The 130,687-nt window shown below is 44.2% G+C and overlaps 7 protein-coding genes and 3 long non-coding RNA genes across 15 annotated transcripts; 5 read left to right on the top strand and 5 right to left on the bottom strand.

Annotated features, from left to right (window-relative positions):
* The first annotated feature begins 10,174 nt into the window (after positions 1-10,174).
* LOC111845426 (integrin beta-2-like) lies at positions 10,175-28,453 on the top strand. 2 transcript variants are annotated; one of them, XM_023814844.2, is made up of 16 exons: positions 10,175-10,478; positions 12,833-12,899; positions 20,692-20,783; positions 21,727-21,925; positions 22,057-22,227; positions 22,338-22,579; positions 22,789-22,947; positions 23,374-23,469; positions 23,622-23,711; positions 23,976-24,110; positions 24,333-24,526; positions 25,720-25,952; positions 26,033-26,258; positions 26,651-26,862; positions 27,004-27,173; positions 27,255-28,453. In XM_023814844.2, the coding sequence occupies exons 2-16, from the start codon at positions 12,836-12,838 to the stop codon at positions 27,315-27,317; spliced, it is 2,346 nt and encodes a 781-aa protein (XP_023670612.2). In that variant the 5' UTR covers positions 10,175-10,478; positions 12,833-12,835; the 3' UTR covers positions 27,318-28,453. The 2 variants fall into 2 exon arrangements, with proteins under 2 accessions (XP_023670612.2, XP_023670611.2); XM_023814843.2 differs by having other exon boundaries at positions 12,830-12,899.
* A 3,729-nt stretch (positions 28,454-32,182) lies between these two features.
* On the bottom strand, positions 32,183-36,452 carry bcs1l (BC1 (ubiquinol-cytochrome c reductase) synthesis-like). Its single transcript, XM_023814779.2, has 7 exons — positions 35,711-36,452; positions 35,401-35,540; positions 34,724-34,918; positions 34,571-34,634; positions 33,545-33,717; positions 32,914-33,031; positions 32,183-32,671 (listed from the first exon to the last, which is right to left on the bottom strand). Exons 1-7 carry the CDS (start codon positions 36,028-36,030, stop codon positions 32,419-32,421), a joined length of 1,263 nt encoding a protein of 420 aa, XP_023670547.2. The 5' UTR covers positions 36,031-36,452; the 3' UTR covers positions 32,183-32,418.
* A 3,540-nt stretch (positions 36,453-39,992) lies between these two features.
* On the bottom strand, positions 39,993-53,289 carry plcd4a (phospholipase C, delta 4a). 2 transcript variants are annotated; one of them, XM_023814816.2, is made up of 16 exons: positions 52,912-53,289; positions 50,797-50,850; positions 50,507-50,665; positions 50,151-50,379; positions 49,304-49,433; positions 48,336-48,567; positions 47,628-47,829; positions 47,121-47,265; positions 46,659-46,811; positions 44,942-45,109; positions 43,545-43,701; positions 43,286-43,402; positions 42,836-43,014; positions 42,114-42,246; positions 41,874-42,023; positions 39,993-41,617 (listed from the first exon to the last, which is right to left on the bottom strand). In XM_023814816.2, the coding sequence occupies exons 2-16, from the start codon at positions 50,819-50,821 to the stop codon at positions 41,526-41,528; spliced, it is 2,271 nt and encodes a 756-aa protein (XP_023670584.1). In that variant the 5' UTR covers positions 50,822-50,850; positions 52,912-53,289; the 3' UTR covers positions 39,993-41,525. The 2 variants fall into 2 exon arrangements, with proteins under 2 accessions (XP_023670584.1, XP_023670585.1); XM_023814817.2 differs by lacking the exon at positions 52,912-53,289 and adding an exon at positions 52,789-52,837.
* Positions 53,290-55,401: 2,112 nt separating this feature from the next.
* cnot9 (CCR4-NOT transcription complex subunit 9) lies at positions 55,402-60,035 on the bottom strand. Its single transcript, XM_023814818.2, has 8 exons — positions 59,881-60,035; positions 58,829-59,008; positions 57,130-57,245; positions 56,930-57,039; positions 56,651-56,760; positions 56,452-56,550; positions 56,277-56,368; positions 55,402-56,140 (listed from the first exon to the last, which is right to left on the bottom strand). The coding sequence occupies exons 1-8, from the start codon at positions 59,896-59,898 to the stop codon at positions 55,972-55,974; spliced, it is 894 nt and encodes a 297-aa protein (XP_023670586.1). The 5' UTR covers positions 59,899-60,035; the 3' UTR covers positions 55,402-55,971.
* A 79-nt stretch (positions 60,036-60,114) lies between these two features.
* On the top strand, positions 60,115-71,804 carry usp37 (ubiquitin specific peptidase 37). Of its 4 annotated transcripts, none has more exons than XM_072700141.1 (24): positions 60,115-60,271; positions 62,026-62,232; positions 62,421-62,586; positions 62,735-62,835; positions 63,348-63,463; positions 63,559-63,636; positions 63,902-63,990; positions 64,376-64,460; positions 64,610-64,765; positions 64,845-64,976; positions 65,076-65,199; positions 65,314-65,519; positions 65,625-65,742; positions 65,851-65,930; positions 66,032-66,196; positions 66,292-66,345; positions 66,452-66,587; positions 66,751-66,967; positions 68,777-68,943; positions 69,027-69,087; positions 69,903-70,018; positions 70,143-70,212; positions 70,316-70,454; positions 70,565-71,804. In XM_072700141.1, the coding sequence occupies exons 2-24, from the start codon at positions 62,059-62,061 to the stop codon at positions 70,644-70,646; spliced, it is 2,832 nt and encodes a 943-aa protein (XP_072556242.1). In that variant the 5' UTR covers positions 60,115-60,271; positions 62,026-62,058; the 3' UTR covers positions 70,647-71,804. The 4 variants fall into 4 exon arrangements, with proteins under 4 accessions (XP_072556242.1, XP_072556240.1, XP_072556241.1 ...); XM_072700139.1 differs by lacking the exon at positions 60,115-60,271 and adding an exon at positions 60,295-60,839 and having other exon boundaries at positions 62,008-62,232; XM_072700140.1 differs by lacking the exon at positions 60,115-60,271 and adding an exon at positions 60,295-60,839 and having other exon boundaries at positions 61,970-62,232.
* A 549-nt stretch (positions 71,805-72,353) lies between these two features.
* lss (lanosterol synthase (2,3-oxidosqualene-lanosterol cyclase)) lies at positions 72,354-82,670 on the top strand. Its single transcript, XM_023814845.2, has 23 exons — positions 72,354-72,484; positions 73,101-73,227; positions 73,857-74,025; positions 74,112-74,250; positions 74,362-74,470; positions 75,011-75,132; positions 75,218-75,314; positions 75,892-76,027; positions 76,109-76,217; positions 76,293-76,411; positions 76,545-76,642; positions 76,975-77,002; positions 77,108-77,164; positions 78,223-78,294; positions 78,443-78,493; positions 79,448-79,597; positions 79,735-79,831; positions 79,929-80,034; positions 80,566-80,631; positions 80,735-80,815; positions 80,914-81,084; positions 81,563-81,641; positions 81,730-82,670. The coding sequence occupies exons 2-23, from the start codon at positions 73,211-73,213 to the stop codon at positions 81,865-81,867; spliced, it is 2,211 nt and encodes a 736-aa protein (XP_023670613.1). The 5' UTR covers positions 72,354-72,484; positions 73,101-73,210; the 3' UTR covers positions 81,868-82,670.
* Positions 82,671-87,005: 4,335 nt separating this feature from the next.
* Positions 87,006-94,470, top strand: ftcd (formimidoyltransferase cyclodeaminase). The gene is made up of 14 exons (XM_023814787.2): positions 87,006-87,157; positions 87,571-87,754; positions 88,721-88,849; positions 88,955-89,043; positions 89,645-89,824; positions 90,207-90,344; positions 91,370-91,501; positions 91,577-91,638; positions 91,715-91,844; positions 92,083-92,244; positions 93,160-93,203; positions 93,510-93,648; positions 94,108-94,203; positions 94,295-94,470. Exons 1-14 carry the CDS (start codon positions 87,104-87,106, stop codon positions 94,376-94,378), a joined length of 1,623 nt encoding a protein of 540 aa, XP_023670555.2. The 5' UTR covers positions 87,006-87,103; the 3' UTR covers positions 94,379-94,470.
* Positions 94,471-96,075: 1,605 nt separating this feature from the next.
* On the top strand, positions 96,076-102,359 carry LOC111845402 (uncharacterized). The gene is made up of 4 exons (XR_011983083.1): positions 96,076-96,192; positions 96,961-96,994; positions 101,413-101,759; positions 101,851-102,359. It is a non-coding gene; the product is annotated as an uncharacterized lncRNA (long non-coding RNA).
* A 7,585-nt stretch (positions 102,360-109,944) lies between these two features.
* Positions 109,945-111,757, bottom strand: LOC111845404 (uncharacterized). Its single transcript, XR_002838603.2, has 3 exons — positions 111,674-111,757; positions 110,849-110,900; positions 109,945-110,741 (listed from the first exon to the last, which is right to left on the bottom strand). It is a non-coding gene; the product is annotated as an uncharacterized lncRNA (long non-coding RNA).
* An 8,981-nt stretch (positions 111,758-120,738) lies between these two features.
* On the bottom strand, positions 120,739-122,481 carry LOC111845434 (uncharacterized). Its single transcript, XR_002838608.2, has 4 exons — positions 122,390-122,481; positions 121,768-121,806; positions 121,595-121,643; positions 120,739-121,487 (listed from the first exon to the last, which is right to left on the bottom strand). It is a non-coding gene; the product is annotated as an uncharacterized lncRNA (long non-coding RNA).
* Positions 122,482-130,687: the final 8,206 nt, after the last annotated feature.

Genomic DNA, 130,687 nt, shown 5'->3' with positions numbered 1-130,687 from the left:
GAGAGGCCGACGCTATCACATGCCCGGCTGCCCCCGGTGCAACCCGAACCCCCATCACCGGCTCTATTGTGTTGGCAGGAATGGACGCCCTTGCTGCTGTGCGAGTCCCACTGAGGGCATTGGATTTCCTGTGCGGGGTAACCCAATAGGCCTTGCCGCTGGGAATATTAGCTGCCCTTTCCAATCTCGTTCTGCTAATGCCCCATCCACCCTGTCCTCCCATCATTTGTCACTCTCTTCCTGAGAAGGTGTATGGGAACCACACAAGGTGACATAGATGAGGAGCATTCCTTTGCGGAGTCCTTCTTTAATGATAGAAGAGGGCCAACACTATTGCAGCTTTCAACATGTCTGTTAACTTCTAAGAGTCACCTTGACAGATACTCCAGCTTGACCGAGCTGCTAAGGAGTTGACATGGACCAAGAAATCCACAATGTTTCCTTACAAGACGCAATAGACAGAGACTGGCCACTTGATGATCCTGCTAAACCCTGACTCTTTCAGTTCTCCTTAATTCCAGAACGACACTTCCCCATTCTCAACACAATCACCGTGCTGTAGCTCCCGGCTGCTGCAGTGACCTGCATTGAGGTTTACGGATATGAAACCACAGTCGGCTCAATTCCAACCCACTAAGGTATCAACGGTCAATCCTCGGGGCCAGTAGGGAGCCTGTAAGCAGAGCTGCGCGTCTTAGCAGGGTCAACTGATCTGGCTCCTTTGTTGGTGTCGATTAGCATGCTCGATCACAGCCACGAGCGACGCATGGGGCCACGCCATTCAGCATATGCGACTTCCCAGGTTTGACACGTCAATGAAACCATGCCTAACAGGAACTCCTTTGAGGATCCGCCCATGGAGTTTTACGGAGGGCCATATATAGCCGAGGAGCTGTGTTACCAAGCAAGTGCGTCAAGCACTTTAACTAAACAACCCAATGTCCAATTAATATTAAATGACACAACGGACATTATTATCCTCTGAGATGGTTCTTCTTTTCATCTGCAAGGCTTTAAGCTACTGTTTCATTCTATGAAATTTTTATTGCCTGACAGAAGGAGGCAGATTTTTTTCATGGTGCCGCACCGGTTAAAATATCGAAGAAATGCTACCCATGTCACTACTGCACTGTCTTCTGAATGGAGAGGAATTTTTGAATTGAAACGCATGAGTCTTCTTGAATGAAAAACCATCAGCATAAACATTCAGAAAACATTGCTCGTCCATGAAGTTCCATTTCCTTCCACTGATCTCCACAGCCTTACAGGAGCAGCTCATACAATGCTGTCCCTGCTTTTTGAATCGATTTCACATGGCTTTAGAAAGCAAACAGTCAGCAGAGGACTGTACACAAAGAAATTAAACAGAAATTGCCTGCTACTAAAACATTAACAGACTTAAAATCATCACCACTTCCTGTTGGTGAGTTCTCCGCGTTTCCAAGAGCAACCGTACTTCTGAAACAAACACATCACTCTCTAAATCCTACTAACTGCCATAGTAGCAGCAATGACCAATGCAACCTCTCTTCAGCATCCCCTACACTCACCAACTCCAATTCTTGACAATTACTCATGATGCAGTTTTCCCAAATAATCTCCCGTTGTTTAGCAACATGCGGATACACAGATTCATTAAGCTAAGTAGGCTGCCAGTATTTGCTCTGAGAGACCGGCAATAAGTTATGGCAGCGAGTGGAGTTTTATGCAGCATCTAACCTGGACCAAACATCCGGAAATGCGCTCAGCTGACCGAGACCAGCAACGCCGGCCAGTCCTTCTTTCTATTAACTTAAAGGGGTAGAGCTATTAATTATCTTTCCATGACGACAGTTAAAAACCCCCCAAATCATAATATAAGTCACATTTGACAAACAGAGCAGTAGGAGGAGGTTGTGGGGGGTGGGTCCTAACTACTGCTGAAAAAGGACTCTGGGCGGGGGGGGTTGGGGTTTGTTGCTTGGGCCCCACTCAAAACATCACTTTGGAGCCCAACACATATGTTTCAAGAACTTAAAAAGTGAGTTGACACAGAAGATCATAGCTAGCTAGTAGGTTAGCAGAACATGCTGCTTCAGAATCTCCTAAATAATGGGTGTGTTTATTTAATATTTAGTGTGGCGACTGTTTGTGGCCAACAGGGGGCCCCCAAACCCTGAAGGCCCTACAACTGCTAGCAGATACATGGAGACCTGGGAGGTGAACTTTATCACATCTTTCCACTGTGGTCCCACACGGAGTGATGACTCAGTCTAACCCACATGCTGAGACACTCCAACACCTGTTTCCTTTTGTTTAAATCATTCTCATTAACTTATTTTTTTGTCACACATAATTTAATAATTTCCTGGGTGTGGTCTTGACAGATGTTTAAAACAAGGAAACTTCCAGTTGGATCCCCCCAGGAACATGTCTGAAACTCATAAACACATCTCAACAAAATTTGAATGCAGCCCAACAAATACCAGAAACACAACGAAGGCATTAGCAGAAGCTTTCATCCAGTTGGGAAAGCGGAGTCAGCCAGTCCCAGGAGCGATTGGGGGTTAAGGGCCTTGCTCAGGGGCCCAATGGTAACATCACTCTGCAGACCATGTGATAAGAACCTTCCAATCATCTTAAGCTCTCAGGGGAGGCGGACACGCTTCTATCACTCTCCCTCCCCTTATCTTCCCTGCTTTGCTCCTCTCGTCTCATCTAGTCTACTGTCTCACCGCATCCTCCCCCCACCCCACGCCTTTGCCGCTTCATACCCCCAGTGTGAACAGGCGGGTCTGTGACCGGCGCCTCTGGCTGCAGGACCGGATGGCTGTCTGTCTATGCTGCACTACCTCCACCTCCCCATTTCCCTCCCCTGTTGCGAGTCACGACTTTTTATGTTGCAAGGTGTAGTGACCATGTGCTTATGTTGCTGAGGTGTTTTTTTTTCTGTTCCTACATTGTCCTCCCTACTGGAGTACAGTCTGGGGGCTTCTCCTCTTCTCTCCTCATGTAATTCTGTTTTCTCTGTTCTTCCTATATCCCCTGTCTTCCTGACCTGTCTACCCCCTATAATGTGATGTTTGTATATGTATGGTCAGGTTGATGGCCAGTTTTTTCACTGGTACTTGTGACTAGTGACATGGTGTATTGCAACAACAATAAAGGGTTTTCATCATCATCATCATCATCACCAAGTTCTAACCCGCTGAGCCAAACACCACCCACACAAACATGAGGCCTCATCCAATACATTGACCAAACAAAAAGGTTCTTTTACAAGTCCTGTGTTAAGGGCTTTGGGGGTGACTATGTTGGGAAAGGCACTATATAAAAATAAATCGTGCTGAACATGTCGATGGCCCAGTTTGAGGCGTTCCAGTGTACCAGAGGCATCTCGGCAGCCAGCAAACACTAAACAGCTTCCCGTTGCATTTATTGCTGCATATTACGACTTCCTGCATATTCTTGTAGGTCTCTGTAGATTGTTTTCTCAATGAGGTGATAAGGACACGCATACATACGCGCTACAAGCTAAAATACTTTAGACAACAAAGGGGATGGAGTTTTACTTTCGCGTCACCGCATCAGAGTGCAGAGAACATGGCACCTTCTCAGTGAATTCAGCCTAGTAGGGAACATTACTATCACATGACCGCAAAAGTCAGCCGTTAAATAAACACGATTTAAAACTGGCACAGATGGAGAGAGATCAGTTTCTTTTATTCGAACTGTTACTAAAAGTATTCCTTTGCTTCTTAAATTGCTTGTATCTTTTTCCAAGTAATTCCAGCTGTATTACCGAGACATCCTGCTTGCCACTGCTTTGCTCAGCATATATTCATCGAGGTTTAAGTTTCTTAAGCTTTTCATGCTGATTAACTACCCTACAGGGTAACTGTATTGATAAGTATTGACGTCCATTGCAGACAGGAAAGCAAGCTAACCACCACCCCCACATCCGTCCAATGGTTTCCACTCCGCACCATGACTCGGACGGGAATGTGGGCCGTCCGAATCCGAAACCGGGGCCGCTAACGACTTACGTGCCACTTTTTTGCACTTTACAGTACTCTCCACTTCTCATTTTACACGCCATAAACACACCATAAATGATCTCACTTACTGATGTAGTTGCATTTTATTGTCCCATTTCATTGGTTTATTTTATTTAATTTTATTTCTCTTGTTATTTTTCCTTGCCAATAGGGTGGCATCTCACTGTGGGTTATTCCATGCCTTGCACCTGTGGTTGACCCCTGTGACCCTGCAAATTCAAGTGGGTTTAGAAATTGCATGGATGGATGTTATTTTTCTGCTTACTCTATTCAGGGATGTGTGGAGTGGGGGTCCAGAGCCGATCCTGGAGGCTATGGGCACAAGGCCGGGAACAACCCAGGATGAGGCACCAGCCCATCTAGGACACACTCACACACCATTCACACACACACTCACACACCATTCACACACACATGCACATCTCGGGGCAATTTGGTAACTCTAATTAGCCTTAGCATGTTTTTGGAATGGGGGGGGGGCGGAGTACCCAGAGGAAACCTCATAACAACATGGGGAGAACATGCAAACTCCACATGCATGGAGCCCTGGCAGAGACTCCAACGCTGGTATGAGGTGTGAGGCGACAGGGCGCCTCCGCGCTGCTCTGATATTTTTCCTATTACATATGTCTTTTGAGTACAATCCAGGAATGCGCAGCGTACGGGAAAAATAAAACTCGAAACTTGGATTGGTGTCTGCTACAGCTTATATAGCAGCATCGCCTGAGTGACTTACAAACGCTGCCTAAGATGCTTGTTTCTGTCCGTTTCCTCCCCTGGCGAAACACACGCCCCCAAAGACACCATGTGACCCACACACTCCCTGACAGCTGCACGATGATCGGTCAAACAAGGAGTCATCCAGGGACCATTTTAATCATATCAAGTGCCCCCCTGCTAAGATAATCGCTGATATGCCCATCGCTGGCTGGAGTTCACAGCAAATTAGACCTGAATGTTAGACTCTCGTCTTACTCTTTAGGATCATATTGCCCTAAAAATACAGCAGAATATATCGTCTAACGTTTACTCTTTCCAAACGATGCTCATTGCATAGATCTGCACTGATGTCCCTTGGTACCACATTGAAAAACAATCGTTCATATTTCCTGTTCTTCCTGCTTATGAAGAGAAATGCAGAGAGTGCAGTTTTCATACTACTGCGTCTGAGTTTCGGGCATCATATGGCTGAGCAGGTATGGGGGGAGAGTGTGAGCAGGTAGGACGTGTCATCTGAAGGTCGTTGAATGATGTCACCATTGGGCCCTTGAGCAAGACCCCCAGGTGGCCTCCAGGGACCAGCTGACTCTGCTTTATCTCAAAAATATATGCTGCTTTGGACCAAAGTGCCCTCTAAACAAATCAAATGTAAATATTTAACTTCAGGTGCATTACATATAGCTGCATGTGGTATCTTAGCGGAGAGTCATTTCTGATGGGACAGCTTCATATGAGGAGTGCGAGCCGGACTTTGACAAGGAGGGTGTCCCTCCAACCTGCAACCACCACCCTGGGTTGGACAATGAGCTCCACTCAGCTCCTGGAAGATCTCTGTAAATGTTGACTGAGCTTCAGGTCTCGATAAAAGATTGATTTATAGGCATGTCGACTCTGTTGCCTCTGCAGATGAACTGAATGACTAGATCAAAAAGTACAAACTGAGTAATGAATGTTGCCCTTTTAAAGCTGATTATTCATCTGAATATTTCATGCTGCTGATTTGTCAGATTGATCCTGAATCTTACAATTCACCAAAAAAAATCCAATATCAGTCTTAAATGATGGGCTAGTTTTGCGGCAGCAGCAGCAGCGTGATAAAAAATAATAATCAGGTAACAGGAGATGGAAGCAGCCATTCACTGCCTGTCTTGGTAACGCTGCAGACCTGGAGTAAAACTCCACCTTCACCATGGCAACCGCATGTGTTTAAAAAAGAAAAACACAAGTGACTTTTTTTTAATCTATAAATAAATTCCTCAGAAATCTCTCCGTGAGCTGTGTTTATGTATGTGCCGTCGCGGTACCTTCACACGCCACATGGGGCAGTCAGGAGGAAGCCAACATTCCCGTCTCTTTCTCTGGGGTTCGGGCTGCAGATGCCGGTTTGGTCGCGGCTCGGATGCGTCACGCAGACGCTCGGCGATAGACCGGCCATCCCTGCACAGGGGCCGCAGCTCTCAGACGGGGGAGGAAATGCAGGGCGTGGCAGCGAATCCATATGCCTGCAGAATGTGCATCTGGCAGGGAGAGGCGGGAAAAACATCAGTGAGTTAATGAAATGGGGGGACGGGGTGGTGGGGGGGGGGCAAGGTAAAGGGACAGAGGGTAGGGCAGATGGTGGGGAGTGTGTGTGTGTGTGTGTGTGCTTCTGTTTATGTGTTTGATGGTGCTGGCAGGGGTGGTTGTGTGATGGACAATAAAGAGATTGTCTGTGGGGGGGGTATTGAGGGCTGTGGCAGATACTGGCTCTATTTTTAGCCCAATACATGGGGAGGGGGGAGGCGCCATCTGTGCGAGAGAGGCTGGGGTTCAGGCAGTGCCAGTGACACCACGGAAAAGACCAGAGACAAACAAACTGGAAAACGTTGAAAAATCGCACAGAAATCCCCCGGAATCCTCCACCCCCGGCACCACCAGACACCCCCCATCACGCCAAATGTAGGCCTGTCTGCAATCCTGTCAGCCCCCGAGCCACACCGTAAGTTGTGTGTGTGTGTGTGTGGGGTGGGATGCAGCTGGACCTTTATACGTGGGCTATTTATACTGCAGTGGCTAAAAATATCTGAAGCCGGCCTGCTGATCTCCCCAGCAGCAGACCTGCAGTGCTGCAGCGTGTGTGTGTGTGGGGGGGGGGGGGGGGCTACCGTACAGATGGTGTCAGTGGGGGCTGGGGGGAGAGTGTGAGTTAGAGGAAGCCCTGATTGTCTGCTGGTCCCACAACTGCTGTGCAGTGGTGTAAGAAGCTGAAGGAGTGTCCCAATCCTGTGCAATCGGAGCCACTGCGGACATCCCCTCGGCCCCCTCATACGCCTGTTACCCCAGACTCCCACTACTCATTTGCATATCTCATCATTATTACAGGTTTTTTTTTACTTGAATGATGATAATTCATTTGGTCCCCAGGCACAAACAGATCAGCCTCCAGGGAAAAAAAAGAGAATAAGTGAGTAACCAGAAAGTGAGAAATCCCCCCCCCCCCACCCCCCGCAAATAGACAGGATGTTCAGGTTTGACACATGGCCTGAGAATTTCAACCGTCTGATCTAACAGCAGCAGAGCGGAGGAAACAGCTGCTCTCCAACAGATTCCAGTACAGCCAACTCCTTTCTGCAGCCATGTGACCAGCAAGCAGAATAATCCCAGCTCTCTATCCAGTTTTACTCCTGTTCACTACAGTGGTCAAGGGACAGATCCTTAGAGTCAAGGCGATTTGTGATGCTGCACATATCTAACAAATACACATAGTAAATGTCGCACCTATCTGGTAATAAATAATAAATATTTTTGGCTTACAGTCCACAGACTGCGTCTGCCACCTGGTGGCTATGAGATGGAAAGGTTTTGCATGGCTGGATTTAACTGCTTTAGTGAACTTGAAAATAAGATAATAAGATAACAAAAAAGATTGTGATAGTTAATGTGATTTCTATCTGCATTCATGTATTTTTCTATTTATGTACAGTCGTGAGAAAATGTTTGCGAGCCCTGCAGAATTACATGCATTTCTGCATGAATGGTCCCTAAAATGTGGTCTGATCTTCATAGTCTATGTAACAAACATTTCACATTCTCCATATGCTAATCGAATGAAAAAATAAAAATAATAATGAATGAATTAATTAATTAAAATCAAGGTAATTGATAGAAAAAGTATGTGAACCCTTATTTGTACTAATTGATGGAGTCTTCTTTATCAGTAATAAACTCACGCAAATGGTTTCATCAGATCGCACCTCCAGTGGGTGATCTTTAATGGGCTGAAATACAGAACCTGTTTGAGTCATTCTGTTGTTGATTTACTCCTACGCTTCAGATCATCGTTTATGTTGAACATCCAGCTCTTTTTGACTTTTAGATCACAGACAGGTGTCCTGAAAATCTGCTACAGAATTTCATGATACAAGTTGGAATTCACTGGTGAACAAATCAGCCTCACTGCATTACACTCCCCCCACTGTGTCTGACAGCAGTGAGATTCCGCCGCTGCTCTGCAGTGTTTGCTGTCTTGACAGGATGCTCTTGGGGCACGACACTGTGCTCACTTACCAAAAAGCTCAGCCTCTGCCTCGTCTTTCTGAAGAATATCATTCCAGTGCTGCTGTGGAGCACATCGGTGCTTCTAGCAAGCAGGAGGTGGGCAGAGATGCTTTTAGTGAGCACTGGTTCCTCTGTGGCAGTGAACCTACCTGAACACCACTTTTGTTCAGTGTTTTCCTTGTGCCAGATGCATGAACACTGGCATTAAGTGCAGGAGATGCCTGAACATCCTCAGCTGTCACCCTCGGGTCCTTTGTCACTTATTTGCAGATTCTACTACAGTGTCCTCATACACCGATCTTTGTAGGGATGTCACTCCAGCTTTTCCAGAAAACCCAGAACTACGCTGTACCCCAGCAAGGCATTATATTTGTCTTCTCTTTGTCTTATATTGCTTTATCAATCCTATTACAGTAATCATGAGTTAAATAATTCACATTAATGATTGTTCTGGAAAACACCACTATATAAAGAATTTTTCTGTTTCCAGTTGTGGAAGAAAAAAAAATTATCTCCCAGTGGCCCTTCTGCACCTCAGCTCCAGACAGAAAAATAACTAAATCTGTGACTCAAAGGTGGTAAAAGGTAAAGTCTTCTTTATTAGGGAGATGATGCAGATCAGCCCGACAGCGTGTTCCTCATACACTGGGCACTTGCACACCTGGAGATTAGCCTGACAGCGTCCTCCTCATACACTGGGCACTTGCACAACGTACAAAGAAAAACTACCCTGTTATATACTTTTTAACACCCCCCTTACAATTAATCTTTGACAGGATTGACTATCCCTGACCAGCCCTCCTTTCTCATGACCTTTGCCCTTGTTTATTGCCTGAGAGTATTATGATCACTTAACTTAATACTTAACTTCCTGTTTTATTGTTATACATTGTTTATACTTGGTTATGACATCTGTTATGCAGTTGTACCTGTGATATGAATTAAATGCATTGTCTTATTATTAACTCAAACACAAACAGGATTCTCTCCTCCCAGCTTATCATATCTCTGTTCCCCGTTACCAGGGCAACCTTCCTTCACCCTGCTTTCCCTTTTCCAGTGCCAGACGTATCCTGCCTTTCTTTGACAATCCTTGCAACCTGCGCCAGGTCAGCGGTCCCCAGCATGCATATGGGCAGAGAACAAAAACGCCTAAGACAGAACAACAATCCCATAATGCAACAGCATATTCTTGCCTAAGACCTAAGACAGAACAATAATCCCAGAATGCACCCAACCAGGGTTGGGGCCATTCAGGAATGCATTGATCAATTCCAGTCCAAATCAGGAAATGGAACTGGAGTTGGAACTTAAATCTCCCTGAAATTCAAATTCAACTCCAGTTCTGTTCCCTGTAGTTTTTTTTCCAATTCCAGCTCCAGTTCCATTTCCTGATTTGCCTGGTTGATCGAGGCTGAAATTGTCCAAAAGGGGGCAGACATTAGAGCATAGCTTAATATCAAGCAAACTGAGGCCTCTTTTCAAATTGAGAATCATTCCCCAGTGAAGTGTAGACGTGTATAGTGGGCTGTGCACCACTGGCTGATATAATCTCCCACATTTTTGTGCTACGGGGGTTTTTGTACATTTTTACATTTGTACATTTCTACATTTTTGGCACTCCTTTTGTTAACTTTAAATTTGGCTACCCTTCAACAGTGGAGGCTACAGAAAATTTTGATTGGGGTGACCATCAGGAGCCGTTTTATTTAGTGGGTGGCCTCCCTGCACCGCATCTCTAATATGGTTATGCTGAGAAAATAATATATGTTTTTATTATTGTGATGCAGGGTGGTGACAGAGCCAACCAATTATTTTCCCACTCCTTAGATCCACCCCTGTCCCTCCATCTTGTTTATTGCAATGTCTGTAATAGCAGAAGTTTCATTTCACTGCTGGTGTACCACTACATTCATGCATGTGACAAATACGAATATGCCTCATGAATCTTGAAATGTCCTTTGTAAATAGCCTTCTGCATGTGGATCGATGTGTCTGCGTATGATTAAACACGTTTAAGAGCATCAACTAGAGCTCTATTTCCTAAGAGTCTAACTTGCAGGCGGTGCTCCTTTCCTGTTGGGGTGTAGATCTCGTTTCGAGCCACAAAGCAGATCAGTCAACTGCTACCCTCGCGCTTTGATCGGAGGAAGGTCTACAGGAAGCTACAGAACTTAATGCTCAGTAAGTCTGACTGGTTTCAAATATTTGCTCCCTTAAATCTTCTTAATGTCAGGATCTCAGTGAGGAATTACCTTGCTGGTGAAACAGCCAGGAGCTGACAGAGACCCCCAAGAAGGGTGAAAGCTCCGAAACGACAGGCGGCCGGCGGAGCCAAATTAGCCGCAGTGCAAAAGGCACCTCACTGCATATGGTGGGAGTACTTTGCGTAGATGAAGCCATGCAGGTTAATTGTTTTTTTTTATATTGTTCTCAGGATATGCATTATATTCATGTTTCATTTATTTGCCTTTGAACATAGAAGACAACTAATTATATATATAAAAATTGATTTTATAGGTTAATAACTGGCTTGTTTGAGTGTTTTTTTTTTTGGTATGTCATGTTTAATTCATTAATTTATTAAATGCTTTTTCATAATTTTGAGTGTAATTACGATAAACATTTGAATATTTTGTTTATACAATTTAACAAGACAAATAATCCATGGTGAGCCTTACCCTTGTCCTCTGGGCTCGGCGGTTTCCTCCCACTGTCCAGAGACAGGCATTGAGGCTCATCACTTGGTTCCCTACGCCCTCTGCGATGGGGCCCTTGAAACTCGGCTTGGACTTTAGATAATGATGATGGTGGTGATTGCATTTCCTCTCTGTGGCACTCATTTCTGCTGCATGGTACTTTTATGGATTCTTATCAACTAAGGCACGTTGAGGTTTTCTCATCTGTCTTTCAACCTCCAAGCGAGGTTTGGTTCCATCCACCCAAAGTAACCAAGCAACTTACTTAGACTTTTCCTATGAAACGTTAGTGACTGCAGGTGTTTTTCTGCTACACCATCCGTTCACATCAATTTTCAAACCTAATTAATTTCCACAAATCTATAAATAAAAGTGCAGACCAACACCAATGCACTCAATAATAAACCTAAACATACAAAACCTTCACGATTGTCATTCTTCAGTTTGTGAAGTGCACCATTCCCCGAAAAGCAGCTGACCAGTGATGTAATATAACCATAAGTGTTAGTACGTGATTTGTCTGTATAGCAGTGTTTCCCAATCCGATCCGTGGAAACCCACAGCTGCTCCATGTTTTTGCTCCCTCCGAGCTTCATGCCAGACAGCCCTCATTTTTGGAAGCAAAACTGTCTGTGGGTTTACAAGAGCTGGACTCTGAAACGCTGCTATACAGGATAGATTATGAGAAAAAGAGATGATCCAACATCCAAAAATGATAATAATATATTTCAGTAGCCAATTTAAAAGAGCAAAGGGTATATTGCAGTGCAGAGGAGAGAAAGAATGACAGTGGCAGACAACTGACAGCAGGGGGCAAGGTGTAGGCCTAACATTTAGGAACTGCAGCATGTGATGAGAGTAAAAAAAAAGGATGCAGGATGTCCATAAATAGAGGAAAGGGCGTTTATGTTGCTTATATATAAATGCCCTTTCCTCTATTGCATCCTTTTTGGTTTCACTTTTCTAGCTAATGGCTCAATGGGGCCAAAAGACACAGCCCATAATAATAAGCACAGTGCCGATGAGACACACGATTCTCGCGTAGCCTAAGCGAAGAAGCCGGTCGGGCCATTTCAGGGCAAGCTCTAGTGAGGTGTTCATTGGGTGCAGTGTTACTTGTTGGCAACTGGCACTGTCATGAGAGAAACACAGGCCAGAACAGATCACATTATCACATGATCAGAGAAAGTGTTGCGGAGCTTCTTAAAAACAGGAAGTGCTTTCCGAACCAAAAGCACGTACATGAGGTTATGGGCGTTAACTCTGACAGCCAAACTGAGACTGTTAACAAATGTTTGGGGAAGGACTGAATTTAGTGAAATAGTGAACAGGATTTGTTGTCATTGTTGATACACCACAGCATACAGTGCACAACAATAAAATATGTCCTTGGCAATAAAACATGTGGCATCATAACATAGCATGGGGCAACCAAGTCAGTGCCCTGGGGGCAGTAACTCACTGGAATTTTGCTAGTCAGGGATTCAGACCAACAATCTTTCAATTACAAGACGACTTCCCGCACCATTAGGCCACCACTGTCCAGCACTGGGGTGATGCTAAAAAACCAAACGTAATTCACACATGCCATTAGAAAATGAGTCATTGCCAATAAAGGCATTGCCCAAGATTCCCAAAGATGGTTTCACAAGCCTTGTTATGTCACAGATGGTCAGAAATAATTCTACACAATACAAGGGAAGCATTTTGGCAACCCCCACATGCGCCGAGCGCCATAGCCATCAATGTTAACCTGCTTAAGTTATATTAGTTAGCATTTTTGCACATAGAACAAGTTTGATACATAGTTGCTTAATGATTCTGTATCTCTTTCAGAAGGAAATGCATCGATGTCTGTATCATCATCTCCTCTTTTGGATTTTGGTGCTGGTTGTGATGCAATGGGGTAAGTAAACACTAAACCAATACCAAGGTTTTGGGGGGCGCTGTTAGGACTGCAGTGATGAAGTGATGCTTTTTTTGCCATTTGCACAGGCACATGGGCAATGTTTCTTTTCGCATCTCTCATCTTTCTCTCCTTTCTGAGACATACATTTACATTTAACGTATTTAGTAAGTGCGTTTGTCCAAAGTCAGGCTGTTGAGGAGTCAACTAGGCGTAAGTGCAGCTGTGCTGAGCTTCAGATCAATGCCCAGGTCAAGTGTAAGTGGCTTTGCAGCAGGAGCAACACAACAGCTACACAGCAACCATTAACAAAGTAAGAACCTAATAAGACTATTCAATGATCATAAGTGCAACATAAGTACATTTAAGGAATGTAAAGTGGAATCAGGCCAGCTTATGTACAGAGGTGAGAGTGAGGCTTGGGGTCTGAGCATTGGCTCAGGCCAGTTTCACCCAGGCCCCCTGGAGCATTTCATGGAGTTAAGGGTCTTGCTCAAGGACCCAGTGGACATGTGACTCCTCTAATAATTGATACTTTATTAATCCCCGTGGGGAAATAAGGTTGGAGATTGAACTAGCAACCAATCAATCACAAGCAGAGAGCTAACCCTATGAGCGACACGCTGCCTTACATGGGATGCATGTGGATGCTACCCCCCAGGGCAAAAAAAAATACAAAAATCACCCCCTTTGAAAAAATAACATCTCCTCTTATAACCGCACTAAAATGTTACAGAGGCGTTCTATAGTTATTGTGATTTTAGGAAAATGTCCCTATTACCCAACATGAAAAAATTGATTTAAAACAATTGAATTGCTGCTCCTGTTGTACCTAGCTAGCCGTTAAACCCGTTCTCTTCCCAGATAAACATCTTGGTGAGGAGGTGTTTAGTAAGGGTGCAGCTGAAATCAAGTTTCATTCTGTCACTCACACCCGCATGCACACTCTCCTGGCATTTATGCTCACTCCCTTTCTGCACATTGTCTATAAATCTTGTTCTGTGTTTTTGCATTCCATAATCAATAAAAACTCACCATATACCTTACAAGTAGTTTGTTTTTTAAAAGCAGCTTGAAGTTTAATGTTCACAAGAGATAGTTGTATTTTAATGTGACAATATCTAGAGAAATATCATAAGAAAATGTTTTGCAATATGAGTAAAACTTGAGTATAGATTATCTATAGTGTAGTAGGATCAGGTACACGCAGGAACATATATACTCTTATAACGAGGGCTACATGAGAGACAGGTGCAGGCCATAGCAATTGACTATACACTAGGGAGCACATGTAATAGAGAACAGGTGAGGGTAATTAGGAAAAAGAGAGGAGGACATGGGATGGCCAGCAGAATCAAACGGGAACAGGAAAGGACAGATGGAGACAGTTCATGATAACCAATCTGTGAAGGGTAAACCACAAAACATGTATCTGTAAGTTCCCCCCTTTTGGCAAAGATTTGACCCAAATTTGTAAAATCAAGTTGTAAAAATTTTTTACAACTTGACCACTGGGAGCTACAGCTCAGTGGATTAAGGAGTGCTGCCCATATCTGGTAGTTGTGAGTTTGAATCCCATAGCTGGTATAATAATCGTATCACTGCTGGGATGCTGGCTGACCTTGTTCACTGGTCCCCACTTGAATGTTGCTTTGAACCAAGCTTGCTTCGATCTTAACTAGGGTGACCAGATAATCCATGTCAGGGAGGACACTTTGAGCTACTTCGGGTTTTACAAACTACTTTCAAATTGAAAGGCTCCTGTGCTCGGCTAAATAGTTCAGCTCTTCTTGTGCTTTGACTAGTTTGTTTCCTTAACTGAAAGACTCATCCAGCTGTTTCACATTAGCATTAGTGACACATGCATGATTATAGGAGATTGACCAATCAGCACACAGCAAGAACTCAGCGCTCAAGTGAAATCCAGGTCCGTTTAATTGAAATGGTAATTTACAATTCCTGTCCTAGCCCAGAGTGTCCTCCCTGACATGGATTATCTGGTCACCCTAATCTTAACGGAACTGCAGAAACACATGTCAGTACCATCTACATCAGGGGTGGCCAATCTTATCCGCAAAGGACCGGTGTGTACGCAGGTTTTTTGGGATAACCTGTAGGTCAGCTGTTCAAACCCAGGTGTGAGGACTCTTCAGCCAATCAGTCCTCTAATTAGTAATCTACATGGGGAAGTTGCATCGAAAACCCGCACACACACCGGCCCTTTTTAGATAAGATTGGCCTCCCCTGATCTACATAGTGATTATCCTTTTGCAATTACTTCCTACAACTGATGCTACAGGCACAAATGCATAAATATTACTATGGCATTAGCCTGAGAATGTGCATGTGATATGACGAACAAAATTTGTGTGCAAAAAATTCACCAGTGAGAGATGGGGTGACCAGTGAACAGTATCATATGCACAAAGACAAGCTTGAGCTCCAAACCACAAGAGCAGGCCTGGATCTAGGCATAGGAAACTCCCTAGGGGCCAATCGGCACAAAGGGGCCCAGACAAAAGGTTGGGAAAGTGAAGCAACACTTTTCAGAGTTCACTTCTCCTTTCGAAAGGGAGAGGAAAAATGACAATTGTGAGCAGCAGAAAGAAGCACCAAGTGGGAACAAAACCTGCAACATGCTTCTTCGCTTGCTGAGAGGTGGACTTCTGCCTGGCATCAGGGCGATAAGGACCAGCTGAGAACTCATCAGAGGTTACCATCACTGCTACAAATATTGGCACAAAACACCGATGATCCCATTTCTGCTATTTCTGGGTGCTATGGCCATGCTTTACCCTGAAGGGGGCGCTCCTCAGCAATGTCCCTAGTAATAACAATTGCTATATGGCCATGGCCAGAGGACAAAGCAGAATGTTGCTGACCTGCACCCTACAGGCATGACCCAAGGCTTCCCTGTAGATGTCAGAATGAAACCAAAGGCTCAGAACAAAACTGCATCAGCGTGCAATTCTGCCATTATGGCGGTGCATCACAAAGGAGGAATGACCAACAACGAAAGGGCAAACAGAACACAAATGGAGAAGGAGAAAGTAAAGGAACCACAAGCCATGTAAAATGTCAATTAACAAAAACTAATCGCAAAGGAAACTAACACTAAACCTAGGAAATCATGGGTACCAAGCAAGGATTAAACCACTAGTGAACTAACACAGAGTTACAACTACAACTACGGACTGGTAACATAGAGCAAACAGCCACAGTGACAAACTAAGGAACAGAATGTGGGCAGGCATTTAAATACACACAGATAAAAGGGGGTATCTAGGGGCATGTGACAGAAACTAGAGGAAATGAGAAGCAGGTAAGATCAATAAACAGATACAGAAAAGGTATAAACACTAAGAGAGACAAAAAAGTAAAACTGAACAGGGAGCAAAAAACAAGGAACTAACTGAAATACCTAAACATAAGTTAAACCAAGAGAACACAAAACCAACAAACATTAAACAACAGCTAGTTTGGTCAGCCTCAAACCCACAACCAAAAGGGAAACCTGGGTAAAAGCCACCTGTTTGGCATATTAAACCACACAGTAGCCAGGGGTAATAACCTGAGAAAAAAACACGAGATGGGATGACCAGTGACACCCACTGGCCAAACAGAGAAATGACACATGGACAAGAGCAGGACAGGAACTGATTCTGACTCCTGTGGCAGAGATCGCACGATGATCGTCACTCAGGAGTCCGTGTGGCCTTGTTCAGGACCACGTACCTGCTCCTGCAGCCTCCATGTTAATATTGTGGTGCATTCTTTGTAAGCACCCACACGGAAATAACCTATATAAACATATATGTTTTAATATAGGTTTTGATATAGGTTTTTAATATATGTGACATATATAAAATTGGCAGTTTTCCTATATTATATGTACATATATGCATATATGCACCTATATGTTCACCTATATGTTCACCAATATATTACTAAAATTATTAAAATCCATAGCTGCTAGACAACATAAATAAAAGCCCAAAATGTAGAAATTTAAATTTTTTATTTACATTTAGCAAGTGTCTTGTCACACAACAACAGTCTGCACCTGCAGGAGCCAAGATTCAAACCCCTAACCTTCCAATCATGGGACAACCCACTCTCCCATCTGTGCCACTGTCACTGTTAAATTGCTTTTTCTTTTTCCTCTGTTTCTCCCTCTCCCTCCGAAGGTTGGCGTGAAAAAGAAATGTTCTTCTAAATACACTCACCTAAAGGATTATTAGGAACACCTGTTCAATTTCTCATTAATGCAATTATCTAATCAACCAATCACATGGCAGTTGCTTCAATGCATTTAGGGTTGTGGTCCTGGTCAAGATACTCTCCTGAACTCCAAACTGAATGTCAGAATGGGAAAGAAAGGTGATTTAAGCAATTTTGAGCGTGGCATGGTTGTTGGTGCCAGACGGGCCGGTCTGAGTATTTCACAATCTGCTCAGTTACTGGGATTTTCACGCACAACCATTTCTAGGGTTTACAAAGAATGGTGTGCAAAGGGAAAAACATCCAGTATGCGGCAGTCCTGTGGGCGAAAATGCCTTGTTGATGCTAGAGGTCAGAGGAGAATGGGCCGACTGATTCAAGCTGATAGAAGAGCAACTTTGACTGAAATAACCACTCGTTACAACGAAGGTATGCAGCAAAGCATTTGTGAAGCCACAACACGCACAACCTTGAGGTGGATGGGCTACAACAGCAGAAGACTCCACCGGGTACCACTCATCTCCACTACAAATAGGAAAAAGAGGCTACAATTTGCAGGAGCTCACCAAAATTGGACAGTTGAAGACTGGAAAAATGTTTCCTGGTCTGATGAGTCTCGATTTCTGTTGAGACATTCAAATGGTAGAGTCAGAATTTGGCGTAAACAGAATGAGAACATGGATCCATCATGCCTTGTTACCACTGTGCAGGCTGGTGGTGGTGGTGTAATGGTGTGGGGGATGTTTTCTTGGCACACTTTAGGCCCCTTAGTGTCATGGATCCGGGCAGCTCGGGAACGGGAACGAGGCATGGCACAGGCTCAGAAAAGGGCGTGACTTCTCCTGGGCAGGACTCGGGCAGGGCGACGGAAGCGGGCATGACTTCTGGGCAAGACTCGGGCAGGGCGGCGGAGGCAGCTGCGGCTGGGCCAGACACTGGAGACGAAAGTCCCTTGGCCCAATCCATCAGCCGGCGATTGAGGGCCTCCAGCCCTTCCTCCACCTCAACAGGCGTTGCAACAGGAACAACTGGAGGCAGACAAGGAAGAACCTGGCCCTCTAGATGCAGAGGCTCCACTGCAGCAACTGATGGAGCTTTCCTCCCCTTTCTAGGGAACTTGGGGACCCGAACAATGGCATCTACAGGAGACCGGGAACACTTCAGAGCCAGCCGGGTACCATAATAGGCACTTGGAGAACAGACAGGATCAGGAACAGGTCCAGAGGGTGAGTGCTCCAACTGGAGCACTGCAGGCCCAGTAGCAGGTGCTAGGGACACATATCCCAGCATGAGGGGTGTTGTGGAGCCTGGGGATCGTCCTTCTGAGTGGTTCATTCTGTCAAGGATCCGGGCAGCTCGGGAACGGGAACGAGGCATGGCGCAGGCTCAGAAAAGGGCGGACGACCCACTTGCGGCTCCAGGTACAGAAAGGGGTTTATTTAATTGAACAAAAAACAACAACACACCAGAAGACTTCATAGACAATCTTAGACAGAACACAGAGCACAAAGCACACCACAACAACGTCAATGACCGGACTGCGGATACAAACGGGAACGCGGACTAAATACAAGAGACAAGCTAGACTTAACAGGACACAGGCGATCACAATTAGGGCTGAACACGAGGTAACGAGGTGGGCGTGGCACACATCAGGAGCGGACGGAGCGGATCATGACACCTTAGTGCCAATTGGGCATCGTTTAAATGCCACGGCCTACCTGAGCATTGTTTCTGACCATGTCCATCCTTTTATGACCACCATGTACCCATCCGCTGATGGCTACTTCCAGCAGGATAATGCACCATGTCACAAAGCTCGAATCATTTCAAATTGGTTTCTTGAACATGACAATGAGTTCACTGTACTAAAATGGCCCCCACAGTCACCAGATCTCAACCCAATAGAGCATCTTTGGGATGTGGTGGAACGGGAGCTTCGTGCCCTGGATGTGCATCCCACAAATCTCCATCAACTGCAAGATGCTATCCTATCAATATGGGCCAACATTTCTAAAGCATGCTTTCAGCACCTTGTTGAATCAATGCCACGTAGAATTAAGGCAGTTCTGAAGGCAAAAGGGGGTCAAACACTGTATTAGTATGGTGTTTCTAATAATCCTTTAGGTGAGTGTACAACTGCATAGTAAATGTTTCATGGGACTGCATAGTAAATGTTTCAGGAAAACGTGTAGACATCATAGCTTTCCATCTCCTCTCACTTATTTGCTATAGTTAAATTCCATAACATGCCAATTACATGTGATACCAATTTCACGTGTTCGCACATAAGTTTTTTGCATTTTTTTTTAGTTAGTTCTTAGTTATTGCCTTGATAATAGAAAATATGAGCTAGGCATCATGTATGACAGTTGCCAAAGTGAGATATGAGCTAAAATAGGGGTTATATGTGGATATAAAGAAGCAATACAGGAGACCTATATGGCCTGTATATGCACATATATGCACCTCAATTTTGCCTATATGTGGCATATATACCCATATATGCAGCATATATATTATCATATATGTGCATATATACTGCATATAGGTTTCATATATGCGCATATATCCTCATATAGGTTCTTTCCATGTGGGCAGTTACGATTAATTTAAAACTTACACCTGTAATGAATATAACGAGGAAATGGCTAGTGAAATACAATCTAAAAGTGTCTGATCAAAAAACAAGATGTTGTTTGACTGGTGTTTTGGAGGCGTGCGTCATCCTCTCTAAAAAGCACTTGCATACTGACTTCAATTGAATTAGGAGAGAAACACAGCTGCATTGGTTACTATTGGCATATTCAGCAACTTCTCATATTTCACTTACTGATACTGCCACTGGGTTCCTGTTTCCTCAAAATGGAGTTCCTGGAAGATTCATATAGAGCTTGACCACTGACCACACCAAACAAAAGCACCTTGACATAACTTGAAGAAACACTGCTTTTCTGTAAATGGTGGCCATATTTCATGCCATTTAAAAAGTTATAAATGATTCCAGCGTGTGGCTCAGTGGGCTAAGCCGTGTGCCTGTAATCACAAGGTCGCCGGTTCAAGCCCAGCCTCAGCACGTCTGCGGGTCCTTGAGCAAGACCCTCAATCCCCAGCTCCCTGGGCGCAGCTACGGGTGGCTGCCCTTCGCGGACAGCTTGCTCTACAAAGAGCAAGTTTTGAGGGAGGCGTAAAAACAATTTCCCCACGGGGATCAATAAAGTATCTATTATTATTATTATTAAAGCTTTAAAGGTAGTTTTGCATTTACGGCTCACTACACTGAGGAGAATTTGAGCATTAAGATGTTTTTGGAAATTTAATTTGTACTTTCGCTCATCACCAACTCATAAAATCCACCCTGTATTTTAAGTTTAAGAGCACGGAAGGTGTCGATCACATCAGCTAGCAACCACAACTTACACACCTTTGAGAAGCGGTTTATTCCGGTTTGACTGAGAATCATCTTTGAAAAGGTGTTGATTTTGGTTTGACTGGTTTGACCTTGAGAAGCGGCTTATTCTGGTTTCGATGCAAATCACTGCCTCACCCGTGCATCTCTCCTGCTTCCCAGGCCTCTGCAAGGAAGAATGTATTAAGACAGCCATCAAGTCCTGCAGCGACTGCATCCAATCTGGCCGCTTCTGTGCCTGGTGCAAACAGCTGGTGAGTAAGCAGCAAGAGTGAGGTGGCCAGAATCTCGAGCCAAATGACACCTGCTGTCCAGTTCTCTAGAAAACGTGACAAGTTGGCGAAGGTGTCCAAAGACACTTTGCATTAAGAAGTGGCTTCTAGGAACTCACAACTAGATTAGAAGCAACCCTACTGGCAAGTGTTTCCCTGTCTTGTCCTTGGGGACCCTTAGCTAGTCCACGTTTTTGCTCCCTTCAAGCTCCCTCTCAGACAGTCGGTGCGGAAGCTAGGACGGAGCAAAAACCTGCACTGTCTGCAGGTCCCCGAGGACCAAGTAGGAAATACTTCCATAGGCAACAAGGGCGACTGCCAAGTGCATGGGTTCCCAAACTTTTCAGCCCACAACCACCACCCATGTGTGCACCATCTGAGACACATGAATTATGGGTAGTGAAGCTTGCCTAGGGCACCACATGAGCTTCGACCGGCACTGGTTTGAAGGTAGCCAAAATGCCGATATTTTTTTTACAAGTGGTGGCACAATGGCTCTGGTTGCACATCTCTGAGGTTCAGGGATTCAGTTCCTGCCCTCTATGTTGTCCCCATGTTCATGCTGGTTTCCACAAGGTAATCCAGTTTCCTCCGATATATGGTTAACATACGGTTAGATTAATGGGTGTATTCTAACTACTAATTGTGAGTGTCTTCCCTGTGATGGACCTGTCCTTTCTGGCTAAGTCTGGAGGCTTATATGAAAAACAGAGAGATGGATATTTATTTAGCTACTTTTTAATTTGTTTGTGCTATATTTACTTGTCAAAGTGTCTTTGACCTTGCCTGTTTTACATTCCATATATGTCTTTCTGTGCTCTATGTATCTTGCAACTTTATGCACAAGAATTTCCTGTATCATCAATAAAGTTAATTTACTAATCTAATCTACTTGCAATGACTTCCTATACATCCTGTACCACAGAACTACACCAAGCAGGGTGATGTGGACTCTGTGCGATGCGACACACGAACGGAGTTGGAGAAGAAAGGCTGTGAGGAGACGAACATCATCTATCCAAAGAGCACTGCCCATAATACGAAGAACAGACCACTGAGCATAGAGAGCGGTTCGGAGAAATTCCAGATCCAACCTCAGGGAGTCAAACTCATACTTAGACCAGGTGTGTCTGTTTGCACTCCTTGCAAAGTCAGAAATGTGGTCCAAAGCACATCAAGCTCCTTCGAGTGCAATTACAGGTCTTGCCTCTCTCAAAATGACTATTGAGTGTATTTATACCACAATTCTGTTCAGGTATGCCACACACTTTCTCAGTCAAGTTCAAACGTGCGGAAGACTACCCAGTGGATCTGTACTACTTGATGGACCTTTCCTATTCTATGAATGACGATCTACAAAACGTGAAGAAACTTGGAAAGTCTTTGCTGGAAGTTTTGCAGCAGACGACCACCAAAGCACGTATAGGTGAGATCGCATCTCACAGACTCCAGTTCTCTGGATGGTGCAGACTCATTAACTGGATTAATAACTTGATGATAATCGCCGCAGTTTATCACGGATGCTGTTTTCCACAGGTTTTGGGTCATTTATCGACAAGACTGTTCTGCCATTCACAAACACCCACCCAGAAAAACTGCAAAAGCCATGTCCAGATGAAGAGAAGAATTGCCGGCCTGCGTTTGGATACCAACATGTGTTGAGCCTGACGGACAATGTGGATACCTTTACCGAAACGGTGTCCATCCAGAACATCTCGGGGAATCTGGACAGGCCAGAAGGATCTCTCGATGCCATCATGCAAGTGGCAGTCTGTGGGGTAGGGATGGTCTCCTGAATTTAAATGGGAAGCCTGTGCAGATCATACCTGTTCTTCACGAAGCACCATGAGTGCATGATCATGTCTCAGTGATGTGCCACAGATCATATGTGCACGTGTCACTGTGGACATGCATTTTTCTCTGTATGGCACAATAAGACATTAAAATAACCAGCATGTCTATTCATACCGCACTCTGCACCCAACAGGACAAAATTGGCTGGGGGAACAGCACTCGGCTGCTTGTAGTGGCTACAGACGATGGATTTCACATGGCAGGTGATGGGAAACTGGGCAGCATTTTTGAACCGAACGACGGCCAGTGCCACCTGGATGAAGACCTGTTGAACAGCAAAAACAATGAAATGGTAACCCTAACCAATACCAGAAACTGGAAATGCAAGAGATTCTTACTTATGTCTGTTATGTTGAAAAAAATAGTCTTTGTAAAAGATTTCAGATAGTTCCTTTATGTCAGAGTTCCCAAGATCTGGTCCGAGAGAGACATGATCTACCACAGTTTGCAGAGTTCCCTGCTCAGACACATCTTGACTAGCTACTTATCAGGTTTAGTAAGTGTGTTTGATGTGTGTTGGATTCTGGCCCCTGAAGACCAGAATTGGGGAACCTTGATTTATGTGCTTTGCACATTGCACTACACTATATTTACAAGTTGCATTGAATGATTAATTATAGCACAGGGCTGCAGGCTACAAAATAAAGACAGAAGTATAAGTTTGTAAAACAGACAATTGGTTGGTTGTGATGTAATGGAAGGTCTTCTCTCTTTTCAGGACTATCCTTCTGTAGGGCAGGTGGCCACAAAGTTAGCAGACAACAACATCCAGACCATCTTTGCTGTGACTGAGAGAGTGGAATATGTGTATAAGGTGAGTCTTCTGGACCTTACAGTATCACCTGCATGATATTGATTTCGTCAAACAGAAATGTATTCAGTTCATCGAGATATCAGCATGTTCATCAAAGCTTCCAGCATGGTAGGGAGAGGGCTAGGGTTTGATGGCATTTTGTACCCTCACAGGCCCTGACAGAGCTCATTCCCAAGTCTGAAGTTGGCGCTCTATCGAACGACTCTAGCAACATTGTGACACTGATCAAAGAGGCGTATGAGGCAAGCATTTAATGATTTTGATTTAAACATTCAAAATGAAAAAATTTAGACAGATAGATAGATAGATAGATAGATAGATAGATAGATAGATAGATAGATAGATGTGATTGTGATGACAGCGCTCATCACAGTAACCATAGTAGGGGCCAGATAGATAGATAGATAGATAGATAGATAGATAGATAGATAGATAGATAGATAGAAAGATAGATAGATAGATAGATAGATATCTTGACACTAACTGTGTAATATCAATCAACATAGAAACTGTCGTCAAATGTGATCTTGAGCCATGAGGAGCTTCCAGATGGTGTTACTGTCACCTATTCATCACACTGTAAAGGTGGAGACATTACCGGCACAACAGGGAGGTGTAACAATGTCAAGCATGGAGAGGAGGTAGGTACAACACACTGCTCCTTCAAGAACAGCACCGTTTACATGGCTGAACACTAATATGACAAGTCAAAAGAAAGCATGCATACAATATTGATTGCATATAATTTCATTATCAAACTATGTCACCAGGGAATGTAGAAATTCAGTATTCATAATATCGGCCATAATCAAATAAAAAATCACTTGGTTGATACTTGGACTGTGTTGTGCAAATTTTTTTAGGTCATTTTCAACGTGACAGTGACAGCGACACGGTGCATGGAGGAGCAAATGTTTCGCATCAGAGCCCTGGGCTTCATAGACACAGTGACAGCGAATGTATTGACACGCTGCGAGTGTGATTGTGATGACAGCGCTCATCACAGTAACCATAGTCACTGCAATAATAGGGGCAAAGTCGTCTGCGGCACTTGCAGGTATGGTAACAACTCCGCTAAGTTACTGATGAGGCATACGCCTGTATTAATATACGGCATATGTGTGTCTGAGAGAGAAGAGTGAGAGTCGATCTCAGCTATACACCACTTAGATCCGGCTGGGAAAATTATTTCCTGTGGAGGGCCAAATCCGAGCTTCAGCAGGGGACATTTTTAACAATTATGACCCCAGGAACATACAATACAGAAGACTTGGTAGATTTTTGCCCCCATTCTTTTTTAAAAGACCTACATTCTGAATCTTTTTTTAAGAAACAATTGTAATTTTGATTTCCATTTCTTAATCATTTTTAATAAACATGTGGGCCAGTAAAAGCAGGCTGGCTTTTGTCCTGCTCTGATCTAAATATTAAGCAGTAGGACCCTTATGATCCAGAAGCAATAAACAGAGCTACTACACTTTTGTTAGCCTGGTTCTGTTAGAGCTATCCTTCTGATACAAAAGGGTACCTCTGGAATTTTTTCACAGAAATGTCCCATTAAAAATAAACAGTAGTACTCTGATTGATTTTGAGCCTATTGCATAGATTAGGGATGAGGGGTTAAGGGGTAGTATTAAACCACAGCGTAATCTACCACACAGAATACTCACCCGCATTCACTCACTGTAGCCAACATTCACCAGATCAACACATATCCGGACTTATGTACTCACACATATGGACTCAGGAAATCGGAGTGTATAGAGAAAAATACATGAAGAGTGCACCATCCATCCAGATTCTCTGCCCACTTCTGCCACTTCTCCCATTCAGAGTCACAGTGGTCAGGAGTCTTTATTCACAATGCAGGGATTTTATCCAGGATGGGGCACCAACCCATCGCAGGGCACACACACCATTCAAACAGACATTCACACCTACAGACAATCTGGTAACTCAACAATAACACATGCACAAATAATTCAGATGCTTTATTTCAGTGGTCAAAACCGATCAACCGTGAAATAACGTCCAAAATATACCAAGAAGGATCCTCCCTACTCCAGCTGGCAAAATAAACTGTTTCAGTTCGGCAGCTTGCCAGAGCTCATTATTTGTAAAAGTAGCTCTCACTGCAAAAACAGGTTGAAGACCACTGTTTTATTCAGTAGTAAATAATCCGGATCAACATCAGGACTTAATTTATCTTCTGATGCGTAAAGATACATTTTGTGATGAATTTCCCTGAAGCTGCCAGGAAGGATTTGCGGGACAGACCTGCCAGTGCGAGCTGAAGGAGTCGAGCCTGGAGCGGCAGAACGAGGCCTGCCGGTTGAATAACGGCACAGAATGCTCCGGCCAGGGGGAGTGCATGTGCGGCCTCTGTGAGTGCCACGCCAGCAAGGAGGGCATCCAATTCTACGGGACCTACTGCCAGTGCAGCAACACCAGCTGCGAGTCCCACGGCAACAAAATATGCGCAGGTAGGCGCCATACCCACGCGACCATCCATGCACCGATAATGCCGGCTTGGCGAAAGCCTGAAGTATTTCCCCCCCAACAGGGAATGGGAAGTGTGACTGCGGCAAGTGCATATGCAACGCCGGGTATGGGGGGTCGGCGTGCCAGTGTAAGATGTCCCTGGAAGAGTGCATGACGAACAAGAGCACCGAGGTGATGTGCAGTAAACGGGGAGAATGCGAGTGCGGCGTCTGCAGGTGCAAGGAGGGCTACGAGCTGCCGTACTGCGAGGAATGCACTGCCTGCAGCTCCCCCTGCTCCAAATATGCGTAAGGACACAGCCACTGTCATTTGTGGTGTATGTGTGTGATGGATGGGTTATCTAGAGCTAGAACTAGAGTCCCTATAGGCTAGACTAAACAAGTGTGTTTTTAGTCTAGACTTGGATATTGTGAGTGAGCCTGAATATCCACTGGAAAACTATTCCACAGTTGAAGAGCTGTATTAGAGGATACTCTGTATGTGTTCCTGTTTGTGTTTATACTGTATGTGTGTGCACATATTCCTGTATGTGTTTTTATGTGTGTGTGTGTTCCTGTTTGTTTCTATGTGTGTGTGTGTGTTCCTGTATGTGTTTCTGTTTGTGTGCATGTTTGTGTGTATGTTTCTGTATGTATTTCGATTTACCTGTTTTAACTCATTTAGCACGATTGTTTTTCAGGAGCTGTATTGAGTGTAAGGGTTTTGAAGCTGGCCCGTTACAAAAAAACTGCAATGGGGTTTGCACACATCTCAACAATGTTATGATGGTGGACAGTCTCAGAAGCAAAAAGCCCTGCAGAGAGAAGGACTCACAGAACTGCTGGATGACCTACGTGATGAAAGAGATGGATGGCTTTGACAGATATGAAGTTCAGATTCTGAAGCAGAGAGGTTAGAAGCTGGATTCATTGCTGTTGCTAGAGAAGCAATCACACCAGATTCTCCTAAGTGCGCTTTTACCTGCTGTTTGGTGTCATTCCTGCCTTTCTTTGACTTACGATTGTTCCGACTGTGTGTTTCTCTGTTCCCTAGAATGCCCACCTCCACCAAACATAGGGGCCATAATTGGAGGGGCATTTACTGGAGTAGCCCTGATTGGACTATTCATCCTGCTCGTTGTCAAAGCGGTCATTTGGTATCAAGACTTGGTGGAGTACAAAAAGCATGAGGAAGAGCGTTTAAAGGCGAAGTGGTCCACCCAGGTTAGCACAGCCTTTCCATCAACAACCAGATCATTTCTCCCTCGCTTTGTGTCTTCAATATTATGCTTGTTCTCTTCCCAGGAAAACGTTCTATTCAAAGCAGCAACAAGCACAGTCCAAAATCCCTTTTACACCGGAGACTGATGGACCAGTGGAACCCTTCTCCAGCACTGAACATACCTCCGATAATGTATAACATAACATAAGAATCGTTACTGTCACTACATAGATCAGCGGGGGAGCAGGACAGCAGTATCAATTTTAAATATGGGGGAACGTGGGGGCGCAGGACAGTCTTGCAACAGTTATGGGGGAAAAGCTGTTTTTGATCCAATACGATATGAAACCATTTCTAGTGATTACGGGCCTTGTGGCTTCTGCAGTGCTGTGTGTTACCGTCTTGGATGGTTCACAACTTCTGTGCTTCTCCTCATCCATTATTTCAGGATTTTCCTCAGCCGTTTCTTTACTTTAAACTGTATTATACCAATCCTGTTAAATTATATATGTTTATTTGGCAGCTCTTCTTATCCTGATGTTATATGTTTATACTGTGTAAAAAAAATTTGGAAATTATATGATATATGTAAAAAGATAAATGAAGCGAGGGCATGTACATGCTTATGTTTTTAAAAACACAAAATATTTTTTTTTGTTTTATTTCCATCCATCCTGCTTAAACGTAAATACAAAAGTGGTTTCGTTTGTGTGTAACTGTCGCCTCACTGCTGCAGGGTCAAAGATTTGAATCCCGTGTCTGTGTGTGCGTGTGTGATGTGTGTGTGTCTGTGTGTCTGTGTGTGCGTGTGTGATGTGTGTGATGTGATGTGTGTGTGATGTGTGTGTTTGTGTGCGTGTGTGTTTTCATATTCTTCCCATATAGTGCAGGTTCCCCTCCCATTTTTGGTGTATGAGGTTGAAAATCGATGGATGTTTGTTTACTAAACAAAAGATTACATTATGATTTCTGTAAAAATGATACGAAGCCTTAATTTGCAATTTGCACAAGTACAGGTACTTTGGAATTCTTATTTTTCACATATAGTCAGGAATGGACATAATTGATACGCAAGTTCGCATTCACCTTTAAGAACGATACGTGCGACAATCGATTGTGGTAACTGTAAATGCTATGAAAACAAAATAATGCATTTTAATCTTTATATGCTAACTCCACTTCATTTGCAGTATACATGTTAAAATGCAAGCTATTTTCTTGTCATAACAGCAAAATTATTGTAATACAGAAAAGTACAAATAAAACTTTCTATGGGTAAGTGTCCAAGCTTTTGACTAACACTGTATAGCCACCATGCCCTCATTTTTAAGACATTAAAATTTATAGAGGTTGAGAGCTGAGCTTGGGGTCTGAGTGCAAGGTCAGGCATTTACCCAGCAGTCCCGGAACATTTTGGGGACTTTAGGGCCCAACAGAGATGTCACTGTTCTGGTGAGAATGGGATTTGAACAGGCATCCGCTGAGCCACACATAACCATGACTTGGATTCCCAAGGCTTCATAATTATTATACATGTGTATATCAGGCGCTCCCAGCCTGATAAGCTGTTTGTATTGCAAATATTTTTGTTGCTTTATATAGTGTACTGTATGATCCATAGCCGGTGAAGAGCGTCCGAAAGAATTATCCTAAATCTGCCAGAAGCTAACATGGCAGAAACATTGGTGGCACCTCGTGGGAGCCACGTTTGTCACCATAGAAAACTGAGTTCAGCTCAGGGGAAGGCAGAGCGAACACTGAAGGTGTTACTGCGGTTAGATGTACGTGAGGGTGTGCACTGTAAACGACAGGAAGGAAGAGGCCGTTAGGCATACGCGCCGGAAGCAGCACTGCGAGAATGACATGCTGGAAGCATCGCCTTGCGAACGCGCTGGTGTCACCCTCGTTCCCATGGCCGCGGGGTTGTGAGGGTGTCGCCCCGGTATCAGTCTGCAAGCCGCAGTGAAGCATCCACATGCAGATGAAGGCAGTTCGTGAAGCCCGGTTATTAATCTGGGGTGTAGCTTACCGCCTTCTTTCCGTAGCTAAGGCAGGTTAGATTTGCCATGCATAGATTGTCCTTGACCCCAGTGAAAGCACAGAGATTCTGGATATTACAAAATGGATGTAACCGGTCATATGGTAGAGGGGGCCCACTGTGAACCAATCCATCTATTTTCTGAAACTGCTGATCCGGTTCAGGGTTGCAGCAGATCTGGAACCTATGGGTGCAGCGCAGGGAACAACTTTACTGGGAAGCACTTTGATTGCATATGTTATTACCATGAGGTGAATTTTCCAATTGATATTATTGGATATCAGTTTAAATAATAAAGTGTGTTTCGAAATTAGCTGGCGGAATTTTTTTTCTGTTGACACGTTTCCTCCTGCGGCGCACGCTGCTCCACCTCATATCATGATTCTCTTTTCTTGTAAGCAGGAGCCATTGTGCTGGCTGATAATTAACTGCATAGATGAAAGCTTTTCTTCAGTAATACCGCAAGTTCCTAATCAGCATTAGGGGTGAAAGCTGGTGTGGTGTGGCAGGTTTCACAAGACAGCTGCACGTCTCAGACAATGTGCACTGGGGGGGGGGGGGGTTTGGGCCAATGAAGTTTTCCCCTCAAAAGATAATGCCCTAGACGACCATCTGTGCCACTCGGTTGGGTTGACCAGCTCTGATTCAGAATCAGAAGTGTGTGGAGCCAGAGCAGGATGTAAAGACCAAAACAGAAGCATGAAACAAGCCATAAAAATTGGTGAACAAACACAGAGAATGAGAGTGTTGTCGAGCAATGCACTACTGTTCCCATAACCCCCCCCCACCCCCACCCCCACCACCAAAACCACCACGCAGGTCACAAGTACACTCGGAAAGCAGATGCGAGATGGAACCTTCTTTTTTTGAATAACATCATTCTAACCCTTCTCTTGCTGATCAGTTTGAGGGAACGCGCTGTTTATTTTCTGCCCTTCTGCTATGAGCCTCGGTTCTCCGTAGCACCAACTTTCATCTAAGATGATGAAATATGACTTAACAATCCCAGTTCAGGCACCATTACAGATTTACTTCTCATAAGTGAAAATGGTGACAAATTTCAATTAAACGAATTTTGGGCATCAGACTGTGCATTAAGTTTGTGTTCAATTTAGGTGCTTCAAGGTCTCAAAATGCTAAATATATATATATATATATATATATATATATATATATATATATATATTAAAAAATTGCTTCCACAGCTGCGAATGACACACAACATAGAAGGTTAAGGTTTTACTTAAAATGCTTACAAAGCAGACTGATCAAATGTATCTATGTAGTCAGTCACCCTCCTTACCGAAGACGTTAAAAAAGTCTCTGAACGAATGAACAATAAAATTCAAACTTCAACCTTATGTACCCTACAGTAATATGGTGAGATCTTTAATACACTAATGTAAACTGAAACATCTGGTAGGTGCAGATAGAGAGAACACACACAAAATCATGCAGGATTGGGATTCTTCCACTAGGTGGCAGAACATTACAATAAGTTCATTGTATCAAACAATATTTGCCATTTTAGCACAAAATTAATTCAAACACTGAATTAATTTAATAGGGCATCTTGATTGTGCAAAACTAGATAATCGATTTAAAAAAGAAAAAAAGATTACAAATATACTCTATTTCGATAATATAAGGTCACTGTAGCATAAACTGAAAACAGATTAAAATTCAGAAAAGGCCTAATAATAAATTAATGGGAAGCCTTTGAGAAACCAGCAAACGCAGAGCGGAAAATGACGTTTCTCACTATGATATAGATGCCGATTCATTGCAGGAGGAGGTGAGATAGATGTGAAAAAAATCTGCAAAGGTTGCCAAACGAGTCCTTTGTGGTGAACGAATAACCCGAACAATGAAGGTTTATCATTCAGCTGGTATCAGTGAGCACATTTTCAGAGAAAGAAGGTATCTATAATGTTCAGCTTTGTCTATCACACATAAATGCAAGTTAATTTGTAACAGTTCAACACAGAGAGAAGTTCATCAGCAGAAACAGGATACCGTCACTGGAATGGCTCTGCTTGTTGGACCAGCCTAATACTTTCCCTGCAAATCGAGAGCAGCACCACTGCCAGCACTGTAAGATCTTAAACACTGCATAACACTTAACTGGAACACTCGAGTTAACCATATTATATGGTTTCCATTGGAAACCATATAAAACCAGTTAGAGTAGCTGAGTGGATTGTCTGATTGAAGGAACAATTGTACACCTCACTGTGTGTTTTGCTATGATTTGTATGCAATTTTACATCAGAAAGCATTAGAAATTAGCATTATTCGAAAACACTCCAGACTGGGATGGAGTCTTTCCTCCCCCAACATACTGAAAACACCCAATGATCCCTTGGGATCACCAGTAAATGTGGGACTATCACTGTCAAACTTCTAGCAGCCTGAACACTATGAAGGACGACTGATCTCATTCAGATTCGATTGGTTCTGCTGCGTGTTTGAATACTAGGGCTGCAGGCTGAACATGTTGAACTCTACTAATGCTGCTAACGGAGTTTATCGTCGCCAACTATGAAAATATTTTATCAGTTTTCTGTCACTCTTCTTCGTCATATGACCTGGACTGGCTGAGCAAGTTCAGGAAATGGTCAGGCGGCTGCGGATTAGATCTGGCAGGGCGTGGTCAACACCCGCCTCTTTATCGCGACACACACAGCCCCAAATATGCTGGGTGTCAATTCAGGAAATTACAGCATCGCCACCTGCAAAAATGATATCTGCTTACTCCGTATTTGGAGTTTCCTGTATTCAGCAAACATCAGCACATAACGATGACAACAACAGAAGTGCAACTGGCCATCTGCTGTTTGAAAAAGACTGAGTAAGAAAATGGAAAGTAAGAGGAAATGGAGGCATTATAACTTAAAGGAGGAATGGAGACATCCTGAGTTGTGACATTACGGTGAACTGTGGTAGAATGTGTATGCATACGCAGCACAGATGAATGGACCAACCCTTTTTATAGATTTACAACATTAAATTGTCCAGCACACCCCCCCCCCTTCTCATTAAATGAGGGAGGGGTTTACAAGTAGGACCATACAGAGACAGACAGGCTCAAGTTGGTTCATGATGATTCATCGTGATTCACCACAATTCATTATGACCAGCATTCTTTGAGGCCATTTCAGAACCTCCAGTCCAAGTCAGGTTCCATTACAGATCGTGTCCTGCTGTCCTCACTGCTTGATCTTCTCTACATTGTCTATGGATCCCATGGGATCCAACTTGTAGAGCATGAAGTGCCCCTGAACCTGAGCGGCGCTCAGCTGGGGCTCCACCCCCAAGGCGAGCTCTGCAAATCGCTCTGCCTCAGCCAAAGGCTCGCTTGGATAGAACCTGCAGAACATCTGGTTCAACTGCCAGCGACTGCAGTGACCCACATACTGCTTGAGATCTACCCGGCCGGGCCGGATCAATGCCGGGTCCAGTCTGGGAGGGGAAAGGTTAGATGAGTTGGCCAGAATTAAATCATTTAACCTTCTAGAAGTATCTAAGAACATTACAGGAACTGCATAGTGTCATAAAAGTTGCTTATGTAATAGCATGTCCAATAGAAATGTTCACCATCATGTGAGGTCTAAGTCATCGTGAAGATAAATTATGACCCTGGTTAGATCCATTTACAACCAAGACTAAGTTATCTGCGGCCAACAGGAATCATGTAAATGTACCGGTCAATGAAGTTGGTGGTCATGAAGACGATCCTGGCTTCCGAGGAGGCCACGCCATCCAGGGCATTGAGGAGGCCGCTGAACGTGAGTCTGCCCATGCCCTGATAGGCCAAGGGGTCTGGGAGGGGAGACAAAGACCCACAACATTTAGTTAGGACAGACCAAGTGTCCAATCACAGCCCAGCTCCTATGAGGAAACACAGTATAACCTCAGTATAACCGGTGCCTGTGCGTCCAAGCTGGCTGTAACCTAGTGTAGTCAGGGGTGGAATGCAAAAGCTATCCTAGTGGTCCCTAAACGGCGGGGAGACGATTTTCTGAATATGCTATAAGAATTTTTGTTTCTTTTCTGTTGGAAACCTCCCCTCCCCCACACTTGGCAAAATTAATAGATTAAAAAGGTTCACAAGACTTGAAGAATGTTTTCTGGGGGTTTTCCAAACAAAAAGTTTGAGAACCACTGCATTATCCCCATGTTGCGCCGATTAGCGAATTATTGATGTTCCTTTTTTTTTATATATAAATTCTCTCACACTTCAGTCTAGCCCCCCATAGAAGTTAATCCACCCCTGAGTGTATTGGAGTGTTATCTTGCACCCTGGCCCTACAGGCAGCCCCTAGGCCCGCCTACTCTCAGTGGGCAGCAGCTCGCGGCTGACGAACGCAGCATCCACATCCTCCAGCAGGACGATGCTCTGCTGTGGGGCCACACTCAGCAGATGGTTCAGACGGTCGTCAGACAGGCTTCGGTCGCTCAGGCTCATCAGACAGATGCTGTAGCCCAGTTCACCAGCCAGCGCTGTTCTGAAGGACAACAAAGGGCATGCTGATCCTCGAGGTCCAGTTCCTATTGGCCATTCCTCACGCTGATCCTCGAGGTCCAGTTCCTATTGGCCATTCCTCACGCTGATCTTTGAGGTCCAGTTCCTATGAGCTATTCCTCATATCTACCTTATGTCATGCAGCGAGGTTCCTCTTTACCAGAGAATCCTCTTTACAATGATCTAGAGTCTGTATTTCATTAAAATGACTAATTCCATCCTAATTTAGCTTGAAGATGTGCCATTTTTTACAGGAATAGACCACCAAAAATGGGCATCAGCATTTTCAGTAGACTGATGGGGGGGGGCAGGTAATAGAGCCAAAAAATCATTAATCACTATTGGCAGAAATCTGTTAGTCTTGCATAAACATCCAGCTTCGTCAATAACCATATTAAATACAGTAGTGCTACTCAAAATATTCTAGATATTCCAAAATTTATTCAAAAAATATAAAAAAGATCAAGAAGAAAAAACTGCAGTAATTACTGTAGCACTAGAAAATTCATGTGCAGTTCATATTGTGACCATGGCATGGCGCCAGTACAGCTGTTCTCATAAGCAACACTTGTATAACGCATGGGTAAGTAAACAGAAAAGATGGCAGGTACGAGTCAGGATGGTTCTCCTAGTACTGTTACAGAGTGCCCCAAGAAAACTGGCAGTGATAATGTTCTGCAAAAACTGAATATTCAAGAAAAAAAATGTACCTAAATATTAAAATATTTGATAGCTGCAGCAACAATATATAAACATTTTGTTTTAAAAATATGTCAAAACAAGGCAGCACAGCCCAGCCAGACCACGTGGGACCCGACTGCAGACTAGGCTCTCACATGAAACTGCTCTTCCCACATCCTGGAGGCCCGTAGAGCAGGTAGCCCCGTCTGTATGGGATACCTGAGTAAAAACACAACACAATGAGGACAGACGGACACTGCCACCTCTGACCCAAACACCCGGTGGTCGGGCACACCCGTGCACCACACCTCGTTCGATGTACCACTTTGGGTGATCGATGAACTCCTTCACGTCCTCCACGATCCGCTCGGCCAGGCCGCGTTCCAGCACCACGGAGCTCAGCGGTCTACGGCGCCGAGGGAACCCGAAAGGCCTCCACTCTGCGCCCATGGCGGTGTACATGACTGTCCGGCCCTCCTCCTGTTTCAGCGCCAGCTCCCTTGCTGAGACGCCATGGAGACAATCAGGCATCAATGTCTATCCACCCCTAGAGTCCACCTTCAGCGAGGGGCTCAGTCTGATACAATGAGACCCACCCTTTGGTGACAAGTTACTGTCCTGATCTGAGTGGTCCATTCACCATTACCCTAATCAAATGCATTATTAACAGTTCCTATGATATAGTACACAATTGGTTGTCTCTAAAGGGTATATCAATGGACATCAGAGCTTATTAATTTAGAGAGTCACCGATCCTTTCCCTGTTTACTCAGTTTAACTGAGCTGCAGAGGAACTGTATTTAAATGAATTGTACATGCAGTTTGAGAATTTATTCCAAATAAAGATGAATATTTATTTACTACAAATATGTCAGGATCTGTATATCTTTAAGGCATGCCTTTAATGGAAAATGTTCAGAACATTTAAGATATTTTAAAGCATATAACCAAATAATCAAACTCAAAAGGTGTACATATGATATACCTTCCTGAAGGATGTTGAAGAAAACTTCCCGGTCCCTCCCCAGGGAGGTGAAAGTCACAGACTCCCAGGGCGTGCCTGTGTTCAGGTTCAACATCTGTTTTTCCCTGGTTCTCTCTACCCTGATCCATTTGTGCTTGTACCTGATGCAGGACAGTGGGGGCCTCTGCAGTTAAGGTGCTGCGACCACAAATATTAAATACACAAATACCAACACACAGTTCACATCGGGCAATGCTGATACCGCGGCATCTAAAAAAATCATCCTCAACAGTTTAGAACGGTTCCCTTCTCTCGGACACGTCCACCTCACCAGATGATATGGTTCCCGGGACTGGGGTGGAAGTCAAACTGCGTGTGGATACGCCCACTCTCATGCTGCATGTAAGACGTCTCCACGCTGAGGTGCTGCGTATGCCGGGCGTGCTTGGTGATCCAGTTCAGCAGCCAGTGGTAGCTCTTGTCACGACTGGGCACCTCCAAGGTAATCATGTAGTGGCGCCGAAAGAAAACCATCCCCACCTGAGCCCCCTTCCTGGCCAAAGCGAGTGCCGTACCCACGCCAACCAAGCCAAAGCCAGCCCCGAAGTAGGGGTTGTCCTTCAGAGCCCCCAGAAAATCCGCTAAAGGCATGGCAATATTGCCAAGGAATCAAAGGCACAGCTCAGGGATCCAGTCTAGAAAACAACCTTAACGTCAAACGCAGGGGAGAGTCCAAAGGGTATTCTGAATTGATATCGTCTACGATTTCCACATGGCATATGTTTATGCGATCCCTAAGTTGTGTCGTTCAGATATTTAGATAATCTACAGAATGTGTTGTTCATGTACCGATTTCGTTTTGGTAACTATAGTGTTATGGTCCCTGCGATTCTTACGTCTAGCTATGAGGTTGAACGTGGTTGAATACGTTGTCTTCATCACCAGTGACACTGCCGCAAAAACCATTCGAAACAGGGACAGTCTTTAGAGCTCCTCCAATACAGCGCAACCGGCATCGTTCACATTCAATCGGAGTCATGTGGCGACCTCTATTGTACTTCCGGTGTTCTGCAGTTAAGGTCCTCCGTCTGCTACACTGTACGACTCAATAGTTCCTAGGTTATGCTCTTTAGAATATTTTTGATTGTGCAAAACATCAACTTAGTACTAATTATTCTAACTCAAATATTTAATATTTCTTAAATAAATAAAGTCTTTCCAAAATTGACAAATAAATTAAAACTGTCATTCTGGTTTTGAATATGAGTAATAGGCAAAAGTACCCACTAACCAAGTAAACAGTGGTGAAAGAGTGGGGACTATAAAAATAGAAGAATCAGAATCAGAATCAGAATAAGCTTTATTGCCAGGCATGTTAACACATACGAGGAATTTGTTGTAGTGACAAAACTCTACAGTGCAACAGAAAGACAGTGACAAGGCAAGACACAGGTAATAAAAAGAGTTATATACAGATATACAAAGATATACAAAGTAGCGTGCAAAATAGCAAAAAGACATTCCAGTATGACCAGGTATGATGTGTTTGTATAGGTATGTTGCTATGTGCAAATATGAAAAATAAATAAGCATGTGTGTTAAATGAATAATTTGTTTTAGTGTTGTGTGTATCACGTGTATTGTTAAGTGTACTGTACATGACATTGTTAAGTGTTCATGACATGGACTGCCTGGGGGAAGAAACTGTTCCTGTGTCTGGTCGTTTTGGTGCTAAGTGCTCTGTAGCGTCGACCAGATGGCAGCAGACTAAAGAGGGAGTGTGCTGGGTGTGAGGGGTCCAGGGTGATTTTGCTCACTCTGGATAAGTACAGATCTTGGAGAGTGGGAAGGGATGTTCCAATGATTCTCGCAGCAGTCCTGACTACCCTCTGCAGTCTTCTAAGGTCAGATTTGGTAGTTGAGCCGAACCAGACAGTTATAGAAGTGCAGAGGACGGATTCAATGATTGCGGTGTAGAACCGTATCAGCAACTCCTGTGGCAGGTTGAATTTCCTCAGCTGACGAAGGAAGTATAGCCTCTGTTGGGCCTTTTTCACAATGGAGTCAATGTGAGTGTCCCACTTCAGGTCCTGGGAGATGATGGTCCCCAGGAACCTGAATGACACTATTGTAGCCACAGTGCTGTCCATGATGGTGAGTGGGGGGAGAGCAGGGGGGTTCCTCCTGAAGTCCACGATCATCTCCACTGTTTTGAGCGTGTTGAGCTCCAGGTTGTTAAGACTGCACCAGGCAGCCAGCTTTTTAGCCTCCTGTCTATAAGCAGACTCATCACCGTCCTGGATGAGGCCGATGAGTGTAGTGTCGTCTACGTGTCAAATAGTTGTTTAGTTATTTTGGTAAATATATAGTTTTCCCTTAACATAAACAATTTTCATGATGATGGCAGGTATAGAAAATGGTTGGATGGTGCAACAAACAGATTTAACTTTCTGTGATGAGGTGTTTATCACGCTGACTTCAGTCAGCTGAGAATACCTACAGCATACATCCTAACTGGTGACTACCACCACCTAGTGGTCAGAGTAATTATCAGCACTTAAAATGCTATCCAAAGCACAGTGCGTCACACGTCAGTTTATCTTCATCCAGCTCTTTCGGTTCACATAAAGATTAGATTAGGGTTAGATCTTTGTCACGTGATAAAGTCGTGCCTCTAAAATGCTGGGGAAAACCCAGTAGTCAATTAATAGACAGTCCTGGATTAGTTGTTACACATTCTGCTGCTACAGAACAACCACCAGCTGCAGCCCCCTGTGAAATTTAAGTAGTTACTCTTCCAGCCAGTGGTGGTTCTATCTTGTAGAACCCTGTCCATTCACCCCTGTCATTTTTATTAGGAAATTTGGAACAATATATATAAATAATGATAAATTTAAAACTGATTTTACTAATTGCATTAGTACTGTACAAAGTTAGTGGTGCGCTATTTGATAGATTCCCCTGCTCCCCCTACCTGAGGTCAGCCCAGCCCCGCCCCCACTCCCCATCTCGTACTTCTGAATGGTAGCTGCCTAGCTCACAATCTAGAATCAATGGGTGGCTGCCCACATCATCCAGGCCTAAATCCGCCAGTGCTTCCAGTATTAGGCGGTGTCAGAATACCACAGACTGAGTCAGCCTAATGCTGCATCCCACCCTTGGTCACTGAAGCATTTATAACCCCGCTAGGTTCTCCAAAGAGCGTCTGGAAAAGTAGGGCTGGATCCACACTGCCCAGCTGTGCCGCGACATTAACCATCTGTGGCTCCACCATTCCCATATAGGTGTTCTTTGAGGTATTTTCCCCAAACTCATTATTCTGACTCTACATCTACACCCTGACCAGTCTCTGAACCAGAGGGTTAAAAGGCTGCTCCTGATAAACACTCTTCAAACCCCGCAGACGGCACCTGAAGAACATGGATGGGAAGTTAACCAGGAAGAGAACATCAGAGCACATTTAATATGTGCTTAAGTTTCTATTTCTCACAGATTTTATTAGAAATGTACATGATTTTTTTCCCCCAACCTCTCTTGTTGCATAGCTACAGAATATTTACAGTACAGGACCTTATTCTCTCTTATCTCAAAACATTCTTTGGGCACTGCACAAGAGGGGCTCTACCTGCAGATAAGCAAGCGCGTTGGAAGGAGCTCATCTCTACCAGAGACCACATACAATTGTGGCCTTTGCGGTAGAGACTGCCACTCCTGCATTGGTCTCTTTAGCCACAAGCAGCGCTGCTCCAGCTGAGCAGACAACCAGGACACCTTGGATGCATCACCATGGTCAGCCCTGAGTGACAGAGGCCTATATAGAGCCGCTGCTCCTCCGCATCGAAAGGAGCCAGCTGAGGTGTTTCGGGCATCTATGTAGGATGCCTCCTGGACGGCTCCCTGGGGAGGTTTCGGGCATGTCCAACTGGGAGGAGGCCCCGGGGCAGACCTAGGACATGCTGGAGAGATTATGTCTCTCGGCTGGGCCTGGGAATGCCTTGGTATTCCCCCGGAGGTGCTGGAGGAGATGGCTGGTGAAAGGGAGGTCTGGACATTCCTGCTTAGACTGCTGCCCCAACCCTGGATAAGTGACAGATGATGGATGGATGGATGGATGGATGGATGGGGGTAGGGTTTTTGCCAACAAGGGGGCTGAAGCAAATTTTAAGGGGAGCTTAACCTCGTTATTTTACTACCAAAAGTAGACTACTACTATTTTACCCCTGGCTACATGCCCAATTGATAACGAAAAAGTTTGTGGGGGGTTTGGGGAGGGGTTATACCCATATTTTTACCATGCGATTACATACCTGATTCTGATAAATATTTAGGATGATTAAAATGAACCAAAATGACTTTAAATGAACAATTAAATAAAAATGTTGAACTTGTCTACTTCTTGCTGTGTGAGATTGCTATGGTGTCTCATAGTGGTGGATTCAATGTAACAGAAAAGCAACAGTACTTTCACATCTTGTGAAAGGTTAGGATATCTTGATTGAGTGATTTTGCTGAGATATATTAATCTCTACAATCTAACAATTTTTAAATTATTTTTATTTGAAAACAGAGATTGGATACATAGATACATGTATACAGAGAAACAACTGGTCAGCTGTTAATGCAGGAATTCTCTGATAGGGTGAACGTCAGTGGATTCAGGTTCTGTGTCTAGAAGATTGTGGGTTCAAAACCCATGTCTGGCAGAGACATCACATGACCTGTGGGCCCTTGAGCATGTGCTTTAACCCCAGCAGCTCCAAGGATGCTGGCTGACCTCAGGTCTTCCTCACCTGTGTGATGCTTCGGACAAAAATGTCCACTAAATAAATGAGTATAACATAATACCTTAGAGGTTGATATAAATAATATACAAGGAGCGCATAATAAAAGTATAAAATATTTAATATGAAAACACTAGCAGCAAAATGGATATGTTTTGTATAAAATCATTAGTCAGATACCACACTCAAAAAAGGCGTGCCTTGCTTTGATGCGTACCACCCAGAGAATTCACGGTTATTCTGGAAGGTTGATGTTGAAGCACATAGTAATGTAGGATAACATGTACATCGCTTTGGTAAAAAGTGAAAATGACGAGCAATAGAAAGCCACTGACTGACATTTAAAGTCCTGCTAGTAAGCTTAGGGACTGTAAGGTATTATGGTGCCCATGAGCCGGATAGAACTGACCATTAGATAATACCCAGCACTACATGACGGGGACTCTGGTTTTTAACTTGTGTCCTTAATCAGTCAGTTTGGTTTAAGTTGTAGTAGTTGCAAAATCATAATTTTTCTGCCATCTAGTGGCACACTGATTAAAATGATTTAAATTACACATCATAATTTTCAGGGTTCTAATTATATGTTTAAGCATCATAATTGATTATGTGAAGTACAATTTACATATATTTCATAGCAGTATAGTGATCTCAAAATTAACCATCCCCCCAAAGGTATTAAATACTAGAGATTAGCAAAGTAGAAATTGATTCCCAAGACAATAAGATAGCGCTAAGCTCACTATACAGGCTGAACTCCTCAGTGCAATTTTTGGCGCACTAATACTTAGTAACCAACATTTAAATTTGCTGATTTGGTGGTATAAGAAGTGTCCCTAGTGTGGATCCAGAAGCAAATTCTCTGGTGGATTGGGGCTAGGTGAGAAGTCCACACCTCTCATTTGACCTCTCATCTGAAGGTTAACTTTAACAAGTCTCATTTCAGAAGGTGCCATGACAACAACTGCTGGAATGTCTCATGTCATGGTCCATTAGATGTCCCATCTCTTCTCGGTGATGTCATCTTTCTCCCGTAAGCCTGTTGACATTGTCTCATGCAAAATGTCACAACCGAAGCGCCATTAAATATTCAATACATTTGTTACATCATAGGTTCTTTAAACACTGCCATTTAGAGAAGTTTCCTTTACCTGTCCGCTTGGCCATAATTTGAAGGCTACTAATGCGGTCCATCAACAAATAATGTCATTTTTTGCACGTGAAACTGGAATAAATAGCACAGCAATTCGCACATATATCTTAATAACAGATTCGTAGAGACTTCTGTGCAATGTCAGCCTAATAAATGCGTTTCTCCCGGTCGCACACGCGGCTGCTCGGATTTAGCTGCCTCTCGGCTGCGTGTCACACCGCTTTCGTTATCCTGACGTGAACAAACAGTGACGATGGTGGAATGGTGGTCCCATCTTTGGACAGCAGGTGGATATGACGATATCCTGGGCACAGAAGGATAAAACATTGTAAACGAACAAACAAACAAATTAATAAATTGATGTGATCAAAGATAAACACTTTAGTTTAGCTACATTTACAGAGTCTGTGCGGCTGATGTTCCTATGTCCTTGAGTTGAAATCCCCTTGGTTTGCATTATATGTACATGATGTTGTCTACATCATCTGTTTTGTTAAATCAGACACCAATGTCAGTCCTGCTTATATGGGACACCAGTTAGAAGCCAGGTTCATGCTAACCTTGCTGAATGGAAGTGAAAGGGAGGGTGTACTGGCCAACAAAGTCATTCTTGGAGGTCTTGTCATAATCCTCGACTACGAAGCGCACCAGGGCGAGCTCGGGTGCGTGGATGGTGAACTGCAGAGTGTCGTTCCACACCGGGTTGAAGCCTGCCCAGGAGACAGCGGTCAGCCGACAGCCCACATGCATTTGCATGGTTTGTGTGGTGGATGAAGGCTACGGGTGAAGGTGCCCCTGACCATTGTTGTCGATGTATTTGGTCTCCTGCTTGGCCTGGTCCACTGGCACACCATGGATCTCCACTCTCACCAGGGGGTCCACAATAGAGCCCTCCTTGATGTTCACTTTGGGAAGCTGCTGTCCACTGATCACCTGGGAAGGTTGATATGCACATTCACTCCAAGCACCGGCTCTTCAGCAGAGGTTCCACTCACAGCCCCATGACATGCAGTTCAAGTGATTTGATGACTCTAAACTGCCATTACCGGAGGAGTGGACCTTTCTGAATTATGCACACTGGATCGATATTCAACCTAACATGTATGCTGCCAGAGGACTGGATTTCGCATGACTTATTGGACTTATTATATTATTACATTGTAAACAAAGAGCATATTTTTCTCAGGGGCATGATCCAAAGATTATTTTTGCAGTACCATTTATTCTTTAATGCTTAATTGAACTCTGCCTACATTAATATTGAAGAACAGGCAAGCCATCAGCTAACAGAAGACAGAGAGTAACTGCTGATTACATCAAATGTAAAAGTTATTCAGTAATTTTAGTTGTGACCCAAATAAGTTTCCCCAATGACAAACATCCAAGTTCCTCTGACGTTCATCTAAACAATACAACAGGCAGAACAATAGCATTGAGTTGTGTTCGGGAGTGTTGACAGGTGTGGAAAGGCCTCCGGCCGGTTGCATAGGCAGGCCTCTGTAGCATAGGCAGGCCTCTGTACCTGGATAGAGAGGCTGACAGGCTGATAGTCGTCGCGTTCGTGGGCAATCTCTGGCTCATAGTGCCTCTCGCAGATCCTCATGAACTCGGGCTTCAGGATGTAGCCGCAGTGGCCATTCTGGCTGAAAAGGCCGTCGTTAAGGTCCATCTCCACTCCTGCCGTCTGGAAGTTCAGAGCGACTGGGGGAAACCAGATGAGGCCAAAGTGAAAGATTTTTGGGGTCACAGCCCATGAAACTCCAGGGCCCAATGTCTATGTTTGCGGGCCTTAGTTATTACATTGTATTTACCTTTACATTCAAAATTCAACTATTATACATACAGTAGTCTACTACCGTGACCAACATAAGCAGTTCAATGTTGGATGGATGAATGAATTTTACAATGTATGCATTACATGAATTAATTTAATTTCATTAATATAGGGACAAGAAGCCAAGAAGGCCTTTACCTATTTGGCACCCCACGTTCCACATCTCCTGTGGGTTAAAATTAGACGAGTCTGTTCTCAGGCCACTGGGGTACACTCTGGTCAGCTGCCTGGCATTGTGCTGCACAAACTCTACCCCTGGTGGGCAAAGCGATACAGGGTTACCACCACAGACCAGCGCCACATTCCACAGGCAACCACTGCAGTTCCTCTATTTATTTTTGGAAAAGCAGAAGTACCGTGAGTGCAGTTGTGGATTTCTTCCTGTCTTTTGGCTTACCTGCCTCCTTGATGTATTTCCGTGCCTTGGACTCGGCGAAAGAGGAGATCTCGTAGAATTTGGAATAAAGGCGTGAATGCTTGAAACTACTGAAGTGGACGCTCTTGCAGTACACCACACATTCAGACAGCTCCTTGGAGAGACGCTGCTTTGATTTCTGAGAAAGGAACATCACGCGTGCCAAACGGGAAGCTCAAAATTAGCTTACTACTGCATTTCATGAATGATTGATGTGCGAGTGGGATGTAGCGTAATGGGATTCTTCCTAATGCCTAAAGTTATTATGTGATGACGCTGTACTGTTGGAAAGATTTCAGACGGGAGTCACTTAGACGATTGCAGTGCACTGCAGTGTAATTGCAAAAAATTAAATTTTCAAGCTTGTAGTTCCTTGACTTGGATTTACTGGCCCCAAACTAATCCTAAGAGAGTGTCTGATACCCTATCAGAAGGCTGTTTACATGGAGGTGGCACGGATCATAGCCTGCCAGTCAAGCTCCAGTCACTGTGGTGCCAAACTTATTAGCGATGCTATCAGGGTGCCCAGTCGACACCCGCCCTTTGGGAAACTTAATCCCCATCCCTCAAACGGACCAGGACTCAGAACTAGTGCCCACAGACACACAGGCCACCATCAGGGTCAATTACACCAAGCCCTCTAGCAGCACTTGGCTATAGTTTGCAGCAGATGGCTTTACTGATAAAACAGAAGGACCAACCTGCTACCACCAGTTTACAAAGCTTTGTCGTCTTTGAAATGGACCCAACAAAAATGCGTATCATCAGCTACTACAACTGTTATTAAAAATATATAAAGAAAAATAGTCAATAATATGTAAAAATTCATGGTCAGCCTATTATTACAGTTTCCAGGTTTTGGAAGACTTATTTTCTTCCAAGAAAATTGGTATCAGTTACGGTCTTTAACAAGGAATGACCTTCTCACTGCCTGAACGCAGCCAGTGTGTGCATGTATCTTTGATGAGGGATGAGAGATTACGCAATATGTGTCAGGCAGCGGCAAAAGAGAGAAGACGATCAGCTTTGGCTAGCTTGATGACAATGGTGACTTTCTTTGAACACTATTAGCTGGTTATTAATTATTAGCTGGTTTGTCTTTCAAACTCAGAAATCAGGCGTGGATTGAAAACTCAAACTTGGAGACCATAATGAATAGTTTAAATGTTGCATTACATTGAGTTATGATGGAATCCCCAATGAAGCCTTTAAGAGAATTTTGAAACCAGGGCTCCAGTAGACTCTGTGTAAGCTGGGCATGTAGCAACAAGGTATTGATGCTGTATTTGAAGTATATAAACCTTTCAATTTTATTGATATGGGTGTCGCACCTCAACGGACATTCAGTGGCTAGAAGTTCCCGAAGTCCCGTCCCTAACCTTTCCCTTTCGCCGAATGCTCTCAGCATGTGGGTGGTCCTCGTCGATGTCAGCGACCTCGTCCTCGTCGCTCACCTCCCCCATCATGGAATCCTCTACTGCCCCATTCAGACTTGCCTCCAGCCCTCCAATCTTCTTCCCCTTCAGCAATATCTTTCCCCTCAGCTCCTGTAAGGGGGATCGAGTGGAGATTGCATGGAATGGTGCCCTTTTCTGACATCACAAAAAATATATTGGCATTCCTTTAGGATAATAGCATTTATTTGACTCATTTCCTGTTTAAATTAAACAGTACAGGTTAGATCTTATTCCAAGATACAGCTCACATAGCATTTCATCGATCTCCCTAAGTGCCTTTCTGGGAAAATGGACAACGATTATCTACAGCACAGAAGCCTGCTTTCCAGAAAACAGCTAAAGATAAGCTACCCAAACTATTTATACCGTCCATCATTACCCAACCATGTGATTAGTCGTGTGGCCCTATTATTACATATGAGAATGTTCATGGTTTTTAGTTTGTTTGTTATCCACGTTTAGCATTCGTAATAGACATCACACCTTAAAAATGTTAAGAGGGTTACCATCTCCAGCAGAGCAGTGTTGTAACTGGGTTTAGAAGCCATGAGCGGAGGAACGTGGGGGACATATCTGGCCTAAGCGATATTTTGTGGGGCCACCTCACCATGATACTGCAGCCCTAGAATGACCCCAAACCAAAGACATAATGGCAACGTGCTGCAGTGCAGATGAGAAAGAGCTCCTCCACCATTTACCATTGAATCCCCGCGTGATCAGCTGTTTCTGGCTGTTGTCATTAGTCCTCTGTGTTTTGTCCGCTTTTCAGTTTGTTTCCCCAGTCCGGTCATTGTTTTGTCTGCGTTTTGCCTGCCTTACCTTTAATTAAACCCCGTATTCCCCGGTACCCTGATGTCTGCGCCTTTGTCTCCGTTCCGTCCCCGCTGGGCACAACAATATTATTATAATTAAATGTATGAATGGTTTATTATTAATATTAAAATAATTAATAAGAAATCTTTATTTTTAAATGTATTTTATTATATAATAATAATTACTGTTACTATCATTGTCTAAATGTATTTTTACTGTCTAAATATATGTATTCAGCGAGTGTAAACATGCATGATGCTATCACAGCAAATGTGAGGCTGAGACTGAAGCTTTACCCTTTGTTTCCGCTGAGAGACGTGCTGCGTGACTCATTTCCCCGCGCGTACAAGTTATCTTAGGTCGGCGTTCATGGTTTGACTTCTGAGATTCAGATCGAGTTGTAGGTAATTTTTTTTTCGAACTGGTTGGTTCGACTTTTAAGAAATTTGAGTTCTAATGAGTTCGAGAACTGAGGTACCACTGTATAATCAAATCGTTAGTGTCATCAGAGCACATCAACACTGATTAACATAAGGGACGCATGACAAAATCAAGATCATCATGTACGAATTTTTCAAGGCACGGTTCTGAGACATCGTAACACATCGTATTTCATATCGCAATATGAGAGTTAATCTTTTGCCTAATATTGCTACTTCTGGTGCATGAGCGTCGTTCACTCTCGCCAGGGTGAATGGCACTCATGTTCACCTTCACTGCCTGCAAAATGATTAGTTTAGTTCACCAGTCACCAAAAATTCAAGCGCGTTCATGCCCACTCACTGATTTCAACGCGGCTCAGCTGACGTACAAGCAGCGGCCTCACCTCAGGAGACGGCAGCCTGTACTGATTCGGGCTGCCCACTGTACTCCTCAGCAGCTTGTCATCCAGGATATGATTGAGGTGCTGGGCCATCACTCTCTGTTGCTCTAAACTGCAATGGTTCTCAATGGACAGTATGACGGGATAGTCGGATATCTGTAAGAGGGGACAGTGTGCTTCACAAATGGGAGCTCATCATGTGAGGGAAAAACCCTAAGACAGGGATCTCCAACTCCAGTAGGTTTTTTTATCCTACCTGCCTTCTGATGAGCCACACATGTTCTCAGGTAAATACCAGGAATAGGTGAGGCTCATCAGAAGCCAGGTGGAATAGAAAACCTACTTGGAGACACCTGCACAAACAGGTCAGCTGTAACCCAGGTCACCTAGAAAACAGACAGCGTGGAGGTTTACACACTGGTGCTGTGGATGCTGCTGGAACCACCTACCCCTCTGCCCCCTCACCTTGAAGGCATAGTTCCCCAGTGCAGTGATGACGTCCTTGAAGAGGATCTTGGACGTGAAGGTGTGTCCATGGTACACGATGGGCTCCCCATTGGGTCCGTCCCAGCAGTCCACCTCCACGCAGCGACAGCCCCGCTTCAAGGCCCTACAGAAGCCAAACCAAGAGAGGCACCCATGTAGCCTTGTCCTTTACTTGAGTTCTAGAATGTTCTAATTCTTCCATCAGCAGGAGATCAAAAGAGCCCCTACCCAAAACAGATACAATAGCAAACATTCAGTTGGAATCACCTTCAGTAAAACTGACTAATTGTTAATTAACTAAGTATGTGGTCATGATCATTGATTGGAATGTGCATGGGTGAGCTGTGGTAATTACTGAATTAAGTAGAAAGCACGCCTGTAAGTTTGTAGGCCAATGAGGGTTTAAGAGTTTTGCAGAAAGACAAGGAGAGGAGACCAGAGGCAAAAATGCAATAGTATAGTGCCTCTTTAAATATAGTGCCCTACCGGATGTAGCCCTCCACACTGCTCTGGCCCCGTAGCTGGTCCTCCAGAAGGTAGGTGTTGTGGGAGGAGGAGATGAAGTAGTGGCACAATGGTTGGTTCATGTCTTGGTAGACACCCCGATGCTGAGGGTTGAAGATAGAGCCCTCTGGCGAGACCAGGTACATCAGAAAGCCATCGATGGACATGGCGTTGAGCATCTTGGCTGTTGACCAATTACACAACAATTAGATGACCAAAATATTTTTGATTTTCATGCACATATTGTTTTAGTTTAAAGAATCCCAGTTACAGCACATTCAAATGCTGTGCAACTGATTACACTTTTTTGGGTCCAATTCAAGCAAGTTGTCCAGCCTCAGATATTAATGAGTCTCCAAAGTCACCTGGCATTAATACTGATATAGTCAAGTGCCTTCCATAGCAATATAATTGATTGCCATCAGTACAGAAAACACATAACTGTCAGTGCCCATTTCAATATATCTAGTCAATACTTGCATTTCTTACTGTAACTAGCAGTAATTAGCTAATGATATGTGTTACTAGCTGCTATATTCATCTACCATATTTTCAGTGATAATATAGTTCTCATATGGCTATATCCAAATACCAAACTATATTACTGATATAAGGCTGATATTACTATAATATTGTAGGTCTCTGCCCTCTGTTCCCATACACAGTATACACTGTAAAAATGTATCGTGCCAGTTTCCGAGGGCTCGTAGCGCTGAATGAGCTCCAGGGCACGTTGCTTTCCTCGCAGGCCTTCCAACTGCTCCTCGCACAGGAACTCCTCCAGGTCCTGCAGGGTCAGCTTCTGTCCGTCGCTGGAGTACTGCTGGAATATCCTGAGGACGTCATCCCTCTGCGTGAGCATCTTGTAGAACAGCACAAATTCATCGCCCTCCAGTGTGCCAGACCGGGAACGGTCTGCCATCTGCGGACAGGAGACAGGAGACCTTCAGATCCTTACTGCTTTATTGGACATAAGCAGGGGAAACAATGCAATTTTACGGGCGTTGGTTTAGGGATAAGCAGTCGGGACAGGTCCCCGCCAATATTGTGGGAGGACCATGTGTGTTCAGGGGGGGAAGGGGTCGGGGCTAATTGGGATTCCTACCAATGCTGAAACCACCCTTGTGCATTCTACATACTGTCTATGCTATATATATATATATATATATATATATATATATATATATATATATATAGCAAATTGTACATTAGAAATATATAATATGAAACTTAAAATCTATAAGGAGCTTTATTATTAAATTTGCAAATTGCATCTTTAACAATATCTATAATCTTTTTTTATGTATTAAGAGTACTTTATAACTTCTAGCAGGAAAGGCTAATAAATGATTACTGAAACATCCACAAAAGAAAAGATAAACTTTTCTAATTCTTAACATTCTGAAATGTTTAAATGATTGGAACAGCTGTAAAAATCAAAAGCATTTACAAAAGTATCAATGATTACTTTTCTATCGAGATTATGTTTCTATATAGATTATATGGTTTTCGCCAGTATAACTTATTTTCATTTACAAAGACTAATTGTGCTCCAGCTATGGCAAAATATGCCCTGTAATTACATACTTGTATAGTCGTATACTTTTGGAAGTGAGAGGCTGATTGGACAGAAAATCTGGAAATGCGTGCAAACGCACTGTGAAAAGGCGGCGAGCGTGGTCCTCGTTCATGTCCACGTTCATCATCTTCAGCAGATCCTGCACCTCTTTAAAGTTCATTCTTCCATCCCTGTTTTTGTCTGCCTTCTTGAACCAGTCACAGATCCACCTAGGAGCTCACTTAAGGGAAATGGCTGCTGTTAATCATGTAAAACCATCTGAAACACAAACTCCTCACACATGTATTCCTTCAGTTATTCTTCTGCATATTAAAACCAAGGGACCTGGTTCTGGTAGGCCACTATGTCTATCCATGAACTTTAGAACTAAGCACTTAATAGGTACCGTATAGTACAGCAGATTAGAGCTCTGTACCTGTGACTGAAAGGGTGGTGGTTCAAATCCCGGGACCAGCAGACTGATGCCACCATCGGGCCCCTAAGCTAGTTCCTTAACCCTCTGACAGGGGCTTTGCACACTGGCTGATCCTCCACGTTTTGCTCTCACCTGGGTGTGTAGGTCTCACAGCAGAGCAAAATGCCATATGTACTTGTGCAAATGGCAAATAAAGCATTATCTTTGAATAATGAGATTTCTGGAGATTTAAGAACAAATGAACTACTGAATGGACCTATATCAGGGGTGACCAATCTTATCCAGAAAGGGCCGCAGTGTATGCGGGTTCTTGCTGCAACTCCCTAATTAGATTACTAATTAGAGGACTGATAATATGAAGAGTCCTCACACCTGGGTTTGAACAGCTGACCTAAAGGTTATCCCAGAAACCCGCATACACACCGGCCCTTTGCGGATAAGATTGCCCATCCCTGAACTGAAGTTCTGCCCTATGAAGAGTGTCTCAGGTGATGAATGCAGTGAAGGATACTGGTCAAGCTTCTCCCGCTGGCCCATGTTCTCCACATTCTCAATTAACTTCCTCATGCCCTTGATCCAGGTCTGAGCCTCCTCTGCTGACTCAGCCACCAGGTCCAGGTTGCCACGACGCCCACGGAAGACGAGCGTGAAGCATCGGTCGGCAGGGAACTCGTCGGCGATGCTCAGCAGTACTTCTGATTGGTGTCCCTCTCTCACTGCCTCCACATCACTCACAGAAACTAGGAAGGGAGCAGGGAAGACTGTCACTGATGGCTATTGGTAACCTCATGAGTCCCAGTTCCGTATAAGGATCTTTCTAGAATATTTCAAATCTGCCTTGAATGGTGGAAAGCAGGAACTACTCACATGTAGAGTGGGCGTTCCCAGCTTTCTTGGACTTGTACCAGATGGTCATGCAATCCTCCTGCAGCTTGAAGTAGCGCTGCTTCTTCCACGTCCGTGACTTGATCTTCCTCATGACTGTCCCCACGATCATGGACTGCAGGTTGTCATCTCCCTGGATACCTGACAAATTGGTATGAAAACACTATTATGACCTCATCTTTTCCTATTATTATTTTTAGAATGATCTGTATGAGCTGCTCTATAATTAGCCGAACAATGTCATTTGATGGATCTCCGCCAAACAAACTTACGCAGGCTGCTTTGAGTTGAGGCCATTTGTTGTTTGGTCACGCTTCTGGCATTTGCTATAGACAAAATAACAGCACAGTTAAGCTAGATGTAAACAAAATCTAAACAAACACTAGTGTCACATTAGCATCAAAAATCCACAACTGGCCTCATCCCATCCAGACTTCTACCCCAGCTTTGTGTCCTGTGCTACTTCGGATAGATTCCAGGTCTCCCTGCAACCCTGACCAGGATAAGCAGTTAGAGGATGCACAGCTGGATGGATGGATGGAAGGAAGGAAGGATATTCTTAGCCCGAGAGAAAACTGTATCATATGAGAGTTTTCTGGTGTGAAGTCTTCAGTTGTTCCTCACATATACCTTTCCCCATATATATTTATAATTGTTTGTCCTGCTGCAAAGGAATGTTGTCCACTTTGATGGACACCTATGGGAATGCTGTCCACTGATGACTAACAGCAGTGCTGTGGTGACCCAGTGTGTGTTTGGGCGGTGGCTAGTGCAGCCTTACTCCCGCCTGCCTGATCTAATCTAAACAAGCTGTGCCTGGCTGCCTGAACCCCACCTAAACAAATCACGAGTCATTATCTCTGTGCTCTCTGACTGCTGGCTCATGACTGCTGACGTATGGAAAAGGCCATGCTCTCCTGCTTTCACGATTATTGGATCTGGATCGTCTCCTTCCTGATTCTCATCTGCAGGCTTTCTCGGAAACTGAAGGATGGGCTAAAAAAAGGAATCATAGGCAAGCTCTTTTCCTCATGTAAGCAGTGACCACTTTGTCCCCTGTCTCAGAGTCGGCCTGCTTTAGGAGGAGGCCTGACTTTAACGGTTGTATCACTCTCTCCTTTTCATTTCTTCTCCATCATTACGCTTGTGTTATCTAGTCATTGTAACAGCTAATTAGAAAGCAAGAAATTGATAATTCCTCTGTGAATCTTTCATGACCCTCTTTAAGAAAACTGAAATGTATTTCACTGTTTCATGGTACACTATAACCTTTTTCAAAAAAAAAAATTACACACAATCTGCTAAATTGAAAAAATTTGAAAATACCATAAAACATGCAGCAAATGATTTCCATTTCTGAACACAGGCCAGCTTTAATCATTGCTCAAAATGTCACATCCTTGCAAAAGTCTATCGATAAACATCCCTGCCTTGACTGCACAACCAGACATGTACAAAAAAGAAGCAATCCAGTCCCAAGCAGATACAGACACTCTCTCCATAAAGGCCTTTTCACGAGGAGCTGCTTCTGGGACTTGGAGCCATGTGCTCTGACCCTTTGTGTCCCTTCATAAAGGATCCAGACAGGAGGCAAATCCTGCTGTCAGCTGACATCATGTCTGAAAAAGAGGGACTCAGTCCCTCTGCCAGGAAAACGCCACACGGAACCTAGTAAGGATGTTTATTCACAAAAGCCTCATTGCTGTAAAGCTGAAATAGGCCGCTTCATAAACACATGTAGCATCAGCAAGACAAGAGACACCTGCTGCCCTTAACACAGGTGGCCTGAGTTCCAGGAAAGAGAAACAGTTTATCTCTCATGATAAAAATAAGCAAAAATGTTTAAGCTAAATACTTCCCCTGTCTGTGTTAGATAAGCAGCAGGAAGATTGATGGATGGATGGATAGAAGGGTTGTATCACTAAGGTTCTTGCCTGTTTTCATACAGTGATTCACAAACTTATTTAAAATACATGTTTGACTTATTATGCCAAACAAGCAGCATGACGAGACCAGTGAGAAAATACAAGCACGGCAACCATTAACTGCCTGACACCTAAAGGCTAATCAAAAATGTGATCAAGCAACCTCCTTAACCATTCGAATAATGAAAAAAATGAAAAGCTTAGCAAGCAACGTCGTGCAACACCGTGCACTACTTTGAAAGTTTCTATTACATTCTGTGGACGTTCTTTCCGTTGGATATAACTCCTAGAAACCAATGCTGCTTATAGCTTATCACACCCTACTGCTGCCACACTCACCTGCGCTGCGACGCACATCCGCGACTCGTAGAGACAGGATGGGGACTGAGACCTTAGCGCACCACCCATGTGACAGGACACTGAGAAATCTCAGGGTGGGGGGGGGGGGCAGGAGACACTCACCGGCTGGAAGTGCATCCCCCACGACCGTGCTGCTGTGGAGCTGTAGGGTCCGGGAGTGGCGCAGGAGCGGCGGCCCAGTGTGCAGCACAGGCTGAGTGCCCCCTCCCCGCTGGGCTCAGTCCGACAGGCTGCTGGCGCTCTGAGAAAGCCGATCCTCAGCGACAGCACCCCTTCACTCTCACGCGGCCGGCCTACTCCTCCTCCTCATCCCTCTCTCTCTCTCTCTCTCACGTCCTTGTGTGACTCTTGACTCTTCCCCCCATATTGTTTGCTTTCCATTCTCACCCTTTGTATACTTTGCAGGGTCCCCCGTCCCTAAAAATCCATCGGGGTTGGTTATCATCCATCTTCAACTGAATCCGGTTTTGCTCCATGAGGATAAAAATGCTTTTTGATTAAAATAATGCTGTTCTCACTGTACTCTGTACAAATGCAGACTTTCTAGAGTTTTTACACACCCATACTTAAACTGATGTAACGGTGTAAATAAGCATGCCATGTGAGATATGGAAATGACATCTATGCTTTAGATTTTAGAGGAGACTCGGCTTAATGTTTAACAAGCATTAACAGCCAGGATAGAAGGCAACATTAACAAGGGAGAGTTAGGAGAGTTCTGTATTAGACAATGAAGGCTTATTTGATGAATAACAATATAGATATTTACAGAGGACACAGGTCTGTGTAGTCAGAGCGCTGGCTTGACGCTTTCCCTCCCACGGTTCTGGTCCAGTCCGAGCCTCCATGGACAGCCCCGTGCACGTTCCGACCTCCCAGTCTCGGGTTACTAAGCCGATGCCATGAAACATTAATCCCTCCAGTTCGCCTGCTGGGGCAGTATCCAAAAGAGCAAGAAACGGGGAGAGAGAAAGAGTGAGAGAGCGAGAGAAAGAGCAAAGGAGCAGAGGTAAGGGAAATTAAAGCGTCACTCTCCTTACATGGAGCCATTAGATCGGCCCCATTCCCAGCAGGGCTGGGATCCTGGGTTCGCTTTCCAATGACAGACCGCATAACACAGACTGTTTCGGAGGGGTACAGACGCCTCTGTGGGCCAGGGTGGTCTTGTTAATTCATTTTCCTTCGGGGAGTCTTCCCCTCCTCAGATTTCCGATCATTAATAATCCACAACATTGGCTCAGCTTCCCCGCTCAGCTTTCAGTAGGTGCATGGGAAGGCTGGAGTAAGGGGGTCCCCATCACCCTGTGCTGGCATGAAGCGTAGCTCCAACCCGCAACGTCAAGGGATAAGTATGGGAGTGAAAGAGGCAAGAGGCACCAAGAGGTTCTGCTCACTCGGGTCTATCTTGACACAGCAGGTTTCAATTGACTACAAAACAAACTAGAAAATAACCCATTACATCAAAACCAATCACATATTGACATTTTATTTATTTAGCAGATACTTTTAAAGCACCTTGCAATTGAGAAAGCAAGGTCACCCAGTTCCTGGAGTAAATTGGGGGTTAGGGGCCTTGCTCAGGGTCTCAACCATGAGATCACTCTGCTGATTTTGGAATTTGAACCAGCAACCTTCCTATTATAGGCACAGCAGCCTGACCTGCTGAGTGATACACCAGCTCCACTAATGTGCTAATCTTCATGTCTTTCTAGTTTCAGTATATGTGCTGCCACATCAAGCACGCATTAGCATGGCATTGCGGTTCATTCATATAGATTACAATGAAGAAAAAAATATATATCGTTCACCCTGTTTCAGTAAATAAATCATTTTGAAGGGTCTTCTTCACAGCACCTTTTCACTCATCTTCATACATGGGAAACTTGCATCTGCAATTTCAAAACCCATTTTTAAAAGAGCAGGTTTTATATTTCCCTAAGCAAATTAAGCTCCTCCAGAGAGCTTAAGAAAGCACCTAAAAGCTGATCTCAGCCTGAAAGCCACCCGAAATGGCCCTGCCATTACTGAACATTAAAGATAAAGCTTGGTTGGACAGTAGGTACAGAATAGGGAGCCCACATCAAATAGAGAAGCAACAAACATTTGTAAGTCACCTTAAACTGGGGTCAGCCTTTAATTCCAGAAGTGAGCTAAAACATCTTAACAGACATGCATTTTGTCCATAGTCCTAATTGCTTATTCAAAAATGGGTTTCTCCAATATGGACCTTGATCAATAGAGTTACTTGACCACCAATTCTGTCATCCAATTGAAACACTGTGTTTAGAACCATAATACCTTAAACAAATATCATGTATAGAAAACTTTCACTCAATTGAGGCGCAGGAGAGAGGACTCGTTTTGTGTTATGTGATGCTTTCTGTTAAGGTTAAGAAGCCTAAGAGAGCTCAGCAGGGGTATAATGAAAACCAATATACAGATCAGCGATTCCCAGAACAGTTTGGGAACAGTGGCCTATTACCTTTGGGGCCGCAGGAGGCAATTTATAAATATTAGGATGAGAAATGTGACCCCAAACTACCGGACATAAAAAAATAGCTGTTCTGTAAACATGGAGAGCCACAACAAAGGTAGGTAGAGAATACTGGAGGTTTTATTCAGACCTGTGTAATTACATTTCTAAGAGACTGTGCTCATCTTAGACATGAGTAAGAGCAGCACACACTCACAGCTGCTTTCATCATTAATATGAAAAACATGAATGGTTCAAAAACAATATCTTTTTTTCCGGCAGTACGGCTTCAATGCCATAAACTTTGCCTACATGTATTACAAGTTAGGAAGGTGGCATTTTTTGTACAGTATTTTACAGTAAATTTACAGTCACTCATACAGAAATGTGATAAATCAATCCCTCCTGAGGGTCTCCCAAACCAAACAGCATCCTGAAATGGCTTCATTGCCTTTGCTTCCCCATAAAAGGAACACCTCAAGTTGCAGGGAAGCAGTTAACTTGGCCGCACGCTATCAGTCCAAAGCCTTGAGTGCTTGCCTATGGAATAAAATTAAATTTAAAACCCCTTTCTGTTAAGCCACACCCAGAAAACATAAGCACGAGACATCAGAAGTGCATTCAGGTGTCAAACGAGCCAGCTGGGGATCAAGTGACTGCCATCTCCCCGCTGCTGGGACCTTACGGGGCTACTGTGGAGGTAAAGGGATGCCCCGGGGGTCTGTGACCTGGCCCTCCTGCAGGTTCTTCACCAGCTGTGCCAGCCAGCGCTTGGTGGTGGTGTCGTCCTTCAGCACCTGGGCGAACGTGGTGTCCTTCAGCTGATCCGGAAGACACTGCCGGAGGGCTTCCCGCGCCCTGGAACAGAACGTCACGTAGGTGTGATAAACCAATGAGTGTCTTAACACTGCCAATGCAGAGCTCCTCCTAGAGGGCAAACAATGTTATTACCAAGGCAGAAAAAAAAAAAAACGGCCAGACGGTCATCTCATACCTCGGATTGTCGGAGAGACGGAGGTAACAGCGTACCACGTGTTTCAGCAGCCGGGCAGATGGCTCTTTAGAGAGCTGCAGGACCATCTTCCCCTGCAAGCAAAGAGCTGTTCAATATAAAATCGGACGACGGGCGATCAGGAGTGCCAACAGAGCTCTTCATTTGTGCAACTTACGAGGATCATGGCCACATGGGAGAACCGCTCATAGGTCTGACAGATATATGCTAGGCCCGTGTCATCCAAGAGGATTTTCTGTAGTATAAACGTAGCAACCTGTCACAAAGGAACAAGCAAAGGATATACAGAGATCAGTGAGTGACACAAAGCAAAGGGAATGTGGGTATGTTCCTATAATTCCCAGAAGGGGGCGCACCGTTTTGGAAAGCTCACTGCCTGACTCCATGATCCGGAGGCAGAGGGGAATGATCTCTGTGGTTAACAGGAAGTTGATCACTTCTTGTTCATCAGTTTTTACCAGTGCTCCTATAGACAGAAGGCCAATAATGGAGGAAATGGGGAATACAGACAGAAGCCTTAGATTAACAGGCAGCAGAAACCAGACTGAGAATTACAAAGCTTGTACTGAAAACAGCTTGACTTCACAGGTGACTGCTATACACTCAAGCAGCAAGGAAGGTGAAAGTCACAGTACCTATTACCCCTAAACTGGTCAGCCGCAGGTACTCGAACGGACGCGTTTTGCTCACAGTGTGCAGGAAGGGGTACAGGAACAGTGGAATGTGCGCTGCCAGAAACGCCGATCTGCAACAAAACCATGGAGGGGAGCACATCAGCAGTATTTACAGGAATGTGGAGAAAAAAGTGCAAGGCGTATGCAGAGGGGATGCTTACCTCGTCTCTGGGTGGGAGGCGACACACTGCAAAAGTGCTAGAGCGTTACACACCCTGTTGGACTGGTGTGCTGTTAGCGTGGGGGGGTTGATAGAAGGATAGATATTGACAATTTCCTTTAAAAAATAAAAGAAAAAGGTATGAGATAGATATAGTAAAACCTCGGACTGCGAGCTTAGTTTGTTCCGGAAACATGCTCGTAATCCAAAGCACTCATATATCAAAGCGAATCTTCCAATTAGAAATTATGGAAACTCCGATGATTCGTTCCACAACCCAAACAAATTCATATAAAAATGATTAATACAAAATATAACGTAAAAAAAAAAGTATTGTGGATGGTGTGAAGGAGACGAGAGAGAGGAGAAGAGGAGGGTTATTTTGTAGGACGACTCACTATAACTAACGGAATCACTGCTATCTGTTGGCTCACTGGAATCTTTCTTTTTGTGTGACTTTAACAAGGAACCTATCCCGCTTTTGCCTCCTTTTCGATTTTGCAGAAATGTGGACATTGCATTGTCATTAAACAGATTCATCGCTCGCACTGCTACGCCCTTATTCGGGTGGTGCTTTTCTACTAAAATGTTGACTATATGAGTGAGGCATGCCGACTGAGACCGAGCATGGGAGACGATTACCCACAATCCCGCAGAGAGAGAGAGAACCATTTGCTCAGTTGTGATCACGTGACGCTCGGCAGACAAAGCGTATACGTAATACTCGTATTGCAAGACATCGCTTGTTTATAAAGTTAAAATTCATTTTAAAATTTTGCTCGACTTGCAAATCAATCGCAAACCAAGTTACTCGCAATCCGAGGTTTGACTGTAGATAGTCAATTTTACTAATTTACAGTCTTTTTAGCCTTCAGACTAAGGCAACTAAAAGACAATTAGAATAAGTATCAGTAGGTAAGTGCATTGACAGGAGGAACGTGTAAAATTTGGCCTACAACGCTTCATATTCAATAATCTGTCATTTAAATATTATTCACAATAGATTTCTTACTCTTTTTGCCAACCTATTTCAATGAGTCAGCCTGCCATGCACATAAAAATGTAGTATAAGTATGTAATATAAGTGTAGTATAAAATGTAGTATAAATGTGGCACAAGTGATAATGAAGACTGAGGACTGACACAATAAGTTGCCACTGTCAGCTCCCACAATGAGTCACTCTTTGTAGCTATACAGTACCAAAAGCTTGAACACACCAAGGCACCTACAAAGGAGTGATAGAGTGTCACATCACATGACCTGGCCAACTGACGTAAACACAGCAGAAATGGCTTTGGAGGAGTTTGACCATAGGAGTGAAGGAAAAACAGCCAATAAGTGCTCAGAATATGTGGGACCTCCTTCAGGACAGCTGGAAAAGCATCTTAGGACACCACTTCATGAAACTAGCATAGAGGACAAAGCAGAATCAGCAAGCCAATGGAGCAACTGGAGTTAAGCTTTTTGAGTCCCAAGCCACTTTGAGTCTCATTTAAGCGGAGCCCCGGAGCAGTTTTTTAGGGTAAAGGGCCTTGCTTGAGGGCCCAACAGTGACATGATCACTGTCAGACACAGGATTTAGGGGACCTTCCATCACAAAACACTAACCTACACAGCCACACACCACCCAAGGGACTCTGAAGAAGTCTGTTAGACGGCTTACAGTCCACCCTGATGACAAACAGCAGACGACTGGTACCTGCAGGAGGGCGGCGATGGTGCCACAGGAGTGCCAAAGCATGGGTGCCAAGTCCGGCACGGACTCGCGCTTCTTACTGAGCTCCAGGAGGGCATTCTCACGGGTCTCCGGGCTAGACAGCTCATTGATCCACTGGTATATTTTCTCCCGGTCCACCTGCGCCAGCGCTGTGGTTACAGCCTAAGCTCAAAAACATGACATATTCGCAAAACATCGCATTAAGGAACAACAGATTGATCAGAAACATTAAAAATGCACAATTACTTAATTCCCTTATTTCCCATTCATAACCATTATCTTCCTGTGTCATATATGAAAGCATATACAGTCGTTATAAAGCAAACTTTAATACTAATTTAATAATACAATAATTTTCAGCTGCGTTGTTTGAATATCTGATCTGATCGCTCACAGACCTAAGTCGAGACTGTGGCCGCCAAGCAGACTGACTTCTGTTTAACTACTTGAGACCTGTTGGAAGGTTTACTAACTTCTATTTTAGACTGCTAGCTAAATATATCAAATGTAAGAACAGGCATTCAGCCACCAAATGCAAGCTATTTTAAAATACTAACGTTACAGGTAAAGCCATTGTAAACGATGTAAATGGCACCATAGGACATTTCGCTTACGAAGCATCGAACTTTCGCGTCGGGACAAAAACTCGCGTGATGCACGAAGAAAAAAAAAGTACGTCGGGCCTTATTGCAAACGATAACGGCATATAAAACATCAAATCTATTTTAGCACAAGTTGACTTATATTGATGATGCATCACAATTTTGCGAATCGCAACCAAGTCGCCAGTACTACTATCCCTAAACAAACTAGCTAAGAGTTTATTCAGCATAATAATTACTAAATGAGAAACATCAGACAAGTGACTACTCAGATAGACTCAGCGAATCACCAAATCAAACTGGGATCAAACCAAAAACTCCCAAAATAACAAACAGGCGCCTAAAACATTTTAATGTCACCAATGCTAGCGGCGCGAGGGCCTCATATCCCAATGAGGGGAGAAACGCTCATACAAAACGACACATCCTTACCGCCCCTGTAGCCAGCATTCTCCGAAGCGCCTGGATATGATCTCCCAGAGGCTGTCGAGTACCTTTTTTAAACTAATACGAACTAAAAGCTCAACTTTAAAACGCTCCCTGTCTCACCAACAGAGAGGAGCCACGCGCAGACGCAGGAGCGCTGACCTATGAACCATGACCCCGCCTGCGCACCGTTTTTATAAAATGTGAAATGCATCCGTTTCGCTTATTTCAATTGTACCCTAAGGCTACAGTATGTTTAAGTGCCGATATTTGGGTAATATGTTGAGCTTGCATAATATTTTGGCGTTTTTTGATTCGTACTATGATTTGTTGCATCGTCAGACCTGTGCAGAACCCGTGTAATGTCGAATACTGCTTAATGCTATATTGATAGCCTGTAAGTTGTGTTCTCTTAAAATGATTCAGTCAATTGATTGAATGATTTATGCACATTACAGGTTAATTTAATATGATGTTTTCAATTCAGCATGCTCTGCTAACTGTGATTTCTAAACATCTCTGATCTTTTTTTACAATCCATATACGTACTGAATTAATTAAAAGTTCTACAGTGTGACGAGATCGGCCTGGTGTTTATAACTATGGAAAAATCTCAGAAGCATTTCATTGCCGAATGTCTTGTCTATTAATTACTGAGCACGACATTTAAATGCGTTTATTTAAACAATAAAGAACTTCGTAGCATCCCAGTTGTTACAACAGAAACGCGCGGAGGGCTGCGCAGGATTGGATTATAAGGGGGGGAGGGGCGAGCTTCTCGCGAGAGGACAGGCCGCGCGGCTCTCGTGCGCTGTTTCCGCTGTAAATTTTCACATTCCCGCCATCGCCGTGCGCCGCACTGTCAACAACGCATGCCGGCTACGCGGACACCCATTCCTGCGCGTATCACGGAAGAGCTGGGTTCCCCTTCTAAAGTTCACGAAGTACCCCGTTTACTTTCCCAAGTAAGCCGCTTTTCTCGCTCTCCGGTTCCCGGTCGACCCGTCTTCGGAGGACGGTCGCGTGCAGCTGTTTCTCTGGCCTTGGAGATGCCAGCACGTTAGCTTGTGATGCTATCTGGCTAACCAGCTCGTCGGCTTGTTGGTCAACTAGAAGGGAAATACATTTGGGGCGTGCATTCACGGGTTTTACTTATTATTTTGAACTGCTGGGGTTAGCGTTAGTGCCAGGGGGCGGCTTGCGGGCTGTCACCGCGCTGGCTAACGGTCCAGTGGCATCCTCGCTTCGCCCCTTCCAGAAAAAGTCCGTCACTCTCCTGCCTTCTGGTAAAAACCCTCTAAACTCAGGTTCTCTCACCGAGCCGGGAGTCGGATTGCTGTTTCTATTGGTTTTCTGACGCTTCGTTCCTTTTCTCCGTCGCGGAGAGAGTGAAGGAGCGGGGCAGTCCGGCCGTGGGTGTGTGCTGCACGCTGATTTGTGCTCAACTAACTAACTGGCCTGCAAGTCCGCTGGTTTGTCTTCTAAGCTCACGTTTATTTCTCACATTACATAGTTACTGCCTTAGTAAAACAAAATAACGGGAGAAATGTGAGTATTAGTTAACAGCAACCTATCTTAACTTCTTAGTCATGCCCACATGTGCGTCTAACTCTCTAACCTTAAATCGGTTTGGACAGCAGGATCAAACGATGTCTCCTGCTAATCAATTATATGAAAATGTTGCCAGTTAATAGGGATGCTATTTTTGACCCTTTATGGCATGTGTCCCCTGGAGGATCGGGCTTCGCACCGTTTATATGGTTTGACATGGCTTTCTGATTTATTCCTAAACCTCGTAGAAGGTTGCTTATTTGTAAAAGTAACATTTCTGATTCTTGCGTTGGGGTATGTGAGAAAAATCAATTTAAATGCCTGCTCTTATTAATATTATAAAAGCACGTTTCTGAGAAATATAATGTCAGTTTCCTTTTGTGTGTGTGTGTAGACACTTCCATATTTGTTTTCATTGAAATATAATTGCTCAATATACTTGAGCAATTTTATTCTCTAAATCTCTGTAGTATTCTTCATTCTGTAACTGCAGTGCTCAGTTGCTTGTTCTTATTTTTTTTTTTCTTGGGAACTTGGTCCAAAGAGAATCTATTTCATACTTGCATCGTTTAATGGATTCAGTTCTGTCACCAAACCCAGGACTGGAAACATATTTCATTGTGACAACCACCCATGGCCAGCACAGTGCCCAAGCTCCCCTCTAGTGGTGCCGTTCGCATCCGTATTAACAGCTTGGAGCAGGGAACCACGAAGTGGAAAGAGGGCAGCTTCGAGATTCACGAGAAGGAAAGCAAAGTCAACCTTTGTTTGAAGTTCAGCAGTGGAGGTGCCCCCAAAATCTTCCAGGTAAAGTGCTGCAATCTTCCTTAATATGGAGTATCTTTTGACACATCTAGTTGGAAAAACACTCTGGTTTCTGGTTTGCAACTTGACTTGAAGCATAAAACAAGTAAACCAAAACAAAGATTAATTTTCATTTAATCTGTTTGGGATTGTGACAGGTAACAGAAAACTTTTTCCTTTTCATGTTGTAGCTAAACCAAAATGTGAAGAGTGTGGTGTTGGGACCCATGCAGAGTCAGATCCGAATCGTTGTTACCCTGAAGGACTCCAGTGCTGTTTCCTTCGACAAAGTCCCTGTTGCGTTGGCTCACAAATTAAAGGAATACCTGGAGAAACTAAAGCAGGGTAAATCTACAGGTATGCTCAGTTCAGTAACGTAAATCTACCGGTATGCTCAGGTCAATGGAGTAAATCTACAGGTTTTTTTGAATGTCTTAAATATTGTTAATTTAGACTTTGTTGTGTTGCTGATTTGGACTTTAATTTGGGACACTTTTCCTTTCAGTCCTAAAGACAACCCAGGCAAGTGTGAGTTTCGGTAGTGTTCTGGGAAACCGGTCAATTAAGAATGACTCCAGCCAACACTTACCATCCATGGATAGACAGGTATAAAGTGCCTCTAACTGAAACCATATGAATCTCAAGGGAGTGAAACTCTATTTATTCTGAGAACTGTGTGTGGATGTTTGTGTGTGGTCCAGGTATACATTACATTGTGGGAACCAAATGTCCCCACAATGTGATAAATCTGTTATTTTGACGTCGTGGGAACCATTTTGTCGGTCCCCACAAGGGAAAACTAAATTTTATAAAAATCTATGACTGCAGTCAAAAACTAAAAATGCCAGAAGTCCTTGTATTTTGTTTTGGTTACTTATGGTTAAGGTTAGGGCTGGGTAGGGGTTAAGACTGTCATTGTTGGAATTAGGGTTTTGCCTGTAGAAATGATCCCCACAAAGATATGATTACAGGTGTGTGTGTGTGTGTGTGTGTGTGTGTGTTTTCCTTCTAAACACATTTTAAGTTTTGCAAGTTATAATATATACTACAATATAAACTTATATAAGTTATTAGTCCAAGACAAGTGCATATATCGTGCATTTTAATAATGCTCTCAGGCCACACCAAGACGAGCGAGCCTGGAGAATCGGGAGGAGGGTACCCCTCGCAAGCCCCTGGGCAGCCCCAGCCGCGCAACAGCTGCGCCCATCCGGAGTGGGCTTTCAGAGAACAGGTAGGCATGCTTCACCCCCGGGATCACCGGGTGCGTGTGGGGGCTTTTCCAGAAAGCCATAAGGGTGGCTTTTAAATGTCCGTCATGCTCCACAGGAGCGAGAAGAGGAAAAGGTTAATGACACCTGAGAGCGACATGAACGAGGACTATCCCAAGGAGAATGACTCCTCTAGGTGGGTAGCATCCAGCCTTAAATTTTATCGATGTGACGTCATAGTATCTATGACACATTTCCTGTTCGCCACATACTGCCATGTTTGAAACTTGAGTTCGCGATTAAATGAGATTACAGCATTGTAGCAATTATATGACCAAAACTTTATCATGTATATAAGCCGATGAGATTTCCCTGAAAGTGCAATTAGCGATTGTTGTATGTCTGTGCAGATTGGTGTTGGTGTAGTAATGTGTAACAAGCTGTACTTGTTTGTTTGTCAGCAATAACAAGGCCACCTCAGATCCCTCCCGAAAGTTCCTCCTCAGCTGCAAAGAGAAACTGAAGCAGTCTGAAGAGAACAGGAGCTCAGGTTGGTGTCTGTTGCCTGCCCCCCCCCCCCCCCACAATGGAAAAGTAGAGGAGTCTAACTGCAGGCAGTTCACATAAAACATCACCTGGAAATGACATCTATAGGAGGTGTTGTATGGCTTTGTGGGTCGGTGTCCAGAAAGTCACATCCCACGGCTGGCAGAGTGATCATATCATTGTTCGTCTCAACCCTGAAAACAGGGTTGCCAAATAAATGCCTCACTCTGCCCCAAGCTTCGCTCTCACCTGTGTGTCTGAAAAACACAGGATATGGAAAACTAAAGAATTCCAATATACTTGTAAACATGCTGGTGCAAATGGCAATAGAAGCACCATTGTTGTTATATAGTATATTCAAAATCTGCCTTTGAACTTTCTTTCGCCAGGTCCAGCACCGCTTCAGCCTTCGTCCTTTTACAGCAGCCGCTCGGTGACAAAAGAATATTCACAGAGCCACTCTTACCTGGACAGGTAATTTAGCATGTGCTTGCCTCAGGGACCTGTAACCGTGATAGTCAGTCCTGAGAAAGGTGTGTTCAGCTACAGGGGACACAGGGCTCTTGTATTTTGCCCCTGCTGTAGCCTCAGCCTCTAACTGCGATGTTTTTATTTTTTAAAAGGTCAGCCAGTGCTAGCCAGTCTCCCTCCTCTAAGAGAAGCCTGCTGTTCCCCAGTCACTCAACCCCCTTTAAGAAAGTACGCCCCACTGTGGACTACACTGGATGGAACAAGCCAAAACCCCCTTTCCTGACTCCAACACAGGCCCCACTACAGGGGTGAGAAAGGAGATCTTTTCCCAGCTTTGTTAGTCTGTTATTAGCCCATTTGAGCACTGACAGATGATTTTTGGAACAGATTCTCCAACCTGGGCAACACCTGCTACATGAATGCTATTCTCCAGTCCCTCTTCAGCCTGCCGTCCTTTTCTAATGACCTGCTCAAGCAGGGCATCCCCTGGAAGAAGGTCCCAGCAAATGCATTACTCAGGTATTGTGACCTCTGGCTAACCTCTGACCATGGGACTTTTTTCTTTCTTTTTGGAGATGTGTAGCTGCATGTCGGTTTTCTGGTGTCCCTCTTTTGAAGGCGATTTGCACACCTTCTGGCCAAGAAGGACATCTGCAGCCCAGAGCTAAAGAAAGACCTATTGAGGAGGGTCAAGAGCTCCATCTCCTCCACGGCAGAGCGCTTCTCTGGGTACACACAGAACGTAAGCCATCTTTGGAGTTTTGCTGGGTCTTCCTCTGGGCATGGACAGGATTTGATGTTCAGCCGGCATATTTTAGAGGTGTTTTTACTGGAGGTTGACTGAGCTTTACTTTAGGACGCCCACGAGTTCCTGAGCCAGTGTTTGGATCAGCTGAAGGAGGATGTGGAAAAAATGAACAAGAGCTGGAAGAATGAGCCCCACTCATGGGAGGACCCCCAGGCAGTGAGGCCTGGCGAAGAGGTGGATGCCTCTCGTGTTTACACCTGTCCCGTGGGTGCCAATATGGAGTTTGAAGTGCAGCACACTATTACCTGTAAAGGGTAAGGCTTGGGGAAACTTCCTGTCATGTTTTGCCAGTTCCCTGGCAGTTAGGAATAGTAACCGCTGTTAATGCCAGTTTGATTAATTGTAGCACCTGATTTCAGGTGTGGGGAGGTCGTCACCAAGAGGGAGCAGTTCAACGACCTCTCCATAGACCTGCCCCGGAGGAAGAAGACCATGCCGCTGCGGTCCATGCAGGACTCCCTGGATCTCTTCTTCAGGGTGCGCTCCTGTGGTTCCGGGTCCTCGGTCAGAGGCTCGCGGTACACTCTCACACAGGTGATGAGCCGCTTACATGTTTGTTTGGTTTTTTTCCTTCTTCTTCTACAGATGGAGGAAATCGAGTACTCGTGCGAGAAGTGCTCTGGAAAAGCCGCCACTGTCACGCACAAGTTCAGCAAACTGCCCAGGTTTGTGGCTGCGGTGGCCGTCGATTTGCCGCTGAGCGCAGCACTTCTGCGTTGTCAGCCCACCCGCGGTGCGACCTGAGCTGCGCCTCTCTCTTGCCCAGGGTGCTGATCCTTCACCTGAAGCGGTACAGTTACAACGCTCAGCTGTCCCTCAACAGTAAGCTTGGCCAGCAGGTCCTGATACCACGATACCTCACCCTGCTGTCCCACTGCACAGATGCCACACGGCCTCCCCTTGGCCTGGGCTGGAGTGCGCACACAGCCATGTACGTCCTACGGCGCCCCTTATCAACCGTCCATCTCCTTTCGCGACCTGCCTCCATGCTGACTTTGAATGGACATGCCCTCTGTGTTTTCTCAGGTCTCGAACACTCAAGTCCTCTCAGTCTGTGAACTCCCCTTCCGTGTCACTGCGGTGAGCCGGCCATTTGTTTGGATTTGCCCGATTTTCTCTGGGCCGCGACACGTTTCACACTCCTAGTTTGGTGCTGATTTAACTGTAGAGAATCTGTCACCTGCAGAAAAGGCCCAGTGAAGTCCAGCACTTGCAGCAGCTTCCTCTTAGACTCCGACAGCGAGGAGGAACTGACCCGAAAGACCGTGTGCCGGCGACGTAGGCTGAGTGATTCTCTGGCTGACGAGGAGCGGACTGAGAAGGTGAGGGGGCTGTTGTGGCACGGGTCAGCCCAGCGGTGCGCCGCTGTCTGCGATTAGCTTCGCTCGGCGGCCTGGTTTGGCTCATCACAGCGCTGCCGGGTCATTTTAAGCATGTGCCGGGCCCACGAGGTCCTCACGCACTGCCTCCCCCCTGCTCCGGCAGGTTCCACGGGCCACGCAGCCGGAGTCTCTGGACTACAACGCCATCAACGACGACGACATGCTAGCGGCGGTGCTGGAGATGAGCCGGCAGGACGCTGCGCTTTCCGGGCCTCCGGACGACGAGCCCACCAGCAGCCCAGACACGGGCTTCGGGGACACTGACGGCCAGGACCTAAGCCATCGCCCGGATCCCCTCGATGCAGACAAGCCATCCACAGGTACCAGGGTGGCATCCCGGGGGTGGATTGATTGCTTTATATGTACACTTCTGGAACAGCATGCCCCCCCCCTTACTAATGCTGATTTTCCACTGCCACCAAGAAGTTATAACCAGGCCAAACCGCAAAGAGATTAGGGGTGGGACGATACAGGTAACTCACGATTAAATTCTGTGGCGATATGTGGCCCACGATAATGATAATATCACGATTCGCAATATCTACGATATTCAATATATTGGAAGAAATTTCATCAACGATATATCACGATATATGTGACTGAAAAAGAAAAATAAGGAATAAGGAAATAATAAGGAAATCTTATGCATTTATTACTGCCAACATTTCCAACATTGTGCAAAGAAATATGCATTTGCATAATTCACTGCCTCCTGGTCTTAAATGTAAACACTGTACAGCTAGACAGATAAAAGTGCATTGTAAAGTGCTTTATGATAACCTGGACAGTGGACAAATTATTGCCCTCATTATCACCTGAGAGTAGTTCACCGTGATAGCGAAGGAGGTGCACTTGCAGATTCGTAGTGTTGCTGTTTTATATTTTATCTTTGCAAAGCAGTTCTTGCAGAATTCATAGTCTTTATCCAGTGCCTTTCCGTCGACTGTCTCGTAAAACCCGAAGTGTCTCCACACTTTAGAGTGGAAACTAGCGGGTGGGTCTTTGATTTGTTTTTTATTATTTTCCGCCATTCTCTGCGCTTCTTCTCTGTTGTTGTTAGTTAACTTGTGTTCTTCACCGGCCGCTGTTTGCGCCACTTTACCCCTATTTACTCGAACAGCGCCCCCCCCAAACAGAATGGTAGATATTGGGTAGTGACAGTGACACTGACAATGGGTAAATTAATCATTTTGTGTTGTAATAAAATATCGATATTGGCCGTTAGTGTATCGATTATTTATTGCGACAGAGAGCACAACAATATATTGCAATATCGATTTTTTTTCACACCCCTAAAAGAGATGGTCTTGTAAATTATGTGACCTATACCCGACCTATACCCACCCTGACATGGCCCTGCTTACTAACAGGGCCGAAAGTATAACAAAACGGAGCTGGTTGCGTCACTTCCATCTGATTGGTCGAAATACATGAAGATATTGGTGTTCTGCATCAATATGCATGGATTATGTGAAGGGGAAAAAAGGGCTTATTCTAATTTCATTATTAGTAGTATCGCACATCCCAATGTATTGATGCATTTCCGGTTTACTTGTATATTTCCAACCTGCTTAGACAGTATTATAGAACGGCTGAATGGAATGAGTTGGTGACGTATATTTACGCTAAGTCTGCTAACATTTGATGCGAACATAAAACAAAGATTCTCACAGACATGCTGGCAGAAATGAGCACATTAGTGTCTTTTCATGGTACAGCCTGGTTTCTGTATTCTATCAGAAAGGTACCGTAAGAGATACAGTTGTGTTCTTTGTTATATATGGGCTTGAGGATGGTGTTTTTGAGAGGAACCCAAAGGTAAAATCTATTGCCTACTGGCAAGCCTCTTGATTTGCTTACGTTCCTGTTAAATAACATTTTCATTACTTGCATGCATGTTTTAAAATTTTAGTAGATCTATCCAAAGCCACATACATACAGTCAGTGTCTCTGGAGCAATTAGGGTTAAGGACCTTGCTCAAGGGCCCAATAGGGGCCAACAGCGATCGCTAACCAGTTGAGCTGAGCAGTTGTAACATTAATAAGATTTGAGGGGTGAGTCTTTGTATAGGGGTACACATTCATGCGTTCATATTAAAGTGTGTGTGTGTGTGTGCATGGCTGAGCAGATATTTTGGAGTCTCTGGATCTGACGAAAGACCTGGATGAGAACAAGGAGAACCAGACTCCGGACGGGCTACAGGGCGAGCTCGACTGGGCACAGCAGTACAACCTCGACCAGGAGCGGGAAGAACAGGAGCTGCAGCAAGCGCTGGCCCAGAGTCTGCAGGAGCACGTAAGACAGCCCCCCCTCTGTGCTGCCTCCCCTGCCCCTCGTCCACCTGGAGGCAGAGTCCTCATGTCCCATGTCCTCTGCAGGAGGCTCGTGAAATGAAGGAGGATGACGATCTGAAGAGAGCCACCGAGCTCAGCCTGCAAGGTAGAGTTTGGGCGGTGGCTGGGCAGGTGCTGTGGTGACTTGGGATTTCAGTGGGTCACACATTGCAGCACAACTGATTAAAGTTCTGTCTCTGGTACAGACAGTAAGGCCCTAAAAATGCTACAACGTCCTTGTAATACAAATTTAAAATGAGCCTCTATATAATATAACATTACCGCCTAACCATAAACCAAGTGAACATTAACTTTATCAACACTGAACTCTCAAATAAGCAAATTAAAAGTATAACTCTGTTCACATATCTTTGTCAGTCCCAAACTGCGTTTATGCTGCACAATTTTATCTATTTATTTTTCCCCCCCCATTCCCACGCAATCACTAGACACTCTGGGCTTCATAATAATTCCAGCCTAAGGGTGGCAAGTCATTATACAGGAATCGTAGCTTCTCTGTACTTTCTCCCATGAGGGCTCAAATGTTTAAAGTCATTACCAATAATAATCCTGGAACCTTAATATCGCCCATTTTGTTGCCCGCCAGTAAAAGCCCTATTGCTAAGAAGGAATAACATGAAAGCAGACATTGTCAAACGAAAGCGGCAGATGTATGAAGCAAAAGTTATTTGGTTCTTATATAAACTTTTAGAACTGCAGTTTATTCAATTGGATGGCTAGAGCATCTTAAATTTTATGGATTTAACTTTTTTGTTTTGCAGGTATGTTAAAGTTTGCAGGCTGATTGTTGTTCTCTTGTAATATCTGTTTAAGTTCACTATCTGTAATAAAGTCCTGATAGTACCCAGTTATTAACGAGGTGGGACTTCCTGTCTGCTTGTGTTCTGCTGGCCGCCTTAGAATTCAACAACTCTTTACCTGAGCTCTTGTGCTCCGACGAGGACTCTGGGAACGAGGATGTCTTTGATATGGAGTATAGTGAAGCTGAAGCAGAAGACTTGAAGAGAAATGCAGAGGTTAGGATGTTAGCCTGGACTTTGCCCTGATGTTGTTTTTTGTTTGTTTGTTAGTCTGTTGTCTGCTGACTTTCATGCCCTTCATACCTGAAAGCGCTTAAATCGTTTTTGCCTCCTTTCCCAGAATGGAGAGCTGGCCAACTCATTCAGACTCATCAGTGTGGTCAGTCACATTGGCAGCAGCTCATCATCTGGTTAGACCTTTCAAAAAACTTTTGTCATCTTTTAAATGTAAATCCCACCTGCATCTGGAGTACCATGATCCATTGGGTCACAGCGTTCTGCTTTCCCACTCAGGGCATTACATCAGCGACGTCTACGACATAAAGAAGCAGACATGGCTGACGTACAATGACCTTGATGTGTCGCGCACGCAGGAGTCCATGGTACAGAGAGACAGGGACAGGAGCGGCTACATCTTTTTCTACATGCACAAGTGCGTTGTTTTCAGACCCCCCCTCAGTATGCTAGCAGGGCTGAATGAACACGTGGTGATAAATGGCCGTGCACACTTGCCCTGAGTCTTCATCGTGCCTTGTCTTGCAGGGACGTGTTTGAGGAGCTGTCAGAGTTGGAGAAGAGCGGGGCAGTTGTCGAGGCTGGGAGGACCGTCCTGCAGCCCCTCTGAGGGAGCGGCTGCTGGACTCGACATGCACCCTTCCACACCCAGGCGGGGGGATAGGCCCCTGCCATGAACGGATGTGTAGAGTTCGGGGTAACGGTGAAACGTCCTTCTAATACTACTGATCACCAACCCCTTTGCCTCCCTCCAAGCACTTTCTGCCTCCTAAATAAAATGTTATGCCTGCTTGCATTACTGTAGCAGGTCGTTCTGTGGGACTCTCAATCTTTTTTTTTTTCCTTTTCCTTCAGACCCCTAAGCACTCTGCCACATAACAAAATGTGGATTTTTATTTTTAATAGAAATGTAACATTTGCTTGAATTTAATGAGCCAAACCTTTCCCCTCTGAAATATATTAAATTTAGTTCCTCTAAAATGCAATGCAATAAAACGGACTGCCTTGACCTGCAGTGGACAATCTGTCCATTAGCACTTCCCTGTCAATTTCACTATTCTTGTGAAAGCTTTTCCCCCCTGTATACATTAAAGAGCGGGGGCATTTTGAAGTTCTGTTGTTATGATTATATGCAGCCCGAAGAGGTGCAATATTTATGGAGTAATTTGCCACTTGGCTTTTATTTGTTTTACGTTTGTCAATTCGAGTTGGGTATGGGCAGGATTCAGTAATTCCTAAGGTCTTTGTGTGGCATTCTTTTTTTGTTTTTGTTTCTTACTGTTTTATTCATGTCTCTAAACCTTTTTGAAGATGACTGATGAGGTAGCTTTTCTGCATACCCCTAGGGGTCGATTATTTCCTCATTCCCCCCCCCCCCCCCCACTGGATGCCCTGGTGCCTTTCACTCTTAGCCCCTACGTAAGGTATGAGTAGTTTACTTTTTCCCTGATTCTCTCAGCATTACTTCAAAGGTTGCACAGCCGAATCGGTTAGAATGTATCCTTCAAACCTCAAAAAGCAACTTTACCTGTAAAGACAGAAAAATCTACAGATTTATTTATTGTAGAGTAGTCCCTGTTTGCCTTTTCTGTTTGCCGCCCTGCTTGCACTGAGCATCAGGAGCTGTACCACCAGCCCAGCCGTGTAGCCCACACAGCTGCAGACGCTGCGCGGCTGTGTACAGACCTAGGCCCCCATCGCTTGCCAAGCATCCAGTAATTGACTCTTAAAGCGAATTTTAAAATAAAATAACTTTGGAAAACTTTAATGGCTTCTGTACATCCTTCTGTGTTATCAGACACCAGTGATCGTGTCTCATGGTGTACATTATACTTGGTTCCCTGTAATCCAATTTTTAAGTGAATGGTGTGAAATGTGGATATTATTTCTGTTTTAACTAAATTATTACTATTTATACTACAGTTTGATACCGTGATTTATTCATGGGCAAAATGTAGCAGTTGATGTTTAGGTGGTTTACATAATTACCTTAAAGTGAAAGAATGTAATTTAGGCTTAGCTGTGATTTTCACTAGTATAGGATGTATTGATTTTAAATATAATGTACATGCACGCACACATTCACTGGCCACTCATTGAAGCAAATATCTAATCAGCCAATCATATGTCAGGAGCACAATGTATAAAATCCTTTAGCTATGGGATTGGAGATTGAGTTCATATTCACATCAAACATCAGAATAGTGAAGAAAAGTTAAAGTAACTTTGAGCATGACATGATTTGGAGGTGCCAGACAGGCTAATATGAGTATTTCAGAAACCGTTGACTAAAATTTCAGCTAAGAACAGCTCACCAAAATTGGACAATGGAAGGCTGGAAAAAACATTGCCTGGTCAGATGATTCTCAGTTTCTGCTGCGACATTCAGATGGCAGTAGGGTTGCCAACTATGGTCAGCTGGCCAGATAACTGTACACGCATTTACAGGTAACAGTTTTATTACCTTGTCAATTGTAGGGTTTGCAAACTACCCCACCGCTTTTGATGCAGCTAATTTTAGGTCTATAGTGGAATAATAAAGATTTACCGTAAGATTTCTTTCGTCAGCGTGACTGAAAGCTTCTGAAAGCGTGAGTGTCACACCAGATGCATGAGAGTTGGCAACCCTGTGGCAGAGTCAGAATTTCGCGTAAACAACATGAAAGTATGGATCCGTCCTGCCTTGTATCAACAATTCAGACCGCTGATGTAATGGTGTGGGGGATTTTTTCTTTGCACACTTTGAGCCCCTTAATACCGACTAAGCATCGTTTAAGTACAACAACTTTAAAATGGCCACTTCCTCCTATTTGTTTTAGTTATTAGAAAAAATCCAAGACATAACACCGAAACCGTATCTAATTAATATTCGTGATCAATCGGTGAATCAGTCGTTTCCAAAGCGGCCCGCCTCCTTACCTGCCCTGCGAATCTGTCATTGGACGGTCTCTCCTCGGCTCATGTCTCTCCACGCCACATGCCGCTCGGAAGGGAACCCTTGGAATTATGGGATTTGTCGTCATCTTTAACACGAAGAAGCGTTGTGTATTGCGTCGTCTTTCAGGATTTGCTACTACATTTCCCTGTCAGCAATGGAAATAGGCCGATCGCTGAGATATGGAGAGCTGAAATTTAAATGAATGAAATATTGCACAGTTGTTTTTGAGGGATTTCATGATGACAGAAGGAACGTGAGTATTTTAAATAATGTATTTTCACATCGAGTTTTGATGTAAAATAAAAAAACAACCTTACAATTGTAAACAGTGTGAAACTGCAAGAGGTGCCAACAGAAAAGTTCATATTCTGGGAAATGTATAATTGCCACAGATTTCTTAAAAAGTAATATAGTTATCTTGCACGACACCGTTACTGTCACCCTGTCTGGTGCTCTTTGCTGATCGGGGGTGCGTTTCCCAAAAACGTAGTTGTTAATTACGGTAGCTGCTTATATAGTTGGAGCCATGCAACTAAATGTTTCTAACTATGTTAACTAAGTTGCTAACAGCAGCTTTTGGGAGGCATGCTCTGGGGCAGGCTCTTAAAAACAATTCAGAAGTAATCGAAGACTTGGCATTGTCGTAAATTAAGTCAGAACTATAATGAAATACGAATCATTTCGCCAGTCCTATGGGATGTGATATCTGTACCTGTCATCTTGTGTGGATACAACGTCTCTGACAACTGCCCGTTGATGATTTTTTATTAAAAATTAAGAGGTTTCGTTTTACTGAAATCACGCTCAGGCGTATGCAACGGCTATAATAAATCTGTGTTCATTGAGTGTAAACCACAGGTAAATCCGCCGTATTGCGCTCAGGTACCTGCGGAGACGGGGTGGGCCGTATAAAACGGCTCCGGCCACAGACCTGAGCCGCTGGAGGCTGTCAAATGTGGAGGGCAGGCAGGTCTGGCGTTACTTGGAGGATCAGGACCATACCGATAGGGCGCAGACTATGCTGGAAGCTCACTCTTTGGGCTTGGATACGGTGAGACTGCGACCACAATGCTAACAGAGGTGATTTCCTTTAGACTGTTGTAGTTTAAACCTGTTCACTTCTGTCTCTTGCCACAGAGCAAGTTTGTCCCAGATTCCCCTGCTGCAAAAAATGCCAAGGAGGCGGCACTGAAGGGCATGGAATTCTACCGCCTCCTACAGGCTGAGGATGGGCACTGGGCTGGGGACTATGGGGGACCCCTTTTTCTGCTACCAGGTGCTGAACACCTGATAGTCTGTACACCCCCACTCAAAACACCCATGTCATGGTTTCCATATAAAATAAAGAAACCTCTATGTGATCCCTTTCATTTCCCTCTGTTGACAGGCCTGCTGATCACATGCTATGTAGCGAAGATCAGTCTCCCAGAGGCATGGAAGAAGGAAATGGTGCGGTACCTCCGCTCTGTGCAGCTGGTGGACGGGGGATGGGGTCTGTAAGTGCAGCGCCAGCCTCTCACACGTGTGCGTGTCAGCATGATGAGGAATAGTTCAAACTATAACATGGAAAATTGTAGCGAATGAGTCCTGTAGCTGAATATGGGACTGCATGATAAGGAAGCTATGGTAGAGGGAAAGAAAGTGAAAAGATAATATCTAAGAGAGCTGGGATTAGAACCAGGACAATACTGGGGCTTCTATAGCTCTAGTTACAATATTATTTAATATGAAAGGGCATGTAGGGTGGTGTGGCTCAGCACATTAGACCCCTGTGCCTGTCATCAGAAGGTCATCAGTTCAAATCTCATGTTTGGCAGAATAGTTACATTGGGCCCTTGAGCAAGGCCCTTAACTCTTCTAACCCCCCCCCCCCCCAAAAAAAAGAATGGGAAAATGGCCTGACTCTGTGCTCAGACCCCAAGATTCACTCTCTCCTGTATATGCAAAAACTAAAGAGTTCCTGTGTACTTGTACCTATGCAAATTGAAGTGATTGTCCTTGGCTGTTCATTTTTCTTTGGTCTCGTATGTTTCCAGCCACGTGGAAGACAAGTCGACGGTGTTTGGCACAGCTCTGAGCTACACCACCCTCAGGATCCTGGGCCTGGGGCCAGACGACCCGGACATGGTGCGGGCCAGGAACAACCTTCACAGCAATGGTCAGCAGTTGGGTTTCTGGGATTCTCAGACTGAGGACCAGCTGGGCTCCTTTCTCTACCGAACTCTTTCCAATGTGCTTTTCAGGAGGGGCTGCTGGAATTCCATCCTGGGGTAAATTCTGGTTGGCCGTGATGAACGTGTACAGCTGGGAGGGAATGAACACTCTCCTGCCAGAGATGTGGTATGTGGAACAGGCTACAGACCGGCTACTAAAAGCACGGATAATTTTTGGGGCCTTTAAATTTCATATTTATATTCAGTGTTGAGAAAGTAACATTTTTATAATGTAATAGGTTACAGATTACTAGTTACCCTGTTAAAAATGTAATAAGTAATGTAACTGTTTCGATTACTTTGTCAAAGTAGTGTAACTTATTAAATGTGATTACTTTTCTTACAAATGATTTAAACTGGGCAATAAAGCTGGAAACAAATGCTTTGCTGACCCACAGTGTCTGAAAATATGCCAAAAGTTGGCATTTCTGCATGGTGAAAAGACACAAATCAACAAAATGAATGTTATGTTCTACATATAAGAACCGAAGTACAGAGAGTACACTATTTTTTTAATCTCAGGATCACATGAGAATTCTTGTGATCTCGACCTAAAAGTTGTCTCTTGATCTCGTAATTTCATTACGTAACGCTGTTACATGTAACTAGTTCCTTCCCAACACTGCTTGTATTTAATTGGCTGACGCTGATGGCCACGCTTTTGGGACACTGTGTGGAGAGGCTCGTTTCCTCTTCCTCCTCAGGCTCTTCCCTACCTGGATGCCAGCACACCCGTCCACTCTGTGGTGTCACTGTCGTCAGGTTTACCTGCCCATGAGCTACTGCTATGCAGTGAGACTCACTGCTCCAGAGGACCCTCTGGTGCTCAGCCTCAGACAGGTGCAGTGCCCTTTCTCTCCACTAGGGGATGAATCTTTTTGTTTTTCCTTGTCGTTTATAATCTGATTGGTTCTGTTATAGGAGCTGTACGTCCAGGATTATTCGACAATCAACTGGCCGGCTCAGCGGAACAATGTGGCCGCATGTGACTTGTATACCCACCACAGCACATTGCTGACCGTTGCTTACAGTGAGTGTTGTCCGTACGAGCAGCTGTGCTACTCCCACATCGTACTAAAAGCCTACATCTGTTTGCTCCCCCTAGTGGTCATGAATGTGTACGAAGCCCATCACAGCACAGCCTTACGAGCCAAGGCGGTGAAGGAGCTCTATGACCATGTCAAGGCCGACGACCGCTTCACAAAGTGCATCAGCATCGGTCCGGTGAGAAGCAGCCGTATTAACTCTCACACAACATTACACCCGTGTGACCAGGTTGCCCAGATGTTACGCAGACATTGTTAGAATGTTGTTAGACCCCGGCACGCGAATCACCAGGGCCCTGCTGTGCTCCTAGATCTCCAAGACCATCAACATGTTGGTGCGCTGGCACGTGGATGGGCCCAGCTCAGCCGCTTTCCAGGAGCATGTGTCCCGTATCCCGGATTACCTCTGGTTGGTGCTTCGTTGCATCACAATGCCCTCTAGTGGTCTCTCTGTAGCATAACACAGAGCATTAGTTTTTCTGGGTTCTTCATCTATGCTATACATTTATTTACAGGCATGTGTTGCCTTTGTGCTTTAGTGCTACAGTAAACTCTATGTATGTCGGATATTTTTTACCTAAGTCCGGATTTATGTGAGTCAGTCAAAAGCTGCCAGTGTATGGATTTCTGAATTAGTCTGCCTTAAACCTGTCTGTTTGTATTTAACAAAGACTCCTTAACCACATTTTTGCTGTGTGGTTGAGCCCAGTAATCTGATCTGAGACCTGTGCTTTGTCCCAGGTTGGGCCTTGATGGTTTGAAGATGCAGGTCAGTTTTCATGCTGAATTCTTGTGCAGTTGGTTCACTGTCAGAAGTCAAACATCTCGTCAGTGTAAATGGCACTAATTCTGCGTGTCGCCTGCTTCCTCACAGGGAACCAACGGATCGCAGCTGTGGGACACGGCCTTTGCTGCACAGGCCTTCTTGGAGGTGAAGGACTCTGGGTTAATCTGAGGTCACATGCTAAGAGGATTTAGATTCATTAATCCATCTGTCCGTCTTCCATATCTATTATTCACCAGATTAGAGGGAGTCTGGGCACTTATCCCAGGACTGATAACTCAAAACTCAAATTCTCTTTTTCACCTTTAATCAGTCAGTCAATCAATCAGTCAATAGTAAGTAAAACTTATAAAGTGCTTTTCACAAACAAAAGTCACAATGCAGCGTACAAGTCCAAAGCAGTCAACCTTACAGTACATAAAGAATAAAATATATAATAAGTAAAATCGGACCAAAAGCTTGTTTAAATAAAACCGTTTTAAGACTGTGTTTAAAATAATCAACAGACTCAGCTGCATGTATTGAAGGAGATTATCATTCCATAACCTCGGGGCAGCAACCTGGAATTCTCAGTGGCCGGTAGTCTGACAGCCCTTTCTCCCGAGAACTGACCCATCGAGTGGTTTCGTGATTTTTAAGGAGTTCGGTTAAATACTTTGAGGCTTGACTATTCAGGGCCCAATAGATAATCACAATGATCTTAAACATTATCCTAAAATCAACAGGATGATGACAATATAGGTGTTTTGTGCGCCCTTCTACAAGAGCGTGTTAGAGGCCTTGCTGCCACATTTTGAACTGCTTGGATTCGGGAGACAGAAGTTTTATTCAGTCACGAAAACAAAGCATTGCAGTTGTCCATCAATCAGAGTTTTGTCACACACAGTTATACTCGGTGCATACTCACTCATTGCAGTGAAATGCTCAGTTGCCTGTCTCCAAGACTGTGAAATGGACATGCGTGTAAAGACACAGAACATGAAACATTAAACAATAGAAGTTAAAACACTAATCATAAATGTCCCTTTAAGATTGCGGGTAAGTTTGCATATTCTACAGTTGTGTGGGTTTCCTTTCTAGGTCTCTGGTTTCCCCCTGCAGGGTGTGGTCCAGCCTTCTGCCCCGTACTCGCTGGGGTGGCTCTCCTTGCCCCCCCCCCCACCACGATATGGTAAATCATGCTGTCTGTTCTGTCATTCCTTCAGGCCAGGGCAGAGGACAGCCCCAAGTTTACAGAGTGCCTTCAGCATGCCCATCAGTTCCTAGCTTTCACTCAGGTGAGACCCAGGGGGGGAACGTCCAGCATTCCTGTCCCACCACGCAGTCGGTTCATGCTGAACAGGCTGGTGTTGCATCTCAGGTTTTGCTTCATATCATCACTGCAGTATTTGGTCTGTACCAGCTGAAACATGTACTTTCTCTTAGATACCAGAAAACCCGCCTGACTACAAAAAATACTACAGACAGATGAACAAGGTATGTCCCACACCAAGGTCAAAGGTCACACCACACTCATGCAGGCCAGGATCTGCAGGCATCCTCCCCTAGTGCCAGTGTTTGATATAGCTTTGGTACATATTGCCATGGTCAGCAGAATGATGTCACCGCTGGGCCCCTAAGCAAGGCCCCTAACCCCTAATTACTGCAGGAACCGGCCGACCCCGCTTTTGCAAAAAGGATATGTCACTTGGGATAAAGGCATATTCTAAATAAATAGAAATCACAATATTATGCATGCATTTATTCAGTTGTTCTGTTGTGATAAACCCTAAAGTGTACATGTATGTGCGTGTGTCAATGCATGTCCTTTGTCTCATTCCTGTGTATGTCATAGCCTTAGGATATTTCCGGGCATCAGAAATCCCACAGTTTTAGGTAAACACTAGGGGTGTAACAGTACACAAAAATCACGGTACGTACCTCAGTTTTGAAGTCACGGTTCGGTACGTTTTCGGTACAGCTGGGGGTAAAAGAAACAAAACATTAATTGCTTCTTTTTTTCTTTATTAAACAGTGGTTTTTATACTTAGTGGTATTACAAAGTATTAGTATGCCTTTCATAAATAAAAAGTCCCTGTCAATACTGCTGCAACCTACTAGTAAAAAACTAAAATTTACTTAAAAGAAAATCAAAATAAAATAAATATCCATGAAGGTGCACATTTAGAAAATGAACCGTCCCTTATCTGTACTGTGTATTCACATTAGCAGCTTTCAACTTCGTATTGCACAAATATTGTCTCAAAATATGCAAAGCATAACAAAATAAATATTGATTATGGTGCAGCATTTAAAATACCTGTGCTGTGTTTGTAATCACATTAACATTCAGCTTGGCATTAGGACGTATGTGCGCATGCGTAGTTCTGTATGTCCGTGTGTGGTCTCGCTGCCAATGGTGTGACCCCTGCATGCCCCCTCGCCCCCCAGGGCGGCTTCCCGTTCAGCACGCGCGACTGCGGCTGGATCGTGGCCGACTGCACCGCCGAGGGGCTCAAGGCGCTGATGTTGCTGCAGGAGCGCTGTCCCTTCATCACGTGTCATGTCCCCAGTGAGCGCCTCTGCGATGCCGTCAATGTGGTGAGGGGCAGTGGTGCTGGGGGGGGGGGGGGAAGGGCTTAAGCCTTCAGCGTAATGAATCTGAGCGTATAGTGTGGGCCAGCTGTTACCCATCTATTCTAGTTATCGGACCCTGACCTTTCATGACCCCCCCCCAGCTCCTGAGCATGAGGAACAGTGACGGTGGATTTGCCACCTATGAGACCAAACGTGGAGGGAGGCTCCTGGAGCTATTGAACCCCTCTGAGGTGTTTGGTGCGTGTCTCCGCATCCCGCTGGGGGGGTTCGGTATTGGTTATTGGTGCGGCGCCTCTATCTCAGGTCGTGTCCCAGTGACGCTCCTGCTCCCCAGGTGACATCATGATCGACTACACCTACGTGGAGTGCACGTCGGCTGTGATGCAGGCCCTGAAGCACTTCCAGCAGGCTTTCCCCGAGCACAGGGCACAGGAGGTCAGGTAGCTATGTCAGCGCCCTTCCATCTTCCAGCCTTCTGTCTTGGTCAGGAGGAGCAGAGGATCTGGAGCTAATCCCAGGCAGCACAGGACACACGTGGCAGGGTCGGGCAGACAGTCGACCTTAGTCGACCTTTTTCCTCCCTACTTGGGGGGTTTTGGTTCCTCTCCTCCATTGTCATCTGACTTTCTTTCATTTCATTCTGTCTTTGTCTTCCCTTCTTTTTGTATTATTCTGTATGAATGGTGTAGTGATATATTATAACACCCACATAAGGCACCTTGGGGTGACTGTTGTGAAAAACACAATGTAAAACTGAATCGAATCTTACCCTCGACGAAATGCTGGTGTCTGATAGTAGTGAACGTAGAATTATAGAATAGGAAATTTATATAAAAATAAGTTTTTAATCACAATGTGAAGTGTAGTGACTGGACGAGACTTGGCAAAGCTGAACAGTTCAACGATTCTTCCCGTTTGGTGTCATCCCTGTTAATCTCAGCCAGCTGTGCTGAATCTGCTCTCCCTCTTAGATCTACGCTGGACCAGGGCCTCGAGTACTGCAGGAGGGTGCAGAGGCCTGATGGATCATGGGAAGGGTAGGTTATGAACACCTCAATGAGACTTGATGTGCCCTTAACCTTCATGCACGTGTGTAGCTACCTGCTCACAGACTGAAGCCTGTGAACCCCCCCGCCACAGGTCCTGGGGAGTGTGCTTCACGTACGGTACCTGGTTTGGACTCGAGGCCTTCGCCTGCATGGGCCATGTCTTCCAGAGTGGGTAAGCAGGTGGAGCCGTGGGAGCCCAGGTCAGGGCCAGGTCAGCCAGCCAATGTCAGACATGTGGCGTGATTCCCCCCCCCCCCCCCCCCCCCCCAGGATGGCGTGTCCTGAGGTACAGAGTGCTTGCGACTTCCTGCTGGCCCGGCAAATGGAGGATGGTGGCTGGGGGGAGGACTTTGAGTCGTGCGAGCAGCGGCGATACGTGCAGAGCGAGTGCTCGCAGATCCACAGCACCTGCTGGGCCCTGCTGGGACTCCTGGCCGTCAGGTAGAGTCCCGCTGATGATGTCACTGTCCTGGAAGGTCAAGGCACCTCTCAGTAAAAGTTTATTGATCCCTGTGGGGATGATTCTCTGTTTGCCTCCCATCTTGCTCTCTGTAGGTGAGAGCAAGCTTGGCAGTGAAGGGCAGCTACCCGTCGCTTAGCTTGAATGATCAGAGCTTGTGATTTTATTTTTAGCAAGAGTGATCAAATGTCCAGTGATTCGCGACAGATGGACAAAGGGGCACCTGAAGCTTTATCTGTCCTGGTGGCTTTAGGATTTACTTGCAGTCCCAAAGAGCTCCAGCAGGTGGTGCAGTACACATATACATTTGGGTACAAGGAACATTATTTATCCAAACTTGTGCATCACCAGTTTTGGTTTGTTTTTCTATGATCAACACCAGGAAGTAATCATGCTCCTGTACCGAAATGGCTGGCTTCCCTGCCTTAATGGGCCACTGTTTTTACCCTTTTTTATTAGGTACCCAGATACCAAGGTGATAGAGCGAGGGATTCAAGTCCTGATAGATAAACAGCTCCCCAATGGAGACTGGCCTCAAGTGAGTTTCCTATCTATTCTTATAGCATTTCTATGAGATGTCACCTGTATAAACACAGAAAAAAAAAGCTCTATGCTGTGGTTTCCAGGAGAACATCTCTGGGGTCTTCAACAAGAGCTGCGCCATCAGCTACACCTCTTACAGGAACGTCTTCCCGGTTTGGACCCTGGGCCGCTTCTCCTGGCTGTACCCCTCCAGCCCTCTTGCCGGGAAGCTGAAACAGTGAGGGGTGCGCGGGGCGGGGGCCAGCCAGAGGCCCCGGGGTCCACTGGCTCAGCACCCACTGCTGGATGGATGGGCAGGGTCACGGCTGCCTTTAATACCCTCTACTAGCCAAACTCAAACGTCTTTGGTTGTGACGAGTCAAGCTGTCTACTTTTTGGAATACAATAGATGTTCATGGTGTGTAATTACTGTTAATACTGAAAATATAGAATGAATGAGTTTTGTAATGCATCCTGTGAATGGGTTATTGTCTTTTTGCCTCTATGGATGTTAATGGTTTGCATTTTTACTGTCCTGAAAATCAAGGTAATGAGATCGTTCAGGTCCAACAAAAAAAGAAAATATGAGGCTGATTATGTATGCACAACAGAGCAGAAAGTAAAACATATAGGATATTCTCACTCATAATTGAGGTTTGTTATGGAAGTATCCTTACTACATACTTTTGCTAATTCAGTATAGTATGATTTCCTTTTGGCTGGTTGTTTTATTTTTTGTCTTCAGTTTAGCTCACTACTAAGATCCGGATGGTTCTATAAAATCCAGGTGGAGCCTGACATCTGCTGTGGAGCTTTCTGTGGTTAGACACACTGTCCGTCGTCTGTGTTGATAATCTTGATATTGATATTTTTGGATCGACCCCCCCCCCTCCCCCCCTCAGTGACCAATGAAAGGAGATGTTCCTCTCGACTAATCGGCGCACTGGGATCTTGCAGTCTGCTGTTACCTTTCCTCTGTATACCCAGCCAAGTTGGAGCCCCACTCTGCAGTTACTGATTCACTGCGACCGGAGGTGTATCACTTTTAATGATGCAATCAGTGTTTATTTGTAAAAAGAAATAAAAAATCACCTAATGCAAACAGTTAGTGAGAATCACCTAAGACCATGTGCACACTGAAGGAGTTTGTTTTCTTTTCTCTTATCAATGTGTTATGAAGTTTGTCCCAAACCTTCCCTCGCACGCCATTGTAGTTTGTTTATACATTCCTCCCCGCCACACCATGTGTGATGTCATCCACTCGACTATCACAAGACTAAAAACAACACCCGGGGGCCTTCATTGTGATCTCAGGTGACTTCAGCCACGTCACACTAATCTCGACCCTCCCTGCTTTTTATGAATATGTAGATCACAGCACCAAGAAGAACAGGACAATAGGCTCATGTTTGCTAAAGTGAGACATGCATACAGTACCACCCCCAACCCCCGCTGGGGAATTTTGATCATAAGCGGGTTCTCCTCCAGTCCCAGTACAAGCCACGTGTACAAAGACAACCCATAACCCCACACTCCTTCAGGAAATGGTCTCCTGCAGTAGAGGAAGCTCTGAAGGACTGCTTTGACTCTACCGACTGGAGTCATCAAGGAGGTCACACAGTGCACCCCTGACTACCTCAACTTCGGTTTCGACATTGCTACTCCCATAAAGACCTGTTTTCTGCTTTCTTAACAACAAGACCTGGATTACCAGTGATGTCAAGGACCTCCTTAACAAGAAAAAGAGGGCATTCAAAAATGGAGACCAGACAGAGCTGAAGCACGGGCAGGGAGAACTCGGGGTCCGGCTGGGGGGGGGGCAAAGGGACATAGAGAGGAAAGGTGGAGCAGAGGAAAGCAGCATAAGGGAGGTCTGGGAGGGCAGGAAAACATCAAAGGCTGCAAGAGGAAGTAGCACGGCAGATGGGGATGTGGAAAGAGCAAACCAGTTCGACCAGTTCTTCAACAGGTTAGATAGTTCTGCTCCTGCCGCTGCTACAGTGTGGTTTTAGGCTGGCTTCCACTGCCGGCCCCTGGATGATGGGCTCCCCCCAATGTTTCTTCCTTCTAGAGAATTTCTCCTTGCCTCTGTCGCCTCTGGCTTGCTCTCTGGGGGCTTTGGGCAGGGATAACGTAAAGCGCTTTGAGACGTATGTAATGTATAATGCGCTATACAAAAAAAATTGAATTCAACTGAAGTGAAGTACAACATGCCAAGTCCCCATCCCCCCCCCCCCCCATCACTACTAAAACCTGTCCTCTCACGCCTTCACCTCCCCCACCAGAGCTACAGACACTCTCCCTTCCCCTCCAGGCTGCCATCACGGACATTGCAGCCCCCCCCCCCCTCCAACAAGTCTTCAAGCTGTGCCTGTAGCTGGGGAGGGTCCCTACACTACGGAAGACGTCGTGCCCTATCCCAGTGACCAAGAAGGCACACCCCAGTGCACTGAACGACTCCAGGCCAGTTGCTCTTACATCACACACAATGAAGACTTTGGAATGGCTGCTGCTGCATCTCCTCAGACCTCAGGCCCTCCATGGACTCCACCTTCTGCAGTTTGCTTACAGTGAGAAGGTGGGTATGGAGGAAGCCGTCATCTATCTGCTGCACAGGGCTTACTCTCTGCTGGACAAGGGGAGCAATGCTGTGAGGATCATGTTCTTCGATTTCTCCAGCACCTTCACCACCATCCAGTTCCTCCTTCTGAGAGACAAGCTGACAGAGATGAGGGTTCACTCTTTCCTGGTGTCCTGAATCACAGGCTACCTCACAGGGAGGCCACAGTACATCAGGCTGAAGGCGAACCCCCCCCTTCGGCCCCCCCAATCAAAAATTGTCTCAATCCCCAACTCCCCAGCAAGATGAAAAGAACACCATTAAGCACTAGCTTATTTGGAGTGAAATAAATATGTAATGATAAAATTTTAAACTATATAAATATAAAAAATACATTGAACAAATAGAAACAAATTGTAGTATATATTAAAAAAGTATATTTAAAAATGAAGTATAAACAATTAGAATAAGCAAAAATAAAGAGAATAAGGTAATTGCACTATATCCTGATTGGCTAAAAAACAAATCAATGTTATACTAGACATACATAATATTATACTCATATACATTCTTAACTCTTTTAGATGTTTCTCCTCCTCTTTCCCCTTCTTTCTAAACTGGGCACCTGATGGCTCAGACCTTTTCTTATCCATTCGTGTTAATTTTCCACTCGAGCTTCAGTACACTACCCATCCTCCAACACTGTCAAAACTGAACAAATTCACCTTGGGGGTGTGCAGACTGGCTTTATTTTATTCTTAAGGATTTCACATAAACCAGGAAAATACAACCATATGTCTGTAAAGTTGTATATTGACAGTACTACGAGTGAATTGTGGTCTGTTTGGTAGATTCCCCTGCTCCCCATACCTCAGGCTGGGTTCAGCCGAGCCCCACCCCCCTCTCCCCCTCTCATACTTCTGAGTGGGAGCTGCCTAGCTCACAATCTACAATCAGGGCACCCACTACGACGAGGTTAATTGACTCACATTTTGATCCCATTAACGTGATATGCATGGGAGCGATACAGACCCGATCATGCAAATGTCACCATTCCTTTTTTGTGCGGGTGCCCTCTTGCTATCCTCAGCAAGACGCAGCCCTGGACGGCTGCTCATGTCACCTATACCTGTCAGGATCAGTCCCTGTCCTATGTCTGTTCCCCGTTTGGCCAGCAGGTGTCACTGGCCATCCCATGCCCTTAGCTCCTACTGTTCTCCTGTTCCCTAGGTTGCTGCATGGCTGAATGAGCGGAGTGGCTGGCTGTGTTATTCAGACTTGCCTTTTGTTGTGGGAAGTGGCCAGTCATAGGCCAGCTTTAGCTATGTTTATAATTTGACATTTATGTTTCTTTGTACATCCTGGGTTTGTTATGCATTTGTGTTATGGTTTCTTGTTTTGTAGCTTTGTTTATTCCTGCTTGCGCTATAATTTTGTAAGTCTTATTTTCCTGGTATCTTCTACTGTTTGAACCCTTAAGTATTTGTGAATAACCCTCACCTATGTCTTGTTCCCAGGCCTAATGTTTGATTAATTGTTTTGGTCTGCACCTGCCCCTCATGTAGCACTCGTTATCTGCGTTTAAGTTAGGATGACCAGATAATCCATGTCAGGGAGGACACTCTGAGCTAGGACAGGAATTGTAAATTACCATTTCAATTAAACGGGCCTGGATTTCACTTGAGCACTGAGTTCTTGCTGTGTGCTGATTGGTCAGTCTCCTATAATCATGCATATGTCACTAATACTAATGTGAAACAGCTGGATGAGTCTTTCAGTCAAGGAAACAAACTAGTCAAAGCACAAGAAAAGCTGAACTATTTCGGCAAGCACAGGAGCCTTTCAATTTGAAAGTAGTTTGTAAAACCCGAAATAGCTGAAAGTGTCCTCCCTGACATGGATTATCTGGTCACCCTAGTTTAAGTGCTTGCCCTCATTCGGTTCTTCAGTTAGCCATTGTTAGCGGAATGCTATATGTCGTGTAGGGGTTTTGAACAAAGGTTTCTTTTTATTCTTGGAGCACCGTAAATGGAATACATTTTTGTAACTTTTGCATGAGGCCCTGGAGTAAAACTACAGTTTTATTGTAGTCACAGAAGTAGAAGTAGGAGAACAGGAAGCAGAAGAACTAGTTATACGTCATACAAATGTGGGGTGTTCTACAGAGGTACACAATAAAGGCACCTTCTGCATACGCCACAAAGACAAAAGCTGATGTCGCTTGGAAAAGATCTCTGAGGGGCAAAGATTATCCAGTTAATGTAATGGTAGATTTTGTTAATCAGTACAAAGATTTTTTGACCAGGCGAGAGAAGATCTGAGTCCTAAAGTCATGTTATTCAACAGCTGAGAGATGCCAAGTGGGATGGATGGGGGTGGCAGTCTGGCACCTCTTGAATACGACTGAGTGCCTGAGAATATACCAGATTATTTTTTCAGCTCTGAATGCAGAGTTTGCTTAACCCTGCTGGACAGCATTCTTGTTTGGGTCAAAGCACTGAGCTCTGGTCCTCTGAGAGCTCTGAATAAACCTGTGCATGCTGGTCTCTGCGACTGGCTGTCGTCTTTGTCCTGTTAATGCCCTGTTAATGTCTTTTCCTGTTAATGCCCTGTTAATGTCTTTGTCCTGTTAATGCATTTCAAAGGTCCTCATCCAGACCACTGGATCAGGGCTCCTCTTTTCTCTACTCAAGCTGTTTTGTGTTTAACTGAACAGACCAGAGACTCATTGCCAGGTGACCTATGTACGGGGAATGGAACAGGTTAATGATTCCTCAGGCGTGTTTCGGGGGCGGGATCACCTCTTTAAAGGTGCTGTGTCCACAGTGTGGTAGTGGGAGTTTAAGGGGTCCAGAGGGCAGTCTACTCTTATTGGACTCGCCATAAGTTCTGAGTCACTCTGAGTCCTGGGACGGTCCATGGCAAAGCTGGTGGAGTGTGTGCCCAACTTTTCTGAGGGCAGAAACAAGGAGGTAGGAAGCAGGCCTGGGTGGGTGGGTGGGGTGATTGGGCTACAGGAAGTTGTCAGCGGGGCAGAAGTACAGAAAGAAAACAGTCCATGGGTAGCAATGTGTGAGTTGGCGTATGGTTACGTGCAACTGTGCATTCAAGGCCTTATCTTGTGAGAGATCAGGCATCAGATGATGGACAATTTGAAATACTTGGTGTTGCGTGATTCATATTATGCAGGTGTTAAGGATGCTTTCTGGTAAAAAGGCTGAATGTTCACGCATGACAATGCTGTTTGTGCGAAGCACAGCTTCCTTGTGATTTGTCATTGACTTTTTTAGTGAAGAGTCATGAAGTGTTAAGGAAGACGCCACAGGTGCTAGTCTGTCATTGTGCAGGCATGTGAAGGCCGCTCTAAGTGTGCCGTCGCGGGCAGGTGATTGACGCCATCGCGGACGCCATCTCCGGCACAGATGGCTGCAGCCTGCTGGATGTGGACCCGGGCTCCTCCACAAACCGCACGGTGTATACCTTGGTGGGCTCGCCACAGGCCGTGGTGGAGGGGGCTCTGAATGCAGCGCGGGTGGCCTTCCAGCGCATTGACATGGCCAAGCACTCGGGTGAGCAGCTGCTGCAGACAATCCGTCGTGTGACCTTCTCTCTGTGGTCAAGTCGCTATTGCGACATGAGATCTAAATCCAGTGTCCATGAGGACAGTTAACAAGGGTCAGAAGTGACAGATGGGGGATTGAGATTGCGGGGGACAGTGTGTGGGTTAGGACATTGGTCGTTGTTTCAAATCCCAGGATTGACTGAGTGATTTCATTGTTGGGCCTGTGGTTAAGGCCCTTAACCCCCAGTTGCCTTGGAAACTGTCTGACCTTGTTTTCTCAAAAAAAAACAATGTTGCTTTAGATATGAGTCTGCTAAAGAAATGTAAAAAACATGTGCAGTGGCCAGGGGTGACTTTACAATAAAGGGGCATTTTCATTAATGCCTCCCAGGTGGGAAATATTGGTCTAAAGTTACTGTGATCCTCAATCTACTTCAGGATCTTCCAGCAGGGAGTTACTGTACATGCCTAGCTCGTACATTATTTATACAGAGAGTTATTGTAATGAGCCATACCTCAATGTTCAGCTTTAAAGTTATTAGTTCCCTGCATTTGCACATTATACCTTAAGAACTGGGCTTACTTAGTGTTGTCCTGTCATTAAATTAGTCTTGCATAAACAGAGTAGCAATTAATCCACAGTGCCCAGACGCTGTTTAGGTAGGTCTCCTGGGTTCTTTTGTCACATTCGGCTGATGCTGCAAAACTAGTGATCCATGTAAACCTCAGAGTCACATGATCTGGCAGTCACATGATCTGGCAGTCACATGATCTGGCAGTCACATGAGGCTGCTGGTACATGACCTCAAAGTTAAGGCACTATTCCTGTGTCACCTGGCATGCTCCTGCATAAGGAGGTCACAGCTCCACTAGCAGTTGACATCAGCTAACTGAAAGCACTCTAACTAAAGCAGACCATCTTTGGTTGTCTTCAGGGAGGTGTCAGACCCCAAACCCTATGGCTATGTTTCAGGGGAACATCCCAGGATGGGGGCTATGGACGTGTGCCCCTTCATCCCCGTGCAGAACGTGACGATGACTGAGTGCGTGGACTGTGCCAATGCCTTTGGTGGGCGACTCGCTGACATGCTACAGATTCCTGGTGAGCCCTGAGACTCCTGCCCCATTGAAGGAGACTAGGTGGTTCATCAACCTCATGAGATGTTCCCCAAAACCCAAGCTGACAGCTTGTGATACCCCCTGGCAGTGTACCTTTATGGAGAGGCTGCCCGTGAGGAGAATCGGAGGTCTCTACCCACGATCCGTGCAGGAGAATATGAGGCGCTGCCTGAGAAGGTGAGGCCCAGCGTTTAACCTGTGCTCATTCACCACTTCCTGACACATTCAGTCAGGTAAACACATTAATGTCATTGCCATGGATAATTCCTGGCTAGGCCTTTTTAGCAACATCTAATGATGGCACAAAAATTTTCATGAACCATTTGCTGTATTTTTTGACCCCACTAGATGGCGCTCTTAGATTGCTTTCTGTATCCTTTGAGCCCTTTTTTGAACAGAGAGCACCTGCTAATGGGGTCAGAAAATACAGCAAACGGTCCATGAAGCTTCATTTGGCCACCACTACTAACATCTTCTCTAAGGAATTCAGGTTGTACTTTAAAGATACAGAAGCACCAGGACACAACCTAGGATTTAACTGGTCACTAAATATCTTCCTGTTGCCCCATCCATCTATCCATCCATCCATCCATCCATCCACTTATCTACTACAGGGAATGGAGATGTGGCCCATTTAAGTATTATTTCACTATAATAATTAGATACAATTCTGAGTTTGAGTACATTCAGGCTCTGCGCTGTTTGTAAATGTTCTTCAGTATCAATATGAATGGGATGCTGCACAAGGTTTCCTGCCTGAGTGTTAATCATGTCTCAGCTGAAAAAGACGGAGTGGACCCCTGACTACGGCCCTGCTGCTTTCGTCCCCTCCTGGGGGGCCACAGTGACGGGTGCTCGCAAGTTTCTCATCGCCTACAACGTGAACCTCCTGAGCACCAAGGAGCAGGCCCATCGCATCGCCCTGGACATCCGGGAGCAGGGGCGCAGTGCGGGTCAGGTGGGCGGCCGGCGGCCATTTCTGCTCTCAGATGTACCTCCTGGCAGGCCTGTGCACATTAAGTCCTTTTAAAAATAGCCAGCTTAGTGCAGATTTTTTGCTACTAATTCTGACAGAATGAGTTGGATCTGCTTAAGCAAAGGAGCATGATGTGCTTTCACTTAGGGTTGGGGATGGGGTTAGTATTAAGTCAGATAGGTCTCTGAAACATTATACACCTTGATCCAGGTTCTTCCAATATCATCGCTGCATCTTTGTATTCCTATATCGTGTTATTCTTTCTCATCTAAATATTATATGTTAAGCTTTAGCAATCAAGTGAATAGTGACATAAGTTCATCAAGGCATTACCCTACTGAGTGGGGCTGGGTGTGTCCTGCAGCCAGGCCTCCTGAAGAAGGTCCAGGGCATGGGCTGGTACCTGGAAGAGGCCAACTTGGCACAGGTGTCCACCAACATCCTGGACTTTGAGGTGACCCCCGTCCACGCAGTCTACGAAGAGATCTGCAGGGACGCTAAGGTAAGATGACAGAATCCATAACCAAAACAGCAAAAATTCATCAATTTCAATTACAATTGTCCAATTGCAATACACCGATCTTCTACTATTCTACAGACTACAATAATTACCATGCTAACCTATGCTTTGATGACCCTATACACAAACTAAAGCAGTAGGTGGCACCTGTAGCGAGGATGTGATTCTATATGAACCAGCTTTTAGCAGTGACTCGGAAGCAGTAAGTAATGATAGCCAAATGAAGCTTTATGAAACATTTGCTGTATTTTCTGACCCCGCTAGATGGGGCTCAAAGCATATACCCCAAAGCTAACCAAGAGCACCATCTAGTGGGGTCAGAAAATACAGCAAATGGTTCATGAAGCTTCATTTGGCCATCACTAGCAATAAAGCATCACCTAAGGCAGGTGTGGGCAATCTTATCCGCAAAGGGCCAGTATGTATGCAGGTTCCTGGGATAACCTGTAGGTCAGCTGTTCAAACCCAGGTGTGAGGACTCTTCAGCCAATCAGTCCTCTAATTAGTAATCTAATTAGGGAGTTGCAGCGAAAACCTGCATACACACCGGCCTACTGCTTTTTTCGTTTTTTGAGAGCTGCATGCAAACATAATCTCATTTTGATTTTATTTTATACTATTGCATTTTATTACATATTAAAGCAAAAGTCAGGAAAACACTTCTGTAAATTTAGAACCTTCTAAGGTTCTCATGCAGATTTAGAATGAGATTTAACATTATATTGCTGCAAACCATCATACTTCTGGATTCTGGGTGAAACAGTCTGAGTGTGAATACAGATACACCATCCATCCACCTTCTGACCGTGTATTCTGGTCAGGGTCTCGGTGGACCTAGATCCTAACAGGCATGCGATACACATAAAAACAGAGGTAGGTAATTCATAAAGTATTTAATCTATAATAAAAGGACAGTAGATGGTAGAGATAGTAATGTGAATGATCTGAAGTGGTGGTCATCATTCATTCATTCATTCATTCATTCATTCATTCTCACACCACGATAGGACCTCAAACTCCCGGTGGTGGGGTCTCAGATTGTAGGCCTAATCCCTCTGAAGGCCATGCTGGATTGCGCGGACTTCTACATTCAGAGGGACAAGCTTTTCGTTATTGAGGAGGAGCACAAAGTGAGACTGGTGAGCACCCACGTTCCCCAGTAACCTGCCTCTGGTAACCTGCCCCCAGTGAATGGCCTCTCTCCCTCCATTCAGGTCATTAGTAAACTGGGTCTGGACTCCCTAGGACCGTTTGTGCCCAAGGAGAGGATTATCGAGTGAGTGCCCATCAGCCGTGTCTGCCGAAGACTCTGCCCGTAAGCCGGGCCGCATGCTGATTGGTCCGTGTTGCAGATACATGGTGGTGGGCACGCAGGACCATCAGCGGCTGCTGTCGCTGCCTCTGCAGCAGTTTGTCCGCAGCGTGGGAGCCAGGACGGCCGCACCCGGGGGAGGATCCGTGTCGGCAGCCATTGCTGCGATGGTACGAACGCGAGTTTGGTGGGCGATGCTGATCAGGGCTTAATTTTCATTGGTGAATGTCAATAGCTGGAAGTCAAGTCAGCATTTCAGCTCAGGAAGGATTTCTGATGCTCACTGTGTCTGTGAAGATATATGTGCCGGATAACAGAAAATATCTAGATTTCTTTGGAGATTTGTATATGTTACTGAAGCATAAAAGGAGTCAGTGCTTGCCTGCCTGGGTTGGGTGTTGTTTCCAGGGGGCCGCTTTGGGCTGCATGGTGGGGCAGATGACTTATGGGAAGAAGCAGTTTGAGAACCTCGACACCGTCATGAGGAGGCTCATCCCCCCCTTTCACCACGCCATGGGTGAACTCCTGGTCATGGTGGACACCGATTCCAACGCCTTCAATGACTACATGGTGAGGACAGAAAAGGGCTCCACTTCATTGGTCAGGGTGGGCAGTAGTCATGTATATTTAAATCAAGTAACAATGCATTATGGGAGTTCTGGGGTAAAGTGAGTCTCAATAATGACGGCCCCCATGGCTTAAATACCTTTTTTCATACACTGCTGCCCCACCTAAGCTAAGCATTGCCTATGACATTTTGACCTTTTTAACCAATTTTTTTCTGCTCAGCTTTAGCTAACAAAACTCCCTACGTGGTTTGAGCAACTCTGTTTATCGATCATCATTTTAATCCCACCTGCTCGTTTCTTCATGGCTGTTAGGTGCCAGGAAGCCCTCAGAGGCCTTATTTTCCTTCTGTTGGTGCTTTTGCATTGGAAAGGGTGCAACTTTCCAGGCCACAAGGTCCTGTGTTCCTACTCAGCCATGCTTAGGGGGATTCTGCACCAATGTCTTAAAGGTCTCATGACCTTTAAATCAAACCTGTCACGTGTGCTCATGCACGCACAACCCAGTTTGTCTGATAGCTGGTGGTTCCAGCTGCCTGAGCACCTTTGGGAACCAGATTGCTAAGTGTGGTGTCACTCATGAACATCAGCTGCGCTGCTTTGATGTGTAGGAGAGGTATGTGTCTGCGGCCGAGGGCAGAGATCCTGTCAGGCTGCATTCTATCGCGTGACAAGTGTGTTGTCTAATCCTGTGACACCCCAGGGACTATCATCATGTCTGCCCCACCTTCACAAACCCTGTACCCTCGCTGCTCTGTAGCTGGAGGTGTGACACTTACAGGGGTGCTGTGGGGATGTCTTTCAGTTCTTGGTTCTGGCTAGTTCTCCTTTTCAAATATCAAGGCCAAACAAAACAGCAATAACATGATATACAGGTTCCCTAGCATGACACAAGTGACTCTTTTATCTGCTCTTTCAGACTGCGCTCAAAATGCCAAAGAACACCCCAGACGAAGTGAAAAGGTAGCACGAAAACACAAGAAAGTCAATGTTTATTTTCCCATTTACCCTGAACTGGAAAATTATTTGCTTGATGGATGGATGGTCTACCAGTGCCACAGCTGTTTAAAAAGCCTTGTATTAAAGGCTTTCATTCCAGATAAAGTGCATAAGTAATGTTTAAGTAGGTATGACCTAACCCTCACTATCTCACTTCTGACCTGTGGTGAGGAGTCAGATCACTCAGGCATAGAATTTACCACCATTCAAACAGCTTTAATTCCTGAGCTTGGATCCAAATGTTTTCTCATACACTGTTCCTCTGCCAAGGAGGGTTGTGGCCATACAGGATGGCCTGAAGAAAGCGGTGGGGGTCCCCCTGTCCCTTGCTGAGAAGGTCAGCCAGCTCTGGCCTTCCCTGAAAGAGATGGTCCTCTACGGCAACATGGCCTGCAAGTCCGACCTGCAGGTGAGCAGCATTGGGTGTCAGTGGGACCTCAGTGTCAGACAAGGCAGGAGTTTGATGAGCCATGATGGTGGAATTTCATTTTGCAAACATTTGTTGGACTTTTGGGGTGGGAGTAAGGGAGGCACCGAGTACGAGTGTCAAATATCTTTGACCTTTAAGCATGAGATCTTGCCCCTGAAAACCTGGGGAGTAAACCCCCTTCTCTTCTTTCCTGTCTGCAAAGGAGCAATTCATTACAAGTAGAATGGCTACAGGAGCAAGGAGAGAATTCCAGATTTTGACAACTGTTGACAGTTTAAAGGGAAATACTGTGCAGAGTTTGTTTAAAGGGGATGGATTAATGACTGTTCTTGTTATGTTGCGAATGGTAAAGCCTCTTAAATACACAGATGTCTGTTGGATGGTTTTGAGTCTTCTGGGTCATACAGTATAATGGTCTGTCATTTCTGTGATGTTGAGGTGGCGGCCAAAGCTCTTGAGACGGCAGTCTTTGGAGCCTACTGCAATGTTCTCATCAACCTCAAGGACATCACAGATGAGTCCTTCAAGTCCACAGTAAGTCATTAGGCCCTTTGCACCAATATCACAGGAGAGACAAATTCTCCTGCAGTTTTTATTTTTGTGATATTCTTATTTGTCTGTGCAGACTCAGCAGAGGGTTTCAGTGCTGCTGCTGGAGGCCAGACAGAGCATGGCTGCAGTGCTAGATGTGGCTGAGAAGAGGGAGTGAACAGCCGTGTGGATGGCTCAGGAGAGCCCCAGGCTTAAAATTTGGCCTACACAGACACCACAAAAAACTCAATAAATGCCATCTTTAATGGAGCCATTTTGGTCTGCCTGCTTCTTCTTGTCATCCTTAATGTTTTTGGAGTCTGGAGAATTTTTCATAATCTGTTTCACAATTGTGAATTATACACAGGGCACTCAAGTCCCACACAATGACTGTGAGACACACACTGCACCCCCAACAGATGTAATCTCACTCCAAACTTTTAATGAAACTTGAGAGCCCTGGTTATGCAGGTAGATGAAGGTCCAGAGCTCCAAAACAGGATTTCTGCCCCACTTACCCGTCTGCCCCTGACTGGGAGGTAATACCGGTGGAATGGTGGTTCAGAGGGTATCACTGTGGGCTCATGTGACACTCCCCCAACACTCTATACGTGGAGTGCCGAACGCTCTCCCCCAACGCTCTATACGTGGAATGCCGAACGCTCTCCCCCTACGCTCTATACGTGGAATGCCGAACGCTCTCCCCCAGTGCTCTATAGGTGGAGTGCCAAATGCACTCCCCCAGCGCTCTATAGGTGGAGTGCCAAACGCTCTCCCCCTACGCTCTATACGTGGAGTGCCAAACGCTCTCCCCCAGCGCTCTATACGTGGAGTGCCGAACGCTCTCCCCCAGCGCTCTATACGTGGAGTGCCGAACGCTCTCCCCCTACGCTCTATACGTGGAGTGCCAAACGCTCTCCCCCAGTGCTCTATAGGTGGAGTGCCAAACGCACTCCCCCAGCGCTCTATAGGTGGAGTGCCAAATGCACTCCCCCAGCGCTCTATAGGTGGAGTGCCAAACGCTCTCCCCCTACGCTCTATACGTGGAGTGCCAAACGCTCTCCCCCAGTGCTCTATAGGTGGAGTGCCAAACGCACTCCCCCAGCGCTCTATAGGTGGAGTGCCAAATGCACTCCCCCAGTGCTCTATAGGTGGAGTGCCAAACGCACTCCCCCAGCGCTCTATAGGTGGGGTGTTGAATGTTAGCTCCTCTTCGGTGTATTTTCTCCACATACACCAGTTTCTTCCTGCAGTCGAAAAACCCTACATCTTACTTACAAGATAATAAAACTATTAAATACATGATGTATGAGCAGACTTAGCTCACTGACAAAATTTCTGCTCAGTGCACATAGAGCGGTAAGCTCACCCCGCTTTCCTGTTCACAGCCGTTGCAGACCGCGCCGCTCATTATCCCTCCCCGCTCCAGTCCCTTTTCACGACGCTCCAATGAAATCGCTCCCCGCTTCAGTCTATTTTCACGACGCTCCAATGAAATCGCTCACTGCTCGTTCAAAGAAAAAAAATCTGCATTGCTTTAATTTTAGCCTAAACTGTTTTCTTCTCTGCTCACGTGCTCTAGGTCCACAACACATTAGCACATCCTCAACCTGGGATTAGTTGTGCTTCGTGCCCCCCTGCAGTGCCATGGCACCCCCCAGGGGAGGCGCGCCCTACACTTTGAGAATCACTGGGTTTGGTGAACTCCTGTCTATATACTGTATATAGCCCACATACACAAAGCAACAAGAACAAGAAGAATAGCCACAATAATAATCACATCAATAACCATGCAAATAATAAAAAATTAAGATAATAATACCCAAATATTTCATAGCTACAGTACGTCCCCTTTCAGACACTGCCTCACCACGATCGCGGTGGGAGGAATCTGGAAGTGGCCAGGAGTGGCACTGCACTCATAAACACCAGAGAGGCTCCGTCCCCGAGGACTCTGTGAGGAACACTGTGGACACACTCTGCTAGCAGGCTGTAAGTACACCGTCTCTGTTGTATCACTGTGTATCTACCCAGAGCTGAAAGTGCTGCCGGCTTTAAAGGAGAAACTGCCGTTTTTTAACAATCATTTCTAATGTGAGCTGATTTGCATCACTGTGCACCTGGCTTGGCTGTTATGTTTCACTCAATTTATGTTGAGTACAGTGTAGTGTTTAAAGATTGCTTTTCAGTGGTCACTTTGAGTAAAACTACTTTTTGGCAAATTTATTTAATAAAAAATGGAATTCAGATTTACTGTATTTTGCTGTCTAAAGGGTCCAGTGGTTTCAGTTGTGAGTCAGCATAATGATGTTTTTAAACCCAGTGAACAGGTCAGACTGGTTTGAGCACTCTGGTCTTCTGAAGCTACCACAATGGGCAGCACTTGTAAAGTACACTTTAGGGTGGGATGTATTTGAGTTGGGCTGATAGTAGAAACTCCAGCTATTCCCTTCACACACGCCGGACTCCATGCTGACTGATATGTTAACTGAAAATATATTCACCCATCTGACTCCTTTCTGATCCTCTGCTACTGGTTACTATTAAACGGGACAGAGACAATTTCTGATTGACTATCATCATTAGGAGAAAGACACATACAAAGGATTAAAAAGGAGGAAACAGGTAAGAAGGGAAAGGGAGTGGCTCGGGCTAGCAGTGGTTATCATCTGTCACTCACTGCTACGATACTATTGTGTGCTGTCAGAGAAACCCGTCATGTTTGTGAGGTAATGACTGCTCTCTCTCTCCCCTTTTCAGCTTTCACATCTGAACATGTCCGGTTATAATCAAGGTAATTCTTATTTGTTGTTAATCATTGTACAGTTGACCCTTCCACATTGTGGGTTAGGGGTGCAGGCCCCCACTATCAGGAAAAACCACATTAAATGTTTTAGTCCCCTTGACGGATGAAGTGAGGGTTCCGTGGGTGGCTGGCGGAAAAGTTTTGAATTTGTTCATTATTGGGGGTGATATTTTTAGTGCCATTTGGGGTGGGTGTTTGGTCATATATGAAGGGCAGCTTTAAGTAAAAACATGTCAGAATTATAAAAAAAATATGTATGAAATAAATATGAGAAGTATGGAAGCCAAGAACGGCTGTGCTTGCGATTATTTTTATTTTTATTTTATTTTTCCCGAGTAAACAAGACAACTATCTTGAGATATCAAGTCTCATTTTCTCATGAAAACAGAATCATTCAGCGGTGTGGCAGCGTAAGATACGTGTTTTCAAAGGATTTGCAGCTTATATACTGTTCATTTTACCTTGATATCTAAGCATAGCTCTGTATGTCTGCCATTGCGTAGATGGAACAGTTTAGCACAATTCCTTAAGTGGAATATCCCCCAAGCATTCAGACAATTTGTTTAGATTTGAATGTGGGTGTGAAGGTTTCTATATATCAAATATCAGCGTTTCAATATCATATTATCTACACGTTGTGTACAGTGATATGACATAGCATTTCCCAGGACCACAGAGAAAGACAGCACATGACATGCACCTCATGGTAAAACACAGCACTAGTACAACACTTATTAGTTTCAAAGTTAAATAAACCAATACAAATATTAAATAATAGTAATTATAAGTCTTATTTATATAGCACCTTTCTCACACTCAAGGACGCTTTACAATGCAAACAATGATACAGAAAACATTGCACATGCAACAGCAACAATAACAACAGAACAACATCAGGAGTGTTACGTAGTAGCAGTTACATTATAGCATTTGTGGAATAAATGAGTTTTCAACTGAAGCTTGAAAATGCTAAGTGACTGTATGTCTCGCAGACTGTGAGGAAGTGTGTTCCATAGTGCAGGTGCTGTCACACAGAACGCCCTGCCACCCACAGAGGATAATCTGAATTTAGGTACGGTAAGAAGATTGGAGCCCGATGATCTTAGTGTGAGAGCAGGGGTGTATGGAAGAAGAAGGTCAGACAGATAGTGAGGGGCAAGTCCATGGAGAGCTTTGTAGGTGATTAATAAAATTTTATATTTGATTCTGTAAGTGACAGATTCATGAAGAATCGGGCTGATGTGGGCGGATCTTCTCCTATGTGTTAGCAAACAGGCAGCAGAGTTCTGAACATATTGTAGTTTGTTCAGAAGTTTTGATGGGAGGCCAGAAAGCAATGCATTACAATAGTCAAGGCAGGTAGTGATGAAGGCATGGATTAGTGTTGTAGTATCCGCAACACTGAGGGGTGGATGGAGGCGAGAGATATTGCAGAGTTGGAAAAATGCAGTCTGTACAGATGTACTAGTGTCAGCACTTACATATCATTGAGTGTCGTCAGTGTAGCAATGGAAGCTGAGACCATAGTGACGTATAATTTGACCTAAGGGAAGCATATAGATCAGGGGTCTCCAGCTCCGGTCCTGGAGAGCTACCGTCCAGTAGGTTTTCTATCACACCCGGCTTCTGATAAGCCACACCTGTTCTCAGGTAAATACCAGGACCAGGTGTGGCTCATCAGAAGCCAAGTGGGACAGAAAACCTACTGGATAGTAGCTCTCCAGGACTGGAGTTGGAGACCCCTGATATAGATGGTGAAAAGTGTTGGGCCTAGAACTGATCCCTGGGGGACATCCTGTGTGAGAGGAGCAGTATCAGATTTGTGTGACTTGATGGAAACAAAATACTGTCGGTCACTGAGGTACGATGTAAACCAGGTAAGAGCAGCACCAGTAATACCAATATCAGTGAGGCGGGGGAGAAGGATTTTAAGGTTAACATAGTCAAATGCAGAACTTAAGTCAAGAAGGAGAAGAATGCTGGCCTTTCCAGAGTCTGCAGCCATTAGAAGATCATTTGTCACCTTAAGTAAAGCCGTTTCTGTACTGTGTAGGGTTCTGAAACCGGATTGAAATGGGTCATACAAATTATAAGCGTCTAAGCGATCAATAAGTTGAACAGCAACAACCTTTTCTAATGCCTTAGACAGGAAGGGAAGATTAGAGATTGGCCTGTAAAACTTTAGCTGAGATGAGTCTAGACCAGGCTTATAACAGGTGTAATAGTGGCAATTTTCAATTCTGGTGGGACAATACAAGTAGCAAGACTACAGTTTATTAAATGTGAGATGGGTACCGACAGAGTGTCTGAACAGTTCTTTATAAGTGTAGTAGGAGCAGGGTCCAACTGACACGTAGATGGACTCGATTTCCTGATTAATTGATTAATAGAAGCAGGAGAGGAGGGAACAAATTCTGATAATAAGTGGGCAGGGGGTTGTGGTATGATGGTGGTTGATGGAGGTGGGTGAGGGGTTGCAGAAAAGGAATTATACAAAGTTTCAATTTTAGACTGAAAATATTTCATAAATGAGTTACAGCGCTCATCAGAAGCAATGGTAGTTTTAACTGGAGACTGACATAACTTATTTACTGTAGAAAAGAGTGTTCTATGTCGGCTTGAAGCACTGTTAATAAGAGTAGAGTAGTATGATGAGCGTGCAGCCGTTAGAGCAGATCTGTAAGCCGTCAGGTGTTCAGGTGGTTTTCCCCTCCATGATTTGCCACCATATAGTGATGGAGGGGTTTGCGTGCCTCTAAGATCCTAAGAGCTATGATATCGGGGGCAAATGCTCCTGGTAGGGTCTCCCAAAGCAAACTGGTCCTATGTGAGAAGCCAGACTAAGTGCAGTTCATATTAACCCATATGATAAAACCAAGGAATATGTTACCTGCCCGAACTGGGGAGACTGGGGCCTCAAGCTGGAGCCAGACCTGGGCTGGGAACTCGAAGGCAAGCGTCTGGTGACTGGATCTCCACCAATGGGGCCCAGCCGGGAATCACGCAAAGGGGTAACATGGGTTCACACCCCTGTAGGCCCACCACCTGCAGGGGGAGCCGTGAGGGTTAGGTGTAGTATAGAGGCAGGGGTCTCCCTGCTTAGACTGCTGCCCCCGTGACCCAACCCTGGATAAGCAGCAGAAAATGGATGGATGGATGGATGGCAGAACCTTTTTCTAGAACCTGGTTCCGGTTTACAAGTCCCTGGGCTGTTTCGACTTTTATCGTGTTCACACCACAGGAATGTAGCCCAATTGTATTTCTTCGGAGTTCCAGAACCCTTTTTTAGTACCTACTCTAGACGAGGTACTTTTCTTTGAAACATGAACTGCTGAGGACGCGCTTACAGCCTTAGCTTGCTGATGGGTTGGACCACAAGTGCCACGGTTAACTTTAACGAAAGTGTAAAAAAAATTGAGCAGATGGAATTATTTTTGTACCTCAATTACATTTAATGCATCAATTAATACATTTTGCTTGCCCCTCCTAATTCCTGCATTGGAAAATTCGATCGCTAACCAATATACTTTTGTCTATTATTGCCACTGCTGGTGTTGAAACTTGCCAGTGCTTATTCGGGGGATAACATTACATCTTTTTTTTTTATCCAGCGGAAAAGATCGATCTGCTGGTCAGAATTAAAAAGAATCATGAACAAATCGTTAGATATATAAGTAAAATATATATCCCATTTGATCGTGATCAATCCTCCTAATAACTAACAAATAACAAACAAAACAACTTATTTATCCTGCATTGTATTGGAGTGGCGGTGTAGTATCATTTGAAATTATATGTGAAGTTTAACCTACGAGCTTTTTGCATCTCTCAAGCTGATTTAGCGTTAAGGTCCCAGTTGTGTTGTCCTGTGTGAAACTAACTCACGAAAGTGTCCAGGAGTTTCAAAAGTGCCTGCTTGAGACAGCCCAGGAACTTATAAACCGGGACCAGGTTTTGGAACTTCGGTGCGAAAGCACCTAATATGTTTATCCTTGTAATTATTCACAGAAAATTATGTCTTTATCTTGTGAAAACAAGGCTTGTTATCTCGAGATAACGGCATAAAAAATAATTGCAAGCACCACTGTTCTCGGCTTCCGTAGAGTACAGTGTCTGGTCATACAGTACAGTGTACTGCATTAGGGTTACTGTTAAGTAAACACACCTGGCATCCTCTAAACCGGCACTACATATATATTTTATGCATTTATGAGTTGCTTTTGTGTGACATTTGCTGGCTTTCATGCAAAAAAAGCTTTTGCAAAACCCTTCAAAGATTCCTTGGTAGGGAAAGCTGCAATGCAGTAGGTTCGACTGTAATGTTTTCACTTTCTTGGAAGTGAAGTTTAGAAATGATCAGGCCTGTTTCGCCTTTTCGTCACTGAACTTGTTTTGCTATCCTGCAGGCTACAATTCAGGTCTCCCACCAGGCGGCAATCCGGCACCCGGATACGGCCCCCCGCCTGGATCCTGGCCTCAGTCTGGGCCCAATGGTCCACCAAGGCCCTACCTTCCACCTGGACCAGGGGGGTATCCCCCAGGGACCGTCCTACCACCAGGGACTATCCTAGCACCAGGGACAGCCCCACCACCAGCTTGCCCTCCTCCCCCATACCACCCAGGTGGTGTTCCAGCTTATGGTCTGTCTGTTCAATGTGAACAGAGGCACCATCATTGCCACGGCCGTGGTCGTGGTCGTGGTCGTGGTCGTGGGCTCCATTTTGGTCGCCATCACGGTCATTGTCACCATCAGGTAAATCAGGAATTCAAAGGTACAGGAATTAACATGCACTGGCAGTAGCCCTGGCAGTGTGTGATGTGTCATGTGATGTGTTTTTCTGTAGCACTGCGGCTGCTGCAGTGACTCGGACTAGACCATAAGAGGAACTCAAGAGAACAGATGGGGCTGCTTAACTCAAGGACCGTCCACAGAAACTCTTCTGCTTTTAATACTTCTAACACTTCCTCTTTGATTTATTACAAAGCCTCTTACTGAACCTAGAAGTGAATTTTACTGTTCTGTCGTTTGTGATTTACAGACTACTGAACTGAACTGTTTTAGTTCACTGGCTGTAAAACTGGTATCAGGCTGATTCACTGAACCTCTTACTTATACTGATTTATGGGGCTGCTACCATATTGTGATCAGAACATTGCAGTTTTCAACAGCTAAACACCATTTAATGGATATCAGGGGTTCAGCTGTGAAGATAAAAATGAAAATGTGTTATCCCTACTGTATAAATTTAATGTGTCTTCCTCAGACAAAAGTAGATTCTATATACAGCTTAATCAGTTTTTAATTTGTTTGTTTATTTTGACAGAATAAAGAGAATTAGAAAGAAATGTAAAATGGAATCCACAGACCTTTTATTCAATTATTAAAAGTATTACCTCTGAGACACACCATGGACCCTAAAACTATAATACAGCTAAAACCATAATGATCAGATAGGATAATGTAAATTATTGAGAAGCACTGCATCAAATATTCATATGTATTCAAGCCACTTACACAGTGCAGGGTCATGGTTGGCCTGGAGTCTGTCCCAGGAAGCACAGGCCACACTCACATGTTATGGGCAATATAAAGACACCAGCTGACCAAACTTCATGGGGGAAGAGACCCTCAGAACACAGGGAGAACATGCAAACTGCAAAGACAGAGGCAATCTATACCCAACCACAGGTGATTATAGGGACTCTGGGGGCCCTAGGCAAAAAAACTCCACGGGGCCCTCCAACTTACCCTCCCCCGATATGGTAAAATTTATTACCATTATTTTAGCATGAAGTCTAAATTAATATCAACAAAGAGAATTTAATAAACACAAGTCCTTTCTTTTCACTTTTATGAAAAACAATACAGATATTATGCAGATTTGTCATTGCAATGTACCATGTAATCACCGCCCTTGGGGACCCCCTCCCAGCTCGGCACCCCAGGCAGTTGTCTGGCCTGCCTGTCTTGTCACTTTGCGTCTGTTATCGACACTGAAGGTGAGTGGCTACAGTGATCCACCATGGAACCTCTACTTACTTACAGTAACTGCCTAATGTATGAAACCAAAACAACGACTTTTCAGGCTTGTTTTGTTGCTCTAATTACAGGGTGTAAACACACCCAAAGTGCATTGAAGATGCATTGAGATCCGATTGCTCAGACCACATTCGGAGGTGGTCTGTACCTAGTAATAAATCAAGGTAAAATTAAGGGTAAACAAAACATAGTAGATGATTTTAATACACATTTCATTAATGCAGGAATAATTACTCAATCCAGTCGTCCAGTAGATTTTGGGGGTAGTGCAATTATCAATTGTAATTGGTCAATGGGGGCTTCTGCCCATGCAAGAAGCCACACCAACGCTTTTTTAAATGGATTATTATAATGTGTGAATTTCCCGCCTTGTTTTACAGTAGAGCGCCGAACATGCGAAAACTCGAATAAACCTTTTCAGATGTATGCTAAAAAAAAAAAAACGTAACCAGCAGTTTTGCCGCATGTAAAATTCAATGTTAAGTTCACCAGCCATTTCTCCCTTTCACACAGGCTCAGTGTCACGTCTGCCCGCCATGTCTGCTTGACCCTCATGTCTTCTCCTTCACGTGGCCACACCTGATGTTGCCACTCCTTGTTAGTTCATGGATTTCAGTACCTTTTTGTCTTACCATTGCTAGTCGGGTTATTGACATCAAACCTAGTATTGCCTGGAGCATCATTGCCTGGAGCATCACCTTTTGTCATTTTCAGAGCCATTTTCGTTAATTAATGGTATGAGGTATTGTATGTAATACAAACCACATAGCAATCTCTTCAGCTGGCAAAAAAAAGTTTAGAAAACTTTTGAAGAGCTGACAGGGTTCGAATCCTCTGACACCTCAGGATGAGTCGGATGTCATCGGTCAAGTGACATTGCATGACCGCAAGCTTTGCCTCCCAGCTTCGAGGCTTTGCAGTAGTTATGGTGAGCAGCTGTATGAGTAGGGTTGGAGGTACCCGCATGTCTCATTTTTCATTCTGTCCAGAGGTATACGGTATTTTAAAAAGCAGCACTATGACAATATTGGTGATAAAATTCATCAAGCAGGATGGTCCTGTCTAATTGTCTGAAACTGTTTGTCATATTCAGGGTAGCTGGGGATCTGGAGCCTATGCTGGAGGCTGTGGGTGCAAGGCAGGGAATAACCCATTGCGCACTCACACACCATAAACATGTACATGCATGCCCATGGGCAATTTGGCAACTCCAATTAGCCTCAGCATGTCTTTTTACTGGGGGGGAGGAACTGCAGTACTCGGTGGAAACCCTGTGACGACACAGGGAGAACATGAAAATTCCACACGCGGAACCCTTGCAGAAACTTGAACCCAGGTCCCAGAGGCATGAGGCAACAGTGCCCCCCCCCCAGGTAATTTTGTTGTAAGGATTTCAAAATAAAATGGTATGCCTTATTACTGTAATACTGCCCCAAACTTGACTAATAACTTTAAATCTGTTCAGAAAAGTTTATTCATTTCACAACATTCCTTGTATTTCTGTTTGTTGCAATACATTTGCCATCTGTCCTCTGTTGATCTGGTGGCACCAACTGTGACCATCCGCAGTCGGATATATATATATATATATATATATTGCCAAAACTATTGGGACACCCCTCCAAATCATTGCATTCAGGTGTTCTGATCACCTGCTTAGCCACAGGTGTATAAAATCAAGTGCCTTAGGCATGCAGACTGCTTCTAAACAAAATATAAGACTTTTGGCATTTTTAGTTTTTTGATTGCAGATTAAAACCTGTTGTTTTGACTTTATTGGAACCATTTTTCAGGTCCCCAGAAAGATCTGTGAATGCAATCAATAAACTAAAAATGCCAAAAGTCTTGTATTTTGTTTAGTTACTTATGGGTAAGGTTAGGGCTGGGTGGGTGTTAAGGTCATCATATTGGGATTAGAGTTTTCCCCATAGAAATGAATGGAGAGTCCCCACAAACTTACAATTACAAACTTGTGTGTGTGTGTCTGTGTGTGTATGCAAGAAAAGGCACTTTCCCACCGTAGCAACCTTTTCCCAGAATCAGGAACTTCTGTCGTGTTCCCACTGCAGGAACTGCAGTTACGTCCTCCACTCTGTGGAGGTGCTGTGAGATCTTGCTGATTGGTTGACCACAAGCACCACTGCTATATGGAGAGGATTTTGTGCCACCTTGAAATGTAAACGTGGCTTTGGGCATGCGGAGGAAAACAATCAATGCAATGTATTATTTTACAGTGCACATACTGTAACGCAGAAACTGTGCCATGTGGAAATGCATTGCACAAGAGGCTTATCGGTGACTGTCGTGAGGAGAACGTGCCACAAAGCAAAGCCATCATTCCATTGCTTTGCATCTTATTTAACTACCATGCAGAAAAACAAATTGAAGGGTTTATATTACACACAATTTAATGATGAAATTGTCCCACATGACACTGAAATGCAATGGTCATCCTTGCTCTGCTGAATCGGCTCATTTTCATTTTCAAAAAGGACATACTAAGAGACAGAGGCCACCTGGAAATGTAATCACTGTTCAATTGCAGTTGTAGCAATCACAGAAAAAGGACTGAGACAATCACTAAAGATGTACTCGATGAGGCGACAGCCACTGCACCCCAGCTGTGCCTCTCTTACTCTATGTACTGCTTCACTTCAAAATATCTTTCGGAGCAATAGTAAGGCAAGAAATACCCTCGTTGCTCCTGTGGGTAGAAAGTGATGCTGTCAATGAGGATTTTGTCATTTATAGAGTAGAGTGGCTTCTGGAACACTTGCAACAGGCAGTGACTGTAACTGGCCAAGGTTCCGGGACACCATAGTACCTTTCATGTCTATTCAAGTTTCAAACAAGGTTTCCCAGGCAAGGAAGTCGGTCTAAGATCCCTAGGTCATCATTCGTCATGTTCCATAGCGCTAACGTGGAAGTTACGTGGAAGTGAAGGGAAAAAGACATAGAATTAGCGGAGCAAAAAGCAAGCAGGTGGATTATTTATGTACATCAATTACATAGAATACAGTAATGAATACCTTTTTGCTTGCATATCCATATTTCTTCAAAGGAAACTTCATTGATAACCGATATACTTTTGTGCAATATCACCAGTGCTTGGAGTTATCAAGTTTCATCAAAAGCATTAAACAAGCAAATGGGGCCAGGTACGAAAACCAAACAGCAAAGACCGGGGTACAGAAGAGACAGGAAGTAATATAGGGGTAGACCAGACAGGCCAGACGTCCACAGAACAGAACTGGGCAGGGATGAACACAGGACGGGAGAACACGGGCAAGTTTGTCTTATGCTGGTTCGTGTGGCTCCAGAGTGTATCTAGGAAGCTACAGGCCCAAAGCAGGGAATAACCCAGGATGGGGTGCCAACCAATTGCAGAATTTTGTTTTTATTTACAACAATATTATAAAAGAAAGTCTCCCCATCATCTTGTCCACTTGTGCTCGCGTCATATGTGGGTAACCATACTTTTTTCACTAGAATGACAGTTTTATTGTACTGCTTCAGTATTTGAGAAATTAAGCTCTAGTAATGATTAGCTTCTCTTCCAGAGGGTCATCCAATTAGCCTTCATCTGAACAACCTGATGCCACATGGCCTCAGGCACCTTGAAGAGGTCCACCATCTTGCAGAATGCCTACCAATGTTATCAGATAGACTGGGGATGCCAGATATTTCAAGATATTTCAGATTAGATGCAAGAACTGCCAAGAATAACAAATCATTCTCTAATTTTGATCGCATGTCTTTCTCAAATTTCTTATTTAAACCATATGCTTTGTGATGTGGCATAGCTTTCACTGTTGAAATATGATTAAAATACATCTCTTCTATTCATGTTAGAATCATTTGGAATTTGGATGAGCTATGACTTTGTATTTTACAGATGAAGCTCACTGAGATTGCACAGGCAGTGAATCCGCTGGGGGTAGGGAAGGCCGCAGGGATCTGTGGTATGCAGGGTGAACTTCTCCAGACTGCCGGTAAGTCTGTCCTCTTGGCATTGCAGGCAATCTTTGTTTCCATTTGGGAGTCAGGCATCATCTCAGCTGACAGGAAGACGGGACTTACAGTCCCCATCTAGTAAGGGAAGGGTGATCGCCTGGGTTGCTTTCAGTGCTGAGTAAGGTCCTTGCTTATACCCCAAAAGACCCTCCCCAAAGGTGCTGTGTGTAGGTGTGGTGTGTGAATTTAAAGGGTGGCCTCCTTGAGTATGAGGATCCTGAGGCAGGGAGAGGGCAGGTCAGGACGGAGACTTCCCACGAGAGCAAATGGTAACTCAGTCTGGCCACTGGCCTTCTCTGGCCACTGTAAATTCAGTTACGTCCGTATCACCATAGTGTTGCACACTGGAACCCCCATTTTCTCACCGACTTCTCGATGATCATCAATCACTAACACTGTCTGTATTAAAATGATGAACCAAGAAAACTGCAGCATCTTTAGCATTTTTTCTTGCAATCAGTAATACAGTAAAGGTGGAAAAAATATGAATGAGTAGCACTGAATGTCCAGTGTTAAGTGGTGCTGGAGCCCTGAGTATGTTTGGGGCGTGAAAGCACATCTGGACATACATGTGACTGTATCAGGATGCACACAGGATTACGTCACAGACGCTAGGGATGAGCGAGTACAGCATTATCTGTATTTGTATCCGTATCTGTTAACCATATGAATTATCTGTATCTGTACTCGGAATGGGCGGGGCCTAACCCGGAAGTGGGCGGGGTTTGACCTGGAAGTGGGTCGGGTTGTCTTTAAATGGGTGGGGCTTTAACCGGTATGTTATTTTAAGCATGCAATTGATATGGGTTGATCAGAAATTGTTATATTTATTGCTGATTAGAAAACTATTTACATGACAGCATCAGCATTGAGCTTCAGATCAGTGGTTTTGATCACGATAACAAACGAACTATATACAGAACAAGTTTTGCAACAATGAATACAACACATGCGGTTGCAATTATGAAGTAAAATGTAATGAACAAGAGTTTTCATCTCAACATAACTTTCTTTTTTTAACTTTTAATTTTTTTATGATCAGTGTGATTTCTTTTTTTTTGGTTCTTTTTTATTTTTTTTATTTCCACACCAGGTATGTGTGAGTGTGTGTGAGTGAGTGAGTGAGTGAGTAAGAGAGAGACAGAGAGAGAGAGAAAGAGAGAGGGGGGGGGAGTGTGTGTGTGTGTGTGTGTGTTTGTGTGTGTAGCTTAATTTGTAATATTAATTATACCACAACTACCTTTATTTTTTTTTTATAAAATACAGCAAGAAAGTGTCAGACACTCATTGCGTGAAGTAAAAAAAAAATGGCTAGAGCCAGCTGACGGTTTAAAAAAGAAAAAAAAAACTCCGACAGGCAGAGACGCGAGTCGCATTCTACAAACAAACCTGAAGCTGAAGAAACCCTAAACGTTAACGGAAAAAAACCCGCGATCCTGAGTGACTGAGGGAGCGACAGAGAGAGAGAGAGCGCTGTTCTCTTCTCTTCTCAGTGTTCTGTGTGTGAGTGAGCAGAGCGGGACACAGCAACACAATAAATCTGTATGTGTGTAGGGGAGGGGCGCTGTGACTAGTCTATCACAGAACGCAGACACAGTCAGCTACCCAATGAGAATTTTTATTCAATCCGAGCACAGATATTGACTTGTATTACTCGTATGATACTCGTACTCGTCAAAAGTGCTTTATCCGTACCGGATACTCGTTTCAGCCGAGTATCCGGCTCAACTCTAACAGACGCCATACGTTCTTGTTGTTTTAGTGCAGGGCTATTCAATTCAGGCCCTCGATTCCAAATCCAGGCCTTGTTTTCACTTCTCCCACGTAGTTAGTTTGATAATTACTGTCTCTGATTGGTCAGTGGCTTCACACCTGGCTCACAGGTGAAGGAAGGCTGGAAAATCAGCAGGGCTCGGCCCTTGAGGACCGTGAGTTGAATAACCCTGTTTTAGAGAATCTGCCATATACTGGGTCCGTAGCGTGGTAATTTTTGGAAGAACAGAAAAACAATTCAAAACCACACTATTCACAACTTGGTTGGAACAAAAGGTGGAGGATGATTCTCTTTGTATATGATATTGTTTGGAAAAGTAGCTCTTACTGTGAAAATGATTCCTGATTCCTGGTTTGGTTTGTCTGGATGTAGAAAATGATTATTTTGACATTGATGCATTTTGTGAGTAGCTGAGTTTTCAGTGTAGAGGAGCAAAACAGGCATGAAAAGTCATTGTTTTGGTTTCTTACATTAGACGGTTACTGTGAGGAAGTAGAGGTTCCATGGTGGATCATTGTAGCCTCTCACCTTCAGTGTGGTAACAGAGGCGAAGTGACAAGGCAGGCAGGCCAGACTATTGTCTGGAGTGTCAATCTGGGACGGACCCCCATGGCGGCGATTGCATGGTGCATTGCAATGACAAATCTGCTTTATTTGTGTGTAGTTTTTACAATCGTGAAAAGAACAGACTTGTGTTTATTAAATTCTCTTTGTTGATATTATTAATTTAGACTTCACGCTAATCTTACCATATCGGGGGAGGGTAAGTTTAGGGCCCCGTGGAGTTTTTTGCCTAGGGCCCCCTGAGTCCCTATAATCACCTGTAGTTGGGTATTGATTGCCTCTGTCTTTGCAGTTTGCATGTTCTCCCTGTGATCTGAGGGTCTCTTCCCCCGTGAAGTTTGGTCAGCTGGTGTCTTTATATTGCCCATAACATGTGAGCATGCCCTGTGTTTCATGGGACAGACTCCAGGCCAACCATGACCCTCCACTGTGTAAGTGGCTTGAATACATATGAATATTTGATGCAGTGCTTCTCAATAATTTACATTATCCTATCTGATCATTATAGTTTTAGCTGTCTCCAAACACTGAGGTCTGTAGTCTGTATAAGAGGTAATATTTTATTTCATACTTTCAATAATTGAATAAAAGGTCTGTGAATTCAGTTTCATGTTTCTTTCAAATTCTTTCTGCTGTCAAACAATAAAACATTTAAGAATAGATCAAGCTGTATAAAGCTACTCCTTTTGTTTGACGAGGACACATTAAGCAGATAAAGTTGGTATAACACATTTTCATCTTCACAACTGAACCCCAGATATTACAATTAATTAAATTCAATTTATTTTTATACACAGCATTGTGAAACTATGTCTCAAAGTGGTTTACATACCCCAAAAGCCCCAAGATAGCAGGTCAGAGGCGATAGTGGCAGAGAAAAACTCCCCAGTAGGAAGAGATCTTAGGAGGAACCAAACTCCAAGGGAGAGCCCAACCTCCTGAGGCCAGCAGAGAAAGTCCAAAATATCAATAATAATGTTTAGCTGTTAATAACTGCAATATCATTATCATAATATGGTAGCAGCCCTATAAATCACTATGAATAAGAGGTTCAGTCGATCAGTGATGGTGATGATGACCATGATGGTGATGATGACCGTGATGGTTTTCATAATTCCATGCAGTGCCAAAGGTTTCATAACCGCCTGGTTGGTATGGGGCAGGAGGGCAAGCTGGTAGTACGACGCCCCCTGGTGGAACCACTCCTATTCCAGGTGAGACGTAGGCTCCGGGAGAGACGTAGGCCCCGGGAGACACGTAGGCCCCAGGAGAGACGTAGGCTCCGGGAGAGACGTAGGCTCCGGGTGCCACATAGCCTCCTGGCTGGAAACCCATATTGTGGCCTGCAGGATTCCGAAACAAAAGTGAGGTGAAACAGGTCTGACGATCTCTAAAGTTCACTTCCAAGAAAGTGAAATCACTGCAATCACTGGCAGCAATTAAGAATTACCATGATGGTTGTGGTGGTGGTGATGGTGATGGGACATGTTCAGTTGTGAAAGCTGAAAAGATGAGAGAGAGCAGTCATTACCTCACAAACATGACGGGTTTCTCTGACAGCACACAATAGTATCGTAGCAGTGAGTGACAGATGATAACCACTGCTAGCCCGAGCCACTCCCTTTCCCTTCTTACCTGTTTCCTCCATTTTAATCCTTTGTATGTGTCTTTCTCCTAATGATGATAGTCAATCAGAAATTGTCTCTGTCCCGTATAATAGTAACCAGTAGCAGAGGATCAGAAAGGAGTCAGATGGGTGAATATATTTTCAGTTAACATATCAGTCAGCATGGAGTCCGGCGTGTGTGAAGGGAATAGCTGGAGTTTCTACTATCAGCCCAAATCAAATACATCCCACCCTAAAGTGTACTTTACAAGTGCTGCCCATTGTGGTAGCTTCAGAAGACCAGAGTGCTCAAACCAGTCTGGCCTGTTCACTGGGTTTAAAAACATCATTATGCTGACTCACAACTGAAACCACTGGACCCTTTAGACAGCAAAATACAGTAAATCTGAATTCCATTTTTTATTAAATAAATTTGCCAAAGGCCAAAAAGTAGTTTTACTCAAAGTGACCACTGAAAAGCAATCTTTAAACACTACACTGTACTCAACATACATTGAGTGAAACATAACAACCAAGCCAGGTGCACAGTGATGCAAATCAGCTCACATTAGAAATGATTGTTAAAAAACGGCAGTTTCTCCTTTAAAGCCGGCAGCACTTTGAGCTCTGGGTAGATACACAGTGATACAGCAGAGACGGTGTACTTACAGCCTGCTAGCAGAGTGTGTCCACAGCGTTCCTCACAGATTCTGTGGGGACGGAGCCTCTCTGGTGTTTATGAGTGTGGTGCCTCTCCTGGCCACGCCCACATTCTTCCTGGTGAAAGGTAGTGTCGTCATGGAATATTCTGGGGAAATTCTCTTTATGCCTCCCCCAACCTGCTCTCTGTAGGTGAGAGCAAGCAGGCTGTGAAAGGCAGCCACTCATAGCAGCGCCCGGGTGGCTGGGGGGTGAGGCCCTTGCTCAAGGGCCCGCAGACGCACCGAGGCCGGGCTTCAACCGACAACCACAGTCACAGAAGCTTAGCCCACTGAGCCACATGCTGCCGACAAGCGGTTAAGGAAGACAATGGGATGGATGTATAATTTTGGGTGACTAAGATGAACTTGGACTGTACCGAGTTCATACAGCTTTTTGCTACATATTACTACAGATTCATCAGTGTATCTTCTATAACGTCTCCTTCAGTACAGGGTCACCATTAGCCTGGAGCCTGTCCCAGGAAGCACAGGACACATACTCCCACACTGTGGCCTATATAGAGCAGGCTTGGGGAGTAATGGAATATTACTTTTAGATTATATTATAATAAATCTGAAAACGAAGAACGGCTTTCTGATGTGTTTATAAAAAAATGCGAAGCCGATGTCACGCTATTTTTTATGTAAACAGCACCTCTCACGAGATGTGTCAACATAAGTCTCTTTGCAACAAAGGCCGCAGACATACCCTTTCTCCATCGCTCTGCTCTTTTTTTCTGATTATTATCTTTTTTTTTAACCACACTTGACGGGAGCTATGCTTCTGTGACAGGTGGATGCCCGTCAAAGTTATTTTGCTTTTAAGTGGTGGGGGAGGGACATCACAGTGCAATACACATTATGTCACTGCGCTGTGAAAATACTGGCAACATCCAAGTCAAACGTTACATTTAAAGAGACATTTAGAAGCAAGACTATAAAACTAGCCACTAGCATTAGCTACAGAGATATAGTTATTGATACTCAAAGTTAGCTAGCAAAGTATTATGCACTTAACACAAAGCTGTACAGGCACATAGGCTACCAGTATTTCAATACTACAAATTAACACAATACTGTACCATACTTCAGTTTTATTTGTATAGCCCAAATCACATGAATTCAGTTTTATTTGTATAGCCCAAATCACATTAACTCAGTTTTATTTTTATAGCCCAAATAACATGACTTGAGTTTTATTTGTAGATCCCCAAATCACATGGAAAACACATACAATATTGTTCTAAAACCTTCATTTAGGATATGATAATTTCCTCATTGCTATTATTATTATTTGGCCAAACAGCATTCTGTAGTATAAGTAGTGTTACTTGTTCTTTGCCGTGTCTAGAATGGGAAAAAAATGCCATGTGGAGACATATTCTGGAACCCCCAATGGCATTCTATAATATAATAATGTATATATATTATTATTTTAACAACACACTCTAGTCCCTAATAAAAAAGTGATCTTTGTGACAATTCTTTATTCTTGACTTTAGTTGGCAGTGACGTAATCCAAAAGTAACTAAAAGTAATTAGTTACATTATTTTAGTTTTGATATACTTGGATCACGTTACTGATTACATTTTTCAACAGATAATTAGTAACTGTACTGGATTACTTTTCTAAAATAACTTAACTACCCAACTCTGATATGGAGACAGCAGTTCATCTAACCTCACGTTTTTAAACTGCAGGAATAAACTGGAGTATGTGGAGAAAACATGCACAAGAGGAGGAAAGCATTCAACAGGAGGATAAAAGGAGGATAAAAATAGATAGAACAATAAATAATAAAATAATACAGATTAAAAAGAGATTAGATGTTCTGGGATAAAAAGAAATAAGTAAGGTATTAAAAGGAAGATAATTGAAAGTGTAAAATAAAACCTGTAAACATTAAACAAACTCAGGTAACCTCTCCATTCTTGTTCTTCTAGATCTCAGTGCTGCCTTTCACACAGTAGACCACGAGATTCCGTTGAACCGGTTGCATACCTGTGTTGGCCTCTCTGGTATGGCCTTAGACTGATTCAGATCATATCTAAGTGGGCGTGAATATTGTGCTGCAGTTGATACCTATATCAAAAACCATCAAGCTATTACAGGGCTCGTGCTTATGTCTGGTTTACCTAAGAAACATATTACAAAATCTACAGCAGGTCCAGAATGCCATCAATTAGCTGTTCATTCTGTAGACATTGACTCTGTGCAGTCCAAATAAACATCGGTGTTATTTGTTGGTTTTAGAAGGGGCATTCATGGTTCACTTTCCAGGCCTGCTATTTCAGGAATCAGTTGAAGGTGTCTTCGTTTGCAACGTGTGATTTTGCCATATTCTTTCTTGACCATGTAATACCTTGGGTCAGGTGCTTTCGAAACAATCAGCAGGAGTTCCCCATCCTATCTCATCATCAAGCTGAACTTGGCATGGTGTGAGTCAGGCGGTCTCAAAATTTGCTTTGTGGTCTACATAGCTCTTTCTGCAGCACCATTTGCCTGGGGGTTATGTTGGCTTAAGGTGCCATGATTGAAGTCATTAGCTCTCTTGAACTGTGTGTATTATCTGCGAAAATATTGAATGGAGTACTCTACCATGCAAACATACTCTTCAGGTTATCACCTGCTGGCTGGTTATAGTCAGCAAATGGGCTATGTCATATGAAAATTACTCAGCAACTACCAGATACTGCTTCCCATCTAGCTCAAGCAGGTCATCACCTATCTTCTGCCCTGGATCGCTTGCCAGTGGAGTTGTCAATGACGGCTCTCTCTGTTGGGTTGTTCTTCATGCACAACTCACCCATTGCCACACACTTGATTATGTCAGGTCCCATTCCAGGCCCCATACTGACATTTTAGCTCTTTCTCTGTTCTTGGTCAAACCAAAATGTCCTTCATGAAGTTTCTGCAGTATTTCATTGTGTTGTGACACAGGAATGACAATTCTATCATCATACAACAACAGATTGGTCTTGCAGCATGGTAAGCGTCCAGTAAGTATGGTAACTGTGATGTAATTTTAGGCCAACCATGATGGACGTACCCAATGATCCTCATCCATGCAAGTTGCTTCCTGGCCATCACTGCTTGCACATACGACTTGACATCCGCAGCTCTGTGAGATGTGGCATTATCTTTTAGTGGGTTTTTAGACAGTGTCTGCCATTATGAGCCATTTTCCTGGTATTTGTACTGCCTGGGCATTGAATTTCATGAGGTGCATCAGCAAACATTGACACATCGGAGGAGCTTTGTCCAGATCAAACGAGTTGACTAATGTGGCAAGAATCTCATAGTCAGGTTTGAGATGGAGGCTTTCCATTCCCCGTAGGTAGCAACAGAATTGTTCACATGCCCCGACCCTCACAATGCATTCCCTTTCAATATGGGAGTACCTGTGCTCCGACTCTGTCAAGGTGCTTGAGCAGAAAGCAAGAGAACATAGTCTGTCTCCCTGGTCTTGCAGAAGAGTGGCCCCCAAACCTTAACCACTTGTGTCTGCACTCATCGCCGTTGGTTTGTTGGCATTATGGTAAGCCAGCACAGGTGCTGTGACCAACATCCTTTTCACTTCATGGAAAGCTTCATCCTGGGAACCTACCCACATCCATTGAGCATCGCTCTTCAGCATCAATGAAAGAGAGAAACTTTGCTGAATAATTTACTGTAGACAGCATTAGGCAATGTTCAGTGATGTTCTGAGGACTAAGCAACACTGTTATTGCTTTGACCTTGCTGCTGTCTGGCTTTATTCCATCAGCTCTGACGACATGGCCGGAACACTGGATCGCAGACTGTGCAAAGTGCCACTTCTCTTTGTAGATTATCAACCCTGATTTTTTTATTCTTTGCATTACAGCTTTGAGATTTTGATCATGTTACTTCGAAGTCTTCACTTAAACCAGGACACCATCCATCACCACCACCGTGCCTTTATGTTTACGCAAAAGTGTGCTCATCTCTCTCTGAAAATTTTCAGGAGTGGAGGTCATCCCAAAGGGAAGCCTCTAGAAGCAGAACCCTTCCACTGGTCTCATGATGGTAGGCAGCTTTTGGCCACTGGAGTCAACCTGAATCTACCAAAATCTGCTGGAGGCATCAAGTGTTAAAAAAGACATTATCACTGTTATATTTCAGCTCATCCATTCTCAGTCCAAGCCCCATGTTATATGCTACAATGCAATGGAGTAGATGGGCCGTTTACAACAAAAATCTCACAAGTGTATTTATGTCCCTTCCACTTAAGAACATAAGAACATAAGAACATAAGAAATTTACAAACGAGAGGAGGCCATTCGGCCCATCAAGCTCGTTTGGGGAGAACTTAGCTAATAGCTCAGAGTTGTTAAAATCTTATCTAGCTCTGATTTAAAGGAACCCATGGTTTTAGCTTCCACTACAATAGCAGGAAGACTATTCCATACTCTGACTACACGCTGTGTAAAGAAGTGCTTCCTCAAATTTGTTTTAAAATGTTCTCCCGCTAATTTCCACTTATGGCCACGAGTTCTAGTATTTAGACTAATATTGAAATAGTCATTTGGCTGAACAGCATCCAGACCCGTTAGAATCTTATAGACCTGAATCATATCCCCCCTTAGTCTCCTTTGCTCAAGGCTGAACAGATTCAGTTCCGCTAACCTCTCCTCGTAAGACATTCCTCTAAGACCAGGAATCATTCTCGTAGCTCTTCGTTGCACCTTTTCTAAGGCAGCAATGTTCTTCTTGAGGTATGGTGACCAAACCTGCACACAGTATTCTAGGTGGGGTCTTACCAAGGAATTATATAAGTGTAACATCACCTCCCTTGACTTAAACTCCACACATCTAGAGATATAACCCAACATTCTGTTCGCCTTTTTTATTGCTTCCCCACATTGGCGAGAGTGGGACATGGAAGCATCAACATACATACCGAGATCTTTCTCGTAATCAGCTACCTTTATTTCAGTGGAACCCATAAAATATCTGTACTGTATATTTCTGCTCCCTGCATGGATTACCTTACATTTATCTGTGTTAAATTTCATCTGCCAAGTATCAGCCCATTCGCTAATTAAATCCAGATCCCGTTGAAGCCTCTCTGCTGCTAGAGTAGTATCTGCTACCCCGCCCACCTTAGTGTCGTCTGCAAATTTAACCAGTTTACTGTATGTATTCGTGTCAATATCATTAATGTAAATTAGGAACAATAGTGGTCCTAAAATTGAACCCTGCGGTACCCCACTATAAACGGAGGCCCACTGTGACATAGTGCCTCTAATAACTACTCGCTGCTTCCTATCAGTTAGCCAGTTTTTGATCCAAGCTGCCACAGTTCCTAAAATTCCTGCAGCTTTAAGCTTTAACAAGAGCCGTTTGTGGGGGACAACATCAAAGGCTTTCTGGAAATCTAAGTAAATCACATCATAGGCCTTTTTGTGATCAATTTCACTTGTAGCTTCCTCAAAGAACTCAAGCAGATTCGTTAAGCAGGATCTACCTCTCCTAAATCCATGTTGGCTATCCTTTATAATGTTATTTGCATCTAGGTAATCTACCATTTTCACTTGAATTATAGCTTCCATTATTTTTCCAGTAATGCTAGTTAAACTGATTGGCCTATAGTTTGCTGGATTACTTCTATCCCCTTTTTTGAATATGGGTGTTATATTAGCATGCTTCCAATCTGATGGTACCACACCCGCAGATAACGATTTCTGGAATATTAAAGTCTTAGTAACTTAGTAATAGCTACACATTTTCCTATACACTGTAGTTTACCAGCCAGGCTTCTTACATCAGCAGTAGTGCAGAGCTGGGCACAGAGGAAGGCTGAAGATTGTGTTCTCTGAAATGACCATGAGGTCTGTGCTTGTATCTGTTTTCAAACACTTACCACTTTTTGTTTGCATCAGATTCACCAGCAATGGTTAGTTAGAAAAATGCACCATCCTCAGCTGTAAATGCAGTGGTAAATGCCTTCATATTTTTAGTTTTGCACATTACTACAAAGTGTCTGGTTTTGTTTTCGGCATCTTTTCCCAAATGCAGGACAGACTCCAACCTCGTGCTCACGATTACATCGAGTGCACTACCCCTCTTTTGACTCATTAAATTTTACTTTATCAAATGTCCCTTTTCCTGCCATGCCTTTGTCAAACTTTCTGAAATTCCTGGGGTTTTGTTTCACTTCGTCCACTTATCATTCTGTTTGCTTTTCAAGAGTCTGTTTTTTAATGAGTTTGGATTCATGAGCTATCTGAATAGCTTTCTCCAGTCCAGGCTCTAGCTGTAGTTTTTGAGATATGTCACTGGCAGTGATTCCAATTACTATTTTATCATGTATCTGCTCATCCGTTGTGTTTCCAAACTTACAGTAATCGGCTAATTCATACAGGCTTCTAACAAATGCCTCAACATTTTCTCCGTTCTTTTGAGCTCGTTCATGAATAACATTGTGCTAAGACACAAAATGGCCATTCATTTTAGCAATCATTGCCTCAAAGTATTTAGCTTCATCTGCCTATGTTAACATCAGTTGTGGAATCCTGGTTGAATCATGTCATTAGAGGATATGACATATGATGGAAAAAGTCTGTGACAAATGTTACATGGTTATATAATACATTCCATTGAGATGAAAGGTCTTGCTTATCTTCTGGTTGTGCAATGCAAGTTGTTTTACATTTTGGTGCATTGTCTTTTTTACTCCATTGTCTTCGCTGGAGCCTCCAGCGAAAGGCTCCCTGGGGGCAGGATGCTAGAGACTAGGTGGTCAAGAGGGACTGAGTGCTGGAGGCTCAAGTAAAGCAGCCTTCTCTGAGCACAGCGTGTGCTTTTATCCATATCCAAAGTACCCAATATCCATCCATCCATTTTCCAACCCGCTTATCCTACTGGGTCACGGGGGGTCCGGAGCCTATCCCAGAAGCAATGGGCACGAGGTGGGGAACAACCCTGGATGGGGGGTCAGCCCATCGCAGGGCACATTCAATCGCTGGCTGTCTGAATGGTGCCCAGTAAATGATGTGGCTTTTATAAACAATTGGTAGACTTTTAGGACGAGTTTGGGGTTTTAAAGAGAGACGTCCTTCACCTGTCGTGGGCGGGTGCTGAGTTCCTCTCTGAAAACACAGCAAATAGTCTTAGGTCAAAGTGTTGATTTAAGTCCAGGCCGCCAACTGACTGGCTTTACCAACTATTTGCTAAGTGCACAGAGTCGTCACCTAGAGTCCAAAAAAGTGGGAGTGTGTCTGATTTATGGACAGACAAGTATGAAGGCACAGAAGCAGATTGAAATCTCGAGGTGGTGGTGTTGCTGTTATCTTTGATTGCAAATTAGGTATCACAGAGTGATTAGGGTACGAATTCAACACATTTGAACTTATGGTCTTTAATATAACTGACTGCGGTCAATGTTTATAGGCCTCCTGGTCCCTAGAGTGATTTGATAAAGGAATTCACTGATTTATTAACAAGCTTGTTCATTCATGTAGATAAAGTTGTTGGAGATTTTAACATACAAAATACCCAATATCAACACATATCCAAAATATTACACTGCTGGCCCAATTTAAAATTGTACAAGACAGTGTGAATTGACAGACTTAATGTCGCTTTCATTGTAATGGGGGAAATGGGGGGCAGTGGCACCAAGCAAATGCAACTGTGTGAAAGTAGGCAGTGGGAGCACGACTGTGCAGCTGCGTCGGGTCTTGTTCAATTGATGATGATGATGATGATATGGTTGCAGTGGTACTGCAGCCTTGTAAAGGTATTAGGTAATTATTCCACCTTGTTTCAATGGCGCGTGAGGGTGTCAGCATGAACATGTGCGGCATATCCACCTTTTTCACCATTACATCACTACTTGTGGCTTACTTGTGACGGGTGTACATATGTGACTTCGTCCCATATCTGGTGATTTGTTTATTTAGAACTGAACTTTCATCTGAACAGCACCAAAGGACTGTGCTGCCAGCCACTTCCAGTGAAGGCACATCTGGACATACATGTGACTGCGTCGGGACGCACGTGGGATTGCGTCACAGGGCACCATACGCTCATCTTGCTTTAGAGAGTCTGCCATCTACTGGACAAGATTTGTCCAAGGGTTCCATGTTGTGGAGATTTTTGGAAGAACAGATAAACAATTCAAAACTCTGCTATTCACAACTAAAGGTGGGGGATGATACTTTCATATATGACGTTGTTTGGAAAAGTAGGTCTCACTGCAGAAAAGTTGGAGATCCCTGGCTTGGTTTGTCTGGATGTAGAAAATGATTATTTTCACATTGATGAATTTTGCAAGTAGCTGAGTCTCAGTGTAGAGCAGCAAAACAGGCATGAAAAGTCATTAGGCGGTTACTGTTAGGAAGTAGAGGTTCCATGGTGGATCATTGTAGCCTCTCACCTTTAGTGTGGTAACAGAGGCGAAGTGACAAGGCAGGCAGGCCAGACAAGTGTCAATCTGGGACGGACCCCCATGGCGGCGATTGCATGGTGCATTGCAATGACAAATCTGCTTTATTTGTGTGTAGTTTTTACAATCGTGAAAAGAACAGACTTGTGTTTATTAAATTCTCTTTGTTGATATTATTAATTTAGACTTCACGCTAATCTTACCATATCGGGGGAGGGTAAGTTTAGGGCCCCGTGGAGTTTTTTGCCTAGGGCCCCCTGAGTCCCTATAATCACCCGTAGTTGGGTATTGATTGCCTCTGTCTTTGCAGTTTGCATGTTCTCCCTGTGATCTGAGGGTCTCTTCCCCCGTGAAGTTTGGTGAGCTGGTGTCTTTATATTGCCCATAACATGTGAGCATGCCCTGTGTTTCCTGGGACAGACTCCAGGCCAACCATGACCCTGCACTGTGTAAGTGGCTTGAATACATATGAATATTTGATGCAGTGCTTCCCAATAATTTACAATATTCTATCTGATATTATAGTTTTAGCTGTCTCCAAACACTGAGGTCTGTAGTCTGTATGAGAGATAATATTTTATTTCATACTTTCAATAACTGAATAAAAGATCTGTGAATTCAGTTTCATGTTTCTTTCAAATTCTCTTTATTCTGTCAAACAATAAAACATTTAAGAATAGATCAAGTTGTATAAAGCTATTCCTTTTGTTTGACGAGGACACATTAAGCAAAGTTGGAATAACACATTTTCATTTTCATCTTCACAACTGAACCCCAGATATTACGTTTAATTAAATTCAATTTATTTTTATACACAGCATTGTGACACTATGTCTCAAGGTGGTTTACATACCCCAAAAGCCCCAAGATAGCAAGTCAGAGGCGATAGTGGCAGAGAAAAACTCCCCAGTAGGACGAAATCTTGGGAGGAACCAAACTCCAAGGGAGAGCCCAACCTCCTGAGGCCAGCAGAGAAAGTCCAAAATATCAAATAATAATGTTTAGCTGATAATAACGGCAATATCATTATCATAATATGGTAGCAGCCCTATAAATCTCTATGAGTAAGAGTGGATCAGTGATGATGACCGTGATGGTGATGATGACCGAAACCAAGGCCAAGAAGGTTGCCCAGACCAAGGCCGTGATGGTGCCTATGTCCCCATGGAAGGCCAATGGCTGGAAGACCGACTGCTTGGTATGGGGAAGGAGCATAAGCTGGTAGCACGACGCCCCCTGGGAGAGCCCCTCCTATTCCAGGAGAGACGTAGGCTCCGGGTGAGACGTAGGCTCCAGGAGAGACGTAGGCTCCAGGAGAGACGTAGGCTCCGGGTGCCACATAGCCTCCTGGCTGGAAACCCATATTGTAGCCTGCAGGATTCCGAAACAAAAGTGAGGTGAAACAGGCCAGATGATCTCTAAAGTTCACTTCCAAGAAAGTAAAACCACTGCAATGACTGACAGCAATTAAGAATTACCATGATGATGGTGGTGGTGGTGATGACCATGCATGTTCAGATGTGAAATCTGAAACAGGGAGAAAGAGAGACAGAGAACAGTCATTACCTTACAAACATGACGGGTTTCTCTGACAGCACACAATAGGATCATAGCAGTGAGTGACAGATGGCAGTGGGTTTCTCCTTCTTACCTGTTTCTTCCCTTTTAATCTTTTGGATGTGTCTTTTTCCTAATGATGATAATCAGAAATTGGTCTCAGTCAAGTTTAATAGTAACAAACAGCAGAGAATCAGAAAGGTATCAAAAAGGTAAACCTATTATCAGTTTTCAGCATACAGTCCTGTGTATGTGAAGGGAATAGCTGGAGTTCCTGTTTGAACACTGTCAGCCCAACTCAAACACGTCCCACCCTAAAGTGCACCTTATGAGTGCTGCCCCCTTGTGGTTGACACAGAACAACAAAGTGATCAAACAATTTTGGCCTGCTCACTGCTTTTAAAACCATTGTGTTTTGGCTGACTCAGAATTGAAACCAATACAATAAATAATAATTCCAAGTTTATGTTTGTGAAACAAATTCGTCAAAGACTAGAAAGTAGTTTCAGTTAGTGTGACCACAGAAAAGCAATCTTTAAACACTACACTGTACTCAGCATACATTGAGTTAGACATATCAGCCAAGCCAGGTGCACAGGGATGCAAATCAGCTCACATTAGAAACGATTGTTAAAAATGGTGGTTTTCCTTTAAAGTCAGCAGCATATTGAGCTTTGGGTAGATACACAGTGAAACAGCAGAGAATGTGTACTTACAGCCTGCTAGCAGAGTGTGTCTGCAGCGTTCCCCGCGGATTCCTCGGGAATGGAGGACCTGTGGTGTTTATGAGCGTGGTGCCACTGCTGACCGCACCCACATGACTATGTGTGAAAGAAGGTGTTGTCACGGAACATTACGTGTTTCCATGACTATAGGCATTATTTTCCTCATTTACTATTGGTACAGTTATCAGCATGATTATCGTTGTGTGGGTTTTCTGTTCTTTTTGTTGTTGCTATTTGTCTGTTTAGCAGATGCTTTTATCGGAAGGTGACTTTGAGACCTGCCATGTCACATAGGGTGATGTTTCTCTAAACAAAAGCAAATTCACTAACTTCACTAAAATTTGCAAATGAGCCTCTGGTATAGATCTTCTCCTGGCACCCTCAACAACGTATCTATGAAAAATACACACTATGGCGAAATACATTATAAATCAGTATGACCCTGTACTGGGTCAGCGGTTAAGGAAGATGGATGGGTGGATCTTATAATTTTGGGTGATTAAGATGAACTGGGATTGTACCGAGTTCATACTGCTTATTGTTACATATTACTGCAAATTCATCAGTGTGTCTTTTATAAGGCCCAATCCAGTACAGGGTCATAGTGAGCTTGGAGACACCAGTTCACCTAACATCATGGTTTTGGATGGCAGGAAGAAACTGGAGTGTCATGAAATATAGCAACTTGGAGATGTAAGTTTAAAGGTTTCTGTGAATTTTACTGATTCTCTGTGGGAAGTACAATCCAATGTTGTGTATCTCACATTTAGCATACAGATTGTATCCATAATTTGATAACCTTACATTTCACATGTACATTGTACATGTCAGCACAAGCACTATCACTACACCTCCCCTCCAGAAGTTTGTTTCTTAACAAACCATTAATTAGCTGTTAATTTTGTAGACATCAACACAGTGCAGTCCAAGTAAACACCAGTGTTAGTTGTGTTTTTTTCCGCTGAGGGAGGACACTCTGGAATGTCTGAGGTGGAACAAAGGAAGACTGGTTCTTTTGTGACTGCAGATGACGCTTGGACATTGCTCTCTCATGGCTCACTGTCCAGGCCTGCTATTTCAGGAATCAGTTGAAGGTGTCTCAATATCCTGCATGATTTTGCCATGTTCTTTCTTCACCATGTAAGACCTTGGGTCAGGTGGATTCAAAACAATGACTGCACAAGTTCTCCATCCCTTCTCACCATCCACCTTAACGTTCACGTTCTGTCCAGGGTGTAGGTCTGATAAATCTTATGCTAAATGCCTTCTGTTGCAGAAGAAACAGTAAGCCTGCTTTGTTTCTTCATTCTTTTCTCTCACTAATTGAGGATTGATTTGAGAGGGCAGATGATTTTCCATGAGGGTTGGAAGTTTGGTCCCAATTTGACATCCCAATGCAAGCAGAGCTGGGCCCTGGTATCTAGCAGTTATTAGGGTGGCCCTAGGATGGCAAATGGGCTATGTTATTGTCAAATGAATAGTAGTCAACAAGTTCCAAGTACTGTTTCCCATCAAGCTCAAACAGGTCAGCACCTGTTTCAAAAGGGGGTATAATCAGATGGTGGAAGAAATATTTTGAAGACCTCCTGAATCCCTCTGATATGCCTTATTCGGAGGAAGTAGAGCTGGAAGACTTAGAAGTGGACTTACCCATCACAGCGGCTGAGGTCACTGAAGTTGCCAAAACTCTAAGGCTCCAGGGGGTGTTCCAACTTCAGGGAGATCCCACTCCTCAGCCTCCCTGGAAAGGTCTATGCCAGGGTACTAGAGAGGGGGGTCTGCCCATTGGTTAAACCTCTTGGGAGTTAGCCTAACCAGTCAACATGTGTAATGTGGATTTGGAAAAGGCAATTCCCGATCTATCCATACAACTCGCAGTTCACATTATCTGATGGACTATGATGTAGGCTAACAGCAAAGAAAGCACCTAGGACATGCCGCTACTCATGGCAGGACCTGTCTGCCTGTTTAGCTAATAGAACATCCCCAATTCCTTTGCTGTATAGGATAGCATCAGTCTACCTCTGATTAATGACGAGGCAGACAATTGATTGTGTACCTTTGTGAAATATTGAAATGGGCTTGAACAGCCTCAGGCTACAAGTCTTACAGTAACGGCAAATATCCATGCAGTGACAGAATGAGAGCCCTCACTGAACTGTATGGACTACACACCAACTTGCCCTATGGCATATTGCTAAGCTGATGGACAGGTCGAACATTAGAACCAGAGACATCAGAGGATTTAGGAGGTTTGCATTGATGTTCCGTGCACTTCTTAAAATGCTAGATCAGCTTGATTGTGAAGGTTTAACAGTTGAGTTCTGGGTCTCATATCTCCAGATTATGGCTTTAGTTGCTACATGACCTGAGATCTATTGTCTCTCCCATACTAACCTGCCATCGCTTGTCCAAGTGACTTGAATATGAAGTAAGGATACAGGGATATGGCCCATCAGTTGAGGCTGCTGGACAATGTAAAGAGCATCAGACCTTCTGTAGGGAAAGGCACATGCAGCTGTAACCTTCCTCTAAAACTGCCACTGTCCTTCATGGCAGTTAGCAGAAAGACAACAAGCACGAGGCTCAGCCACATGACAGTTTCTCTGGACCCCTGGGAAAGACCTAAGAAGTTCTGTCCCTTCTGTAATACTGTTCGGCATTACATGAATCAGTGCTGTACCTTCCATCATCTGTCTAGTCAACAGAAGGGGACCTGGATAATGACTCATAGCTGATGGTGGAGAGGTGACTGCATTCATCCAGATGTTCAATGTACTGTAGCTTGACGGCTAAGTGCAAGAGGTTTGGGACAAAGCACCCTGACATCTTGCTTGAGGTTAACGCCCTTGGTGAAGGCAAGGCAAGTAGTGTCAACTCCACAGTGCCAGAATAGACCTGTCCCAGTGCACTTCATGTAGAGAGGCCGACAGTGAGTAGGAATGTACAGTGGTACCTCAGAACTCGAATTTAATCCGTTCAGAACTCCGGATCAAATCCTAAAAAGTTCGAGTTGTGATTGAATTTTCCCCATAAGAAATAATGGAAAACCAATTAATTGGTTCCCAGGCCCCAAAAAATTATACCTAAATATGTTTTTTTTTAGCATCTTAACACAAAATGAACTGGATAAAACAAAAGCATATACTGTACTAAACATATCTAAGCACATTTATCAAAACAGTAATTTGTAAAGTAAGAAAATAAATGTTTCCAAATAAAGAGTCGTCTAGGTGTTGATTGGCGCTGATGAGAGGGCGGGCAGTTTGTGTGGGGAGTGGTGGGGGGGGCTCCACCCGAGGTACGTGTGAGAATTTTCGTAGGCTTCAGGGATTCTAGTGTAAATAATAAAATTTACACAAATTCGGCAGGCCAGATTAAAAAACTAAACGGGCCGGATATGGCTCGCGGGTCGTAGTTTGCCCATGTCTGGTGTAGTGTTTAAAGATTGTTTTTCTGTGTTGACTGAAACTACTTTCTAGTCTTTGACAGATTTGTTTCACAAAAATAAATTCAGATTTATTGTATTTTGCTGTCTACAGACTGTGCAGTGGTTTCAATTCTGACTCCATACCTAAGCTCACAATAATGTTTTTAAAAGTTGTGAACAGGCCAAGCTGGTCTGCGTTCTGTATTGACCACAAGGGGGCACCACTCACAAGCTACATTAGAATGGGATGTGTTTGACTTGGATTGCCAGTGTTGAAACAGAAACTCCAGCTATTCCCTTCACACACAAGATTCTATGCTAATAACTGATAATATGTTTTTCTTTTTGACTCCTTTCTGATCCTCTGCTGCTGGTGACTATTAATCAGGACAGAGACAATTTCTGATTGACTATCATCATTAGGAAAAAGAGACATATAAAGGATTAAAAGGGAGGAAACAGGTAAGAAGGGAAAGGGAGTGGCTCGGGCTAGCAGTGGTTATCATCTGTCACTCACTGCTATGATCCTATTGTGTGCTGTCAGAGAAACCCGTCATGTTTGTGAGGTAATGACTGCTCTCTCTCTCTCTCTCTCTCTCTCTCTCCCCTTTTCAGCTTTCATATCTGAACATGTCTGGTCACAATCAAGGTAATTCTTAATTGCTGTCAGTCATTGTAGTGTTTTTTTCTTCCTTGGAAATTTAGAAATCATCAGGCCTGTTTCGCCTCTGCCACTGACCTTGTTTTGCAATCCTGCAGTCGGCTGTCCGGCACCCGGATCCTACCCTCCGCCTGGTTCCGGGCCTCAACCTGGGACCTACCCTCCACCTGGACCAGGGGGGCATCCCCCAGGGACCATCAAATCAACATGTCACCCTCATGTCCAGCAATCGGGTGGCGTTCAATATGGAGTTAATTTAGTGCCAAAAGTATCAATCAAAATTTTGAAAACCGCAAGCAAATCATTAAGTATCAGAATGAAAATTTGTATTCCAAATATCAAAAAAGTCAAATAAATTAATTTTATCCTTCTTCTTCTCCAATTTGTTTTGCTTTTGGAATGTTTTTCTTTGCTTTTGGAATATTTTTTTTTGCTTTTGAATTTTTTTTTGCTTTTGACTTTTGGCACTGTTTTAACGGGTGGGCGGGCCTTAGCAGCTTACACGTCTATTGGTCAGCTGGAATTTGGAGTGAACACGCCTTTAACCATCTGAGCACGCCCACTCCATGACGCATCAGAACATCGCGACATAGCGGGAAGCTCCGGAGCCAGTTTATAGCATGGAATTGCATCTTTGTAGTTGTATAATAGTGTACTTTTATTAGGAATCAGTGTATGCAACACATATTTCGCGTTCATAAAATGTCACCAACCCATCCAATTCAGTAACTTTCGCTATTCCACCAACGCGCTGACCAGGGAAGTTTCTAGCTAAAGCTTCTAGCTTCCAGCTGAAGTTTGCCTTGATCAGGGGAACCTGGGGACAATGCACACCCCTTACATTTTCAGAATAACTTTCTCTCTAACAGGTATTAATTAGTGCGCTATATCCATATTACATGTCATTGAGGCAACACACTAAAGCTTAATGCTAATATATTAAATGTGACGAAACACATAATCAAGCAATTCAGCTGCGGTACATTTGCTTTGTCCCACGGTGCACTGCCTTAATCACACTTTACAACTTATTTATTGATTAATATGTGTTATCTCTATTATATCCATGGGCGTCAGAAGCATTTTGAATGTGAGGGGGGGAGGGGGACGCACTGGCATAAAACTAATTGAGGTGTGCATTGTCCTCCAGAGTCCACTGATCAAGGCACACTTCATAGGACATGGCTGTCCCATTTTAAAATTGTTTCAGAGCTGTTAACCCCTTATAGTGTGTTGCTCCATTGCACTTTAAATGGATGCAATATAATAATTAGTAACTATTACAGACAAAAATAATCTGAAAATCCAAGGGGTGTGCATTGTTCCCTGTAGTCCACTGATCAAAGCACACTTCACTAGATGTGTGCCTGTCTTATCTAGTTTTAAAGTTATTAACCCATTCATGTATTATCCCATTGTACATTATACGGATACCTTCGAACATTCAAAAAGTAATTAAAAATCGTATGTAAAGCAATCTGGGTAAGAAAGGGGTGTGCAACAGTCACCATGAGCCCAAAATGCTAAACCACCATGTCATTATAGCTGGCAGGGCCTATTATATTAGCTATTAACACGATTTTGCACAAATCACGAAATGGTTTGAAGCGCAAAAATAATCGGTGTGCATCGTTGTCTGTGTACTGGACATCAAGATTCTGACATTAAAAACGCCCCACCTTACTTCCGTTAAATGTTATTAAAGCCTGAAAACTGAATATCGAATACGAAGCTAACTTAACTGCGGTGCCCCAGGTAAACTTGACTTAGCCTCTCATTTTTTCAATAGCTAGAAACTTCCCTGGTCAGCGCGTTGGTGGAATAGCGAAAGTTACTGAATTGGATGGGTTGGTGACATTTTATGAACGCGAAATATGTGTTGCATACACCGATTCCTAATAAAAGTACACTATTATACAACTACAAAGATGCAATTCCATGCTGTAAACTGGCTCCGGAGCTTCCCGCTATGTCGCGATGTTCTGATGCGTCATGGAGTGGGCGTGCTCAGATGGTTAAAGGCGTGTTCACTCCAAATTCCAGCTGACCAATAGACGTGTAAGCTGCTAAGGCCCGCCCACCCGTTAAAACAGTGCCAAAAGTCAAAAGCAAAAAAAAATCCAAAAGCAAAAAAAAAATCCAAAAGCAAAGAAAAATATTCCAAAAGCAAAAAAAAAAAAATTCCAAAAGCAAAGAAAAACATTCCAAAAGCAAAACAAATTAGAGAAGAAGAAGGATAAAATTAATTTATTTGACTTTTTTGATATTTGGAATACAAATTTTCATTCTGATACTTAATTATTTGCTTGCGGTTTTCAAAATTTTGATTGATACTTTTGGCACTAAATTAACTCCATAGTTCAAGCCTGTGGCCCGCCTGCTCAAGGGGGACATGAGCACCATCATGGTCATCATCACCATCACCATGGTCATAAGAAACATGGCAAGGTACATCAGGAATTCAACCATACAGGGATTAAAATGCACCAGCAATAGGCCTGGCAGTGTGTGATGTGTCATGTGATGTGTTTTTCCGTAGCATTGCGGAAGCGGCAGCGACTCAGACTAGACCATAAGAGGAACTCAAGAGAACAGATGGGGCTGCTGAACTCAGGGACCGTCCACAAAAACCCTTCTGCTTTTAATACTTCTAACCTCTTTGATTTATTACAAAGCCTCTTACTGAACCTAGAAGTGAATTTTACTGTTCTGTCGTTTGTCTTTTACAGGCAACTGTGTTACTGCAGTGGTTGTCAAACTGGTATCAGGCTGATCCACTGAACCTCTTACTTATAGTGATTTATGGGGCTGCTACCATATTGTGATCAGGGCATTACAGTTATTAACAGCTAAACATCATTTAATGGACATCAGGGGTTCAGCTGTGAAGATTAAAATGAAAATGTGTTATCCCAACTTTATTTGATTAATGTCTCTTCCTCACACAAAAGCTATATTGGTTCTTAATTTTTTTTTGTTCTGAGACAATAAAGAGTATTTGAAAGAAAAATAAAACTGAATCCAAAGACATTTTATTCAATTACTGAAAGCATGAAATAAAACTTTATTTTCTTTCATGATTCTTGACCAGTGCATTTCTCTATTATTATTTTGTATTACATTTTGTCTTTATAATTAAAGATGGAACAATCAATTTGTTCAGATGCATGATATATCGGTTAACATACAGATATTGCCGGCCAATATTTAAACTTATATAAATGGTCAAAATTAGCAGCACCAGCACAACTACTGAAATAGGCCTAATGCATATGACTATGTCAGGTCAGCGCGCGTCCATCCCTGCCCTCTGTGTCTCCTCCCCTTTTAGCCAGCAGGTGTCACTGTCCAGCCTGTTCTCCTCCCTGTCTCTTGCCTTTCAGCCCCAGTGTGTTGCTTGTGCCCCAAGCTGCTGCATAGCTTAGTGGGCTGAGTGTGTAGCTCTGTTCACTCTCTAGTTGTGGGCTCAATGCTGGCTTCAGACCAGTGTCATCTGTTTATTTATACTTATCCATTTTGTTCCCCAGTGATTTTTGTTTTCTTGTCTGTTTTCCCGATGATAGGTTGCCCTGCTGTTTTCCTGTTCACTTCTGTTCTTATTTGTAATATTTGGTTCTGTAAATTATTCTGGTGTAGTAATTCCCAGTGTGGCCTCTCGTTAGTTAGCCTATTTAGATTTTAGTGCCTGTGTCTTCTCTGTTCTTCAGTTAGTCATTGAGTGTGGTGCGTTCCTGTAAATGCTGGCTCCTTGATTTTGTTTCTTTAATAAACCCCGTTTTGTCTTGGCGCCGCTAAGTGGATTTTCATCTTCATTCGCACCCGCACCATGCCCCGCTGCCATAACAGAATGACTAATTCTAAAAGGCAATCCCCAGGCTCCGTGACACCCCTTGTGCTGGGATTTGTTTCCCTTACACCTGCTGGCGACCCTGGGGTCAGAGCCCCAGTCCCGGGTATCTGTATCCAGCACCCAGCCTCCTGCCTTGGGCCAAGCCTGCACGCCTCAGAGGATCATCAACAATCTGCTGACAGATCCATGGAGTGATAGTGACCTGGAGGAGCCCGGAGTGGGCTGTTGAGCCCAGTCGGCCTCTGCAGTTGTTTCCTGCACCGCCCGTTGAGGAGGCAGACTGGGTCAGGGAGATCCTCAGGCTTCTGGGGACTTAACACAACTCCCCAGAGTCCGGTCCAGCGGGTG

Source organism: Paramormyrops kingsleyae, chromosome 16 (assembly GCF_048594095.1).
Source record: "Paramormyrops kingsleyae isolate MSU_618 chromosome 16, PKINGS_0.4, whole genome shotgun sequence".
Lineage (NCBI taxonomy): Eukaryota > Metazoa > Chordata > Actinopteri > Osteoglossiformes > Mormyridae > Paramormyrops > Paramormyrops kingsleyae.
Note: the sequence above shows the minus strand (reverse complement) of the source record. Positions and strands in the feature narration are given on the sequence as shown.

Excerpts from the sequence above, each read along its gene's own strand:
- LOC111845426 (XM_023814844.2), top strand. The coding sequence starts at position 12,836 with ATGCATCGATGTCTGTATCATCATCTCCTCTTTTGGATTTTGGTGCTG. Across the intron at positions 23,470-23,621 it reads GAGTGGAATATGTGTATAAG|GCCCTGACAGAGCTCATTCC; the intron begins GTGAGTCTTCTG and ends GTACCCTCACAG. Across the intron at positions 24,111-24,332 it reads ATGTCAAGCATGGAGAGGAG|GTCATTTTCAACGTGACAGT; the intron begins GTAGGTACAACA and ends AAATTTTTTTAG.
- bcs1l (XM_023814779.2), bottom strand. The coding sequence starts at position 36,030 with ATGCCTTTAGCGGATTTTCTGGGGGCTCTGAAGGACAACCCCTACTTC. Across the intron at positions 34,919-35,400 it reads CTTCAACATCCTTCAGGAAG|CAAGGGAGCTGGCGCTGAAA; the intron begins GTATATCATATG and ends ATGGCGTCTCAG. Across the intron at positions 33,718-34,570 it reads TGTGGGAAGAGCAGTTTCAT|AACAGCGCTGGCTGGTGAAC; the intron begins GTGAGAGCCTAG and ends GTTGTCCTTCAG.
- plcd4a (XM_023814816.2), bottom strand. The coding sequence starts at position 50,821 with ATGGCCTCAACTCAAAGCAGCCTGC. Across the intron at positions 47,830-48,335 it reads CTACGAGCCCTCGGAAACTG|CCAAGATGCTCAACGCCATG; the intron begins GCACGATACATT and ends ATTGGTCAACAG. Across the intron at positions 41,618-41,873 it reads TTTCACTTCCATTCAGCAAG|GATATCGTCATATCCACCTG; the intron begins GTTAGCATGAAC and ends TTCTGTGCCCAG.
- cnot9 (XM_023814818.2), bottom strand. Across the intron at positions 57,040-57,129 it reads GCCTCCCACCCAGAGACGAG|ATCGGCGTTTCTGGCAGCGC; the intron begins GTAAGCATCCCC and ends GTTTTGTTGCAG. Across the intron at positions 56,141-56,276 it reads CGTCTCTCCGACAATCCGAG|GGCGCGGGAAGCCCTCCGGC; the intron begins GTATGAGATGAC and ends GTTCTGTTCCAG.
- usp37 (XM_072700141.1), top strand. The coding sequence starts at position 62,059 with ATGGCCAGCACAGTGCCCAAGCTCCCCTCTAGTGGTGCCGTTCGCATC. Across the intron at positions 63,991-64,375 it reads TGAAGAGAACAGGAGCTCAG|GTCCAGCACCGCTTCAGCCT; the intron begins GTTGGTGTCTGT and ends TTCTTTCGCCAG. Across the intron at positions 65,743-65,850 it reads CCCTGGATCTCTTCTTCAGG|ATGGAGGAAATCGAGTACTC; the intron begins GTGCGCTCCTGT and ends CTTCTTCTACAG.
- lss (XM_023814845.2), top strand. Across the intron at positions 74,471-75,010 it reads GTGGACGGGGGATGGGGTCT|CCACGTGGAAGACAAGTCGA; the intron begins GTAAGTGCAGCG and ends GTATGTTTCCAG. Across the intron at positions 76,412-76,544 it reads AGTGCATCAGCATCGGTCCG|ATCTCCAAGACCATCAACAT; the intron begins GTGAGAAGCAGC and ends CTGTGCTCCTAG.
- ftcd (XM_023814787.2), top strand. The coding sequence starts at position 87,104 with ATGGCAAAGCTGGTGGAGTGTGTGCCCAACTTTTCTGAGGGCAGAAAC. Across the intron at positions 89,825-90,206 it reads AGGGGCGCAGTGCGGGTCAG|CCAGGCCTCCTGAAGAAGGT; the intron begins GTGGGCGGCCGG and ends TGTGTCCTGCAG. Across the intron at positions 91,845-92,082 it reads CGGCAGCCATTGCTGCGATG|GGGGCCGCTTTGGGCTGCAT; the intron begins GTACGAACGCGA and ends TGTTGTTTCCAG.